The sequence below is a fragment of the Gymnoscopelus microlampas genome (genome assembly GCF_963454915.1).
Source record: "Gymnoscopelus microlampas genome assembly, chromosome: 7".
In the NCBI taxonomy this organism is placed as follows: domain Eukaryota; kingdom Metazoa; phylum Chordata; class Actinopteri; order Myctophiformes; family Myctophidae; genus Gymnoscopelus; species Gymnoscopelus microlampas.
Window position 1 is genome coordinate 21,337,551 of NC_139944.1, and position 144,179 is coordinate 21,481,729.

A 144,179-nucleotide genomic window follows, 5' to 3' on the forward strand; every position below is an offset into this window, starting at 1 on the left:
TTTGTTCGGTCACAGGGGTCTCTCCAGCTCTTTAATAAACACAATATAGTACATGTTCAGGTAGGTGACACAATTTAAGCCAATCAGGAGAGGGCACTGAAAATGCATGTTCTGTTTAATAAAGAGCTGGGGAGACTCCTTTTACTGAACAAACACTCTATAGCAATGAGTACTATCACAATATAGAGCTATTTAACACTTATTTTAACCAAAGTAAATCACTTACCCTACCTTTAATTTTTTTAGGCTAGTGTTCGAAACTGTCGGGCAGAAATCTCTCGTCCTACTTGATCTATACTGCAGCGTCGCATAAAGCATCAACAGTAGAAGATCTACAAGCTTGAAACGTGGCGCAAAGCGACACGTTTTGAGCTTGTAGATCTGCTACTTTTGCCATTTTTTAATCCTGAAAAGGTTTTGGACATGAGGTTTCCTCCCGATGGAGACAATATTATAGTTTCATCTTAGCCTTGGATCAAGACTCATCATTATTGTTATCGGTTTTGATATCGATATTTATTTTAGATTAATCTAAAGAGTAAATAGAGTTTTTAATCTCCTGTTACAATGTAGCACTGTTATCTCTCCTAATAGGCTTTTACATTTGTTTTGTTCTAGATATTTTATGAAAAGTATGAAATGTGAAAGGTGCTGTACAAATAAGGTTTTATTATGATCTAGCCCTAAGCGTCAGTGAGTTCTCTCTAACGCTCTGCCAGGCGCTCTGCTCTGCTTATAGACAAGGAATTCCACTGCCCTGCGCGGGCTCCAACTGTAGTACAAATAATCAAAACCACTCCACTACTCTCCAAAACAGAGGTTGTTTTATTTTGTTTAAAGTCTATTCTCGGAGGTGGGAAGCCTCTCAGCACCCCACCTTCTCTGTAAAATACACTTTTTGGCCAGAAAAGAAAATATTTCACCGGAAGAAAATAATGTTTTGGTTGCTCCACTGCGCCCTCTACAGATCTGGTCAATGGATTTTTTTCTATTGACCAGATTTTTCCTTCAGGTGAAATATTTTCTTTTTTGGTCAAAAAGTGTATTTTACAGAGAAGGTGGGGTGCCGAGAGGCTTCCCACCTCCGAGAATAGACTTTCAACAACACAAAACAGTCTTTGTTTTGGTGAGTAGTGAAGTGGTTTTGTTTATTTTTTACTACAGTTGGAGCCCTCGCAGGAAAGTGGAATTCCTCGTCCATAAGCAGAGCCGAGCGCCTGGCAGAGCGTTAGAGAACTCACTAACGCTCTGGACCAGGGCTAATTATGATCCTATCTATTACATTCTTGAACACTCCAAAAAATAGTGTGTAGTTAGTTCCATGTTAAAGTCTCAAACATCTTTATAAATGTATATTACTCTATATACAAAGTGTTTATCCCAAAGCTACAGATCCCACCATACGGACCCTTTGTGTTCAGTAATATTCCGTATTATGCAATTAATAAATGTTGCAATCTGGTCTGTCAGAATATCACTGTATTAGCCCCATTTAGAACCTCTCCCTCCGCTATGTAGCTCCGAGGTGAGGTCCTACGTGGCCCTGTGCCGTTTGAGCAGGACATTTTCGAATATTTTCCACTTTACATGTTTTCTTACCCCTTTCTGCACATCTTATCCAAAAAGTAAAGGTTTTCTGAAATGCTCTCAGATGTTTTAACTTCTAGCGCACAATAAAATCTATCCAACGAGTTGAAAAAAGCGTTTAAATAGCTTCTCTCCTCGGCCGATTCCATAATATTATGCATTAGGAAGGTGCAATTCAACATTTCATCAGTAGGGGAATCAGCAATGTAGCCTCTGCGGGCGCAACTTCCGGGTATGTCTTAAAACATTTAGGAGAGAAGCTATTTAAACACTTTTTTCAACTCGTTGGATAGATTTTAAATTGCGCGCTAGAAATTAAAACATCTGAGAGCATTTTAGAAAACCTTTACTTTTTGGATAGGATGTGCAGAAAGGGGTAAAAAAAAACAAAAAAAACATGTGAAGTGGACAATATTCGAAAATGTCCTGCTCAAACGGCACCCACAAACGTGAAACCTCATCTCGGAGCTATACAGCGGAGGGAGAGGTTCCGATTGGAGCTATGTATGTACACATATCATTCAATGGGTGTAAATGGCGCTGATGCAGCAGGTAAACGCCGGTATTACACCCCATGTAATCCAGGAAATACAATGACGTTCATCCACAGACGGGATTAAACACTTCTTTATTAAACTATACTGAACATCAAGAGAACACCAACACCCCGTATGTACGGATAACATCTATGGCTTTAAGATAATCACTTTATATTTACAATGTATACAGACATGTAGACGCACGAGCCTTAAAACACAGAAAACCACACTATTTGGGAAAGTGCAGGTGACCGCAGGTATTACACTCCAAGTGAATGTGGAAATAGAACAGCGTTCAGACACATACACGCGTCTATATTCAACGTTAAGTAATATTACGGAACAAACCTGACCCGTATGGACGGGTAACACCCGTGGCTTTGGGTTTAACGCTTTATGTGTTGGATTGGGTTCATTTATGGGGATTTACGAGCCGTTTAAAACTACCAACAAGACTCGATCACCATAAATAAAATCCCTGACCAAAATTGACCCAAGATCCTAAATAGATTATAAATCTACATGAATGTTATGTAGGGTTAGATCTACAAACCCCCACACAGTGAGTGTGGTTTAAGCCAGGTTTAAACTTTGGGTGACAATTTAGTTGTGATCATTTGGAACAAATGTTTGTTTGATGCAATAGCCTTGGATCAAGACTATTAAAGTATTTTATCACTTTTGACTTATTTGCATATCTATGAGGTAAAAGTCAGACTCGATAAAATGACTAGTTTGATGTATTTTTCTACCTCGGTTGTAAAACACAATATTTCATATTTATGTCCATTTTGGTGTCATAATACTTCAGTCCTAGAACACCTCGAATGCTTAAATAATAATGGTGTTAAATATCGGTGGATAAAAACGTGTCATGTTGATATAAATCAAACATCAGTTTTACCTTCCACGGAGCAGAGTGGCATGTTGCAAACAAAGTCACTGTTGGATCCAGACGTGCTGGGCCTGCGTCCAACTTAAACCCGCATTCACATCCGGTCTAGAGCCCCGCCTACTGAATCCGGTGTGTTGAACATGTACGTGGACGTATCATTTCCGTTTCCGTTTTCTAACCGGATCATCACCCTGCAGAGTGAATTGATCCCCAGACTAATCAGCACTAAATCATCTACTGCTGTGTGGAGGATGCAGTGGTGTAAAGTAACGAAGTACATTTACTCAAGTACTGTACGTACTTACATTTTGAGGTGTTTGTGCTTTACTTGAGTATTTCCAATTTCCAAAACTTTTACTTCTACTCCACTACATCTCAGAGGCAAATATTGTACTTTTACTCCACTGCAATTATTTGAAAATATTAGTTACTAGTTACTTTGTAAATGTTTATTATTATTACAAAACATACATTAACCGTTTCAGCCCTATGAAAATAGCCGATCTACAAGCTCACAACAAGTAGAAAAGCGTTGCGTTGTTGTGAGCTTGTAGATTGGCTATTTTCAAAGCATTTTCATACATTTTGGAAACTTGTGAAATGGGACATTCTGCAAAATGAGTACTTAATTACTTTCAGTACTATATACGTATATTTTAATACGAATACTTTTGTACTGGTAAATGTTGAATTCCGCACTTACAGAGTATTTCTACATTGCAGTATTGATTAAGTAAAAATTGTTAAACGCCACAAACGCCCACACATGCACCCACGCACGTACGTGCACACACACACACACACACACACACACACACACACACACACACTCACTCACTCACTCACTCACTCACTCACTCACTCACTCACTCACTCACTCACTCACTCACTCACTCACTCACTCACTCACTCACTCACTCACACTCACACACTCACACTCACACTCACACTCACACTCACACTCACACACACACACACACACACACACACACACACACACACACACACACTCTTCCTGTGATAGTAGGTGAGTGGTGGAAGAAGTAGCTTATATTCAAACTTTTATATTAACTTAAATTATTATAAACAAATGATAAACTTGTTATAGTAAAAGTAGTGATAATATAAATACTCTGTTACAAGTAAAAGTCCATCTATTCTCAGTTTGCATGAGTAAAAATACAAACAGGGAACATTCATTGCGCTCTGGACTTAGTAAATTTATTTTTTCACCATTGTGTCACTACCGAAACGAAAGTTTGTCACTACCGAAACAAAAGTTAAATCCGAAAAAAGTGTGGAGGCCAAAATCGTCCCCCCAAAAACCTGTTAGGAGTATGTTTCAGGCAATTTAGAGTTGATTGGTAGTACTTTGTAGTGACTTTTTTTGGTCCCTAACATTCATCGAGCTCTGGACTTAGTAAATTTATTTTTTCACCATTGTGTCACTACCGAAACGAGACATCAAATTTCTCTTTTGGGCCTTGAGTCTTGGGACTCAAGGCCCAAAAGAGTAATTTGATGTCTCCGCGGGAGTAATTGGTTCGACTCAAGACTCTTTTGGGTCTTGAGTCTTGGGACTCAAGACTCAAATCCTGGAAATGGCAAATCAGCATGTGTGGGATTTGAAGGTGCAAGAGTCAGGTAAAAGTTGGAAAAATGTGCAAATTGGATTTGAACTGGGAACCTTCCGGTTATAAGCACTGTATCTTAACCACTGCACCACAGTGATTCTTACTGACTTTGTTCACTTGCGTGTTCTTCACTAAAAGATTAGATAAAGGTGCAGGAGTCAGGTAAAAGTTCAAAAAATGTCCTTGTTGGATTTGAACCAGCAACCTTCTGGTTATAAGCCCTGTATCTCAATCACTGCACCACTGTAATTGTCTCCGCCAGGAGACTACGTTTTCGTTCTCGTCCTTCCGTGTATCCACCAAGCTAACATTGGTCAAGCTTCACATGACACGTGACAATATGTTGAAAGGGTGTGCTTTGATTGGCTAACGAGACGCATGGTGAAATAGAGACCTATAAATAGGTGTGTCACTTCAAAAGATAATTTATATCTTTTGAAGTGAGGTAAGACAGGACTAATCAGGAACAGTACTGGAGACCTGTGCTCCGAGGAGCACATTTTCTAGTTTATATTTATGTTTATGGGGTTTGAAGGTGTGTGCATTGTGTACTCACCACGAGAGCCATGCTCCACAGCAGTGGAGAGGAGCTCCTGGTGATTTTTTTTTGAATGTGTGTCTACATTTCAACATGCTTTAACTGATATGGAACATTATTATAATTGTATTCCCCTGATGTGTGAATCACCCGAGTTTGTCAGCTGATGTGGATAGTTGCCCAGATGAGCCATTAACTGACTATCTGTCACAGAGCTCTTCCGTGGTCTGCCTCAACTAATGCAATTCAATTACTCTCTGCTCCTGGAAAATACCTAGATAAAAAGAAAATCTGTAGTGGAGCACATATTGTAGGGTGAGGATCCACTGTGGTGGAAGAAAAACAAGTTCCCGGAGTGTCTCCATAATGATCATGTGATTGCCAAGGTCTGTATAGCTGGTAGCGACATCGCAGACAGTGACATGTCTATGGGGAGGAGAGTGAATAGGCTCTATGCACAGCAGCCATATTGGAAAGAAATTGGGCCTCTTCCTTACTTCCTTCACAGGTGTTACCAATGATACTAATGAAGGTACCAATTTCTTTCCAATATGGCTGCTGTGCATATTAGCCTATTGAAACAACACTAGTAATTACCACTAAATAATCTGTCATCACATACGGTCTCTAACTAAATGTCTAATCGGCTTTACAGCCTAACTTTAAAAATATTTTATATCATAAAACAACCATATCTCTTGTGAGGACCAGGTCAGAAATTATACTACTGTATACTTGTGGGGACTTTTGGTAAAATAACAGTACACACACACACACACACACACACACACACACACACACACACACACACACACACACACACTTTGATTGTCACGAGTGTAAGCCCTGTGTGAACCACTGGATTCCATTCATCACCTCAGAGCATGGACATTGTCAGTCCACTAATTGATGAAGAGGAGATATCATTCATCTCCCATGAGTGCCATCAATCTTGCCTATAGACACACACAGAGCTCACACAGACACTCACTTAATGTGCGTGCGTGCGTGAGTGCACGGACGCGCGCACACACACACACACACACACACACACACACACACACACACGCACACGCGCGGAAACACACAAACGTAAAACACAGGGACATGTATTCCAGCATGAAGAACACTTGTGTTTTATTATGGGATAATTACAGCACATTAGCGAGCTTAGGGTGTTTAAATAGCACTTGAAATGCCATTAAACGCAGGCAGACAGCTCCTGTGTGCATTTGGGTCGCTGTATTACCATATCATGTTCCACCATGTCTAATTATGACAGGCAAGCATGGGACAGAATCAAACACACACACACACACACACACACACACACACACACTAAATACCGGCGTACGTACATGATTGAAATTAATTGCTGACACTGTCATTTATCCTCCTCCTCATTAAACAGACGTGATTTATTGTCAAATCAGCTATCATGGGAAGTGATTTTTATTTTATCATCCATAAGTGTGTATGCGTGTGTGTGTGTGTGTGTGTATGTCTCTTAACAGTAGATGGCAGAGGGGAGTTTTGAGATAGTATTTTAAGGAAATGTATCAGATACTGTAGGCAATATTGCCTACCGTGATGACTTTATATTTTGATTTTGTCAAACGTCTCAACAAATAATGATCAGAACTGATATCAATAAGTAATCATCAGAACTGATATCAAGATTCCCCATCCATATGGTGCAGACATAGTAAATTATAGCGTATACCAGTCAATCCAGAATAGTATTTTCCTTTTCTTTTTTACCAGTGTTACCCGAAAATAAACTTTTATAGTTATTATTCCATGTCAGGAAAGTCTCAATGACTCCTGATACAAAAATAATGAAGGACAGAGGATTCTGGTTTCAGCAGGGAGTGAAATTAGCCATTTATATGTAGATCGAACTGCAATAGGGGCCATTAAAAATAATCAGCAGAAATACACAGAATTGGTCATAGAATGAGTCCATTATTCATTACTTAAGAATATTATGCTACTGCTGTCATCTGACATGAAAATGTTCAAGAAACTGTACAAGACGTGCAGTGAGTGTGTGGCAAACTAACCAAGCATAATGCAAGTAGGAAATCAATGTTATAATACAAGCAAGTAATACTAAGTAGTTTAAGTAAAGAAGTGTAATGGGTAAAGTGTAGAAAATAACCTTATATAGTTGTCCACACTGTGTGGTACACAGTTACCAAATCATTATAGAAATGACACAACACACTTAAGTATTTGAATTACTGCATATATTTATTTTATTAGGATTAATTTCTATAAAATCTTCTGTAAAATTAAGTTTTCAAAACTGTGCAGATGTGAAACACACTTAAGATAGATTAGGCAACATGCCATAGTCCTCTCCCTGTTCCTGCATTGTGCTATGCGGTAAGGTCCGTTTGACAAAGGCAGTGGTTCTCAAACTTTTTCATGTCAAGGACCCCCAAATTGATATGTATTTGGCAGGGACCCCCATACAAAAGTCATGTTACTCAAATGTTTCACAAATATCAAAATGTTTTATTTTTCAAATAGCCAAGTAGTGTACATAGGGTTAACATGGTTAAATAGATTTTTATGCTATATTAACTCATTTTGCTGGGAACCCCCTGAAACCCCCTCAAGGACCCCTGGACCCCATTTTGAGAACCACTGGACAAAGGGATTGGATAATCTTGTTCCTTCACTGATGCAGTGATGACAAGAATCAAAATACCCCCGATTGTGTGAACGTTATATCAGCGGACTTAAATATCATGTAAAAAAAAAAATACTGTGATATGAAATGAAGCTGCGACACGCTTATCATCAACACTCACTATAGTGGTGAAATATTTGACAATTACATAGACATGCTGGGAGAAGTTCATTTAAATTAGTTTATTTCTCTCAAAATAAAACTAATGAGAACTTAAAGATATCCAAGATGGTGATGGAAGTTTAAGACTGAGAAAAATAGTTATGTATAAAAAGAACATATAAAAGTTTTACTCTTTGTAAACATATCCAAAGGTCATGAAATGCAGGGCAATTTTCCTATTTATATATATTTGTTATTTATCTGTAAAAACTGATAACAAAATGCCAAATACTGTATGCACGTGGATTGCTTTCAAATATCTAATCTATGTTATGCAAGAAGAAAAAGCAAAGTTGGGGGTGAGTGGATCTTTTCACACTTCCAATCTCTAACTTGGTCACCTCCATTTTAATAATAATTAAAACAAAAGATGTATTAAATACCATTAAAAGAATTAAGACAAATCTTCGATTGACAAAAACCTGTCGTTGTATATTCTGCTTTGTCAGTTAGGATAACTGGCATAATTAAAAACTTAACGTCAAATTATATACTGTTATTGTTTCCCTTGGTTAACGGGCTATTACTAATGCTGCTTTACGGAACACCACTCCATTTCTTTATCATTTATCAGGTTAAACACAGAAAATGTCACAATGTTACAGGGTTGACACATCTACATAAGTCACGTAAGTTAAGATGTTGCCCAACAGCATTAAGACTCTTCTGTGCGTCTAATTATAAAATCAAAAAGTCACAGTCCATGACAGCAAAGGGCTTCACGTGGAACTCTGAAAGCACGTTAGTTGTCATTTGATTAATCAATCCGACTGAGACGTTACATTTTTGACACCATGTTAAAGAAGCAGTGCAAGGACAAGTGGATCTTTACATGTAAACTTGCACAAACGATAAAGAGGAATTACTCTGAAATGACACCGCTTGATCTCAATACTGTATAATGTAACTGGATGACTTCACAAAAGGAAATTATTTTCTCTTGGGGTCTGACAGGCCACAATCATCTCCAGAGTTATCCATACCGACTGGCATCCGCCACAATCGCCACCACCACCTCATGTCTCTACCCACATAATCATCGACCCAGCTTTCCAGACGTGTTACTGCCCTGCCACCCCCTTCGCTCCGTTTTGGCCCAGTCTAGTGGTCTTCGAAGCCCGGCATGGGGAATGGCCTGGCGAAACCCTCCACGCGGTGCCTCAGCTCAGCGATCCGAGCCACAGTCTCTGGGTCCTGAAGCAGGAAGTTCTTAAACTCCAGGAGCTTTCCTGTGGAAGACACAGGAAGAGAAGAGCGAGGGAGATTCAGACAAGAGAGTTGGAGAAGCTCACGCAGGAAGATCAACTTCCTGTGTTTTATAACCAATGCAGGTTGTTTTGTGTTTTGTCTCAGTATCGTAATAAGGTAAACATGGCCTGAGGCGAGGTATACTGTAGCATAAGCTGTACCAGATACAACAACACTGCACCTCGCTCGCCGAGGAAGTTTTAGGCTATTTTTACTTTATTTATTCTATTTTGACACTTTCAAAGTGCTGCGTGTAGTCGGAAACAAACAAAATGTTTTTCATTAAACGATAAAAAAGGGCCTTAGAAGTATATTGATTGTGTTTGCCAGCCAGTCTACACTGATAACAACAACGACATTCTTCCCGCCCAGTTCCCCACACTTGCCGGTCTTCTTCTTGACGTCCAGGGCAATTTGGAAGCCCTCGTCCATGAACTCCACTACCTGGATGAAGTCTGCTTCTTTGAATTGCCTGGAGGTCAAGGCTGGGGCACCTGGGAAAGAGAACAGAGTACAGGAATGTACAGCTTTATCCTTAAACCAGAGAGCACTTTATTCACCAAGATGGTTGGTGGGCAAGTTGGCATTTTCCAATCGGAACACCCCGCCCAAAATGAACAAAAAAAAATCGCACCCTGTGTGAAGGAAGCGGTGCCTTTGATGAGTGGCCTCCTGGTGGCGCTAGAATAGGGCGGGGCAGGGCTTCAGCAATTAATGCTCGTCCCTATTGGTGGTGTAAGTCCACATACCAAATTTGGACTTGGTGGCATGCTGCAAACTGGAGTTATAGCTGTTTAAAGGCAGTGGCCTCCTGGTGGCGCTATAATAGGGCGGGGCGGGGCTTCAGCAATCAATGCTCGTCCCTATTGGTGGTCTAAGTCCACATACCAAATTTGGACTTGCTGGCATGCTGCGAACTGGAGTTATAGCTGTTTAAAGCCCGTGCTGAAACGGACAAACGGACAAACGGACATACGGACATACGGACGGACATAGTCAAAGGTAGAGCGGCTGGCACCGCTAACAAATGGCTGTAGCGGTCGCGTTTGTGCGTACAAATATGATATAATAAGGTTTCTATTTTAAAACTTCCGCACGCAGCCTGACACATGAGTCAGGCTGCGTGTGTGTGTGATAGATGATTTAAAAAATACCAAAGGTGAAAGAGCACGTATAAAACTTTTAAGTTACATTTCCTCGTGCTCCAACGTTTTGCCCAATCAGTCAACAGCGATTCTTACTTTAGAATGCTAAAAATGTGTGATTTGAAAGCCGAGAACTAATTGAACTATGAGTGGGTAGCCCCAACTAACTCTCCATATGTGCATATCTGATACGTGCTTGTGGATTGATTGGCTGCTCACTAAAATAGCTGCATCCACATTTTGGGTCAAAAAAGAAAAAAGAAAAAAATAAGTTAAAAATAAGCTAATAAGGGCTCGGTCTTCATAGCAACTAGAGACTAAAGTCCAATTTACTGGGAGAACAAGTGAGTAAACCAAACACTAATTAATTAATGATGATCAGCTCAGTGCATCTGGTTTAACTGTTTACGAGGTCTCTCTACATCTAAAGAGGGTAAATACTAAGGAAAAGTATCAAGAATGAGGCAGTTATGACCTACCCTAACTGTACATAAATATAGGTCACGTACAGGGACAGGGAGTGATGAACATACCGTAACATTCAGATCTAGATCATCCAGACTTGACTTCTGTAGTTTTACGTTGTTCAAATGATTTTAATCACCTACACTTTCGAGGGTACAGCTTTCCTAGTCACCCGTTTATGTTTTTTTTTTATTGTTGCTCCTGAACTATGGGCCACGAGGCTCTGTAACCATTGGGTCCCAAGGCTACTTACTTACAGGTTAAATATGTAGTTTAGTACTTAAAGGAGAGTTCCAGTCATTTTAGGTGTTTGCTTTGATGTGTCGCTAATCACTCACCAACATACCAGGGGCAGTTGACTTTTTTCATAGAAGCCCCTGTTGTCCATTGTGGAGACCCCTTCCACTGGCATAATGGAGTAATGCGGATAAACAAAACCCGCCTATTTTAGCAGCTCCAATGTTCGTTTTTTTTCCACTAATCCTCATTATGCATTGTACTGACACTCAAACATGCACTGAATGTCCCTTATGAGCTGCCGTTCATGCAGAACGACGTGAAGCTAGTCCTCTGTGTTGCCAGATTCTGTGAGAGAAACAAGCAACCAGCTCCATGTCGTTCTGCATGAACGGCAGCTCGTAAGGGACATTCAGTGCATGTTTGAGTGTCAGTACACTGCATAATGAGGATTAGTGGAAAAAAACGAACTTTGGAGCTGCTAAAATAGGCGATTTTTGTTTATCCGCATTACTCCATTATGCCAGTGGAAGGGGTCTCCACAATGGACAACAGGGGCTTCTATGAAAAAAGTCAACTGCCCCTGGTATGTTGGCTAGTGATTAGCGACACATCAAAGCAAACACCTAAAATGACTGGAACTCTCCTTTAAGCCTACTCTATAAAACCAGGCAAGCAGGGACAGATTATGGACTAGGCCAATGGGAGCGGGGCCCCTGGGTAGTGGGCTTTCTGGCAGGGTGGGGAGGGCTCCCTAAAACAATGTTTCCCAAACAGTGGTTGGGGACCCATTTTCACTTTTTGTTCCTACATTAAAAATATATACGGTATACATATATAAATATTGTTGTTTCAAAAGATTAAAAAAAAATATAAAAAACCTCAAACATCTTTCAAAATAATTTAATAAATAAATAAAATCAAAGAAATTCCATAAAAAATAAAATATAACAACTTTTAAGAATTAGTGAAAAAATAGCAGATACTACGGCTACTTTCACTGGTTTAAATCCCTGGGAGACATCAAATTTCTCTTTTGGGTCTTCGAGCTAAGAAGTTTAGGAACCACTGCCCTAAAAGGTAACTGGCCCAGGGGCCTCGGCAAGTCTTATCCATCCCTGCAGCCAAGTACAGTATAATGTGGAGCTTGTCCTCATACAGTACCTAGCCTGAGGCCTCCAGGAGTTAGGGCACTCTTGTCCCCAGGGCAGGTGTTCTTGTTGGCAGTGATGGAGGCCAACTCCAGCACCCTCTCGGCCCGCGCTCCGTCGATGCCCTTAGGCCGCAGGTCCACCAAAACCAGATGGTTGTCTGTCCCACCTGAAATATTCAAACTGTACTTAGCGGACAAATCTTTCTCTTTAATAAATGATAAGAGTTCATAGATTTTTTAAGACCTGAACTTCTCTACTAACTCCTAGCTCAGTAGTAGAGAGTAGAGTGATCACTGGTCCAGCATGGTTGAGTTGCATTTATTTTTCTCCTAATGGATTAGACTTTACTCTAAAATGCAGTCTGGTGATGGTCCCAAATGCCTCTAAATGAATGTTTGGGTTATTTTCATGCTGGATGGGTTTGCTCAAACAATCTGAGAGGAGATGCTGCCTAAACAAAACTAGCCTCGCGTAGCCAGACTATATCACTGCATGGATATGAGTCTGGTGCTTCCATGAAGACGTTTCTTTTCCCCAAGGGGCGGGATCAAAACAATGGCCCTCGACGCAATTGGTTAGACCTACAACCAACTACCAATTACAGTCTCCCATATTCAAATACTGGGCCCTGATTGGTCACCCACGTCTTCTGGAGCAGGAAATGGATTCTCTATGGAGCGGTGCCAGACCCAAATCGCAGAGTGCAATTTTTTTTTGCACTCGCAGATTCGTCTGGTCCCAGGCTAAAACAAAACAACATCACCTAATGAAGGTAATCTTTTTTTCTGCTAGAATGCCTCATTCCTACAATTACACAAAGCCCAAGCAAGTCGGAGTGGCTTATTGTCGTATCGCCCGAGAACGAGGGTGTCTGTCTCTCCCCTTTTCGATGCGCTAGACCACCTGGGAGATGGATTGCTGAGGTGGTGTACAACATCTACCATTAGCTCCCAGTGCTTACCGCAAAACGTAGTTACCCAAGTCGTGCTACTCCTATGCTGAGTTGGCGGTGCCAGGGATCGAACCCAGGTTCCAAATCAAATAAATGTAAGATGAGTTCATATATGGATGTAAAGTTTTCAGGGAGAGAAATTGCTTATAAAAGAGACTCTTTTAGAGAAACATTCATCTGTCTTTATTTATTTTTCTGCAGGAATGTTACTTCTTTCTACTGTTATTAATTTCAGTTCAAAACAGCACCAATATTCTCCATAGGGAAACAACGTAGAATAAAAACAAAATACATGCAATTGTCTCGCTCAGTGACAGTGTCCCACTGGAGCAAGAGAAAAGAACCCACCACTGTCACCAATTATTTAACCGGGTGAATTCACCGAGTGAGAGTCTGACTCATCACAAAATTGCACAAGCTTGTTGGTCTAATTCTCAACACATCAGACGAGGGACTGATAGACAGGGTGTAAAGTAGGAACTGGCCTGCATTGTCCTGGAGGCTATACATCCGAAAAACAGCTGAGGCTTGTGTATTACATTATACAGGATGCTGTACTGTACACACGGTACAAGATTTAGCAAATTCAGCCACTTGCTCCCAACCCAAGTGACCAGGGGTGGTTAATTGGCAGCGCAGAGGAACGGTTGACTATCAGTTGAATTTAGAGAGGCAAAAGTTTATCTAACTAATCAATTTAATGGATTAAATAAAATAGTCAATTTTAATAAAATAATTGATTTTAGGGGGAATATTATTATTATGATTAGATTTGGGTACCCCTATTCTAATTGTTTGCAGAGATCCCCTTGGGAATAATTAACTTGACTTTTAGGTTAATAGTTTCATTACCTGAGACGAGTGTGTAGCCTTTGCTGAGCAGAGCTGTAGCCATAGCCTTGGAATTCTTCAGTACCTGGCCAATATATTCTCTAAACATGGGAGACTGAGCCTGGACGGACACACACACACACACACACACACACACACACACACACACACACACACACACACACACACACACACACACACACACACACACACACACACACACACACACACACACACACACACACACACACACACACACACACACACACTTTGACTTCAACAGTGGTCAGTACAGTTCTGTACGGTTTCACTTTTTCAGAGTCAGGTCTTGTTCTCAAGTTTTACTTTTAATATTTCAATGCAAATACTTTTTACTGTAATAATCTCTCAAACCAGACCATCTCTTCCACAATCCTTGAATGCTACAGAGTCTGTAATTCCACCCCGCAAAAGAACAGTTAGCTGACAGTTAGCTGACAGAAGGACCAATTATGACACAGTGTTCACAAAAATATATATTAAAATGTCTTTAAAATACATTTTTGAATTTCTACTAAGCAGCCAGCTAGGCTTCAACTTATTTGGTTTCTAGTAGCAGTTATTGACGGAGAGGCGGGACATCCGCTTTATTTTCTACTCATTTTCTGAGCATCCAAAGTACAGACTGTTGCAAATTATGGGAGCAAAACACATCTGTCTCGAGAGACTAATACTGTAATTACCAGTATAAAAGTGACAGGACTTTGAATCAAATTAGTCTCATTTCAACTTAAACTCAATTGATTTTTTTGTAAACAAATGACCAAAGAAAGAATACTACTGGAGAAATGTACCTATTGGGGTCAGAATTACTGTCAGAAATCTTTAGTCTACACTTTACTTGAATACAATCAATGGCTTGCATCAGGTATAAATGGTCAATATAAGTTTGTCACTAATAACTTTTGAGCCCGATTTACACCTTGTGGAATGACTGTTGCATGCCAAAAATAGCACATCTGCAAGCTTACAACTCATCTTACGACAGAGCATAAACAAAGGGCATAATGGTGAAATGTTGTCTTGACATGCGTTTTGTCTGACCTGTTTAAGTGCGACGGCCACACCAGCGATGGCGTGGTTGTGAGGGCCGCCCTGCAGGGAGGGGAAGACAGAGAAGTTGACCTTGTCCTCCAGGTCGTACATGATCTCCTTGCCCTTCTTATCCACAGAGCGAAGACCCTTACGGTAGAAGATGAGGCCGGCTCTGAAGGAAACAAAACAGAGAATCCTACTGATCAAGTATATTGTCACTATTGGGCAGAAACCTCCCATCTCCATATTCGAGACCATTTCTGATTCATGTATCTCTATGCATAACACAAAGGATAGTCCCTTGTAGGTTGTGATATAGTCATGATATGGGTGATAATAGGCAGTCAGCAAATGAGGGGACTGAATAATTCTGACAATGCAGTATTTATCCTGTCATCCATCTTTATATTTACCGAATCACTGTATGTATGCCTGTCCTTTGTACATCTTAAGAACCGCTCATCCGATTGACTTCACACTTGGCGGGTGTATTGTTAAGGCCCAAAGGGAGTGCAGTGTGTCAAGTGTGAAGTCGATCGGATGAGTGGTTCTCGAGAGCACTGCAAGCAGCCATGCCACGGTTCTTGACAACGTTGCAAGCAGTGGGCCAAGAAATTGTCACGCTCTGGACTGCACTAGTGATGACAAATTAAATAAACTAAATTTGTATTCTTATAATAAAAAAAAGGTAAAAAAACGGTTCCAAAGTAATCAATATCCCACTTTCCTGACAGATCGAGAAAATGGATGTCACATTAATCAGAATATGGCCATGGCTATTCTCTTAAAAAGGGAACACATTAATACAAGCTCACTGAAACATACTCCCCCCAACAGTATTTCTACAATGTTTTACAACCCAAAAATGGGCGTCGGCAGCAATCACCGAGATAGTTGCTGTGAACAAAGGTCAGCGTACAGGTTCGAGTTTTCTTCCACTATTAATCTCGTTAAGAATGCACACCTGAGGTGCACTGCCACAAAAGGTTAATTTGGAGCCGCATGAGACCTATTCACTGTTTGATAATACCAACAAAACCATGTCATATCAAACTACATTGGAAACTAAAGGGCTTGTTGTTGGCGCTAAGCAGATGCAGGTGCAGGTACAGACCATGTTGAGCAGTGTGCCCTCTTCTATCAGGCTCTTAAATGAGGTGTCAAAGCCAAAGTACATTTTATGCATATGGTTAATTATTGATGCTTTATGCTGTGTTTAGGTTATTGATAATATTGCTGATATATCTGATAAGGGGTTATGGTTTTAGCTGCCACTGTGGTAAACATCCTTGAATGTTTGCTACAGTACGTCTTCCACACCTGAACTTCATAACGGACTTGAATTTGAAAAATATTCGCATGGATTGATTATATGCTGAATTAATCAATTTAATAATAAACTGTATTGGCATAGCGCTTCTCAAAAACAGCGTTACAAACTGCTTCTCACAACTATACGTCGGAGCTAGTCAAAGTTGAAACCAATTCTAAAAGAGACTGGCAGCCAGTGTAGGGATGCCATTTCTCCCATTTAATGGGAGAAGAAATGTGGTAAACTTTTTGGGAGCCATTTAAAAGCCGAGTTGGAGCATTCTGTACCAGCTGCAGAAGACGGAGGGACGTTTGAGTAAGACACGTGTATATAGTTGAAGTAGTCAAGGTGTGAGGAAATAAAAGCATGAACGACTTCCTTCAGATCCGAGATGGACAGAAAAGATTTGGTTTGAATGAATATTTGAATATTCTATGCTTCTGTGGTATGCACGGTGGGCCTCCACCAAGCCAGCGAGTGCACATCCTGGTAGCGGCCTCAGTGACGGTCTACCAAGTCCTCCCTCTAGTTCCCACTGTACCTGGATCCTCGGAGGGACTTGTGAGTCGTGGAGGTGACCAGGTCAGCGTAGTCGAAGGGAGAGGGGACGGCCCTGCCTGCCACCAGGCCGCTGATGTGGGCCATGTCAGCCAGCAAGTAGGCCTTCACCTCGGTACACAGCTGAAGAGTGAAGAGGAGAGGATGACAGGAGAATCTGGATTAATACTAATGTTTTGTATTTATTTATGGTACAGTCAGAGAGGATTTACAAAATATATGTGAATAAAAATGTGTATACATCTGTGGACTACTGGCAGTGTTTGTGAGATTAGCTCTTGACTCACAGACACACACAGACCCTCTCATAGATGGCTAGCCTTTGCGCTGCTTCAAATTTAAGTTACTAGTACTGTATGTCTTTGAGACTCTTCTTTTCAGAAGAAACAGGTGTGATTGGAGAGAGGGGGGGGGGGGGAGACAAATCTCTCTCCAAACAACGATCACATATGGCTACAGGTGAAAGTGAGAGGCTGTTATATGGACTTATACTGTATGAAGGGAAGGAAAACTAACAGTCACATTTTCTACAAAACATCCATAACACATTAAGACCTGAGGCCGATTCTAAAAATGTTTTCTAAATCATTATAAAAAACTCATTTTTCTATATCTGTGGTGCTCAAACTTTTTCATGTCAAGGACCCCCAAAATTATATGTATTTGGCCAAAAAATAAAACGCATCTAAAAATGTAAGTTAAAGAGTTAAACGTTCGCTTTAAAATATGTATATTCAAAGATTTGCACACATTTTCTAGATTAAAAAAATCTACAAGCTCATAGCTATGAGCTTGTACATCTGCTATTTTTGAATAGCCAACGTATAAAATAATGGTTGAAGTGGTTTCAGAGATGCTTTCTCCATTTTAATGGGTTAAAGCAATATCAAGAAATAGTATTAACTTCAGTCACAAGTAGCACCTACAGTATGTTTTCAAATGGGCAGAGGACTGGAAGCAACAGTGACAGGCTGGTGTAATTATACTCTTCAGCAGTATTCAGAGGGCCTGAAATATTATGGCATATTCAATAAACCTGCACTGTTCCCTGCCAGTTTTTATTGAGTGGGGCTCAAACAATAAATAGCTCGCTAACATGCAAATGACTCGCTGGCAAATGATCAGAGCGATAAGCAATCTTTTTAGAGTCCCAATTAATATGCATTATCGTGACAATCTCCTTTCCTTTTTATATCTAAACTGGATCGGCACATCTTTATTAGATTAGAATTCAGGGAGACAGGAGGGTTTCTGGAGGGAGTTCAGAATGCAAGAAGGTTATGAACGTAAATGCTGACGAGGAAATGAGTTTGAGAGGGAGAGAGAGAGGGAGAGAGAAAGAGAGAGAAAGAGAGAGACAGACAGACAGAGAGAGAGAGAAACATAAGAAAAGGAGATGGAGCGAGAAAAATAGTGTGGTACTCTAGGTAATGTAACCCTCATAACCTTGGTGGCAGCCTGGTCGGGTAGGCTGCCCCATAAAACAGTGAACAGTTCCACAGAGACACGCCAATGGAAAAATATGGTGGCTCTTCAGGCTGAGTAGCTGTGAGTAGTTAATAAACATGCAGCTCTCTCAACAGGGGGACTCTCCATCTGATACTACTGGCTAAAGTGGAACTCCACACAACAGTGAGGGCCAGTCATAGACTGAGTGGACATTCAGTGGGTGGATACAGCACCAAACAGATAAATGGGCCTCTTGTGCATTCTAAAAGAGAGCCAGAGGTGTGAGGTGAAAAGTCACCATTGTTTATGTGTGCGTGTGAGGTTGTGTATTAGACCATTTTGTGTCTGGGTGAGAGTGTATATTTGTGTGTGTTTTTATAGGTCGGGGCAAAAGTGTGTGCAGTGGAGTTTATTTATGTTTGCCTCTGGTGTGAAAATAGAGTGTGAGGTTGAGCAAGACAGTGAGTGTGTATCCTGTGTCTGAGGGCATGCATGAATGATGTGCAACTGTTTGAGTTAATTCCAGAAGTTTGGAAGGCCCAAGTGAGAGAATGTGTGAGAGAGGGTGTGAAAACATTAACGCCGGTATAAAACACAAAGTGAACAACGGTGAGAGCTGACACTGGGTTCCATACTGTTGCAAATGTTAACTAGGCTGAGCACCAACAGCGAGGGAGCAGGTGTGTGTGTGTGTGTGTGTGTGTGTGTGCACGCACACGCGTGTGACAGTGCTGTGGTCAAGGTTGGCTGACTTTTAAATACAGAGAAAGGGGATGTCCGACCTTCCTAATGTCCAGAGAGGAAAGAGGAAATGAGAAAAATACAGGTAGCAGGTGTGAGTGTGAGTGTGAGTGTGAGTGTGTGTGTGTGTGTGTGTGTGTGTGTGTGTGTGTGTGTGTGTGTGTGTGTGTGTGTGAGAGAGAGTTTGACAGAGGGAGAGGGTGAAGGTTGGGTGAGCATTAAATAAAGGGGCCCTATGCACCTTCTTGATGCGGGCGTAGTCAATGAGGCGGGCGTATGCACTGGTGCCGGCAATGATGAGTTTGGGCCGGAACAGCCTGGCAGTCAACTCCAGCTGGTCGTAGTCAATGAGTCCTGTTGCGGGCTGGAGAGAGAGACAGAGAGATAGTTGGGAGGAGGGGTTGAGAGAGAGTGAGACAGAGAGACGAGAAAGAGAGCGAGTTGGGAGGAGGGGGGGTAGAGTTAGGGAGAGCAACAAAAAATATATTTTCAATAACACTCCTAAGACAAACTATCCGTCTCAGCCATCTTAAAAATGGCATTTGGGGGCAAGGGACTTGATCGAGGGGAAACAGTTGGAGCAAATGGAGCAAATTAGTGCATAATACAACAGTTCAAACTCATTGATCAGCCGATATGGAGTGGGATTTATCGTGGCTCTTTGCTTTAGAAAGCACATTTCTTTTTAAAAGAACAGCGTGGAGCAGTTCACAGCTCAGTGAGTGGATTTGCTACACGTGTCACATGAGCTGGCATCGGGCTGCTCATTCCATTTGCCATTTTGCCCATTTCGTGCCTTTGCCTTTGGCACAAGACAGGAATTTTCTTTCGACACCCCCGTCTCAGGCTGCAGAGAGAGAATATATGTGAGAAACACAATCTCACACAGAGAGAGGGAGAGACCAAGAAAGCAGGGATGGAGAAATGTCTAAAAAAGACAGAGATAGAGAGACACAGTGATGGAGAGAGAGAAAGATAGATAGACGTGAGAGAGGGCGAAAGAGAGGAGGGATGGAGAACGAGCGACACAGAGACCCTAGAAGAGCCAAATAGCCAGCGAGGGAGGAGCAGGAAAGCTTTATTTAGACAAGCAGATAATCTCCCATCTCTGGACGGCCCCTCACTCCATCACAGTGCTCCTTGTGAGGGGGGAGCCGCCGGTGCTGGCCGGCCTGTCGATTTCCCATTATCTCTCTCGCAGAGGGGTCCTGCCCGCCCATCCATCAGGGAGCCTGGACACGTGCACTCTCTCCAGGGCATCGATCAGATACTACTACCACCACCACAACAACTACTACTACTACCACCACCACCTCACCAATGCAACCAAAGAAAACACCATGGCAAACTCACTTATCATATCTGGAGAATTACTTGAGAAATGGCCAATCTTACTGCTGTCGCTGTGGGGCCCAGACTGGCCCACTGCAGCAAAACAGTAATTGTGTGTAGTATAAGCACATCTTATTTATCTGATTTCTTTGTTCCACTTCATACATTGGGGGTTTTCAAATGCATTGGGTAACATTCAAACAAGACAAAGTAAATTTAACCAAGACAAAGGAGCTATCTAAAACGTCTAGATCTTTCTTCAACAATTGAACAATTCAATTTCTCGTTATAAAAAAAGAAAAATATTTTAAAAAAGAGATCAATTGTAGTCCCTGTCCACTAATAAGACAAGGGACACTCAAGTTTGCAAGGCCAGCAAAGGAATCCAAGTGCATTATCATGTGCACTGGCAGACAATTATGCAACACTGACAACGTGCGCCTAATTAACAACGTTCACACTTTACTTAGCAGTTCCTTCTGTCTTAATGATGCCAACATAGAGAATGAATCATCTCCTCATGATAATTGCTGCCTCTATCTATCAGTACTATTCATTACCGAAGCCAAATGTGTATAACAAACAGCGCAACTGGTCACTTTACGACATGGCATGTTCATCTCTGACAGAACTCAAAGGAGTGAGGATACTTTTAAAGCCATGGTAAACCAACAGATATGGCAATGATGAACTACATAATACATTATCGCACACTATCACTCCATTCTTCTCACTAGAATGGAGTATCGAACGAGCGAGGTTCACTGCAGTGGGATAGTACAGATATTATCAGCTACATTGTAAATCACAGAAAAAGCATACCAATGTGACTATGATATACTCTTCCTGCCTGTCTACATTTACACATTCTAGCATTGTATTGTCCAATATGGGAACCTGCAGCTGTATGGCAGATAAGGCAGATATAAAAAAAACATTAAGATGGATTTAAAATGCTATTTAAAGCAGCAATCTGTAACATTCGGTTTCAAACCCAAGTCCCCAGCACAAGCAGCAAAGTTTTTACTGTTGAATTATAACAGAGAGCACGTTTGGGAAGTTGAGTTATTTCCTTAAAATACCTCTCGTCAATCAGTAGTGGCCCTACATGATATTTCTCAATAGAAGAGCAGGTAGACCACCTCCAATCACCACAGATGTGTTAGTTATATTGTATTAACATACGGTACTACACATATTAACAAATAGGTAGCACTTTATAATATACGTATTAAAAAAAACATGTAACCCATTATAGCCCAGTCCCAACACCTTTGACCACTGCTTTCAAAGAGTCAACTAGAAGAATGTGGCTATAGCTGCAGAGGTCTCTACTTACATTGAGTTTGTAGGGCATGGACTCAAAATAGATGGACGTAGCTGAGATCCTCTTCACTTCAGACGAGAAGCCATGGGTCAGACTGGGGAGACAGTATGCAACAAGTCAATGAGTCTGCATGCTTGCTTTCATGACTAAAACATAATACATACATTAATCACAGTGTGGAAAACATTTGGTAAGACTAGAAATCTAGTCATGTTGTATCTTTTAGGTTGTGACCTCAGACGGAGTGAGACTGAATACCACTTCCGGTTAACTCTTTCACAATAAAATGTTTACTCTTATACAAATAAACTCCATAAATTATAAAAAACTAATCTCTACTGTCTCTGTCTCCGATGTGCGGGCCAGGCCACTAGAAGTGAGGGCCGTATAGCAGCCTGAAAGTCTAGTAATAATAATTGACATAGGCTACTTTTATTCTAATAATTATTAACCCACCTCCTCACAGACATAGTGATAGTGTTAAAGATCTAAAAGATCACAACGCGTTGCCAATCGACACGTTGTGAAATAGTAGATCGGCTAAATTTGGGACGTGACACCGTTGTACGACGGAGCATAAACCGGGCTGTCATTACGGGACTGATTGGCTGCAGCTGGGGTCTGGGAGCTCCGCTATGCTGCAGCCTGTTTAAATGAGTTTGTTAAACATTTTAATCGGCAAGTTAGGAAGAAAAGCCACTATCGAAAAACATAAAGAGGAAAACTGTCAGGGTATTTAAAGAGGAATGGACAAGTTTGCTGTCCATTCCTGCGTTCATCCTACCTGGTTGCATCAAAGAAAAGCTGTTGTGTTCTGCAATAAAGTAAAGTGTTGGCTGCCCGATATCAATTTATACGGCACCACAAGACGAATCATGGCACCTTCAAAGTGGACAACGTGGATAAAAGTATAATAAGCATTCTTCAGGTGTCTAGTTGGACATTATAGCTATAATGATAGAGCATATGTGACTTTATGTCTGAAAAATAAGTCTGAAAAAAAAAATCTGGCGGGTCAGATATTATTTCTGGGGGGCTGCTTCTGGCCCACAGGCAGTTGTATACCCCTGCCTTATGGGCAGAATTGAAAGCAGTTTTGGAGGTGTGCTGTATAGAGAGACTTCATAACATTTCAATTTGGCAATGATTGGTTGTTCCGTTCATGATTTATTTTTGTTTAAGAAATGAGCCTCGCCGACAACTCTGTGAAGGCAAACAGGTATGGAGCATCAAAACCCTGTTTGACAGTCATTGCCACATGACGCACAAGACCATGTATGGCCTCGTTGGTGATCAAACAGTGACATTTGTACCATTTGTGGTGTCCCCTATGGGTGGAAGTGAAATTGCTTTTGACTCTGCGTTGTAAATGAGGCCCCTAAATGTGCGATTCAAATTTGGGGCCGATGGGACACTGTTGCTGCGTTCATGATTCATTCATTTTTCACAATGCAATCCAGAAATAAAAACTGTATCAAACTGGGGGTCTTTGAAATTTAAATGGTTGAGATTCACCGTCACAGAGGACAATAAACGAAAAAATAATAATTGTCCTCTGTCCTGAAGAGACATATTTAGTTGTAGTTGTAGTAGTGAAGAGATACTGAGTGGAAGATTGAATGAATTAGAAAGAAGAGGAGTGACTGAAAGAGTGAATGAATGAAGAGTGAGTGTGGGAAGGATGAGGGCAGAGACACGTATCAAGTATTGAGTACTGACTGTCCACCGTCTGGCAGGTCCAGGCCCATGATGCGGTCGTGGGGTTGGAGCACGGCTGTGTAGGCTGCAAAGTTGGCTGGAGAGCCGGAGTACGGCTGGACGTTGACCCCCCACAGGCTCGGGTCGAGATCAAAGGCGTCCAATGCTCTCTTCTGGCACAGCAGCTCAATCTGATCCACCACCTCGGCGCCGCCATAGTACCTGACAGGACAAGTAAATAAATCCATCTAACACACAGCAAGACAAATCGGGATTTTGCTATTTATCACTTAATCACTTGAACCCTGGCTTCCTATTTTTGCTATGTTTGACTGGCACCACATATACGTGTCTCTTCACTACCGCCAGCGTTAACAATGTGATTTCAATTAACAATGATTTAATTAAGCGACCTTTGTGATAACTGTAGAAGAATACATCAATAACATCAACCAACTTTTTAATCAACTGGAGTGAAAACCAGTGGGGACATTTCTAAAGAGGAAGTGGATGAAGAGGAGAAAACAGTACAGTACAATATATTTCAGCAGGTGGCAGACAACAGATGGCTGCGGTCCATCCAATTTGATCATTCTTTGGTGCTATTACATTAGAGCAAAGCAATAGAGTAGGTGGCAAAAAACACAAACAACAATGAACAAAACAAAACAAAAAACACAGCAACTCCAAGAGATTTAATATGAGCCTAAATTCCACAAATCCCAAATAATGCCGAATGAGGGATGCATTAGAACACGTCTGTGATTGTTGCTGAAAGAATTATTCATCCGAGGAAAATAACCCAACAATAATAACGGGGGAAAGGCGCTAAAAGGCTCTTCTGCATCACCTCAAGTGACTTTTGGAGGCTAGATACTCTATGTGTAATATTATATAAAGCAGGCTAGGACGAGAGTTAAGAGTGTGTGTGTGCGGCCTGTGTAAGCACTCACCTTCTCCCCGGGTAACCTTCCGAGTACTTGTTGTTCAGACAGGAGCCCTGCGCTTCCAGAGCAGCTCGACTGCAGAAATTCTGTGATCACGACACACACACACACACACACACACACACACACAAAAGAGAGACACACGGATCAATGGCTGCAGTGGACAGAAGGGACACGGACGGCAAATTAAAGTGCGTTAAGTGATCGTGAGAAATCCCCCTCCGGCTGCAGACGGATCGTTGCAGTATTGAACCCCAGCACTTCTCATAGCATCACCACTCACCACTTGCTGCAGGACACGACACTCGCCATAAACACTCCAAATGAGGCAAAAAGCACAGCGCTCATTTGTGGTGCGTGGCAAAGAAGTTCTGTTCGTGTAAAGGTTTTTTTTTAATGGTGTTTTCAATTCAATTCAATTCAAAAGCATTCGGCATCGACTGTGTGTAGACTCTCACATTGTACAATGCACAACTATACTATAACTATATTATAAACACTGCATGGCTCTGCATGGCTCTGCCCCCCCCCCCCCCCCCCCCCCCCCCCACACACACACACACACACACACACACACACACACACACACACACACACACCTCTATGCTAATGATCCACCTGAGAGCCAAGAAGAGATGAAGGGAGATAACAACCCCAGTAAGAGCCTTCCACCAGTCATGCCGAGGTCTGCGTAGCCATTAGAATTGGAAATGCAATTGTTTCCTCTTAGTGCTGGAGAGAAAGAGAGAGAGTGTTTGTGTGTGTGTGCGCGTGTGAGTGAGTTCCTGTGTGCATGCAAGGGTGCGTAAAACAAATGAATGTTTCCCTTGGAGGAAAGCCCTGCCGAGTGAGGCAGAGAGGCGAGGAGGCCATATGAAGATATCAGCTTTATCTCACAGCAGAGCGGTCAGGCTTTGTGCTGAGACGGGGCAGGGGTGGGTGTAGAGGGGGTCTGATATACTCCACTGAGCAACTACGGTGGCAGAGAAGAAGAAGCAGGAGGAGAGGCAGAAGAGAGGAAAGGAACAACACTAGATTTAAAAAAAATATCTTGCTTTTTTGCATAGTAAAAAAAAAAAATTAGAAAAAAAAAGAATTCCCATTTCACAGCACACAGCTCCAGAGTGAAAACAAAGAGGTGCCTGGGCACCTTGGTAATGACTGATCACTACTCTTATCTTTACAGAAGGCTGTGAGCGTTTCTGCGGTCGAAAGAGCCAATTCAGAATTATTATTTCTTTGAGCGGAAGGGGTGTGGAGTTCTACGAGAAAGATGAGAATCTTTTTAAAAAGGGAGGGACGAAGATGTATTAACGCTGCAAACGGTTTGTGGAAAGCAGCAACTTTTTTTCATATTTTAAATCACAGAACTTAAAAATGCATGCCGAATTTTAAGTGTGGTGGGCAGCTAAAATCAATGAGGCATGAGCCTAACTCAAGGATATCCTCAAGGCAACGCAATAAAGAATCTTCAGGCTATGGCAGGTGTTGAGAGGTCACACTTTCCTAGTTCCGCTGCATTTTTAGACACATCCTCATTAAAGCACTACAGCCCTAGAGTTCACATTGCCAAAGAAACAAGGGAAGATTTTTTCACAAAATGCTGGAAACAATGCATGGTGCAACAACGCCATGCTATGCCAAGAAGGCATCGAGGAGGAAGATGGCACTGATGTACCAAATTAAGTTAGCTGGGGTGATATCCTGAAAAATGGGCTGAAGATTGAATTCTCTAGAAAATCTATGTATGCTATCGGAAATTCAGGACATTAAAACCAACATGAGAAGAGAATAGAATAACAGATGCAGACGAGTCCACCGCATATCAAACACCGAAGACAGTCTGTCCGTTTTTCCAGTCACAGTGAAAAAACTGTTCACCTCCAAAATCGATGACCAGGAAAATAGAAGCCACAGATCTAAGCTCAGGCAGATAAACCTTCCAGAGGTTGCAGAGTGAAATGATGCATGCGCTTTCATAGAGAGCGAGCTATCCGAGGCATTGGATCTCGTCTCGAGCCATTTTCTTTGGTGCCACCGACTCCCTGGTCCGAAAAAGCTCAGCAGAACAGCAAAACCCAACCTAAAGTGAAGTTTCTCAACTTCAAAGACACATTTTTTTCTCTCACTTTCCTACGTTACAGAATGCATGGTCAGGGACTCATCAGTGCCTAATATTCCAGTTAACACTGCCAGTACAAGGAGGAAGTAAATACCCAAATATTTTCCACATATTGTAAATATGATCCAAAGCACTCCTCTGCTCATAAAACACTTTCTGTGGACATGCACCAAATCATAAGCCTTACTAGCACCAACTCATAAGCCTTACTAGCACCAAATCATAAGCATTACTAGCACCAAATCATAAGCTTTACTAGCACCAAATCAAACTGTTCACAAGAACAAAAATCATACTGCTTTTCTAAAAAATAAAAAGTAGGCCTACTCTTGAGAGGGAGATCTTTCTCAACAAATTCAAATCAATAATTATTTTTACTTGGAGCCCAACAAGCTGCAGGAATAGCCACAGATAGTTCAAAGAAACATTTTATGACTGAGGGGGACTTATGGAAGGCTTGTTATCAAGAAACTCCAATCAGAAATAACCATTAACTAGAAAAAGTGCTCCTCGGAGCACAGGTCTCCGCCAGGTCAGGTAGGCTACTGTGGCCTCCTGGTGGCGCTATAATAGGCCAACGTGAAAAGGGTGCCATTTCTTCTTAGGCCTTGCACGACAATCGGACACTGACTGCATTCATGATTTGAGGCATTTTGTCAAAAACATGTGTTTTGCTGAATTAGACCTGTTGGTGGCGCTATAACAGGCCAATGTTAAAAGGGTGGCATTTGTTCCTCAACATAGTGTGAATGTGCGTGCAAAGTTTGAGCGCAATTGGACGGTGCGTTCATGATTTGCAGAATTTTGTTCAAAACAAGCCAATAATGCAAACTTTAGATGTCAATCTTAGCCAATCAGTATGGAGTATGAAAAATCAAACACATCCGTCGTGATCACATGACTATAGAGATCATGTGTACCGATTTGCGTGAAATTTGGATACAATTGGAAGGAGTAGTATAAAAAAATGTGTTTTACACAAGTCGGCCTCCTGGTGGCGCTATAAAAGGCAGATGTGAAAAATGCAGGGCAAAGGTTTTTCCTTGACCTATAGGGAGTGTGCATACAAAGTTTTACACAGATCGGTGCAATTATAGGTAAAAACACGAATCGGCCTGTTATAGCGCCACCATGAGGCTGATTTAAAAATGTTCAAATGGTAGTTCTTCCTCGGCCTAATGGGAATGTGCTTGCAAAATTTCTCGGAAAGTGCATGCTGTGTTCATGATTTGAGGCATTTTGTTCAAAACGGAGCACTCCTGCAAACTTTGGAAGACATTTTTAGCCAATCAGGATGGAATATGAGAAATCTGAAAGACCCGTTTCGTTTAATGACTGTAGAGATACTGTGTACCGATTTGTGGGATTTTTGGACAAAATCTGTAGGAGTACTGTCAAAAAATGTGTTTTGCACAAATCGGCCTCCTGGTGGCGCTATAACAGGCCCCTGTGAAAAATTTGGGGCAGAGGTTCTGCTCTGGTATCCAGGGACTGTGTGTGCACAGTTTGGCTGCGAGCAAGCCAACGGTGCCGGAGATTAGCTGTACACAGACAGATCGAATGACGGACGGACACACGGACGGACACACGGACACACGGACGGACGGACAGGGGGTAAAACATACTCTCTCGCCATGCCTTTCGGCCTGGCGGAGACAATAACAATTCCTCACACCTCAAGAGGATTCCACAGGTAGCCTTAATGCTGGATTCACAGACGACAAAATATAGGAGGTAATTCATTCTATGAAGGCAGGAAAAACAGCTGGGCCAGATGGGTTTCCAACAGATATTTAGAAAAACTTCAAACACAAACTTAACACTGTCAGCGATGTTTATGGAATCATTTGAGAATGGTTTACCATTTTAGACTGGTTAGAACTGGTGTGGGAATTCACTTATAGCAATGGGTTAGGTAAGTTTGGGGACTTGCACAATGGCAAGGCTATGATGACGCATGCTTGCGTAATTGTACTTGCTGTACTGTTTGCAATTTGTTAGATGCAGCCAGATTCATTTGTAGACCTGGCATCCTATAGTGTGTATAGTTTCAATGTACAAATGTACTTTTTGATATTGTACGGTTTAGACTGATGATAGGTTCTTGGTTTGCCTATGATCCTAGATTACCATTTCCATGCATTTAATGTATTACCTCGTGTTTACCTTGCTTACTGTAGGTCGCTCTGGATTAAGAGCGTCTGCTAAATTGTAAATTGGTAATAAAGTGTTCAAGTATGCAATCAAACTTGAAGAAATGAAATCGATATCCCAAACACTTTTTTAAATATTTGCAAATGATACGTTTTATTGTTGTAACCCAAAGTCAAAAGTTAACTGTATCCTTCCTGTCTACTCTAGAGGACACAATTGCTAATTAATTGCCTGAGTGTGACAACATTACAGTTCTAGAGGGAGGTATAGCATGCAATAAATGCTGGACATAAAGCTACCTCTAGTCTACACCCCAAATTGTTCTTAAGAGGCATACAATGCCATTTTCCAAAACTAAAATAAAGCACTTAACATATGCTTGCTCCATTTGCTCCAACGCCTCATCACGTCATCATGGACATGGAGTCTACACAAGAATGCTACGAATGGCACTAGTTGTCACAAGGACGGAGCACATCAGAAATGTTGTCCTGGCCCAGACCGCCGGCCTTGCTGTCCAGGAACCTAGTCTCATAAGTAGCCTGATTCGAGTCCCGATCCTGACGGTCTTTGCTGCATGTCTCTCCACATCTCTCTCCCCCTGTTTCCTGTCCATCTCGACTACAAAACTATAAATAAAAGGAAGAAAAAAGTCCCAGAAATATATATATAAAAAAATAAAAGAAATGTGGTCTTCTATGCCTGGGGACCTACCACGGGTCACAGACAAAGTCAGAGAGAGAAGGATGAGGCTGGCAGGGCACTGCGTCAGGCACCCGGAACTAGAGGCAAGGCAACTGACACTATGGGAGCCAACCCAGGGCAAAACCAGGAAAAGCAAGAAGCTCACCACCTACATAGATGCAGCGTGACAGCTTAGCAAACAACACTGCAGAGCTCAAGACCCTGATGTTAGATAGGAGAGTGTGGAGGGCAGCGATTCAGGAGTCCTGAGTTGGTCTTGGCTAGACTGCAGTCTCGCATCGCATTGCATCATCGACAAATGTAAATAGGCCGCACTTAGGTCAGTGGCTCAGGGACATGTGTTCCTGTCTGTCAATGGAGTAAATCACTTACATTTTTGATTCCACATGGGAACCATTCATTCTCTAACATGAATGAATGGAAAATACAGTATGAATGCCTGAAGTGCTGAGGAAATGGGAATTTGCAGAGAGAAGTATAACAATTCATTTTTAAATTAAATTAATTAAACGTTTCACCTTTGTATTTTCATTCGTTATTTGACCAAATACCTCATCAGCGGTTGTGCGATGAGCCGTTTAGGCAAAAAAGAAAAAGCATTTCAAACATGAAAATGTTAAATTCAGTAAAAGGGGGATAAAAAAGGTTTTAAAGAATCACATCCCCGGGGTATTGAGGTTTCACAGCTGGAAAGACTAAAACTAGAGGAGAACTGATCTTTAAGTATGCTCCGTTACCTCAGAAGCGATGAGCTCCAGGCCGCGGCACTGTCGGTCCTTCTCCTTCTGCAGCAGGTCCCACATCTCTGGGTCGTCCTGGGCCAGGCTGTCCTGTCCCGTCCAGCCACGCTCCTCCTCCAGTGCCGGCGCCGCTGCATAGGACTGCTGCCCGCGCACACTCAGGGCCAGTGGGACGCGCTGGCGCAGTGGCTAGGGAGGGACAAGGAGGATAGGATTAAAAACCTGGTGTCAAATTATAGGAGGATTGAAAGCCACTTGGTGGTATTAATGGTGCATCATCTAATCAAGAAGAATTGAGCTGAGGCCTCAGTCTCAAACAAGGACTGTTAAAGATATCAAGACGTATAGAAGAACACAATCTCTCTGCGGGGAGCGCCTTTGATCATTCTTTACACATTTGAACCGACGCGCGGCACCGTGGTCGATTTGTCCAACATGAATAAGGCAACATTTCAGTCCCATAGTTTTCTCCTCCCCCTACTACAGTACTATGTACCGTTGCCATCATTTTCTCTTGCACTCTAATATGTAAGCCTGGTATAATTAGAAGATGGCGTGTTTGTATGATATCAATAATCAGCGTGGTTGTTCAATTATGCCTCTATCAGCAGTTCTACCAACTGAGTTTTCTTTTTTTACGGCTTTTACTGCCCCAGTGTACTGAAGACGGTACAGAGAGAACACATTCAGCACTTCCTGCTTATCTAATCTGGACTGGGGCTGACAAGTTTTCTGCTGCTTCTGCTCCAATGGCTGATCATGCGAGTGCATAGTCCATATGGTTTTCACTTGCTCAGTCTCTGTTTTTTTTGTAAGTTTATTTATTTCTTTAACCATGGCTACGCATTAACTTAAACTCTCTATCCTTGGCCCGCTCCTTTCCCCACCCCCCCATACAAAATATCTTCGCCAAATATAGCCGAGCTTGTCGGCCATTGTCGGCCAAATGTTCACCCCAGAATAGGGACGCAAGGGTTCATGTGGTCGTATCCAGTCTCCCCACTGAACACGTCAATAAGGACGATCGATACCTTTGTGGGTTAAAACTACCATACCGACAATAAGCCTCTCCGACCTACTTGGATAATGGTTTCCAACTGGAGAGATTGGAGATTAGAGAGAGTACCCATTGTGTTCTTAAGGGTAAGGATGCTGTTACATTGTTATGTGTAAAAGGATAGGACTCCATTTAAATGATCCCACCAAAATTAAAACCAACTCAGAAGGTCTAGAGGGCCTGCTGAGGGAGAGCTGATAGCTTCCGTATCATAACCAATTTCAGAAAATTAATTGCTGAGGAATGGAATCCATTCAATCTTGATGATAAATCACTTCTGTACTTTTATTAGCAGCATGGTAATGAACTGAGGAGAAGAGGGCGGGGGGCATATTTTGACAGGTATGATGCACTTAAAACAAATAGGCTAATTCCTGGAATGTAAACAATGTTATGATTATTTATGAGCAGTATGTCAAAGTGCTTGTCCATCACTCATTCAACAACTACCATGTTGTACAGGACGTGCTGGTGTGTGAGTGATAAGTTCACCTCCCACATTATTAGAAAGCAATTAGCACAATGCTGGAGGCTGCTTAAGGTCACTCGGGTGAGTAAAAACACAATAAAAAACACAATAAGGCATATTCTACATGGGTGTAAAAAACATGCACCAAATTGTACACAAATGCACTGCAATGTACAAGCATTGAAAACATTACTAAACAGCCTTGCTGTGGGTTGAATATACAGATATGAAGTATTGTAATTGTAAACTGGGCGCACTTTACAGGTCCGTTTGATCAAGTATAGATGGTTTAAGTGATTCTGAATTTGCAGCTCAACAAAAGCCAATTCATCCTAGTGTATGACTGAGGAAAATTTCACGATGCATTTTTATCTCTGCAACACGATTCTTGTGAGCATTTTTATATCACATAATAACGATTATCATCCCATCCCTAGCGTGCTTCCCTTTGGAATCTATTTCTAAGGGGTAAAGCGGCTGCCAACCACCATGGAGATGGTTCAAATCAGTGTTGCCAGATTTTGCGAGAGAAATAAGCAACTAGGTCTACAAAAACGATATATATATATAAAATATTAGAATATTTGAAAATAGACGATCTACAAGCTCACAGTGCATCGCAATGAGACGCGTTGTGAGCTTGTAGATTTACCATTTTCAAAAAAATCTTGAAAAGAATGTATACATTTGAACACAAATCTCCTGTCACAAAATCTATTGCGAGGGGGAAAACTGTGAATAAAAGGGGAAGATACATGCACAGCTGGTCAAGTCAGACTAAGAAACACCAATGGGAAGAAAAGAAAGAAAAAATAAACCATGGTGTTTCACCACAGTTCTGTCTACAGTCTATACAGTCAGCTGAAGTGCCCTCTCTCTCTCTCTATCCTTAGCAGCAGCCTACAGTCAGGCCTTCTACTCCCTTGGTCTCATCCTCCTGCCTTCATCTTTCTTTTGCTCCCCAGTGTAGCCGAGGGGACAGGGGGGGTGACGCGCCCAGGGACGAGGTTGGCACATTAGCGGCTGATTTTTGCGATTCCTCTCCCCTGGCCTTCCGTCACCGGTGCCAGTGGAGGGGGTTTGGGGTGGTGTGGGGGCGACTGGGATTCTGGGAGGAGGACTAAGGCGCCCAGGGAGACAGGTCGGCCTGCCTTGCGAGGACATATTCCTGCACAGAGAAATCACACGGGTCGTTAAACCCTGATAGGAACCGTCCTTCGCTGTCTGCGTTTTTCTACTGGGACGCCAACCAAGGCCAGCGAGCAGCAGCAGAGGAGGCAAACACGCCAACCGGCGCTGCCTGTTAGAGAGCTCCTGCTGACTGTGGAGGAGACAAGGGCGCCTGTCTAACTGGGAGTCTTCCTCGTGCCCTTGCCGCCCCCCCCCCCCTTCATGTCATCGTAAGCTGCTAAACAGGCAGAGCCGAGTGGCACTTGTGTGTGCCGTTTTTATTACTTCCCGTCTTCGTCAGGACCTGTTCCAGGACAGCTCCAGATCCCCAAAAAACAAACAACGTGTGGGGGCGCTCCCCGCGGTCCGTCTTTCCCTTCCCACAAGGCCTGTCTGCCGTGCCTGCCAGTCTATCGCGAGTCCCATCCCCGCGCCTGTCATTACGGGAATATAATTAATAAACACATGATTAATTGATCCCCGGGAAAAGTCAGAGCCAAGATGCAAAGCACCAGATCTGTCACAGAAGGGGGACTATTTTTAGGAGGCCGATCAGGCCGTCGTTTGAAGGTGAACTTGATGAAAACTTTGCGGCAGGAAAAGTGCAACATCCAACACAGATGGGAACAGCCCCCGTCACAGATGGGTGACACTGTCGACTCGATGTCGGCAGGAGGTTTTGTCACTCCTGTCAAACATCTGTGACCGTGACAGAAGACGATGAAAAAAGAAAAAGAAAAAAGAAGAAGAACTAATCATTTCATTTAGACCGACTACAGTACGTATCACATCATTTCTGTCCATTTCCTGTGTCGGGATCCTGAGAGGAGTCAATTTCTCAGATGACTGCTGTCCATCAGCCGCTGCTACAAACAACAATCGGCCTTGTAATACAGAGGATGAGAAAAAAGAAACAGAAGAATGTACCGTAAATAGCAGAGGGGGTGAAAAGGATTGAGGGAACTGAGGAAGCTGAAGGAAACACAAGTAGAGGGAAACAGTTAAGCCCAGCTACAGGAGTTTAAAAAAATCTAAGTTCAAGGCAGGACAACAGATCATTTAAATACTAGATAGGTAGATATTATGAAAACTAATAAAGAGTAAAAATAATGAAAGTAATATGAAGAAAAAGAATAAACCCACAGATGAGTGTGCAGGTTTATTCTTTTTCTTTTCCTTCAAATGCCAGATACTCAAATCATGTGGAAGAAACTGTACTTAACTAACAATAAATGGAGGAAGTCCACCCTGTTAAACTCACCTAAAGCCCCTATAAACAAATACAAGGATATTTATATCATCAGTATGCATATAATTTAATCTTTTACAATAGAGGCTTCCAGAGCATTGCAAATATAGCTGAATGCTAGAGATTTAACACTTCCTCCACTCGTGATGTCATCACTGGGCAGTTCCATTCTGCTACCTAAGGTAACTTTTTTAAGTCATCTCCATATAATTATATGAAAAAAGAAACTGATATTGTTTAGATATTGATAAATATCAAAATTTGCCCCCGTTATATGTTGGCCTACTGTACCTTTAAATGATTTGGAAATCTGGTTTCATAACACACTACTATAAGGATAATCGTATTTTCTTCTCTATAATCTCAAACATGTACACACTACAAGATCTGTAAATAATGGCGCGACATACACTATATAATTTTAATAAGATTATAGGGCTTGCCGGAGCAACGCCTCACCTCACGTGAACACATGCGGAAGCAGATAACAGATAAATAACAGAGGCGGTTAAACTTGAGGTGGCAACGGATGAACGGTTCTGATGTGTCTAGAAAGACACGTTATATCTAGTACCAGGGGGTCCCCATCTAAATTAGTTAATATAGCGTCACAATCATTTTAACCACTTTTTTTTTTTAAAGATTTATTTATGGACTTTTATGCCTTTATGGATAGGACAGTAGGCTGACAGGAAATGGGGAGAGAGAGAGATGGGGAGTGACATGCAGCAAAGGAAGACATGCAGGATCGGAACCTGCAACACGCTGACACGCGAGTCAAGCCACTATTCCAGCGGTCCAGAACACAATTTCTTTTCTAATTCTGGGGGTCCATGGGGTGGGGGGGGGGTCCGTGGGCAAAAACATGAAAAGACTGATATAGACAGTCGTGTTCCTGCCACATTTCAACAAGCCTCGGCTAGATAAGGCACCACAGGTTGTTTTGACCGCCCGCCGTGTCCAAAGGCCTCTTATTCACTTCACGTCCGTCTCCTGGTCTCGACTCACGCCACTCGAAATAAAATAGCCAACATACGGTGAGCTTATAGATCCGTTTATTTTCGCTATGTTGTGCTACAAATGTACAATGACTACGTATTAAATTGGGCTTAATGATTCATCAGACTAATCCATTTGGTTGATTATAAAAATCTATTGGAATGTGGCGGTTCGTTAATAAATTCAATACAAATATCACCCCCAAAAAACACGCTTCTCTATTAGTCACAAACTGTATCAATAGAATAATGGCTAAGAAAATATCATCGATAGTTGCAGCCCTAGCACTGAGGCAATAGAAGGGAAGCAGGAGTGTCACCAGGGCAGTGGCATCAGTCAGTCTGACTCTCTCCCTCTGTCACAGACTAATAGGAAGGCTGCCCGTTACAAATTGCCCTGTGATTCAGCCTGGATGACACCAGACTGAGAAATCCAGCCCGTAGTGAAGGATGTGTGTGTGTATGTGTGTACGTGTGTACGTGTGTATGTATGTGTGTATGTATGTGTGTGTGTGTGTGTGTGTGTGTGTGTGTGTGTGTGTGTGTGTGTGTGTGTGTGTGTGTGTGTGTGTGTGTGTGTGTGTGTGTGTGTGTCTACTCAAGAGCACCTTCGGTCCAATCAGGTCAAGGGGTTGTCAGAGCAACAATCAGAACGCTAAGCGCCGCAGGCGACAAAGCCAATCTCCAGCAGGGGGAAGAGGCTGAGGTGGAAGATCGTGGCATTAACTCTGTAATCTCCACACAAGAAAGCCAATGGAGAAGATGACGGTAGTAAAGCTCCGCACCGTCGACCCCGGACGCTTACTGGATTGAGATACTAAACGCTGGACGCTTGTGAGAATGTGAGGGTTGAGCTTGGGTCGCGACTCGTGACCTGTCTGTCGTATCCTCTTTCACTCTCCCATAGCTTTCACACAGTATGTTTAGTGGAATGTATTTTAGAAGCAGTAATATCTCCCCAAAAACGAAAGAAAGAAAGAAACGCATCCAATACACTGTGTCAAATTAGCGCTTTTGTGAAGAAGAATTTTTCAATCTTTTTACACAATGCTAGTTATTTTCAAGTTAAAGAAAAGAAATGTCTTACCCACATAAAGCTGAAAATAACCAATCATTCCCTCCTCCCTATTATCTATAAAATACAGCAGCGAAGTGCACAGGTATTTCTTAGTTTCTGTAAGCTGCAATGTATTCAGGGGGTGTAAAACACATGAACTGAGGATAAGATATACTGTAACTTAAAGTGATGTTGAACTTTGGTTGAACCTTGGGTTGTATATCTACTGGCATAATGTAATTCCAAATAATTCATTATCTGCTGCTTCTGTGCCCTGTGATTACAGTGATCATGCCAGAGCTTTTGGGTCCAAACTCCGAAGACGATCTGAGTCGTAGACCACCGATTACAGATAGTTTGACCAATATTTTGTCAAAAAGTGTAAATTCTGAAGTTGTATGCAAAACTTGCATTAACTTTTTGAGAGATAAACACAAACTGTACTTATTTAACCACTTTACAGTTAGCCTTATTCAAAAAATGTCTCCTCTAATGACGTGCCCAAAATAGGGACGCCAGGTTGAAAATGGTTAAAAATCGTGACACGCCGGCTGAATAATTGCCGAAGCTGATGACTTAAAAAAGTCAAATAACGGCTGGGCTTCATCTGTGATTGAGGGTCAGGAGTGGCATTAAGGTTGTGCTGCCGATTGACTATTGCATTGTGAGATTGCCAACGCCTCGATCGTTCAACCGTAACTAGTCCTTTTGAAAACTGACAGTGGTCATCAAAATAAAATTTAACCAATGCAGATTTTGAAAATCAGTCCTTCTCCCTCAAGTGCATTAGTATTATCCATTTGAATTTTGCACAGTAGTATGTTGTGTAGGAATAGTCCTTCTATCAAAACTTAAATGTGGACTACAGTGAAGAACACTGTCTACATAAATGATCACTTAGCCCACATACAGTACATATATACTACTGTAGTGTATATGCTATTTGAAAGAGCCAAACTATTATGCCCAAAATAATCTACTACATTGTTGCTTGAAGTGGTACTTTCAGCCAAAGAGATATGGTGTAGGGATAAGAGGGGAACGAGTATAGACTCCTGGGGTCCCCGGTCCACAAAATATATAGGGTTAAAGTGGTTTACCACTTTCACCCTGACGTCCCTACTTTTGGAACGCCATTATAGCCATTATAACATAAAAATAGCAGATTAATAGAAGAACCAGTGTTATAAGGTAAGCTGGGTTTAATCCGTCTCGCACTAGCTTAGTCTTGGTATTTGGAGCATTACTATGCACGATATCGGCTAGCAGCGCGTTTTGAAAGTTCCCATTGATCTCAATGATACCGACTACACCAGGTGTGCGCCTGCGGATACGCGAGCTGGACGGGATCTATAAGTGCGTGTGTGCGTATGCGGGGCTCGTGTGCGTCACTCGCACATTCTCTGGTGTGTGCCGGTCAGCTAGAGCAGTGGTTCTCAACATGTGGGTTGGGACCTCCACATGATTTTGGGGGGGTCCCCAGATGACAGTGAAGTGACAATTTATAGGACTTTTTTAATACCTCAAACAAAAAAGTGAAAAAAGACTATTACTGCAAAAGCATGCTATAGAAAATGGTCAAACATTGGCCCAATTATCAAATAATATAAGAAAGAGGAAAATGAGCTTGTAGATCGGCTATTTTCACAATATTTATCTGTGGAACCGAGAATCTAATGCCTCAACTCCTACAATTCCTTATGCTTGTCAGGGTGAGGGGGGGTCCCTAGTTCAAATTATTATGATTGTTTTGGGGGGCTGAAAAGGTTGAGAACCACTGAGCTAGATTGAGGTCTGTCTAGTGCATAAGTCATGCTCAAAAAGGTAGGAAACCCAAAGTATGATGTAAGGGCAAAAATGCCACAGTGTGTGAATGGTCGGTAGCAAAATACCACTGATACCAAAAGCCAGTCAAGGCCGGCATTGAGCTGCCCAGTCCGGATGTCTTCAGTTTCTAGTTGACAGTCTAGCCAAGTTGACCTTAAATGATTGTGGGTCTGTCCTGGGGGAGTTCTTTCTCCCATAGGTCCTCATTGGTTGAAGACTGAGCTTTGGCATCTCTCAAAGCCATAACATGCAAAATATCAACTAAACTTTCAGTGTTGGGTAACGGCTACTGTAGGGGTCAAATGATAAGCAATCATTTCTGGGCGCTGGCTTACTTTAGGTTACATGACTGTTTTTGTCAAATTGGCTGAACATCAAAGTCAAGAGAGGACTTAAATAGGTTGGCACGTTATCCCAAATCCACAAGCCTTGAAAAATATGTGCAGAGTAATTTAATGTGGGGTTTTAGGTTAGTAAAAAAAAACTCATTAAGTATGATTATCCAACACAATAGCACACAAAAACCAGCTTTGCATAATGTTTTACAACATTCGTCTTGGCTAAATTCCAAACCTGTTGCAAGTAGTCTGTTTAGAAGCCACTTCAAAACAACAAGAATCTGTGTTCTCCAGATAATGATTTTTGTTCATACAACCCTTTAGACAGGTGTTGCTTTACAACACTTATTTTTTTAAAGTTGAAAATACATTCATGCACACACAAGAATGTACATTCACAGAACATTGCTGACTGTGAGGACATCACGAGGCTTTGTCCAAAAAGAAGGCCCTCTCGTGAGTCCATTTTAACCATAATGAAGCTGCATGCTTACATAATTACCATCAATATGAGACACATGTAAACACGTGAACCACTCAGGCTAATGGGAAACCTCAAAGTTAACATGGCCAAATGTATTATTAAACCGACCATGCGAGAAGTCAGGACAAACTTGGCAACAGTATCTGTCTGAAGGAAACTACACTTTCTTCTTTTTACACCCCAAAACGGGTCACTTTTTCTGAACAGCTCCATCTCCCTTGTGACACAAAGCCCAAGTTTAACGATGTTGTAAGCCAATGAACAGCAAACATTTTGAAAACAGCAATTGGAGATAGTGAAGGATTTTGAAGATGACGGTATTATTCAACTATCCTTGACCGAAGTGACCGAAGTTCACTGAGATAATATACTGTACATCTTGATATATGATTACAGTATATGTGTACATGTACAATAGCATGTTGAGTTGTCATAAGGGATGCAATGCTTTATTTTGTTAATAATACTAAGAATACTAAAAATAGACTTTGAGTGGTTTTCAGATCCTATGAAACAAGCTTAATTATTAAACAGGGTTTAGAATATATTTTCTTTACATCATATTATGCACATTAACATAGTCACGAGTCAACAAATAAGACTATTATTACTTGTGTAATGGGACCAAAAGGAGCCATAATACTTTACATAAGTACTTCAACGAAATAAGTTAATATTTCCTTGGTGTTCTTACACGTTTACAGTAGCAGACAGTACCACTGCACTTTGAACTCTGGTGTCAGGGTCATCTAATAATTATTTATGACTGTCTGTATAAATAATTATGTCTAAAGACAAAAACAACAAAAGAAAACCCTGTCCTGTTACTTTGATTTGTAAAAATTACAGTTTTGACACACATCACACCAAATCCCACTGTATATACAAATGGATGATAATGTAATAAATGAGCAGTAATATGATCACATTTATTTACCCTAAATAATCGAATTTAGTTACAGCATCTGGATCTACAACGGCAACAAGCAGTAATATTTGCTAAGTGGTTTTGAACAACTTAATGTACTGTAGTACTTATGTACTGACTCAGGTTAGCTCATGATGAAACAGACCCCACACTGTTGCATCATTGCATGCCATGTAACCACAGCAGCATGGACCGACAGACAACAGCTAGCATGCTAGCTTCTCAGTGGGGTGCTGAGGAGTCATTACAGCTTTTATACCAGAAAAATACGAAATAGACAGAAATATGTATTTGTTTAATTTAGAAAGTATCTTCTGCTGTCATGATCATCCATCCAGAGCAAAAGTAGCAGTTCAGCTTCAATTTTACGTTTTAGTTAAGCTAGCTATAGATCAGCTAGCTAGTTCACCTGTCATCTTTAGCTCTTCACAGAACATACAGTAAGCTACAGTAGCATCGAGAGTGAATGAAGGGGACAGTGTTGTGGTATTCTTACCCGTGCAAGTTGTCTCAGGGTGAAAGACAGCATGTTTCCAGGTGTCAGGAGGACTGTCACACAAGCCACCGCTGTTTGTATGAAGAGGTCAGGCTGGGAGAGGGCTGTTTTGAAGTGGGTGGTTACGTGTGCGGTTGTCTCTAGCCGAAAGGGCTTATGGGACATGTAGTTTGGTGGCCCAGACTACATCATTCATTCCATTGACCTGAGAGAGACTGGAGTATTTTCTCTCAGGTCAATGGAATGAATGATCATTTCGCAATATTAAGCAAACAATGACATACATGTGGATTGATACAAATTGTTTTAGAGTATTTCACAATTTCCCAAGTGAATTTCTCTTGGGGTACGAACTGTGAGCTACAGCGACCAGAGAAAGAAATATAGGCTATTTTCTGTTTATTTTATATTATTAATGCATACTGCATTCATATATCTTACATGAACTGGAGAATGCTGCATCACATTGACATGAAATTATGATTTTCTGCACAATCATTTCTCTCCTCAGAGTGTTTTACTTAATGATGCAGTTCATTCAATTGTATATAGTCTACTATCCTCTCACTAAGTCAAGTGGTATGAAATCATTCTCACTGAAATATTACAAACTGGAATACAAAAGGCATACGCACACAACGTTTAATTTATTGCATTCTTTATTGCAGACTCATTTTCAGTATATTTCCCAGGAACTTGCACAGACACACACAGACAGACAGACAGACAGACAGACAGACAGACAGACAGTTCTGTGTTCTTTCTAATATACGGTATATTGTCTTAAGATACAGGTGATGATGGCTGACTATTTATCATATCGCTTTTTTACACTGCTGAGGGAAAAGTACAAGTTGCAATCTACCAGATGTTCAGTATTGTACAGTACGTTCATTTGAAATTAAAACACACACACACACACACACACACACACATACACACACACACACACACACACACACACACACACACACACACACACACACACACACACACACACACACACACACACACACACACACACATACTGGGATAAATAAGGATCCTTCGACAATACGACAACTGGTTTGGTGATTCTTCACTAAACCAGTTGTTGTTTAGTGACTGTAGTGACTCCCTCCATGATAAAGAGTGGATCTCCAGAGAATCTGGGTTGCAGGGAGTCCATCAATCCCTGTGTCCTGAGTGTCCACTGCAGCCCACCGAAGATACATGGACCTCCCCGGACCTCCATCTGAATGCCATTGATCAACAACATAATAGGGTATTGAGCCACGGCGAGATGAAGATTCAATTAGCATCGACTGTGTGTTTTCTAATGAAATTCCTCAGCACCATTGTCTTTTGATCAGAATTGTGGAGAGAAAGACAGAAGGAACATATGCTTGTGTTGAGAAACTGAGACAAGAGAAAGACTGAGAACAAGACTCAAAGAGAAAGAGACAGCAAGAGGAATAGAGTGACAGAATAGTGTGTGCACTCAGTGGTCAGTTATTGTAGTTCAATAACCAATATAACCAGTGTTATCGCATTATAGTCCAAATATAGTCAATGAAGAGATGCATTTAAAGGGATAGTTCACCCCCAAATTATTTGTTTCTATCCATTAGTCTCTCCATGGAGACTTGAATTCAGGGATATTTCCGGTAGGAGACACAAAGAGTCTCCTTTGTGTTTCCTACCGGAACCGGTGCCTACCGGTCCGCTGGTCACCAAATTATTGGCTTAGGAATGCAACAAAAATTTTAAAATATCCATGAATTCAAGTCTCCACGGGGTGACTAATCGAAGAAAAAAAATATTTTTGGGGTGAACTATCCCTTTAATAATGATGCAAACCCCTTCAATTCCTTACCAATACCAAGGACGTGAATCATATCGCTCCACTTCACAGATCTTTACACTGGCTCCGTCTGTCAAAGGATTGCTTTCAAAATACTACTATTGGTTCATAAAGCTTTGAATGGTTTATTCAGGTTGGGCCTTACATACACTCCTGATCTTGTGATACATCATGAACCATCCAGACTTCTCAGGTCATCTGGTACAGGTCTACTTTCTGAATACAGAGTCTGTAGTTATGTGAAGAAGCAGCGTTCAGTTTTTATTGCGCCATGGAACAAACTCCCAGAAAACAGCATGTCTGCTACAACTCTCAATTCTTTTCAATCAAAGCTGAAGACCTTTCTGTTTGGTGTTGACTTTTAATGAGTATTTTTTAATCATCTCTTCTACAATGTCATTTTATTGTCTTATCTTTCGGTTTTATTTCAACTTCTTGTTTTTAATTGTGATCAAATGGCCTTTTATAATGTGCATATTTTGCAGTGTTAATGCTCAGTGTCTTAATGTTTAATGTTTTGTGTAAAGCACCTTAAATTAACTATAGGAATATTCGTATCATACATCTGTTAAAGGACAAGTCCGGACTAAAATAACATAGAGCCTTTTTTCCTACTGAAATTGATCTCAATTGATTGGTCATGGGGTCTATTTGCAGAATTGCCCCTGTCGTCCAGTTTCCCCAGCAGCCCCCATAGTATAGAGTGGAGCCCATAAGCACATCGCTACTTAAGCTATTTGTCGCAGTCAAAAGTGATTTATTTTTTCATGAATCTGTTATTAGTTGTCATTACACACGCATCCATGCCTTGGTTGTCCCACATGAGCCACCACAGTCTCGTAAATCATGTTTTGGGGTGAGTGTTCGGCACAACTGCCAATCAACGTGACTGTACAGGCCAATCAGGCACGTCTTTTCCGTGACTTGGCAAAACACATAACAGCTGTACATACACCGTTGTCTGTTTAGCAGACTACGGTGGCTTGTATGGGACAACCAAGGCATGGATGCGTGTGTTATGACAACTAATAACAGATTCATGAAAATCACAACAAGACCACAGCAAATAGCATAACTAGCGATATGCTTATGGACTCTGCTCTATGCTATTGCTATGGGGGCTGCTGCATGGGGAAATTGGATTTGAAATTAAAACACACACACACACACACACACACACACACACACACACACACACACACACACACACACACGCAATACTGCAAATAGACCCCATGACCAATCAATTGGGAACAATTTCAGTAGGAAAAAAGGCTCTACGTTATTTTAGTCCGAACTTGTCCTTTAAGTTAGGACGACTTATAAAACTTGTGCTCATAGGGTCTATAGGTTCATCTATTCTCCCTATTTGCATGATCAAACACAGATATTATTCCATTATATGTCAGTTCCATGTATGGGGATATGATATTTGAACTAATGTTGTCAGTAATGTATTTTGTATTCTAATTTCTTGGTTTTATTTATTCCATTCCAAAGACAGATACAAACATGGATCTATCACCCGATGTTTCAGTCATGCCCTCACATGGACTAATAATATAGCAATGACAATCATTTGTTCCCCACACTTTTAGATAATTGGAGTTGGTTATCAATTCTTCATTAGAAAGCAATGTAGCTTAAGGCCTAATTTCCGATTTTTGCTGAATTTGGCAAAGATAACATAAATGGAGAGAAATTACTTACAGTACACTGGCTGTAAAGTGAGCCCCACATTTGTGCTGCTAGCTGTTACAAAACCCCATGTACCCACTTCACATGTATCCAGGCCACATTGCTTTGCCCCATTTGAAACCCACACTAGTAAATACATGTGCAAATCGTTGCTGTCTGGCAGAAACCTTGTATCTCTATGATAAGATTTGTGTATGTTTTGTCCGTAAATGAATGCCCTACTTTGTCATACAAGAGTGTCACACAAAAGTAGCAAAAATAACCGATCTACAAGACAAGTTGTGAGGTTATTTTTGCTATATATTTTTTTAAGTTTTGAAAGTGAAAGTGGTTAAGTGTATCTGTGGGTTTTGTAAATATTTAACCAATGAAAAGTATTAACAAGAGCTTGTGACAGAATAATAACAACATTGGATCCATTCCCCCATTTCCTGAAAAGTAACATACAAGGCTTCTACCTCTCTGACCAATTCTTCCTCCTGCAGCCAAGACATCACAACAAGTGAAAGACAGACAAACAGTTAAAGAGATTTTAATGTGCTTTGTCATACATTATATTGTATGCATATCCAGCATAGCATTTCTCATACATATAACTCTCTTTTGAAATGTAGAGCTGAGGGAATGATTAACAGTCAGTCTACCAGAACGTTAATGTCTGCCATACAGCAATGGCATAGCACAGCTATTTCAGAGGTTTGCTTTGTAGTCGGAGGGCATACTGAAATACCAGATTTACTTGTTTCCAGCTTTTTTTTTATCCCAACAGAACTCCAACAGACAGAAAGTAATAACACTGAGAAACCAATGTCTAAAAGCAATAGTTGTGCAGAGTCTGTGTACATTATTTACAGAAAATAAACAAGTGAACAAATACAAAGTTTTGAAAAGAATGTCAGAAAATGTAACCATTTCCTAACCATCCATAATGCTGATTATATTAGATTTTTAAATCCGCAGCTCAACAGCAGTCGAGAGCGGACAGAAGACTGTCCCTGTCAATATCATCATAATAGTAACATCATCATCACCATCACTATATCATCATCATCGTCCCCTTTTCTCGATTCCCCCTCATCGGTTCAGCCTCGCTTCCTCATCCGAGGTACGGGTGTTCACTCTGGAAGTTGTAGTCCGGACACACTTTCTGAACCAGCTTGTAGTCGATACTGAAGAAAGAGATGAATATGCAGATGACCTTGAAGGGCTTGGCACACAGCCAGGCGGCATGGGACTGGGTGTGCTCCGTGAAGCAGGTCTGCGACGGGTCGTACAGGCAGGGCTTGGGCTTCTTGGACCGGTTGGTCTTCTCGTACTCCACGCGGCAGTTGAAGGTCTTTACCTCCTTGGGGTCGAGCGTGGTCTGGTGGGTCTGCTGGAGCTGCACCTCCGGCTGGGTGTGGGAGTGCAGCTGCCGCACCTCGAACTCCACCACCTTGGTGGGCGGCACGATGCTGACCGACACGTTGCCCAGGCTGGACGAGTTGTGGCGGAAGTACACCGTGAAAGTCCCGTTGATGTGGTCGACGATCTTCCCCGTCACCAGCAGGCTGAACTTCATGGTCTTGACGTTGAAGTAGAAGTCTCCCCAGCCGAAGATCTTCTTGGTCTTCATGGACGTCTTCAGCGAGGGCTTGCGCTTGGAGCGGTAGCCTGTCTGGTCCAGCAGCAGCGACTGGTTCCTGGCCCAGTCGTAGGGGTTCAGGAAGCTGTAGGTGGGCGGCTTGGACTTGATGGGGGTCTGGTGGTCGATGGAGGTGGAGAAGACGCGGGTCTGGTACGGAGGCTTGACCACGCCGCCCGCGGGCCCTCCCGCCGCACCTCCGGCCACTCCATACGGGAGGGTCTTCATCACCGACCCCCCTGGCAGGTCCTTCTTATCCAGCCCTTGGACCTGAAGCAGACAGAGAAGAGAGAGGATGGGGGGGTGGGGGTGGGGGGAATGTGAGAAATTGTCATTAAAAGTCATTCAGACAGCGGCTCATTAAAAGTAAATTATACACAAATTATTGTCAAATCGTATCCTAAATCTAATGTACAGCCCATAGCGTTGTTCCACCATAATGTCGTGTAATTTGATGTACCTGTAATAGGAATCCATAATAAATATCATCAATAACTCTAAACGCTGGGACAATCACCTCTTTACAGACGAATTAGGAGCACCTGTCCTGAGCTGTGAAGTACAACTGAAAGTCGCGTTTATATTCCAGCGGTTCTGTGTTTTTTCTCAAGATATATACGATATATTGTCTGAAGTTACGGGTGATGAGGGCTGACTATTTATCTTATCGCTTTTTTACACTGCTGAGGAAAACTTGGGAGTACAAGTTGCAATCTACCAGATGTTCAGTATTGTACAGTACGTTCATTTGAATTGAAAAACACACACACACACACACACACACACACACACACACACACACACACACACACACAGAGTACGCACCCCCAGTCCCAAACTGACACACTGTGACGTGTGTCAGCGCGCGCGCGCGCACACACACACACACACACACACACACACACACACACACACACACACACACACACACACACACACACACACACACACACACACACACACACACACACACACACACACACACACACACACACACACACATGGTCTTATGGGTGGGCCACCAACACTTTCAATATTTTCAATTATGATTTTTTTTTCCGCGCCCACTCGCGCACGCACTTGTAGCTCCAAACTGTCATTCAGAGCCGGGGGACAATGGCAAACTGTTCTTCATGAATGTTACATAATGCTTCCCTTGAATAAACACCAGAGGAGGGAGATTTAAACGGTTGTCTAAACAGATAAACAAACCAACAAACAAGCACAAACAAAATCTCTGGAAAACCAAAAAAGAGAAAAAAGATCAGGCCCCACGCTCACCGTGTAGTCATGCAAGAACAGTTTCTGTCTCCCCTAATTCTAAACCATCGCTGTGGAACAGACAGTTTTATGCCAAAGCCCCACTCGTCCACCATCAATCACTGAACCCAATAACAACTGTGTGTTGCTATTTGTCGAGGCAGCCGTGCAGCGCTCGATACATCGCCTAACGTATTCAGTCATTCAATTAATGTATCTATTTCTGTTGGTCATTCATTAACGCGCCCACAGCGCTGATCTCTGGGCGGATTGATCTAGGTGAAAATAACTGGAAGTCTGTTGACGTCTGTGAAATGAATGACAAAAAAGAAAAGAGAATGAAAGACGCTGATAAATGACCAATGACTGGATAATGACTCAATGAGGATTTCTAAAAGGCCTTGTGATCAGGTCCTGTGCACACAGTAAAATCCTTACGGGTCAATATTCATGCTCTGAGATGTCAATGAATGAGGATTTTACTGTTCAGCAGCCTTGCAGGAGGTACCTTGTATATCAGCAGTGGTGGAAGGTAACCAAGTACATTTACTCAAGTACTGTACTTTTACTTTACTTGAGTATTTCCAATTGTCTTGTACTTCTGCTGCTCCACCACAACTCAGAGGCAAATATTGTACTGTTTACTGCACTACAATTATTTGAAAATGTATCACTAGTTACTTTGCAGATTTTGGATTATTATTATTACAAAACATACATTAGCCACTTAAGCTATTTTATACTTGGGTTGTTCGCCGATCATTTTAAATATGCTGTTTTGTGAAATGGGACATTCTTGTATAAATGAGACATTCTGCATAATATATTTTGATGCTAATGCTTTTGAATGCAGGACTTTGACTTGTACCAGAGTATTTCTACATTGTGCTATTTCTACCTTTACTCAAGTAAATAATTATGAGTACAGTAGCTGCTGCTTCTTCAACCACTTTATATTGGCAGTGTGAGTGGACTTGCAGGTAGGTAGCTGACAGCGTATAATAAGTGTGTTGATAATATAACTGGAATATACGCAAGCAAGAGACATAGGCCCCTACATGCAAGATGGTGGCATTCTGCGCTATCAGCGGAGCTGTCAGCAAGCTCCATGTGTCGCCATCTGTCAGGATACTGCGATGCCACAATGAGCGCTGTCAGCTCGCTAGCTCATGGGGGCTCACAGCTTAAACAAGAACCATCAACATAATTGGTTAGCATCATCACTGCAATCATCATCATCATCATCACCCTAACCCCCGAGGTCAGCTTTATCAGCGATGTAATCCTCAAAATACAGGATCTCATCAGGATCAGGGGTTAGGGTGGTACTAGCTCTCTGTGAAGGTGGTGTGCGATGTGTGTATGTGCGTATGTGCGTGTGTGCGTGCGTGAACTATACAGAATCAGCAACTTTACCAGCATACATCAATAGAATGGAGAGAGATTACTTTGGTCAGAGAGCTACTTTTTTTCCTGTGGTATGAAAGTAATAAAATGTCAACGGAAACCAATAAATGGATGGACTTTTCTATTAGCATAAATATCAAATATTTTTTTCTCTTGACAGGAAATCCTTTGAAAAGGGTGTGGAATTGTTAGAATACATATCAAATATTTTCTGTTGACATGAAATCCATATTAAGCTATAGACTTCTTTTTTTTTGCAAACGAGCAGATGTTGCTATAAGGTCACATCAGGCAGAAGTAACCAATGAAAAATTGACGCTGTGAAAAACACAGGCTCAGTCAGTCCACTCCGTCTGCCTTTTATTACATCATGTGTCCATGACCAAAACGTTTACATCATGGCTAGGGTTAGTGAGAGAACGCACGCACGCACGCACGCACGCACGCACGCACGCACGCACGCACGCACGCACGCACGCACGCACACACACACACACACACACACACACACACACACACACACACACACACACACACACACACACACACACACACACACACACACACACACACACACACACACACACACACACACACACACACACACACACACACTCCTTGGTGTTAGGCACTGAACAACACAAGCATTGAGGAACTCCACAGGAGCTGTGCTTGTGGGTTAAATAGCTTGTTTAAAGCCACTTTAACAGCCCTTACGGGACCAAAGCAGCTCTCCAGTCACCAAGTTTTACTCCCAAATTAAATGTTATTGCTGATCTGTGGATTTAAACCATCTCACTGGTAATCACACGCTCTGTTCTTTAACCTCTGGGATGCTGCTGCTGCTGGAAAAACACTATAATTATAGATCATATTTGCCTGGTAGTAAATTACAGCTACACTCTATTCTCCAACAACCACTGGGCTGTTCAAGGCTTGTGTCCTATCTCCCATTAACCACTTTGTTAAATCTGAGTAAATAATAAGACAAAAGGGTATGACGCATTTCCAGACAACATCACACTGATAAGAAGCAGTATGCGCACCCAGGTCGGGGCCAAAAGAACCCCACCTCTCATTAGATGCAAGGTAAAAGTGGTCACAGCCTCACGTGTAAAAATGCAACCCATCAAACTTTCAGATGCTGTCTTCCTCCCAGTGTGTAAGAAGGAGGTTTAGGATGGATGTTTACTGTGATCTCTGCCCCTTGAAATATATACCTTGGTTTATGTTGTGTCAACTTATGTGTAAACAATTATAGCGATTCTCAAAGCAAACCTCCAGTCGCAGAGTGAGCGCTCAATGATCACGGCACCACCAGAGCCTGCTTGATCACGCAGCTGTATCCCCTCAAACCTAATTTATACTTTGCCGTGCGAAGGTGTTGCGTGCAGAGAACGGCAGAGAATAGCAGACCTCCAAGCTCACAGCGGTCGCATCCGCGACGCGTTGTGAGCTTGTATGTCAGCTGTGAAGTATATACTGTATGTCTCGCCAGGAGCGTCTCACCAGCCAACACACAGAGGGGGTTGAATGAACTGAAACCAGTGCTCCCCAAAACAACAGGTTTGGGGATCTGTTGGGAATAGATTACATGAAACAGGCACCTGAGCGTGCAGTCTCAATGTTAGTAAACAAGAAATCCGTCTATAGAGCTCATCCGATACCGGTCTGGCCGATATACCGGTCTGGCCGATATATCGGCCATTGTTTGACTTATTTGACATCAGTATGCAGTTATGCGACCGATGTGTCCTGATTTGTAAATTCTCCAACCTAATGTCTAGTGTAGACCATCTATGTTTGAAAAAGTTAGAATAGGGCTCAAGTGGTTAAATAAACTAAAGTTCAGTTTATGTGTTCTTACTTTTGCGTGTTCATTGAATAATTCAAGTTACTTGTTTTTTTAATATACTGTACTGTATTTAAGTTTAATATCTACGTAATCAAAAGGTTTTAGTGTAATTTTTTTATTTGTTTGCTATGAGTTAACAATTTCAAATAGAAACATAACATTTTTCAAACACACACACACACACACACAAAATATCGGTCATCTCTGCTGTGATTTAGGACTCTTCAAAATCGGGATCGGCATCGGATCCAAAAATCTGGCATCGGCGGGCTCTACAAAGCGGTTTTAAAAAAAGTGTTCTTAATATGGAGATGTTGTCTCCCATAATAAAGATAAACAAGAGTAATAAGGTTTAACTCTATACCACTAGACAAGGATCCATAAACCAAAAGCTCAGTGAAAATTCAATTGAAGTGATACATGTTTTTGGCATTCCACAATAAACGTGGCACGTGTTTCACAATATGACATTAGCGCATTCCTCCATTTAGCAATGTGTTTGCATCCATGAGAGCAATGCTGAAAATCGCACGTGAAGATGGAGTGGGATTCCTGTGAACCTCTGAATACATATGTATGATGCGGGAACTCAATAGCAGGGAAAAAGAACAATTGAATTAGGGAGCATATGAGATAGAAGGAGATACTGAGGAAAATGTTATTAGCAAAGAACTGAGATGAGAAGGGAAGAGAGTCGGGAGAGCATGTGCGTGCGTTCTCTGGGGATGGGGAGCATTATTCATCTTTAACTTCATTTGATGGCCTGTAAGAGCATAAAGCATCCTTTACCGCTGTTTAGGTGGGTGGAGGACTAGAACATATACAGAAGTGCATATAAGAATGAAATACAGTGAATGCACTGTGAGTGAACGTACCACAGCTGCCAGCAGAGAGAGAGAGAGAGACAATGGGAGAGAGAGAGAGAGAGAGAGAGAGAGAGAGAGAGAGAGAGAGAAGAGAAGAGACACGTACATAAATAGAAAAAGACAGAAAGGTAGGAATATTGATGAGGGGCTTCAAGCTAAAACTAAATCAAATGAAACCAAGTTAAGTGTGCCCTAGAATTGACTAGAATCCTGATATGTCAGATGCCACCATAATTAAGATCTCGTTACATCGTTAGGAATGCTTTTTGGATCAATGGCATTCTCTCTCCTCTCTCTCTCTCTCTCTCTCTCTCTCTCTCTCTCTCTCTCTCTCTCTCTCTCTCTCTCTCTCTAGTCTAATGGGTATCTGATTCTCCATCTGTAGCATGCCCACTCTTCACATTCATCCATAACTTCCTCCTCCTCCTAGAGAGAGTGTGTTCAGAGGAAATGGACCTCGCTCTCTGGCCCACGCCTAACACCAACACCCCCCCACACACACACACTCCCCCCATCCCTCCAAAAACCCTCCATCCTCCCCTGAGGACTGATGAGAAGATGAGAGCTGCTTGTCTCGGGGGAGGCCTCTCTCTCCCAGGCTTGTTCGTTTGTTTAATTGGAGTTTTATTGGTGACAATCAATTCATTTCTATCTGTGCCCTCGGCTGCATTGATTCGCTGTCACGAAGAGGAGTCAAATGGACATTTCCCCTCCCACTGCTTTGCCTCTATACAAGCTACAGTATCTGATATGGCCTACTGTTTTCCGTGTGAGCAAGAAATGCATCTCACACAGCAGCCTTCTCCATATAATTTTCGAATCTTTCTGTCCTAACAGATGTCTGATTTTCTTTTGAGGCAATCAGTAGAAACAAGTGCTTTTTGTATTAAGCTATTTTTATTCCATCAGAGGCACAAGAAAAGAGGTTGTGAAGCTGAGAAAAACAACACCCGGGTTTACTTTGAAGTCGGAGCACTATTAATCTAAAATGATGCCTGATCCGTTTCTGCAGGTAGTAAACAGCACACATTTTGTCCATCTTCCCAAGGCGTGCATGGGTAGTTAAATTGTGACAGAAAATAGTAGAAAAATGTCTACTGTAGAAGAATGTTATTTCACCGTGGCACTGAACTTCAAAGTGAAATATGAAATTACATGAATGTCGCACAGATAGAGACATGAGTCACAGTCTATGAGCTGTCACACAGATGGAAGCCTCCTCATTTCATGAATGCCATTATCTGATTCTTAACCAGAGCAGCGTAAAAATGAGCAATATCTTGCTCAAGGGCACTTTTGCAGGATATTATGGCTTCTTGTGGACAACGATTGGTCTTTGCAAGGATAGGCCCTGCGACAGTCTGCTATGATCCAAGTGATTGAAAAAGCCCGCAGGACCTGAGATGTGGCCTAACTCTGACCTATTTTAAAAGCAGGCTCAAGAGCCTTCAAGTGGGTTTTTATCTCTGTGCGTCATGTGGGTGTGAATGGCTGTGCACGTGTAAGTGATGGTCCTGGGGGATATGTGTATTTACTTCAGCCCTGTATAAAAGCTGCTCTACAAGGCGTCACAACGGGCTGCATGGTGACGCGTTGTGCTTGTAGCTTGAAGATCGGCTATTTCTGTATGTTTTACATTTTTATTGTTACTGTTTACAATGAAATATGACATAGTGTGACTGTTTCTGTCAGTGTGTGTCTGTGTCTGTGTGTATGTTTGTCCTCAGCTAATCGTGCAAATTGCAGTTTTATTTTTATTCTAATAGAGGTCAATGGGACTCAGATCAGGCTGAAACTGTGCCCAAATATGGAGATGACTGACGCCATCATTATGACATCATCGTTGTTTCTCAACATCGGGTCTGGGGACCGCCAGGGGTCCAAAATGAACACATTGTAGACTCTCTGAGATAAACAGTGTAGGTTGAGGTCCAAGAGATAAAAACATTTAAAGAAAAAATGGGGGTCCTGTGGCCTAATCAGTACATATCAAACGGGGGGTCCTTGAAATGAAAAAGTTCACTGGCCTCGCTACAAATCAAATCATGCAAAGTGCAGAACAAATTGATGCAGAAAGAAAACAAAAGCCTCAGTATGATCCACTTGGGAGCCATGCCGTTATTAGACTGTCACAAACAGTGCTTGCTCAGGGTCTCTGCTCTATATGTACAGTACTGAGTGTGTCTTGAGGCAACTTGTGGTTTGGCACTATAATAATTGAATTTAATTGTCTTGTTTCTTTATTTTAATGTAAATCACATCACTTCACTGCTGCACTTTACTTGGCTACTCAATCACCACGAACCACCGGCATCTTATGACTTGAATGTATGAATTTATTATAGAATCCATTAATAAGGAAACTAGGACAAAGATAATGTACTGTAACTAACCATGTTAACTCCTTGACTCAGTGGTTGTGGGTTTTAACCATGCTTAACCTATGCCAAGACATAGTGCATCTCATACGCACACACACACACACACACACACACACACACACACACACACACACACACACACACACACACACACACACACACACACACACACACACACACGTGACCCTTTTCTATTTTGACAATGATCAGATGGGGGAAAAAGAGTCTCCCCCCCAAAAAAAAAACGAGAGAGCTGAAAATGACATTTAATTACAGAGAGCAAAATAAAGCCCCAAGGAGAAAAGATAAACCAATAGGGAGGGAGGGGGAAACAGCGAGGGAGGGGTGGTGGTGAGGAGAAAAGGCAGTAGAAGTGATTTCGCAGTCCAGTGGTGTTGTTGGATTATCATGAAAATGAAAGCTACTGAGTCAGGGAGTATCACGGAGCAAGGAAATGGAGCCCAGACAGATAACACAGTAAGAGGGAAGAATAAGAGAATGAGCAAAGGGAAAGGCAAAGAGGTCTGTAAGACAATATGAAGGGAAAGTTTGAAGACAGAAGAGAGGTAAAGAGACAATATATATACGACACACACAGAGATTATGAGGGCAATACGTGAAAAAGAAAAAGCGAGAGAGAATCACTTCAACCCATAGAGAATAATCAGGGTTTCTTTTCTTTTTCTTTTGAGAGGTAATAGCTACAATATTGTTTCAAGAGGGGCAGCTCAATTCCCTGAAATCCTTTTTTGGTGAAGAAGAGTCTGAATGTTAAAAATCACACCCAGTGTGAAGTGGGCGGTGTGGTCACAGTGGTCATCACAGTGATGGAAGTGATTCACTTAAAAAAAAGTTTTTTTTTTTAAGTGCATAGTCCTATTTTTAGGGCTATGCACATGTGTCATGTGTTTCTAGCCAATCACGGTCCTGAATAGAGTCATGGTGGCCAATCACGGTGCAGGGCTAGGGGTACAATGGTGGCCAATCACAGCGCAGGTTTCGGGGGGTGCAATTGGGTCGATGTCCAAACCTCACATATAGGGGCGGTTGCACCGCCCAAAAATAATTGTGGTTGGCTGTGGGTTAAAGTGTTTTACTTCTGTTAAAGTCATTTTCTCCAGAGTCCTCTGAATATAAGCTTAATGCCTGGAGAGCAGACCTATACAGGAGCATCTAACAGTGGAACAATGGTGTACGGCTTGTAAAGAAGCTCAATCCCAGACCGGGAATACACGTCTAAAACTTCGACAATACAATTGGCTTATGCGAGTGTACATCACACCAGTGAAACTTAATAAGTTCAACCCATTAAGACCTGGAACGCATATGTGTCACTTTTTGATTTGAGCTAAAAAAAACATTATTTTACACTTTGGCTATTCAAAAATAGCAGATATACAAGCTCATAGCGCTGCACCGAGTGCCGCGCTATGAAGGTCTGCTCTCCAGGCATAAAGCTTATATTCAGAGGACTCTGGAGAAAATGACTTTAACAGAAGTAAAACACTTTAACCCACAACCAACCACAATTTTTGGGCGGTGCAACCGCCCCTATATGTGAGGTTTGGACATCGACCCAATTGCACCCCCCGAAACCTGCGCTGTGATTGGCCACCATTGTACCCCTAACCCTGCACCGTGATCGGCCACCATGACTCTATTCAGGACTGTGATTGGCTAGAAACACATGACACATGTGCATAGCCCTAAAAATAGGACTATGCACTTAAAAAAAACACTTTTATGTTTTTTTTTAAGTGAATCACTTCCATCACTGTGATGACCACTGTGACCACACCGCCCACTTCACACTGGGTGTGATTTTTTAACATTCAGACTCTTCTTCACCAAAAAAGGATTTCAGGGAGTTGAGCTGCCCCTCTTGAAACAATATTGTAGCTATTACCTCTCAAAAGAAAAAGAAAAGAAACCCTGATTATTCTCTATGGGTTGAAGTGATTCTCTCTCGCTTTTTCTTTTTCACGTATTGCCGTCATAATCGCTGTGTGTGTCGTATATATATTGTCTCTTTACCTCTCTTCCCCTCTTCAAACTTTTGAAAAATCGTGAAAATGTGTGCAAATCTTTGAATACATATTATTTTAAAGCGAACATTTTTAACTCAAACTTTTGCTTCTGGGGGTCCCTGGAACAACATGTTTTGAGATGGGGGTCCGCGCCCAAATACATATAATTTTGTGGATCCTTGACATGAAGAATTTTGAGCACCACTGATATAGAAACATAAGTATTTTCAGAAAACTGTTAGGATGTAGAAGACATTTGTAGAATCAGTATCAGGTCTCCCACTTGTCTTCCACTGTTTATGGTCATGTCCAAGATTGGAGGAGTTTTGGAGGGAGGTTGGGCAGGAAATAAAGAGGATCTTGTTAATCAACATTGTACCAGAACCAAAATTCTTTCTGCTTGGCCTCAGTTGGACACAGAATAAAGCACAATGAACAAAATGTTTATAGATATTTGTCCTTTACAAGCTAAAATAGTAATAGCATTAACCTGGAAGAGGCCGGACAAACCAAGCATTGCACAGTGGTTCAAGGAACTGTCTTTACGTATGTCTACCTCTGGAAAAAAAATACGTATATTCTTAAGAACAAACTAGAGTTGTTTCAGGTGGTGTGGGGTCGTTTTATACAATATATAAAAAATAATAATCTGTCCCATTTAATGGAAGAACCTGGAGAGGAGAAGTGCCGATGCTGTTGTTATTGTCATTGTGTGTGTGGTCCTTTTGTTGTTGTTATTTGTGTGATTGTCTTGTAATGTTTAATGTAATTGCCCATTTTCTTTTCTGTAATGTAATGTAATGGAGAAAAAAATCAATAAATATATTGTTGGAGAAAAAAGACAAATATCACTATTCTAGTTCCATATCAGACTGTATACACTGTAATATTAAACTGTTTTTTGGTGGTTTACCGTCAAGGATTGAGTAAAGAAAACAGAGAAAGAAAGAAAGAAAGAAAGAAAGAAAGAAAGAAAGAAAGAAAAGAAGACAAAAACAGAAATGAAAATGATGGCAGTGCTGCACTGTGATGTCTTCATCAGAGGATTTATGAAGATACTGTTTACTGTGTACTGGCTTAAGTGTAATAATATGCAGACAATATTGCAAAATATTACAGATGCTACTAAGATTTTACTGGAAGGGAAATATAGAAAATCCCTGGTTGTGGATGTGAGGTGGGAATACTGATTTGATTTAAGGCAATGTTTCTGCTGGACAGGCTATGGATGTTCTCTATTGCTGTACTGTATATTCTTAATAATATTATTATTATTATTTTTAAAGGAATTTGTTTTTTAAACATTACACACTAACTACTCATACAATTTCCCTTCAATTCACTTCAACTACATTAACCCTGACATTCCATTTGGGCAAATCTTCAAAATTCTTCAAAAATAGCAGATCTCCAATGCAATGCACTGTGTGCTTGTAGATAGGATATTTCCACTACTTTTGTACGATGAAGTATACATAAGGCTGGTTAGAGAAACAGGCTGCTATTAGAAAGAAAAGCATGCCATGCAGTATGGTGGTACAGTGGCTATCTCTTCTAGAACCACATCGTGAGCTCAACAGTGATCTTATAGGAGAAATGTATACGTGGTGATACAGAATATCTGGTCGTGCATATATATACAGTATGTCCCTGTCTGTCTACGCTGCTTGTTTTGCAGCAAACACTATGGGTTTGTGAAGGACTGTACAGCACTGCCACTTTTGGCATCACATCCAGTGTTGCCATGTCTGCTTAATACAAGCGACTTTGGGCTAGTTTTTCTGTAAAGTCACTTGAAAATATTAGTAGTTGCGGTTTGTGTAAAAAAAAATTGGGCTTGTTTCTAAAGTGCAGCTGCATATTTGGGCTTGTTTCCTAATGTTGTTTATAAACCAGCGGTTCTTAAACTGATCACGTCCCACTTTAGTCATGCTATGGCACTGTCAGACCCATCCCCACCCCCTCAGGAGTGATTGTTTGTAAAATAAAAAAAACATATAGTGCAGTAATGTGGAATGGATGCAAGGTAGGCAAAGTTTCCCCCAATCCCAGTTGCCTCCGATGCAGAGTCAGGCACTATGACTATCCACGTGAATCCATGTGATGCAGCCAGAAACAGTATCTCTACCCTCGCTACATAGGTTTTTGGCTGAGTGTCGCCCATAGAGATACAAAGGCTGTGTGTGTGTGTGTGTGTGCGTGTGTGTGTGTGTGTGTGTGTGTGTGTGTGTGTGTGTGTGTGTGTGTGTGTGTGTGTGTGTGTGTGTGTGTGTGTGTGTGTGTGTGTCAGAGAGAGAGAGAGAGAGAGAGAGAGAGAGAGGTCAATAGCAGGTGAATAGGTCTGGAGGAAATAACCCACTGCTACTGTTGAGAAAACACTGTGGCACTCGGGCTAAGAGTGAAGTATAGGGAGTCAATATGTTCTGGAGCCAGTCCATCCAATTCTAAGGTATTGGAGCAACAGAAGGTGTATAAGGGAACAAACAGCCTGCCTGTTGAAACAGCAGTCTATGAGTAAGTACTTGGACCGACGTATTGATGTACACTATGTGAATGAACTTCTGAACGCTTTTAATTACGACACAGTTGGCATCACTGCACCAGCATCTATCTTGCCAATGTTGCAGTGTCTGTGTTTGCAGTCTATTTATGGTCTTCGTTTGTAAAAACATAAGAAAGAATTCACATAAAATAAGCTACAGGCCAATCTGTGAACCCATTTGGTCAAATAAAAAAATAAAAAATCTAATATATATTGCAGGATATGTCTTGAAAGATTTGTAGGGTAGTTAGGATATACTGACACATTGCCAGGATTAGATTCTTCCCTTCAGCTAGCATGTACAAGGGGTCAACATGATCTTCAAACACTTGTGTGCTTGTGTTGTACTTCTGCTTTTATTTGATAGGGACAAAGCAGTTTAACGTAGATCCCGGACCGAGAACAGATTTTTATAGCTATTGCTAATGTTCCTCTCTTGTCCCTAGTTGGGCTTTACATATACAATGTAATTAGAATATACAGCTGTTGAGGTTTAACATGGTGCTTTGTTTTACTAGTTTGCCTTGTTTACTCTCGGTGGAAAGATGATGGCCTTGGTCATTAATTTGAAGGGGTTGGTGCCCACATGTTGTGTCCACATTTCACTCAGGTTATCGTCAAGGTTCGATTTGCTCGGGGAGATGAGGGGGAATCCATGCCTCTTCTTTTGATATCCCATCTCTGGTCATTTAATTATTTCATCAGCGGAGGGGGATTATGTTTTATACCTGCTTCTGGTCAGAATTAAATACATGCATTTCCTTTTGGGAAATGTAGACTGTCTGATATGTTTCATATTTGTTTGAGAATATCACAATTTAACAATTTGATAAAGAATATATGTTAACCAGATTTGACCCTGGCGTCCCTATTTTGGGCAAATTTGTCCAAAACAAGCTCACAAATGAAGCATAGCGTTAGTTCATGCAGGACACGGAAGTCTTGCACGCCAAAGCTGTAATCAGCTGTCAGTCAGCTGATGTTGAACATCAGCTTTCTATTACCCATTCACAGCGCTGCTGGTCATTACATCACACATTCAAACTCCAATCACAACTCACGCATTAGCAAGGGGTTCCTTTAAATACGGCTTCGTATTCACTAGGACTTTCTTGGTTGCTGACCAATGCATTCTGCTAGCTCCTCCTCCACCCCAGCCTACACCTTTTGATTAGAGTCTGGCATAGGCTCAAATACTTGTGATTATCATGTATATCTGCTTTGTTTAGAGTCCATATGCTCAAATACTTGTGATTATCATGTATATCTGATAATTCAAACTAATATGTCAATGTACTGCTTATTGTTGACATTGTATCCCTATGGGGGATTTGCTTAGCATTCCCTGAATATATGCTTAGCAGGCTGCTTCAACTAAATTCAGGGAATATCTCCCAAGAGTGCAGCTTTGACGCCAAGCTTAACTGTATTCCATTTGTTGCAATGAATGGTTAAATCTACTTTGACGTGAGTGTTTCTGATTGAACCAACAGAGAGGTACTGTATGTGGTAAGTGGTTAAGAAAATGCCCTTCCTGTTTTTGTTTTATTTATAAAATTTGTATCATTATAATTTCTGAAGTATATATTTTGTTGTGAGATAAATAGAAATCCCATTCGTATCTGTTAGGCTTTTATGTCGAGCACGGTGTATTACAGTGTTAATATTCTATACTCTGTTGATTAATTGAATACAATGGACCACAATAGAAACAAGTCCCCAGGACTTTTTTTTGTGTTATCCTTTTAGCCTGAATGTTTTACTGTACTGTGCCTCCGTGCTGTTTACATTTTTTGACTAATAAAGTATTCAATCAATCAATCAAAGTGGTTCTCAAACTTGTCAAGGACCCACATATTTATTTGTCCGCGGACCTCCATCTGAAAATGTTTTATACATTGTGCCAATGAATAAATGGATAAAGTGGTTAAAATGATTGTGATGCTGTATTAACACATTAGGCTGGGGAATCCCTGGAACCCTCTCAAGGACCCCTGGGGGACCCCGGACCCCACCTTGAGAACCACTGGTGTATGACACAGAAAACTTTATAAGCTGCTTATGAAAAAAAACTGTGATACAAATATAGAATTCCATGTTTTTATCTAATCTTTTACAGATTATCTAGATTGTAGATTATATGACCTTATATGGCCTGATCTGTAAATGTTATGTCCATTGTCTCCCTCTACTACTGACAGAAAGAGGATAACCACAATACAAAGGTCAGCACAGCTATAGTGTCAATCCGGGGCAATACAATTACAATAATAACATAATAACAATATTATTGCAGAATATTGTAGCTTAAAATTTCTGTTTTATATTTAATAAAATGGTCTAAAGTGAACGATGACAACGTTTCTGAAAAAGTTGAAAGCACTCAAAGGTCAAAGGCAACATCAGAGTGTTTGTTTAACTCAAAAGCAATACAGGGTCAGGGATATAACCATTTCTAGTCTCCCTTTTATACCCTAGCAAAGCGTAGAGCAGTCCTCGACTGAAGACATATAATATAATAATCAATCAATTTAGTTGATTTAATCAACAAATATGTCAACCACATCGTCCCTATTTCAAGCATGTCATTATAAGTGAAAATCTTAAAAATCTGTCAAAATGTGTTTGAAATTTTCACAAATAGCGAAAATAGCAGATCTACGAGCTCAAATGCAACGGTTGTGAGCTTGCTATTTTTGCTGTGCATCACCGTCATACATAAAGTATAAAACAAGGCTTAAAGGACGACTTCACCACTTTTCAACATATCTTCATATAATAGGTCCTCACTAATGCTCATGATAAAATGATTAAAAAAAATTCTACTTGGTCTGTGTCTCATAGGAGGGCTGTGGACAGTCCAGAAACCCGTCTACCAGTGACATCATCGTTAGGCAGGATTTTTTTTCCAAAAAGATTACAATTTTTTTTAGGTGTTTTTTTTTTATTACGGTGAGAACAATGGGATCTATTATTGCATTGCAACTTTCCAGGAATACAAAGCCTGCAGTTTCTATTAGCTTGGATTCCCCATCGATGATGTCACTGGTAGACGGGTTTCTGAACTGTCTACAGCCCTCCTCTGAGACACAGACTGATTAGATTTTTTTTAAATCATTTTATCATGAGCATTAGTGAGGACCTATTATATGAAGATATGTTGAAAAGTGGTGAAGTCGTCCTTTAATAAAGAGTTAAATATTGTTTACTGCATACAATCATGCAGAGACCAGTCTTTTCAGGTTGGTGAGTTTCAGAACTGAACATTCTCTTGTCGATTACACAGTAGATACAGTTACATGCGACCAGAATCCATGGGTTAAATCTAGAGTTTGCAGGAGACGTGCGTGGAAATAAGCATAGAAATGACTAATCGACCAACAAAGTCTTGGTTGACTGAGACCAAACCAACCGATTAATTGATTAAACTGCCTATGAGGGGACAGCCTACGGGGTACACAGTAAAATCTACAGTGTTAAATTTGACTCTGAGAGAGTCTGAAACGAACCCTTGCGGATCCTCGGGCCCATGCAGGTTCATTTTACTGAGTAGATAACACAGAGCAGCAGCAGCGGCATGTCTTATCTACAAAGCCATTAGAAGTTTTTGCTCTCTCCCTCTGACTTCAGCAGCTATAGATCACCAGCGCACAGCGATCCTCCCTTGAACCTGCTATATCTCTGATCAAATCAGATCAACATGCCGGGCAGCGATTGCCTGGCTGGGTGGGTGGGCGGGTTACAGCGCCCAACGATGCCGCTGCACCTGATCAATCACCCCCAGCATCACCACTTGGGGACCAACCAAAGAGGAGCTTAGGGATACAGAGAGAGAGAGAGGTGAAGGAAAAGAATGAGCACGAGAGAGAGAGAGAGAGAGAGAGAGAGAGAGAGAGAGAGAGAGAGAGAGAGAGAGAGAGAGAGAGAGAGAGACAGACACACACACACACACACACAGAGAGAGCGGGGGTGGACAGAGTGGTAGTGAGCGAGAGGGAGAGGGAGACAGTGACAGTAAGAGAAAGAGGGGGGTAGAGAGAGAGAAAAGGGGGGACAGACAGAGAAGTAGAGAGAGAGAGAGAGAGCATGTGTGAGAGAGAGGGAAGGACGGATACTTTAGGTAGAATGAAAGAGAGGGAGAGAGGGAGAGAGGGAGAGAGAGAGGAAGAGAGAAAGACAGAGAGAGAGCGAGAGAGAGAGAGAGTGATAGCGGCAGTGTGCTTGTAGCGGGAGGCCGTCTCCTTTGCATGCGGGGTGGTAGGCAATGCATCATAAGATGACAGCTCCCCCATTCTTCTTTAAATAAGAGTGGCGAGACTCCTGCTGGCTGTGCCTTAACTTTAATCATTCATCTAAATAACTGTTGCAGAAGTCTGCTGCTGGAGTGGGAGGGAGTGTGGGGGGAGGGGATGGGAGGGTGGCGTGCTGTCGGGGTGTTGGCACCCAGGCAGCGTGCCACACTGGAGAGTGGAATAGCTATGAGAACTGACGTGGCACTCCTGGATTTCTCATCCGTAAATGTGTAAACATATATTTGACTCCCGATTGCCGATGCATGAAGAAAAGAAAAAAACACTCGGTCCCGAAACAATCCCCCTCCCCCCCCACCTCCGTCACCCGCCTATACCATCCCCCTTGTTTCTCTTGAAGATTTATGTATTGAAAGAGTTTTAAAATTCATGGCAGTTTAGAGCAGACAGGGCTCCCGGTTGAGGAGGGGATGGATGAGAAGCGAGGGGGCGGGGTGGCGGGGTGGGGTGCGGGGTGGGGGCTGACGAGGACGGGTGAGAAGAGAAGCGTCAACTCCCGGGGTCTGGCAGGATGAGCGACGCGCCGAGCGGCTAAGTGACAGAGATTGATGCCCTCTGTGTTTCGCAACGCATCAGACACATAATATACACACGCACTTGGCGAGAGATGAACAGCAGAAACACTGCAGATAAATAAGGACTCAAATGAATTGGAGGGAGTAAAACAAACAACAACGTGTGTTCACACACACACACACACACACACACACACACACACACACACACACACACACACACACACACACACGCCCGCGCGCGCACACACACACAAACGGCTGCACAAACGCATCTGCCTAATGAACGGAGTTGGAGAAAAGAAGAAGAGAGATATAAATTCCCAGCAGGCAGGTATTGAGGGACACGGAGGGCTGTGACGAGCCCCGGCAAGTCACCCAGGCGGCAAAGTAAAGCCCGGCTTGCTCTGATTTGTTTCCACTACTCATCAGTGAAGGCTGGATGACGGATGGACTGGCGCTGGGCATGACACCAAAATGTCAAAGTTACTCACCATAATAAAGACTCACTCTTTTCCCCCCATCATTTCCCTTCCTTCCACACCCACACAAACCCCCAATACCCATGCAGTACCTTTTTCTTTCTTTCTTTCTTTCTCTTCCTTCCTTCCTTCCTTCCTTCTTCCCTTTATATGACTCAGCCGGCCTAGCCAGCGCTGGTGGGATGTAATTGGATGATTGGAAAAAGATGAAAAGACTAAACGTTTTCATGTCTTCCTCCGTCCTCCTGTGGGGGAGGCGCTCGGGGGCCCAATGCAGGATGAGCGGGGCTGAGGGGTGGGGTGAGGCTGGTACCTCAGAGAAGCGACCCGCGTGCCCCCGTGGCTCAGGGCAGGGCCGTCTGATGGCAGAGTTAATTGGAGACAAAGCAGTGGGTGGTGATCATGAATATAACCCCAGCGAGCTGCAGGCAGCGGGGCACAGGGACGTTTCCACCGTTTACTGCAAGGTCACGCACGCACGCACGCACGCACGCACGCACGCACACACACACACACACACACACACACACACACACACACACACACACACACACACACACACACACACACACACACACACACACACACACACACACACACACACACACACACACACACACACAGAGATTACAGACACACACACGCACACATATATGCACATGTGCTCTAGGCCGAAGCAACAAGGCTCCCGCAGCATCCAAAGTAAACAAATCAACAAACAAATAAATAAATAAAAGCATCACTCTGTACTATAAGAGCAATTAGGTTAAATGGAAAAGAAAAGACACTCGCAGACGTGACTGGACTTCTAAAAAGAATACACACATGTACGCGCTCTCTCCCTCTCTCTCTCTCTCACACATACAGTACGCACACACACACACACACACACACACACACACACACACACACACACACACACACACACACACACACACACACACACACACACACACACACACACACACACACACACACACACACACACACACACACACACACACACACACACACACACACACAGTATAAGTTTTCTTCCCCTCCCTGCCTTTTGGATGCCTTTGCCGGTGTATAAATCACCCGGCTTCAAGGACGCAGCGTTGGGACCCCTAACTGGGATCTTTCACATCCACCATCTGGACACAGAGAGGCAGAATGCTGACCAGCGGCCCCGCTCTCATTCTGTTTCTCTGGACAGGACAGGCTGCTGGAAGATGGTGGCCGAACCCAATCACTGCATAGCGTCACTGTCAGGTGAAAACCTCATATGTCCAAAACCCTTCCTTTTTATTAATATTATAAAATAAAAATAAATTACATCTGTGAAAATAGCTGATCTATAACGCATTAGATAGGACAGTGCTTCTCAAACCTTTTCATGTCAAGGACCCCCAAAATGACATGAATTTGGCCGCGGACCCCCATCTCAAATATTTTGTTCCAGGGACCCCCAGAGGCAAATATTTGAGTTAAAAATGATGTCTTAAAAATATATATATATCCCAAGGTTTGCACAAATGTTCACGATTCTTCAAAAATAGCAGATCTACAAGCTCATAGTGTGGCACTCGGTGCCGCGCTATGAGCTTGTAGATCTGCTATTTTTGAATAGCCAAAGTATAAAAGGTTAAAATTATTGGAATCCTGGAATCCTGGAACCCCCCCAAGTACCCCTGGGGGTCCCCGGACCCCACTTTGAGAACCAATGAGATAGAAGGTTTATGTCCAACAGTGATGCATACTGCCAGTGGTGGAAGAAGAGCTACAGTACTAATACCGGTAAAAGGCCTGTATATATACAAAATTGTACTTGAGTTAAAGTACTGGCATCAAAATGTACTTCAAGTATCAAAGTACTCAAATTGTTCAAAAGAAAATAGCAGATCTTCAAGCTCAAAATGCGCTGCGATGCGACACGTCGTGAGCTTGTAGATTGGGACAAACACAATATTAGTGTTTTAGAGATATTTGTCGGAGCTTGAAATCGGGACAATCCTGGCCAAACTGGGATGTCTTGTCACCCTGGCTTAAGTTATTAATGTATGTTTATCTAATAACAATCTAAATCTGCAAAGTAAGTAACTAGTAACTAAGTTTTCAAATAATTTCAGTGGAGTAAATAGTACAGTATTTGCCATTGAGATGTAGTGGAGTAGAAGTATAAAGTACTGAAAAATGTACATACTGTACTCAAGTAAGGTAAAGGCTTCTCAAAAGTGTACTGTGTGTACAGTAGGCCTACTTGAGCAAATGTACTTAGTTACTTTACAACACTGCATACTGCACTTTATACAAAACCCTCTGTGGACCCGATGAGAAGTACAGAGGAACTGTAATGGTGTGAGAGAGAGAGAGAGAGAGAGAGAGAGAGAGAGAGAGAGAAGCTGTCAGTGTCTTTACTCATCCAGAACTTGTCCGGAGTGCTAGCAGCTTACTCATACGCTTGCTCTCTCCTCAGCCCCCCCTCCTCTCTCTCTCACTGTCCTCTGCTATCTCTCTCCCATTCTCTCTTACAAATACCGTGGTCTTCCATCATTGCACTTGGTTTCACTCCCTGGGTCCCAATATCACACTAGATATGAACAGAAATGAGAAACACAGTGTTGTCTCTCCACAGACGATTGTGTCCACTGCAGTTATTGGTGCCCTTAAATCTACTGGAGAACGACTACCCTCCTCCCTGGCTCTCTGCCTGTCTGTCTGTCTCTATACCTGCCTGTCTCTCAGTCTCTCTATCTACCTTCCTGCCTGTCTGTCTGTCTCTACCTGCCTGTCTCTCTATCTGCCTTCCTGCCTGTCTGTCTGCCTGCCTTCCTGTCTATCTGCCAGCCTGTCTGCCTCCCTGCCTTCCACATTTCCAGCCTGTTTTTCTCTGTCTTTTCTCAGAGTGTGTATGTGTATTGAACTCTCTCTCTCTCTCTCTCTCTCTCTCTCTCTCTCTCTCTCTCTCTCTCTCTCTCTCTCTCTCTCTCTCTCTCTCTCTCTCTTCTCTCTCTCTCTCTCTCTCTCTCCTCTCTCTCTCTCTCTCTCTCTCTCTCTCTTCTCTTCTCTCTCTCTCTCTCTCTCTCTCTCTCTCTCTCTCTCTGTCTGTCTGTCTGTCTGTCTGTCTGTCTCTCTCTCTGCCAGATGGGACTGTTGTATGTCGTCCAGGCTTTGTTTCCACTCAGGTCATCTCACCTTGAGGTAGCTTCCCAAAGCTGTGACAGGAACACACACACGCACGCACGCACGCACACCACACACACACACACACACACACACACACACACACACACACACACACACACACACACACACACACACACACACACACACACACACACACACACACGCACACGCACACGCACGCACACACGCACACAGAAGAACCTGCACACTCACCCACCAACACATACATGGAGATAGACACAAACAGAGGACAGAGACACAGTGCACTTGTGAGCGCGGGAGAAAACCCTGGCGTCTTAAGATGCCTTCCTGTCATGCAACTATCCTGCATTAGTTCTGCACTGATCCTCTCAGACTGTTTTTCAAACGGCTGAATAGCATAGACATTGGAGGCCGCCTCTCAATCCAGCGCTTCTCAGACCATTACGTGTTCCTTTTGTAACAATCCGTCCCCTGGGTGGAAGAACAGTTCAGCAGAGGTTGACTGTTGTAGAGGGAAGTGGGAGCGCTGTGATGGCTGTGTTTGTAACACAAAGCCGCTCTCATACATACTGTACGGCTTGTTTTGATACAGCAAGCAATACAAAGGCCCAGAGAGACCCAGACTTGTGACTAATACTACAACTACGTCTACGGTTCAATTACTGTGTGTGGTAAGTCTGCTCTGGCCCAGGGCTAGACGATTAGCCGGAATGGACCGCTGTTCCATTTGTACACAAGTTAACACTGGGATTTTACTGTGTAGCTTTGGTGAACACGCTTACACTGACTATACACACACAAACATAAAACAACATAACTTACAGTACATGCATTAAAAACAAGTACACACCAAAATGAACATAACGTGTAAAAAAATATATATAACACAAACGTGAGCACGCACACACACTCATACACTCATACAGAACACACACAAATATGAACAAAGAGTTACGGACCTCTAATGGTCAACCCTGAATATCTAATTGTACGCCTAACTAAACTAAAATCATGGGACAATCAGCACAAAATGAGGTGTGTGTGTGTGTGTGTGTGTGTGTGTGTGTGTGTGTGTGTGTGTGTGTGTGTGTGTGTGTGTGTGTGTGTGTGTGTGTGTGTGTGTGTGTGTGTGTGTGTGTGTGTGTGGGTGGGAAAATGTTAAATATCTATAGGAACTTTCAGTGAAAGATCAGGGAAGTGTGAAGAGCTCGGCTGTCATTTCTGTACACCCATACACACACAAATATGAACAAGTATGAAAAAGATTATATCAATACTGACACATTTCTGTTCCTCTCTCTCTCTGTTTATGTGTTATGTTTATGTGTATCCCCATTAGAGACATGTGAATTAGCCTCTACTCTTCCTGGGGTCCTGAACAAAGCAAATACAGTTGGGAGCTTCTGTCATATCGCTCCGAATACAAGGACTAATTCACACACACAAGCACAGGTGTATTCGTCATTGAAGTAATGCAAAACGTGAGCAAACACAGCTTCTATTCTAGCTAAAAAAAAACATTCCAATTTGACTGGAATAAACGTTAATGAGTGTCCCTGTGTAGGACATTAATTCATAGTATTTATTACAGAATGGCTCTTGCTGAAGGTGTGACAAGCAGTAATGCCACAACCTTAGTAGGCCTACAGTAGCTAAAATAACATTTATCACAATTACTTACAGTGTAACCATCATATTATTTTATCCCAAACAGTGGGTCGGGACCCATGTTTGGGTCGCAGACCATTTCAAAAGTACAAAAAAGTTGTTTTTCAAAAGTATTTCATGAATAAAATAGAAAAATCTAATAATTGCTCACAACGCGTCGCGATGCATTAATCAGCTAAATGTTCGACTATTATTCATGTGGTTAACGTCTTTACAACCTCAATATGAAGTCAAGGAAGACTAATGTACATTTAGACATAAGTCTTCCATGGCTTCATATTAAAGGTTTGAAATCTGTGTGAAATCATAATGTGCTACAATATGTCCCACACTAAAGCAAATCCAGAGTGTCTGTGTACAATACTTTATTGGCAGAGCTGTGTGAAGTTTCAAATTGTTTTAGGTAGGAATTCCAACCCATACCAATGCAAATTCCTTTGACTATTTAAATCTGATTTGATCTAAACTCTGATTTGTGATTCTGGAGAACTGCGCAAATTACCATATAGAAACAGCAGAAATTTGGTCTCGGCTGAATTACACAAAAACAAAGTAACACAACTAAAAAAGTGTGAGGATTTTCTTTCAGGCTTATAGGCTCTTGGCTACTCCAGCTCAGTCAACAGCTATGAATTTAAATACACATAATTGCTCACATACTGCACACATTTAGACACACACACACGCACACACACACACACACACACACACACACACACACACACACACACACACACACACACACACACACACACACACACACACACACACACACACACACACACACACACACACACACACACACACACCATACATGCATGCACGCACGCAAGCACACATGCACACACACTCACCACAAACTCATGCACAGCAAATGGCCCTAAAGATTTGGCGTGTTTCCAGAGCAGATGGATGGGTTGGGTGGTGGGGGGTGGGCGAGTGGGGTGCGGTGGAGAATCTATCTGTCATTTCTAACAAGCTGGGAGACTGGGAGCCAGGGCAGGTCACAGTCACAGGACAGACAGAAACACACACACACAGACACCCACTCGTCCCCACGCAGCCGTCACATTCCAACTGTGGCATTCCTGCTAATTAGAACGCTAATTAATGATCCAGGCTTGAGCGAAGGCAGACTGACTCCCCCCCCCTCTCTCTTCTCACCTCTTCTAGCCAATATACTTCCTTGCTGCCGATTCTTGTGCTTTTTCTTGCCCACAGGAAAAATAATCTCTTCCAGTTTGCCTTTAGCAGAGATGCGGATGGTGAGGCTAAAGATTATAATCAAAACCCCCAATATTTCTATTTCAGAATCAGAGACAAATCAGTGCCATATGACTTTCACAGTTCACACAAGGGAATTGATTTACCAGCTAATTCAGTGACAACTCAACATTCAACGATTAAAAAAGCCTCTAAGTCTATATACATGTACTTAGTTGATCAGAGTCCCTCAGGGGTCTTTAATAGGCCCCCTCCTTGTGCACTGTAGAGAACAGCCGATCTACAAGCTTACAACACGTCGTGTTTTCGACACTTTGAGAGCTTATACTCGTAGGTCTGCTATTTTTGCCAAAATGTTATGTCCGCCCCAGAATAGGGACGCAGGGTTCATGAGGCTAATTAGAACGGTGCACTCAGTAGAGCGCAAATCTCCAACAGGAGGAAAGCCCTCCCTCCATCTTTCTGTCTGTCCAAATCATGTGATGACAATGTTTTGGGGTTGTATGCGTGTATAAGGCACAGGGCAATGGATATAATGAAGGACTGTCATTACATCATTACGGTGCGATCAGAGCAGTAGACAGGCTATAAGCAGCAGAAGTAGTGTGGCATCACTGGTACAAATATGACGTTGCAATGTCATAACCTAATACATTGCCATATGTGTGCGCAACCCTCCCAGCTCCAATGTCAGCAGCTCCTGCACGTAATTCAGATTTATGTAATTCTCTCTCTCTCTCTGTGTTCAGTGTGATTGTTAATTCCTCATGTAAATTATGTTTGTATCGCCAGTCAATCAAAGGACGGGATTTGAAATGTGAAGCCCCTGACACACTGCAAGTGTCAGACGTGCGCATTATCAAACACACCCATTGCTTACAATGGCTGCAGCCACACTGGAGGCATCAGTTTGTTCAGTTGGACACGTCAAAACCTGTTGCGTCTGTGTGTGTGCGTCTCTCGGAGCTCGGTTCTATTTTGAGGTGTCGATGCGTGGCATACAGTATAGACAATCTGAAATGAGCTGGAGCAGACCAGAGAGGTAAAGGTCTTTTTATCTGTATTTTTCTCTTGATGCGTGTCAGTGATGCTTGCGTCAGTGACGCTTTCAGTGTGTCACAGCCTTAAGTGTTGCATTTCTGCTGCCCCACCGTTACATTACGAGTCCTTTGTGAGAAGAAGTTGGCTCTGGAATGCCATTGACATTACAAAGTTGACAATGAATTGGACATTAAACTGAAACGTAATGGCATGAAGGGTGAGATGTACATAGCCATATCTGAAATGTGGCAGTCCATGCATAGTGTCAGGAGTGAGAGCTCAGACCTGTGTGTGTGTGTGTGTGTGTGTGTGTGTGTGTGTGTGTGTGTGTGTGTGTGTGTGTGTGTGTGTGTGTGTGTGTGTGTGTGTGTGTGTGCACGTGCGTGCGTGCGTGCGTGCGTGCGTGCGTGCGTGCGTGCGTGCGTGCGTGAGACACGAGATGGAGAGAGAGAGAAAAGAGACGGATTGGTCTCTCAACCCACAACCCAAAACATGCTCGTCATATTTCATGTTAAATTCAGCAGGGATGTTGCTCAAATTGCACAACAAATGTTTTAGTCAAATCCAGCAGGCTCATTCAGCAACTGTACGTACATGTCTGTGGTTTCAGGACTGCTGTGTCAGGGTATAATAATTTTGGTGCATGCGGTGGCGAGATTCGGCACTCTAAACTGTGTCAAAGGGGCTAAAGACTGAAAAACAGAGTTGAATGTGTGCGGACATTAAGACAAAATGTCGTTGTCATTGAACCAACTAAAATAAATATTTGTGCACTGTCAGTGTGCACAAGAAATATGACACAGAAAATGTACATTGTGTAGAGTGCGATATTAAGATACTTGCCGCATGTGGATAAATACTTTAATCAATGGAGAACGATGATGATGACGAAAGACACAGAAGCAAGAAGCGGGAGGGGGATTTGGGGGTGTATGTATGTGTGTGGGAGGGGTTTATTAGCAATAGCAATATAGTGGTAACTAAGATACAGCACATGGAGACAAAATGCAAACTAGTTACTGCAAATAATAAACCTTAAGGTAATGACTTCAGGAGAACTATAATGAATAACTCCAAACAACAAGCATATTGCAAATTTAAACATTGTAGCAAAATAAACACTGAAAGTAGTACACTTGGTGAACATTGTATTGCTGTACTGTAGCTGCACTGTAGAGAATGGATTGAGGATTATCCCTGACCCTCTGCCACACCTACTGTAACATCTATTATCTATTATTATCTCTTATTTATGTTGTTAGCTGTTAGTCATTACAATATTGTGACTGTTATCTACATTCCGTAAAACTGTAAAGAATAGAAACGTTTTATTAATGAGCCAAAGACCTCAGGTATCCCATTGCCGACGAGATCCTTTTGCATCTCTCGCAAAACTGTCATGCTTTGTTATCCTTTCCCCCACTACGAATGCATAAGATGAAGATGCCAAGAAAAATTGTGCTTGTAACTTGCTTCACCAAACAACAGTTGTAACCCAGAACAAATTGCTTGTTTTCCGATTGTGTCTGTTATTCTTTCAGGAAGAACAATGATGAATTCTGGGGCAAAGTCATGGGCAACAACAACCAACACAATCTGGCAGATCTCCCAAGTGGCCCAGGACACCTTACCCACAATGCACCAGTAGATGGTTGACCTTGAGGACTGTGTGTAAGGTCAGGTACCATCATTACTCCTGCCCCCCGTTGCACAGCTAAGAATAGGAACTAGGTCCCAACACAAACAATCACTCACTCATCATCTCCATATATCTCTCCTGGACCAGGTCTCTCTCCCTCTCTCTCTCACTCTCTCTCTCTCTCTCTCTTTCTCTCTCTCTCTTTCTCTCATACACACACGCACGCGCGTGATCTGCCTTCCGCTGTCTTATTCACACTATGACTCTCACGTTCGTTATTTTGTTTGTTTGTTTGTTCTTTCTTTCTTTCTTTCAGCTTATTGTTTGTTGAACCAATAGACAATAGAGCACCAAAGTCTGACGTAATTTACACATCCACCCCCATTCCGAATTCCCATAGACGTCTTTAATATCGCATCAAATAAGAACTGTGTTCCAAAAATAAACAAATGATTTGACTCTTATGGATATGAAGCATCAACTGACGGTGAGAAAACGCTAATGTTACTTCCGCCGAAATTAAATGTTCGCCAGAAAAAGACTGTATCAAATATGAGTGACTGACTATCATAACAATACAGAGCCAACTCCCTGACAATATCGCCGAGACAGTTTGTTTATGTTTGGACCACAATTCTTATATGAGACGATTCTAAGATTACCCAATGTTATTCTCCATAGCGAAATTACTTTACTACCCAGGGGATCCAGGGGGAGTGACGTCAGGACTTCTGTACTCTATATAGTTTAAAATAAAAAAATAATGGTACTGTCTCTCAATTTCACTCTCCAGTTGCAATCAATGACTGGTCTAGTTGTTACATGCAGGTACACATACATGAACGAACACACGAACACGCGCACGCACGCACGCACGCACGCACGCACGCACGCACACACACACACACACACACACACACACACACACACACACACACACACACACACACACACACACACACACACACACACACACACACACACACACACACACACACACACACCATTGTGTCCCTCTCTAGCTGATACACGTCAACAGTCTCTCTCCATGGTAACAGCTCAAGGGTTATTTCGGATGGCACGAGATGGGATGGCTTCCCTTTGTTAACAGACCAATTAAATACGGCCCATTTGTTAAGTGTGGACTTTGAGTAGAGTAGAGATACAACAGAAAACCACAGGTTTATCTGTGAGGACAAAAAAAACAAAAAAAAAACTAAAGTGTACAAATGACCTAGAGGTAACAGCCTCCATCTCTGCTCCTCTCGCGTGAAGCCTGGTTGCAGCTGACTCCGAATCAATAGCTTTCACCACTAAGCCAATCTGCAATGATAAAGGCATTACAGGCAGAGAAAAATAACACAAAATCTTATTAAACATGGGAGATGGTCTCTTCCCCCTGCTATCTGTTCCTGTCTCCTGTTGCCTAGGTGAGCAACGAAGCCGTTTCATTGGACAGAGTGTAGATGTGTAGCCAGATCCCTGAACATTCTTTGTGGGATAATCAGCAGGCGTGTGTTGTGGGGTGTCAGGTACCCCCATACATACAGTAGCTTAGCATTCTGTGCAGCTTCCTGGCACGCCATATATTTTTCATAGGCTTGTCTTTTATATTCAGTTGGTGGCTCGACACAGCACTCATCTTTATTGTCTCCGCCAGGCCGAAAGGCATGGCCAAGACTGTGTTTTGCACCCTGTCCGTCCGTCCGTGTGTCCGTGTGTCCGTCTGTCTGTGAGCAACTAATCTCCGGCACTGTTGGTCCGGTCGCTGCGAAACTGTGCACACACACTCCCTGGATGCCAAAGCCAAACCTCTGCCCCGAATTTGTCAGATTGGCCTGTTATAGCGCCACCAGGAGGCACATTTTTGCGAAACTTTTCTTTTATATTACTCCTACAGATTTTGCCCAAACATCACGCAAATCGGTACACAGTATCTCTATAGTCATGTGATCAACACGGATCTGTCCGATTTTCCATATTCCATCCTGATTGTCTAAGATTGGCTTCCAAAGTTTGCAGGATTGGTTCGTTTTGAACAAAATGCCTAAAATCATGAACGCAGCATGCGATTTCCGTGAAATTTTGCACACACATTCCCGCTAGGCCGAGGAAGAAATGTCACCCTTTTCACATTAGCCTGTAATAGCGCCACCAGCAAGTCTAATTTAGAAAAACAAATTTTTGGAACAAATGCCTCAAATCATGAATGCAGTGTCCGATTGCCGTGAAAGGCCTAAGAAGAAATGGCACCCTTTTCACAGCCGCTCCAGACAGACGCTCCCCACCGGCTGAATCCATGATGAAATTATGCATCTGTTTCTCTGAGGCTTTCAGGAAAGCGGGCACTTAAGTTCTGGCAATCAGCATTCCGACTTTAGGGCTCTCTCTCTCTGTGCTAGGTAAAGGTGTTATTCACAGCGCAATGTGGCTGTGAGAAGACCAAAAACATCCTTGGTGGCAACGTTCTCCTGTGACACACACCGGCTGTGAGGAAAAGTCACGACGGAAATTACAGTATAGGAAATTCAATTAAAATATAAAAATTGATAATAATGATAGCATGAAGGATCGTGATTGAAAAAGCTATAGACACATAATACAGGAAGAAGACAGGAAATGTGTTATTTATGCCTGATTTATACTTCGGCTATGTTTCATTCTTCTCTCTCTCTCTCTCTCTCTCTCTCTCTCTCTCTCTCTCTCTCTCTCTCTCTCTCTCTCTCTCTCTCTCTCTCTCTCTCTCTCTCTCTCTCTCTCTCTCTCTCTCTCTCTCTCTCTCTCTCTCTCTCTCTCTCTCTCTCTCTCTCTCTCTCTCCCTCCCCCCCCCCCCCCTCCCTTCTGAGACAGAAGACAAAGCTTTAAAGATCATTGGACCTCATTATACCTGGCTGGGTCTCCAGGGGACAGTTATCCCACAAGCACTTGTAAATGCACTCACTTAGCCTTGCCATGCCAATAGTACTGTTCTAGTTAATGCAGCTTTACTTATGCATTTATTTGTGGTCTTGTTAAAAGGTTGTTGTTTTTTGCACATAACTGAAAGGACCAGTGGTATACATGTCACTGACCAATGTCAACATCAGTATAGTTACCATACCATTATTTTCAATAATTGTTAGATCATGTTTTTGTCAACATTAGCTAACACTCACTTAACATTAGAAGCCCTCTTCAATATTAAATTTGAGATGCAGCACTTGTAAGGAATGTTTTCCAGATGTATTGATACACTGATGCACAAATAATACAGTGATCTTAGATCAAATAAATGCAATGACTTTCAAAAGTGTGAATGGTCTATATCTTGCAACTTTGAGATCTCCACACCGTTTCAACATGAATAGCAGTGAATGATGTCTGAAAATGTACAACATCCACTTATGTACACAAAACATTTTGAAGACGAGGCCAATCTCTGCTAATAGCGAGAACTTTAACAAGTGACATGGACAATGTGAAATTGTGACCGGTTTAGGTGTGAGACCTTACTGCTGGATTGCTGTTTGCTGTTTCAACATTTCTGTAATTAACCTCTTAAGCTCTATTTGATACTTTCTTGTACAAAGGTGTCGTGCAGTGAAAATGGCAGCTCACCACGTGTCCCACAGTTAGAGCTTAGAGCTATAACTTTACCTGCTCCCTTGATGTTATGAGCAGAGTCGTTCATGCTACATTCATAGGGTCCACGCAGTGGCTGTTCAAATGGAAATGTGGCCTTCCCAATTCACACGAGGCCTGTGTCTCATAACAGGTCATTGTTTGTAGCATCCCACCACTATACAGCTACTGTATAGTGGTGGGAATTTTAGAAGTCATTTATCATGGATTTATCTTGTTTCAAGCTTCCCTTTAATGCCGCAGCAGCTTCCTCAGGTATTCTAAAGCATAGTTTGAATATGAATACACATTTTGCTGTACCTTCTGAAACAAGACAGAGAAATAGAGAGCAGAGAGAGAGAGAGAGAGAGAGAGCGCAGGTGAACAGGTCTGGAGGAAATCTCTTTATCTGCGATGACATGACATTCATTCCAATCTTGAAATTAATAACTTAACCATTGGACAGCGAGATGTAATCTCGACAGCACTGATGAAGGTAAATGGGAACACGGATGTTAGACTGATGTCTGAATAAAGAACAGGAATGAGACTATTAACTACGCCATTTGGCAACTAAATCTAATCTCGGCCATCAGACATGGTACAGTAAATGACAGGAAGGCTGGGTTACCACCTCAATAGAGAGCATTTGTTATCACAGATGAAAATTCAATTCATATCAAGATGGAACTAATCATCCATCCATAAAACAAAAAAAACTAAGTCACTGGGTTTTTAGAATATATCTAAATACAGAGCTTCCCAACCCAAGACAATGACAAGACTACACATGCTCAAGGACAATTTGAAGGAAAGGAAACGTACTGAGGCTGACCATGAACACAGATCATAAAGAAACATGTAGAACGCACTGACCTACTGCATTTGAAACCAGAGAAAATGATGTACAAATGCCTTTATTACATTCTTCATTAAAAAAGAATAGACAATAATACACAAAATCTAGTGACAACACAACATTTATTGATTACTGTAACCACTTAAACCCTATTTGACCTGGTCCCCCAGGGGTCTATACTTGGTCCCCTCCTTTTTTCCCTCTACACAAAATCTCTTCACTCAAAATTGTAGATCTACTGTACAAGCTCGCAACACAACGTGTTTGCCTATTTTCACTGAATGTTTGCCTATGACATGCCAGAATAGGGATGCTAGGGTTGAAAAATAATAATCACACTGACACTGTTCAACTCCTTGAGATTGTTGTTGTTGCTGCAGATTGTGAGGGCCTTGGAGCGTGCACTTATAGACGAGCAAAATTTGTGGACCCATCACCTTTTCTATTACTCTAAGGTTAGATCCCCAAGTCAATCTCAAGAAGGACGTTCAGCCAGTACATTCTAACCATAAATTCTGGGTCCTGAAGTTCATGTTTACTCATTCAAGGTCTGCACTTAGGTTTTGATACCAGATACCAGACCCACCACACAAGGATATAAAATATAAATAAATATATATATTTTTTAACCTTTTGGCAATTCTGTTTTACAAGGCAACAGGGCAGTTAATCTCTCAGAGATCCTTGTAATCTCCCTGAGTGCGCGCATGTGAGTGTGAGTGCACGTGTGTGTGTGACAGGGGGAGAGAGAGAGAGAGAGAGAGAGAGAGAGAGGAATAGACAGACAGAGAAAGAGTGATTTATTTGGCCAACTCAAAAGGCCACCATGACAAGATTGTGACATCTCAGCACCTCGCTGTGTGACAGACCAGGACACAAAGTCACTGAAAAATACCTCGACTGAGAACATGACCGCTCAGAGAAAAACAAACTGCAGGATGATATAATACATAAAGTAACACAAATTCAGAGCAGGGAACACACTGTATGGAATCAACACATTTAGAGTTGTGTAGAAGTCCAGAGGCTACACGGCGTGAAGCAGAACTCAACAGAGTAGACAAAGGAATGTGTAAGAACAGCACAAGCATTTCACACGGACGGGCGACTGCACAAATGATCGATACGGATAATCAATACTCCATTCTACAGCGCCAGGACTTTGTGTGACAACAAAAGTGCGACACTAAACATAGTAGCAGGCAGACTGTATAGCTTAACCCATTCAATCCGGGAACGCATCTGTGTTATTTTTTATTTCTTTAGGCTATTCAAAAATAGCAGATATACAAGCTCATAGCGCGGCACCGAGTGCCACGCTATGAGCTTGTAGATCTGCTATTTTTGAAAAATCTTGAAAATTTGTGCAAAACTTTGAATATATATATTTTTTAAGCGAACATTTTGTAACTCAAAACATTTTGAGATGGGGGTCCGCGGCCAAATACATATCTAAAAATGTTTTCTAAATCCTAATAGTATGTTGCTTTATCAGTGGTGCTCCAACTTTTCCATGTCAAGGACCCCCAAAATGATATGTATTTGGCAGTGGACCCCCATCTCAAAATATGTCGTTCAAGGGACCCCCAGAAGCACAGATCGGAGTTAAAAATGTTCGCTTTAAAACATATATATTCAAAGATTTGCACACATTTTCATGACAAAAAAAAAGAATAGCCAAAGAATTTTTTAAAATGACAAAGATGTGTTCCCGGTCTTAATGGGTTAACATAGCATAGCATGGCGTAGCAGAGTAGGGCAGGGTAGAGTAGGGCATTCGTGGAGCACAGTAGAGTGCATAAGGGTTTATTGTTGCCAACTTCTCTCCCCAAAGTCATGATGAGGGGAGGAAGAAGAGTGTGATCAGCACTCCCTGGCCCTGTTGTCGCTGTGGGGATTTAGTCTGCCTGGTTCGCCTCTCTGCTCCTGTCCTCCTTGTTTATGCCGCACTGCATTGTTCCCACTCCTCTGGAGGGAGTGAACCACCAGATCATGCAACTCGTACACAATGAGATGCCTTGCCACTCTTACCCCCAGCCACCCGCTGTTTGTCAGCGTGTTTCTCTGTTATGCTCAGTCTATGCTCGGTTGTACGACTGCGCAGGGCGCCGCAAATACTAGTCGATCCGCAGGCTCACGACACGCTGCGGACGCGACGTGTGGACCGGCTATTTTCGGTCCGCGACACCGTCTTGCGACTGAGTATAAATGGGCTTAAATCGGGCGTCTGTCTCCTCCACCTCTTCCTTGCGCTCGCGCTCTGTTTCTGTCTTGCCAGGTGCCACATTATGTCACTGTCACTGACTGGTCATGTTACTACATGCGGGACCGGGGCCCCGGTCCAAATGCTTGCCGATGGGAGGATGACATCTGGCGAGCTAAGTGAACTGAGACTACCAGTGAAGGGGTTCCATCTGTGCTATTCCCACCAGGATGCACAGAGAAAAAGAGAGAGAAAAAAAGTTTTTTTCTTTTTTTTTAACCATGGCTCTGGTGATTTTACTCTGACTCACTGCAATTTTTACTGCTTCTGATTTTCAGCTGTTATGGGAGTCAGGAATTTGAATCTCCAGCATATACATATAGAATATAGACAGATAATCAATTGGACATTATTTGTTATTCGAGGGCTATGGCACAGGCTGTTAGTCTAGCCCTTGGTTAGATGAGGGCAATGAATGCCCTTGCCATAATTGCTTTATCATACAAGTTGCTTTAACCACATTCAGGTTGCTATAGACAACATTCAGGTTGCTATAGACAACATTCGGTCACATAATGACGTGCTACACTCCGCATCACAACACCTCTGTGGCAGAAGGTTCCTTATCAACACTAGGACACTCACTTTGGGCACCTGCCTAAGTTATGCAAAGCTCTTCCAATCAGTTAAGCTGACGGGTCAGGTTAGGCAATCAAGGACTTCTATTGGCTTAGCGGCCGAAGCGTGACATGACGTTCCGCCAATCCGTGAAGCTGACGGTTTGGGTTGGCCAATGAGGGAAGCCGATTCATACAACCTCCAAAAGACGGTCGGATGCAGTCCAAATTATGCAAGGGACACGTTTTGTATGACGCACACATACACACATCTATCTTAGCTAAATGTAAGGTGCACTGGTGCGACCAATTCCATTTTTAGTTGCACTGGACAGATTTCTGTGTGCCCAAAATGTGTACACTCCGGAACCTAAAAAGTGCACATGGATATACACTGCATTCAACTGCAAAAAAATATTTAAGTTACATTCAAGTGTCGAGGGTCACAGTTGGACAAACACATGCTAATGCTGGTGTTGAAATACTGTACATAGTTCTCTTCCCCACAGTCACAGAACTATTTCTGGCGTTAATTAAACCACAGACCTTGCGGTTTTTGACACAAGTTTCAGAATTCGTGCCGTACATTGACAGCTCCCACAAAGATTCCCTCGGCCCACTCAACGTTGTTCTGAACATTAATTTAACAACATTAAAAGTGTGGAATTCTAACATTCACGCCAAGTTGGCTTTAACACATTCTGACAGTTAAGCGCTGCATGACGAGCATAATGAAATCTGCCAGCATGAGGGTGTTTAACCCATTAAGACCGGGAACGCATCTGTGTCATTTTTTGTATTTCTTTGGTTATTCAAAAATAGCAGATATACATATTGGGTCAGGTGTCATACTATTTGGATTCAAAACGGCTATTGTAGCTGAAAAGCTACAAGTTTGCATGTCTGAATAATGCAAAAACAGAATTATTTGTTTGCATTTTCTGTTTTTCTCCTCCATATATTTTCATAATAAAAAAAGTGCGTATCGTATCGTATCGAAATCGTATCGAAGTTGTGAGCCAAATATCGTATCGTATCGTTTCGTGAAATTAGTGTATCGGCACACCCCGCCACTGCCGCGCTAAGAGCTTGTAGATCTGCTATCTTTTTAAATTGTGAAAATTTGCGCAAATCTTTGTATACATATTTTTTTAAAGCAAACATTTTTAACTAAAATCTGTGCTTCTGGGGGATTCCACAAATGTCTTCTAAATCCTAACAGTTTTTTGAAAAAAACTTATGTTGCTATAATATCAGTGGTTCTCAAACTTTTTCATGTCATGGACCCCCAAAATGATATGTATTTGGCCACAGACCCCCATCTCAAAACATGTTGTCCCAATATTTGAGTTACAAATGTTTGCTTTAAAGAATATATATATCTATTCAAAGATTTGCACACATTTTCAAGATTATTTCTATCTACAAGCTCATAGCGCAGCACTCGAGCTTGAGCTTGTATATCTGCATTTTTTTATTGCCAAAGTATAAAATAATGGTTAAAGTGGTTAAACAGATCTCAATGGGTTAAGACATGAGACATGTTCTGCCCACACACCCTGAAGTTCAGTTCATCTCCCGCGCTTCACTTCCTGAGCTCAGCATCCCCCTCCCCAGCCAGGCATACTTGGACCGAGTTAAAGGATGCTTGCATCTAGCATACCCCCCTGTTTCTCTCCCTCACAGAAACTCCCCCCAGCCTCCCTTCTTCTGCACCCAAGCTAATGAACCGAAAAACAACAGCCAGGCAGATACAACAACACCTGAGAGTTTATTTAATTCAGCTGCAAGACCCTTCGTCTCGTGATGCAAAGAGCAAGTTCCAAGAGAGCATGACAGCGTGGCAATTCAGCCAGCAGGAGAGTCTGAAAGCAAGTGAAAAAATAAGACAGAGTCTAATAACAGCGTGGCTCCCATGAGGATATCGGACTTCTAGTCTATGATGTCAGTTATCTACTGCATGACGTATGACTGCATATTTGAGCAAGGTTTCAGCCTGATCAGACCCCCCCTTTAGCCACAGATCTGGGCCTAGAACACCGACCATCAGAGAACCAGGCACTGGCAGCCGAGCCGAGCCGAGCCGGGTCCACAGAGTTCTCTTCACATTTTAATCTGACAGATACACTGCCACAAGACTGGCGGGCATGACCAACATCATCAAGGCAGAAAAAAGGGGAAGCGGAAAGAGAGGAGGAGGAAGAAGAAGAGGGAAAGGATGACAAAGAGGAAAGAGCACAGAAGGGAGCAACGAGGCGAAGGGATGCGTGTGGGGTGTGTGTGTGTGTGTGTGTGTGTGTGTGTGTGTGTGTGTGTGTGTGGGTGGGTAGAGGCTCAATTGAGGGGTGTAGAGAGGCAGGTGCGTGTGGGTGAGAGGTGTAAGATGAAAGAGTGCAAGAGTGAAAAATTTACAGTCAGAAAAAGGAGAAAGACAGAGAGAGGAGAGAGAGTGCTTCTCCCTTCTCTGTTCAATTCTCCCAGCCACTCTTGTCCATTAAGCTCAGGCCCTGGAACAATATATGGAAAAGAAATGCTTTACATGGACAGACAGTCCGCAGGAAAGAAATCATATAATGGCTAGTACCAGAAGATTGTCTTGCTTTCATCTTCTGTTTCTCATGTACCGGGCTGAAAATCCTGAAAGGATAAACAGGAGACAGCAGACAAGGATCCATTATTGCATGTCTTAACCACATGAATCCTAGCGTTCCCTGTTCTGAGCATGTCATAACTACGGTGAAACATTCTGCAAAAATAGCAGATCTGCAAGCTCACAACGCGTAGCGCTGCGACGCATTGTGGGCTTGTAGATCGGCTATTTCCGCTGTTTGATGTACAACGTCATACTATTACAGTATAAGGCTAAAGTGGTGCAAAAAAAATGACTGAAAATACTTCAGACTCTTGTATGTCCGGTGGAGTACAATCCCCAGTCGTCCACAGAGCTTCACCAAAGAGGTTATCATTCCAGTGGTCTTTTATCCTCCCCTCCCCTCCCTGTGCCCCCCCCTCACTCATCCAATAAATTCAATGCATGTCTGAATTAATGCGTTACAAGCCATGCCAGAGATATTAAAAAATGATAAAAACTAATCCCTCCTCCTCCGCGCTCCCATCTGCGGCAGGGTCCTCGTGCCGCGCTGACCCTGAGCATCCCCCCCCACCACCACCCCCGTCGTCTGCACCGTGAGTTATGATATTTGGTGTCTCTGGGATTACACTTTAATATTTCATTACATGCACAAAATCCCGCTCTATATATCTGCCCCAGGTGTGTCACTATTAATCACCAACGTTGTGAAAAACCCAAGGCTGTCTAATAACGGGGGCGATGCATGGTACGCACGCATGCAGTCGCAGATGTGTGCCGCATGTAAGCTATATGGCTATACTGAACGTTATGTGTACGCGGGAAAAATGTAGACAACACATAAGGATGAACTGTATATGATGTGTGCACACATACACAAACACACGCACGCACTCTCTGCCAGCCTGTCTCTCGAGTTCTGAAGCAATTCAGGGACCTGTGTGCCTTTCACACACTCCTGTCATGCACCAGTAAACACACACGCACACACACGTACTCACACACGCACCCACACACACACATGCGCATAAAGGAATAGCAAATAGTGACATTAATAAGCATATATGTGCTTTCTCCCAGCAGGGGGAATGGCAAGGCACTACGACCACAGGCAGTGGCACCCTGCCAATGCCAGTACACCCCCTCATCTCCCCCCTTCTCTCCCTCAGAGAAGAGAGCTGCTGATCAGGAATGTGTGAATCATACAACAACAGGTCCCATCAGCAGAAGTCACATGATCTCTGAACATCTGCTCTATCTCCAAAACTAACCTCCTCACAGACAGACAGACAGACAGATAGATGACAGAAATGGTGACAGAAATGGTGACACAGAGGGTGAGATAGATAGACGAGAGATAGACAGAAAGATATGAGAGAGGGTGAGAGAGACAGACAGACGAGGGAGATGCTGAGACAGACAAACGAGGGAGAAGGTGAGACAGATAGACGAGCGAGAGGGTGACACAGATAGATGAATCAGAATCAGAATCAGAATCAGGTTTATTGTCACATCACAGGTTTACGAGGTAAAAAAAGTGGGTGAAATTCGCTTTCGTACATCGTTCCCATCGCAACGTTATTTCCATAGAAAGAAGAGGGGGAGGAAGAAGGGGGGGGGGGGGGGAGATCAAACAAGAGAAAAACAAAAACAAGTTATCTACATATTTACACTAGTACCTGAGATTTAAAAAAAATATGAGTGAGGTTGAGACAGATACACAGATGAGAGAAAGGGTGAGACAGACAGACAGACAGACAGACAAGAGAGAGGGTGAGACAGATTGCTAGATAGACGAGGGAGAGGTTGAGACAGACAGACACTGACAGACAGACAGACAGACAGACAGACAAGAGAGAGGGTGAGACAGACAGGCAGATAGACAGACAGACAGACAGACAGACAGACAGACAGAAAGATTGATATAGTTGAGGGAGAGGTTAAGACAGACAGACAGACAGACAAGAGAGAGGGTGAGACAGACAGACAGACAGACAGACAGACAGACAGACAGACAGACAGACAGACAGACAGACCAGAGAGGGTACGTGAGACAGGGAGAGGCTAGCGATGGGGACACATGTATTTACTGCTGCTCACATCTCGGAGTTGACAGGGGACCTCGTCAAAGTGGAGCAGCGCGATCTAAAGTAGGGCTGACCACCACTTCGCACCCAGCCCGCGTCCCTCCTCTTGCTTTATTTATTAAGAAATGCAAAGGAGGACAACAACATCAACAACAACAACAATGTCCCAGAGCAGACACTCTGGAAAACTAGTAATTGAATATATTAGGACATTAACCACTTTCAACCTGGTGCCCCTATTTCTCAAATACATTCCCGAAGATAGCACATTTACAAGCTCATAACACACATTATGAGCTTGTAAATCGGCTATTTTCGTCGCCCGACACCGTCGTACGACGAAGTACATAAATCAGGCTGAAGCGGTTATGGGAGGTGGGGGGGGGGGGGGGGGGGTCTAGAGCTGTGCTGGATATCGGTTGACTTGCAGGTGATGCATTCATATTTGCCGTTTATTGCGTGTCTGCCAACGTATACGGTAACTCAATCACACCTCAGTCATGTCGAAAAACACATCAGTTCGCTCAAACATACTTTGGCCCCTAGTCTGTGCTGGAGCCGACATTATAGATGAGAGAGAATGATGAACACAGGGAGCCCTCTCTCTCTCTCTCTCTCTCTCTCTCTCTCTCTCTCTCTCTCTCTCTCTCTCTCTCTCTCTCTCTCTCTCTCTCTCTCTCTCTCTCTCTCTCTCTCTCTCTCTCTCTCTCTCTCTCTCTCTCTCTCTCTCTCTCTCCTCCCCACTCCTCTCTCAGAGGGGGGGGGGGCAGCATGCAGTGATGGATGCCTGTCCTCTTGGCGGAGTGCGTTACAGGGCCATGACAAACCCGGCTATAATGTCCCCTTATCGGTTCCAGCAAAGTGTTCATTTTCTCCATGATGCCATCGGGTCAGTAATAGCTCACTGGTAATTGTGGCGTAATAAATAAGCTCTTTGTCTAGCCACCACCTCGCTCATGACAACAGGGGAAACCGTGGAACATGCATTTCTCCATTAGCGAGTGGTTGTTTGTGTGCGCGTGTGTGGTGTGTGTGTGCGCTCGCGTGCGCATGTGTGTATGGGGCATTATTACTCCCTTAGCCAATTCATTTCCACCCAGCATGCATTCCACGTATCTGACAGTACCATGATGAGGGTATGCGCTGCGCACCGCCTGTAATATTTTCAAATTGATTCCTTTTCAGACATTGTTGATTACTTAGACATTTTTGTGTGCCTTTTTTTTTTCTTTTTTGCTCCCTCCAACTTAACTGAGGGAACAATTTTACGGGAGCCGTTCCATGGAGACTAGCAGTGAGTCATACAACATACCACAGCCATAATGTCCAAACATTTATTGAGGCAGGTAGATATGCATTAGAATGCTGTGTGTGTGAGTTTGTGAATGCTTTTGTGTGCGTGTGCGTGTGCGTGTGCGTGTGTGTGTGCATTGTGGTTATGTATGTGTGTGTTTCTGAATGCTTTTGTATGTGTGTGTGCGTGTGTGTGTGTGTGTGTGTGTGTGTGTGTGTGTGTGTGTGTGTGTGTGTGCGTGTGTGCGTGTGCGTGTGCGTGTGTGTGTGTGTGTGTGTGTGTGTGCGTGTGTGTGACTGCGTGTGTGTGTGTGCGAGCGCATGTTCTGAGTTGAGCTCACAAACACATGCCCCTGTGCACCTGCATGCATAAATACATGCATGTGTGTTGGTTTGTGAGCTCAGCTCGCAGAGATCAGGTGTGCTGTGGGTCTCTTGACCTCAACCTGCATTCTCACTCCTCACTGCTCTGCCCTGGGCCTCACTGGAGGAAAGGGTGGGGGGAGAAAAATAAACAGAGAGAGAGCTGCTACTATACACGGACTGCCATCTGCTTTACTTTTCTGTGTTCCGATCATTATTGTTGTTCTCATGTTACTTTGCTGCTGCTATGTCCAAGGAGGAGCTGAACAAAAATAATATACCTGTACACAAGACCAAACAATAAAGAACCTTGGACCGAGAGAGAGAGAGAGAAAGAGAGAGAGAGAGCGAAAGAGAGAGTCGCTGAACATGGTAAGGAAGAGAAAAACAAAAGTGAGCCACAGTCAACGCACACAGCATGACTGAGTGATAAAAAAACACCTCTCACTCACCAATATGCTCTGCTTGATTCTCTCAATGAGAGACCGACAGATGGAAAGAGAGAGGCAGAATGGAAATTCACAATGGAAGGGAAAAAATAAAACAAACAACTGCTTCAGTATTCACCTCCTCCCTGTGTAAAAATGACTCCTTCTTCTACTACATCTCCCTCACCCGCCCCTGCCTCCTCCACCGGACGAGCTGGCAGCTTGACAGTGAGAGAGGGGCCGGCTGGACCATGGCCCCTGGCTGGACAGCGTGCTGCTCTCCTGGGCCCCTGGCAGCAGCTGTCCATGGGCCCTCGTCTCCAGACTATCCTGGCAGAGACGCACCCAGGTCTTATTAGGTGACATGGAGCCCAGTGCTCTCTCTCTCTCTCTCTCTCTCTCTCTCTCTCTCTCTCTCTCTCTCTCTCTCTCTCTCTCTCTCTCTCTCTCTCTCTCTCTCTCTCTCTCTCTCTCTCTCTCTCTCTCTCTCTCTCTCTCTCTCTCTCTCTCTCTCTCTCTCTCTCTCTCTCTCTCTCTTCTCTCCTCTCTCTCACACACATTTTCCGTGAACCTGCAGACTTTTAAAAGGCCTGATCTGTGGTCAATACAGTCTAGTACTGCTGACTCTTGAATCATGTGACTGCAGACTCTGTTTACACATACAGTAGCGATTTATTGGTTTATTGGTTGAGGATTCTTTTCTTTTTTTTCAAGAAATCTACTGACTGAGAAGAGTACTGGCCATGCAGCTAAGTGTTTACATGTACTTGGAAGCTGTACAATTTTGGTCTGTAGGTCTGTCTTTCTGCCTGCCCGCCTGCCCACCTGCAGGCAGGCAGGCAGTCTGTCTGTCTGTCTGTCAACTAGATCTGCTCTTGTCTTTAAAAACACGGCACATTTGCTGTGTTGCAGCCTGCTTCTGAAAGCATCTGCTGGGAGATCGTTGGAAAGCGCTGGCTTTTAGACTTTGGTAAATAAGGTTCTGTGTCAGAGACATCCATCTTTACGCCCACGGACGGACTGATGGACGGACGGACACCCACTCCTCTCTCATCTCTTCCTCACCATCTTCGTCCTCCTCGCGGCTACCCTCCAACTAACCCACTGCTCATTCCCCCACCAGGCCCACCTCTCCTCACCTATAGTCCTCATTCCCTCTGCCTCTATCTATCTCCCTCCAGGGGCACAGACCCGAGGTCAGTGTCAGCGAGGCTCTTACTGTAGAAGCAGGCTGAGAAAGAAACAGTTTCATCTTTAAATGGAAAAGGCCTGACACCAATAGATCTTATTATCCACGAGGCAGGATGTCACCATGGCCGTCTTTTCCCTATGCTTTGAAAGATAAACGAATTACAAAGGAAACTTCTGGATAAGTTAACAACGTGAAGCCTACAGTAGTATCGCTATTGTGGTCATGTCACATCAAGTGCTCATTCAGTGCTCAAAAACATGCGATTTTTTGACGAAAAAAGCAGATCTACAAGCTCACAACGTGTCACATTTTCAGCTAAGATATTTGGTGTAGAGGGAGAAAATAGGGGGCCAGGGATACACCGGTGGGGAAACCAGCCAATGAAGTACATAGGGTTTGCTTAATTAGAAAAATGTAATTTCCCTACTGTAGGCTTTGAAATATAAATGAATTAGAAAGAAAACCTTAGATAAATTTAGTATAGGTACTTATATATTTGTTCTCAATGTGAACAATGTTAATACCCTACTGTATGTGGACTACAGTATGTGCATACATTCCTATGTGGACTACAGTATGTGAATACATTCCTATGTGGACTACAGTATGTGCATACATTCCTATGTGGACTACAGTATGTGAATACATTCCTATGTGGACTACAGTATGTGAATACATTCCTATGTGGACTACAGTATGTGAATACATTCCTATGTGGACTACAGTATGTGAATACATTCCTATGTGGACTACAGTATGTGAATACATTCCTATGTGGACTACAGTATGTGCATACATTCCTATGTGGACTACAGTATGTGAATACATTCCTATGTGGACTACAGTATGTGAATACATTCCTATGTGGACTACAGTATGTGAATACATTCCTATGTGGACTACAGTATGTGAATACATTCCTATGTGGACTACAGTATGTGAATACATTCCTATGTGGACTACAGTATGTGAATACATTCCTATGTGGACTACAGTATGTGCATACATTCCTATGTGGACTACAGTATGTGAATACATTCCTATGTGGACTACAGTATGTGAATACATTCCTATGTGGACTACAGTATGTGCATACATTCCTATGTGGACTACAGTATGTGCATACATTCCTATGTGGACTACAGTATGTGAATACATTCCTATGTGGACTACAGTATGTGCATACATTCCTATGTGGACTACAGTATGTGAATACATTCCTATGTGGACTACAGTATGTGCATACATTCCTATGTGGACTACAGTATGTGAATACATTCCTATGTGGACTACAGTATGTGAATACATTCCTATGTGGACTACAGTATGTGAATACATTCCTATGTGGACTACAGTATGTGAATACATTAGAAATTCTGAAAGATTTGAACAGTGGTGGAAACTGGAAAGTAAGTACATCTACTCGTAATGCACATACAGTAAGTACATTACTTGAGTACTTTTCTTGAGCATTTCCATGTTTTATAAATCTACTGCACTACATCTCAGAGGTATTTTTACTTTCTTCAGTATTTACAATTTTACATACTTTTACTTCTACCCCACTTTTTTACTTCACGACAATTAAACCTTTAGTTAATAATTCATAGATTTTGAACTACTTCAGCTCTATATATATTTCGGACATTTGAAAATAGCAGATCTACAAGCAAACAATGTGATGCGACGCATTGTGAGCTTGTAGATCAGCTGTTTTTAAAAGGGTTTTTTATACATTTTAAACTGGGACATTCTGCACAATGAGTACTTTTACTTTTGGTACTTTAAGTATATTTTGATGCCGATGCATTTGTACTTTTACTCAAGTGCATTTTGAATCTGTATTGCTACTTTTACTTAAGTAAAACATGTGAGTACTTCTTCCATCACTGCCACACACTATGCTTGCACATTGGCACACCCATGTCTCTGGGCACATCTAAATCTAACACACCCATTATTAATTTGATTAGATGCAGCAACATTGTGCACGTTTTTAATCTGCTGTAGTTTTTAACCTGAACTGGAAAACAAACTACAAAATCAGCCTATAGGGTTTCATGCCCCTTTAAGTCAAATATCTGAATACTTCTTCCACAACTAGATTTTAATTATATCCTCAAATACAGTAGCCTCGTTCTCAGCCTTACTCATCTGCGACGAGAAAAGCCTGGTCACGACCTAAAGCAGAGAGTGTCTATAGGGGCGGGACTTCCGTCCTATGTATTTCCCCCGGGAACAATCTTTTTCGACCAATCATAACACTCGTTTCATTCACGGAGAATGTAAACAGATTTGTAAAGCATTAAAGTAATTTCCTTGGGCGTCACTTCCGCCAAATTCCGGTACTTCTGTTTAGACACACAATCGTCTAGGTCTTGCTCAGCGTGCAATTACAGTATATGCTAGTGTGTACCTAATGGAAAAGTGTGTTTCTCAAAAAGACAAATGCATATTGAGCCAGAGTGTGATACATTGTGTTGCTATACTCTCTTGAAGAGTCTGTAACCTCCATCAAACTGCATGCTCATTACTGTTATAACTTATCTGTAGCTCTAACCTTCGGGCTACTGGTTCAAAACCGAGGACAGACACGACACACACACACACACACACACACACACACACACACACACACACACACACACACACACACACACACACACACACACACACACACACACACACACACACACACACACACACACACACACACACACACACACACACACACACACACACACACACACGATTCTCAGTGCATCGGTAGAGGTTGATTGCATCATCCCAGGAGCCCATCGTTAACATCAGCATATCGGGCGTGACCTGGTGGACCTCAACAGACAAAAAGCACCAAAATACAACAGCAGAATGTTAAAGGACGACTTCACCACTTTTCAACATATCTTCATATAATAGGTCCTCACTAATGCTCATGATAAAATGGTACAATTTTTTTCTAATCAGTCTGTGTCTCAGAGGAGGGCTGTAGACAGTTCAGAAACCTGTCTACCATCTGACATCTGACATCATCGATGGGGAATCCAAGCTAATAGCTAAAATGTATTCCTGTAAAGTTGCAATGCAATAATAGATCCCATTGTTCTCGCCTTAATAAAAATCTGAATAAATTTTTTTAATCTTTTTGGAGAAAAGAAATCCTGCCTAACGATGATGTCACTGGTAGACGGGTTTCTGGACTGTCCACAGCCCTCCTATGAGACACAGACCAAGTAGAAAAAAATGGTATCATTTTATCAAGAGCATTAGTGAGGACCTATTATATGAAGATAGGTTGAAAAGTGGTGAAGTCGTCCTTTAACCAGCAGAAAGCCTCTTTCCTCTAGTGGAGGAACTGTCCGTGGTCCTGAACCTCATCATGGTTTCTCTTTAGCCTGAGTTATACTTGGTTGGGCCTGGCGTGTCGCGCACAGGAAATAGCTGATCTACAAGCTCACAACTAGGGTTGGGATCCTTTAGGATTTTAACGATTCCGGTTCCTTAACGACTCCCTCTTAACAGTTCCTACATTTAGAAAATACAAACATAATTTTGACCTTCAATATAAAAACATTTAAAATCATACATACATTATTCCATAAATATTATTGTAGCGGTTCCCTAAGTGAGGTCAAGGGACCCTCTGGGTAACTTGAAGGGGTTCCAAATGGACCCTACAAGTCTGTAACTCTGAGAGTTATGGTGGTCCTTGATATTGTTTGATCTTGTATTGTAATTGTATAGCAGGTGTGAAGTCCACATACCAGCTCTGACCAGCTATTTCCGGTGCACAACCCCACGCGCAAACCCAGTAAAAATTTTCTCCCTGCCTCAAAAAAATATAACCAGAACTTCATAATTTCAGCAATAATGTGCCTTTCCTTGGAACTTCATGTATAGCCAACCTGTCAGTCAAACTGAAGCTGTTTGCAGTTAGAATGTGGTTTGGCAGTTTAGCTTTCACTTTCTGTGCCAGCAGCATACGCCCATTCCATAGCATTATCGCTGATCTTGCACTTGTAGAGAAAAAAAAGATCTGGTGGGGTTATTATGAATAGAACATACCTGAGGCACTTTTTCTATATAGCTGATGATGTCACTCAAATGCAAAGACAGACAGAAAAAAGGTCTTAATTGAATTTCCTGAATTTCCAATTATGTTAACGAGAGTAATCCTAAGGGATCTTCATCGGCTGGACATTAATGACAAAATTTTCCCCTGAGTCATGCAACGCCAACATACGTCTCAGCACTTGTTTTACATTAGTCAAAAAATATATGACAGCTTCATGCTTTTTAAATGAACTTTATGCCTGTCCTGGAGGCTTATAGGAGGCCTGGTGATGTAAGTAGCCTATTCAATGCACTAAGCAAGCAATGACTCATTTTCAAAGTAATGGATTTGTCAAAAAAAAATGGAGCACAGGGCCGTCGAAAGGGAGGGGGAGAAAACAAATTAAATAAAAATGAATCTTTGTTTAACCTTGTAGCACACCATTTTTAAATCCATTAAAATTACTGTATGAAAATGTTCCCTTTTTTTCCCAAGTCAAAGAACGCTTTGATCTCTGGGAACATTTTCAGAGGCAATAGATAGCAGTAATATGATTGCTTCTGTCATCATGATTCAACAGATTACACATCTAATCGGTTTGTGAACAGAGAATATAATTTGCACAGATTACAAACCAAATTGTGACTCCTGGTTGAGGAAACTGGGCCGTATGACAGTTCTGCCAGATCCATGATTCAACGTATGACCTGCTGCACGCTGAAAATAGGCGACGGACAAGCTCACGTGTTGTGAGCTTGTACATCAGCTATAGTCAGCACGTGACACAGTCGTACGACGAAGTATAGATTGGGGTTTAGACAAGCCAGAGACACGCATAGAATGACTGGCTGACAAGCTGACAAAACTGACAGACTGACAGACAGGCACGTTGACAGGGGAACTGGGAAGAAGAGCACTTGGCACAATCAGTGTTGGAAAAAAAACATGCGATCCTGCCATTGTGATGGCTCAGGTTATTTCCACAATGAAGTGTGTAGAAGCATGTGATTCACTCTGGCACAAAGCATGAAGCATGACGTAAACATGTGTGTTTGTACAGCGTTTTTCCCCCCATATACATACATGTACGGTGCGTGTTCTCTCTGCTAGAGACAGTCAGCAGGCCGCACATCTAATGGTATTGAAACGCAAAGCTGTACAAATGCAAGTACAAATAAATAAATAAAAGAAAAATAGGCCTAGATATAATGAAATTAAAGTGACTCAGTCCTTGTAATATCCCTCGGGTATATCGCTAGTTGTTTTATGGCAGAGATAAGAGGATTTTGCCAGGTTGTGATGTTGGCTAATGCTATTGTTTCTACAGGGAGCACAAAACTGAAATGCTGATTTTTCACACGTCTTTCGTTCTTGTGTGGATAATATCACTACACACACACATACACTACAAAGCTGACTTGCACTTACACTGCTGGCTTGCTTTGCTCGAACATATGCACTAACAAAATTGAAAATCTATGAAATAAATCATAGTGTTGATTCAGAAATGATTAGTCATTCATAATTTATTTACATCATAGGTCTCTTTCCCTTCTCCATCCTTTCTGCGTACAACTTCAGCATAATTCCTGTGTGCACTTATAGGTACACTCTAGACTACACAACTAAAAGACACGTAGAGATGGTTTGTTTTGTGCTAGTGAGAGCACCAAAGAAAGCATGTAATCCCCTTCCCCACCTCCTCATTCTTCTTTTTCAATATTAAATCACCTTTTCACCCTTTTATACTTTACACTCTGTACCTTTTACATTTTTGATTCCTGCCACTTGTATTACCCCCAAAAGCATTTTCTCCCCATCCAATCAGTGACAAACACTCATTTGTTGGCCCACAAGAAAAAAGACAACAAGAGAAAACAATACACAGCAATAAGTGTTCAGATGGAACACTATCAAACAGCGTGGCTGATATATAATCCAATGCCAGCCCAACCCCAGTACTTGAACTGGAGTTCCACTCCCATGTGGTTGACGAGTGGCTCCACTTTCACAGGCGGTGAAATGATTTGCATTCAATCTTCAAAAGAAACGTAGCTGTTATTACCTGCCACAATAGAGCCTAACCCCAATCTGCCAGCAGCAACGGGGTGCAATTCCCCCCCCCCCCCCCCCCCCCCCACCCACCTTTTTTTCTTCTTTTTTTTTTTAGCACACCCTAATCACAGCCATCACATTCTGTGTACGGAGAGAACACTGGCCACACCAGGCCACTGAGCATACCTGGCATCCAATCTGTTAAAAAGCTATTCCTTACCTATCCACCTCCCCAATTTAACTTAATGAAGTTAGTTAATTCACCTTAGAGAGTTTACAAAATGCAACCAAATGGACCCGTAAAGGTTAATTTGGTTATATTTGTACACACTATGAGTTACAAATGGATACATTATAAGGATTTTACTGTTGTGTAAAGTCCCAGCAAAACACACTGTGGTTTTGGTGCTTAAATCACGTGATGTTGTTCTGTCAGAAAGACTTGCTTTTACACTTCAGCAGTGCGTTGTTTTAAGCCATGTAAAAATAGCATATAAAGAGCTACAGTGCTGTCACTATAACCCTCTGTGATGTCTGATGTTTGGTGTCAGATTTGTTTTTACAGTTTTGTTTACTGATATGACGTATGTCTACTCGTTTAAATGAGAGACAAAGAAGAGATCATGTGATAGTGAAACAACATAATAGTGGATGACGACAACAGAGAGAAAACAGAGATGAGAAGCCGTGGTCTACCAATCTGGGAACGTGGTTCATAGATGCGCATACAGAGGAAGAGGGTGGTTTTGAGTGAAATGTGTAACGTTCTCATTTATCTGAGGGTCACTGAGAAATAATAAGCATGCATGGCGTCGACTGAGCAGCTCTTCTGACGTGTAATACGCAAAGAAAGGTCTGACATGATCTGTTGCCTGTGCCATAAATATCAACTATATACTAACTTAATTGCTGCTGAAGCGTAAAAGCAACTCTTTCTGACAGAACAACATCACTTCATTCAAGCAAGAGAACCATAGTGTGTTGCTGCTGGGGTGGTAAAATCCTTATATTAATTTGTCCATTTGTAACTCAGAACATTTACAAATTTAAGTAAACTCTCTGAGTTCAACTATCTTTCAGAGTTAAATTCAGGAGATGGATAGGTAGGGAAATGCCGTTTAACAGATTGGCTAACACATAGGCTTAGAGGCCTGGTGTAGCTAGTGTTGACGTTGGCAATACTTTAGCTTGAAATTAACGTTTGATGGTGACAACTATTTTCATTCATCTCTAAGCTATAATGATTTGCAGGCGACACCCACTACCTCCTTTTCGGGGGCCTTGTGGTTAAATGAACACTGAGGATTTGACTGTGTATAACTAGCAGTACTTTGGGCTATGTGGACAGCTAAATGTCAAGTCATTCTCAGCAGGCCGTGAAACCAATGCGTGACCAAACCTTGGGTTTAATGGTGGTATTGAATGTGCTTCCTATACAGATTGAAGTCCCACCTCCATGTCCTCATAAAGCGCCAAACTGTGAGCCAAGCAAACAACTCTTTAGAGTGTGTACATTTTTGTTTAGTGCAGTGTTCATTCATTGTCAAAACACACACACACACACACACACACACACACACACACACCAAACACGCACCAAACACACACACACACACACACACACACACACACACACACACACACACACACACACACACATAGGAGAGAGAGAGTGAGAAGAGAGTGGGAAGAGAGAGAGAGAGAGAGAGAGAGAGAGAGAGGGAGGGAGAGGGAGAGAGAGAGAGAGAGAGCGAGAGAGAGGAGCAGTAGAACCAAACTAGGCTGCAAACTCTTTGCTAAGCGATGCCGAGATAATAAAACAAGCCACGGGCGTGTTTAACTTCTGAAGAAAAATGAGAGGAAGTTGCTGCAAGCGCACATAGATAAATAGATAAGGGGCTATTTAAGTGGGGGTAATAAGGGGAACTGCTCAGGCTCTACATCCCTCCGCGCAACTGGAAGAAAATAACTTAGGAATTAGAAAATACATAAATTATACCATTACGTTGGTTTGTTTATACAACGCGTTCGCAGTACATACTCACATGCTAATAACTTTTAAAACAAGTTCTATCGAACACATTGTTTTATGGAGATTCCTGCAGAAAATGATATGCCATTATAAAAAACACCCATAATATATATATAGCCTATATATGCCTATATACCTATATACTATAGTCCCAATAAAATATAATCCTGGTAATAAAACAATTTGTAGTACATTTTCGGGGGGGGGAAGCGTCACTTAAGTGACGCTTTTTATTGGATAACATAAAATGTACTACCTATTATTTTACTGTGTGTAAAGAAAACATTTTTTTTCTTTTAGCTGAATCAATGAGACACCCGTTTTTATTCGGAGATGTTCGAGGCTCTCGAAAAACGGCACCCTCACAACTCACCCTCATCCATTATAAGACATATTACTTTTTTATAAAGGAAAAGGGGCGTAAAAAAAAAACAAAAAACTTCCCTACCTTGCTGGTAATCCACTGGCAGAGGATCGCTATGGTCCAACCGAACACCTTCATCTCACCTTCCTGACAAGGAGGGACCACCCTGGAACACTACGAGTCTCCTGGCAAGAACATATAAAGACACAAATACACGGCGCGGAATCCAAGGAATCCAAGAGTCCAATCCCCCGAAAAAGACACCAAAAAGTTGTACGTTATTCTTAGACAATGTCACAGTGTTTGGAGACAAACTTTGGGCTGTGATCGGCTCAGTTTCTCCGGTCCTCGTGTGGCACAGTATCCATGGTTTGGTCCACTTTACGTTGTCTGTGTGTGTCAGAGGAGGCTGCCATGCACCTTGGTGCAGGTGGAGGTATAAAGGTGAGGATCAGCAGAGCATCCTCTGTTGTAGCTTCACTGTCTGCATGAGTGGCTGCTTTACGAAAGATGGGCAGTTTTTTGGAGTTGCTTGATATGCTTCTGCTTGCGCTTCTCTTTTGCCCCTATGACTCTCTCTCTCTCTCTCTCTCTCTCTCTCTCTCTCTCTCTCTCTCTCTCTCTCTCTCTCTCTCCCAACCCCCCCCCTCTCTCTCTCCCCCCACCTCTCTCTCTCCCCCCACCTCTCTCTCTCCCCCTCTGTGTGTTTGTGTGTTTGCGCGTGCGTGCGTGCGTTCGTGTGTGTGTGTGTGTGTGTGTGTGTGTGTGTGTGTGTGTAAATGCGCACACGCTGTTCCCCGCCCGGCAGCGAGGCTTTAGTCGCGCAGCTGAAGAAGTCATCTTTATTTTTATTTTTATTTTTTTTTGTTGTTTATTTTTTTCTAGCCGCGTTCATTTTGACAGTAAATACTGCTATTCTTTTTTTCTTTTTTTCCCCTTCAGTATAGCCTACAGCACAGACTGGGGAAAAAAAGAAACATTTCTATAAGTTGAGATCGATGGGTATTTGTCTTATTTCTGATATAATAAACTATATCGACAGATTGATAGTCAGTGGTACTTTCATGTGAACCTGGCTGGTGGCAGGTTCTCTCGAATGGCCACAGCACGAATAATAAGAGAGTTCAGAGAACTTTTCTGTTATTTATTCAGATCCCTCCTCAGGCTAAGTCAGAGCAGATGTTTCATTGTCATTGCGAGCAGTCAACTGATACAACATGACTCTATGGCAGTGTGCGACAGAATAACGACACTTTCCTCTGGTCCGGGCATTTTTAATTAGAAAAATTACTCGCCGTTCTGGGAACTAACGTCCACACTCTTTGAGGTGCAGATACTATATTATCACATTTTTAAATGCAAATTAATACGTGCAAGATTCGGGTTTGAAATTTTCTTCAATATTATGCCATTTCTAACTCTACACCAGACATTTATCTCCATTTCACTGAGCAATATGTGACTCTTTGTGATGCCACTGTCTTTGTGGCAAATTAAACATACAGAAGAAGTCCAAAGCAGCTCATTTTAAATTAAACATTGAGGCCCCTTTAAAAAAATGTCACAGAAATCAACTAACTTCTCAGAAAAACAATTTTGAAATATTAATGTTGCGTGGATATATTGGGGCAGTGTGGCCTCACATTTCTCCCTGTTGGCCAGTCCCAGCTGTTGCCTTCTTGATTGTGCCACCTTTTAATACGATCTGATCTGGAATGCAGTGATTGCTTGTCTGGTAAGCTGTTTGTTGATGTCTGCCTGACTTACTGACTAATTAACTGAAGTCTGGCTGATTATTTGACTGTATGCCTGCCTGCATGGAAGTATTTCTGAAGTATTTCTGTAAAATAACTGTCTACCTGCAGCCTTTCTGACATTCTGTTTACTTGTCTGTATTCTTTACTGTCTATCTGTCTGTCTGCCTTACTGCCTGTCTGACTCTTTGTCTACTTGATTGTCTTCCTGACAGTGTTAAATGTTGAATGTGTGAGAGTTCTGTATGTGTACTTGACTGCAGGCAGTCTGTGGCTTTGCTGTCTCTCTGTCTCTCAACATCCCATCAGCCTCTTCCTTTAACCACCTGCCATTGCTTCTGGCTACCAGCTTATGTCATGAGACACTTCCTTTGAATTCCACAATAATGTAAACACACCCACTCTCTGTGACTCATTACTCCCATGACCTTACAAAAGGAAAGTGTGCATATCATTTCTGTGGATACGGAACATGCCATTTCAACTGTGGGCATGTTATCATCCATGGTAGACATGCATGCCAACTTTCTGTGATCCGGCAGTTTCATTTCCTTACATTATAATGTTTCTGTCACATATATGGAATGTGATGGAAGTGCTTCTACAGAGACATGGCTAGTTACGGGGACTTCAGGCCAAAGAACACATCACACTGTCAGGCTCAGAGATAGATGGCGTAGGTCAGCCTCAGAGCAGTGTCACCCTGTTTTCTGACAGCCAGTCACAGATGGAGGGGAGTGCCCATGTAGAATGAGTTGATTTGTGTTTATATGGGATCCTATATAATATATATTAGCAATCTGTTGCCACCCATTGATTGGCCTGTGGGTTTTCATGCACTCAGGCTCTCAGCGCCTCAGAATGCGAGAATGGCACTGCACTGCCCCCATGCGAGGCAAAGAGTCACTGCGCATAGAGAGAAACCTGACAACCAAGAAGAATGCTTGTGCTGTCTTTTGGTATCTGTTAACAAGGGAGGGGGTGATCTGAGAAGGACACACGCACACACGCACGCACGCACGCACGCACGCACGCACGCACACACACACACACACACACACACACACACACACACACACACACACACACACACACACACACACACACACACACACACACACACACACACACACACACACAATGTATATGTATGTACAGTATGTATGTATGTATGTATGTGTATGTATACGTGTATGTATGTATATGTATACGTGTATGTATGTATATGTATACGTGTATGTATACATACACGTATACATACACATACTGTACACGTATATACATATATATATATATATCTATAGTACGTATATATATCTATATATGTATGTATGTATCTATATATACACACACGTATGTATACATACACGTATACATACGAATAAATAAAGGTCAATAAAAAAAACATATACATATATATATATACATATAATAGGATATCTGGCCATGGTAGTCATGATTACAAGCCTTTTATTAGAATTTGTGGTAGGTCTGCACATGAGCCAGGAGCACAAGAATGTTTTAATGAGCCTGAGGCACAGAGAGGAGAGTCAGAATGTTCTGTAACTGACAGTTTGGTTGTCAACGTTTTATGAGCTCTAATGTTAGTTTACAGAATCATATTTTAACAAATATTCATGTGCGCAATAGCCATAATATTTAAAGATTAATTTCAGTCAAACAAAGCTGGAAGACATGAAGTGAAACGACACTTTGACAAGCAACATACGGTGTGTTCAAAGCTGTCACTGCCAAAGAGAAGAGTCAATTTAAGTCATTAAGTCATTTCTTTTTGTGTATTTGACTGGGACTTTTTCATTGATTGATTTCTTTACTGATCATGAAATAAAAACATAGGTCACATGTATGTCACATAGGTAACATACATCTGACCCACCATAATCATAACGCAAAAAAGCTTACAGCTTGTTTCCATTGTGGTCCTTAGTATGAGGTGTGTATGATGTCATGTAGTGTGGTGCTGTTGTGTGCATGAAATGTATAGAGTTCATGATGTGAACATGTCTCTGAGTGAATGCGTGGGTGTACCTGCCACTCAAAGTGTGTGTGTGTGTGTGTGTGTGTGTGTGTGTGTGTGTGTGTGTGTGTGTGTGTGTGTGTGTGTGTGTGTGTGTGTGTGTGTGTGTGGGGGGGGGGGGGTATACATCAGAAACAAACAAAGGTATAACAATACTATTTTCACTATAATCAGAGTACAACAATCCGTATTCCGGGGACAAACATTCAGAGAAAATAGCAGATCTACAAGCTCACAAGTCATATGTGAGCTTGTAGATTGGATATTTCCGCTGAAGATATTAGTGTAGAGCCCTTTGGAAATCTGGTCAACTAGTACAGGATAGGTCCCTTAGGAATCCAGTCAACAACCCATTGCGGGGTTAAGTGGGTTAACAAGAAGCCCATTTCCATCGGTAGTCCCTATTGAAGCATATCTTCCTCTTGTCCCTGTTTGTTTTTAGAACATTATAGGTGTTTATAATCTGTGTAATGTATGTCCACTTCATGCTGAGACCATGTCTATCAAACTCTCCAAGCGTGGGCCCATTCTCCCCACCAAACAGTGTTGCCAAGTCTGCTGCTTATTATAAGCGACTTTGGGCTTGTTTTCCTGTAAAGTCGCATGAGAATATTGGACATCGTTATTTGGGCTTGCTTCAGTTTAATAACTTTAACCCTATACATGGGCTGTTTGAAAATAGGCATACTGTACAAGTTCACAATGCGTTGAGAGCTTGTAGATCTGCTATTTTCAAAAAATCTTGAAAGAAATCTGGAATATTTTTGAAAGATTCTTGTATGGGAGTTACTGGCACAAAATATTTTCAGACGGGGGTCCGTCGCCAAATACAAACTAACTTGTGCAGTGGTAAGAACCACTGCTCTAAAACAACATTAGACAATGAAGTTTGACTGACCTATAGTCGCTCATTTTGGGGCTTGTTTTCATAGACTTGGCTGCCTGTTTCTCGCAAAATGTGGCAACACTGCCACCAACCCCCACTATCAGGGTGTTGCCGTTGTGAGTGTAATTTCTGATCCACATTGGAAGCGGCAGGTGAATTTCGCCCCAGCTGCTCCCCTTCTCTGTTCCACTTAGTAATGGCTCTGTTGTTCCGAGTAACTCCATTGCTACATGGTTAAAGTAAATGAATGAACATGCTCCGGGAGAGAGCCGAGCGCGACCACTTTCACAAATATCATCCTCGCATCATTCACCATGGCCTCCACTTTTCAGCCCCTCCTCCTCCCTCTCTCACACCTGAACGTCCCACAAAGTCTCATTCATGAATCACAACGTCATTCAAAAGATAACGGATGAGCAATTTGAAAGTGTGTATGTTTGCTTTACTGTGATGGGTTTGTGATCTGCACCACATTGCTGTTGATAATACCAGGGTTCAATCTGCTTTTTATATAGACTACCCCCTCTTGTCATTCATTTTTATGGCCGGTGGTCGAGATTGTTTTATCCCTGCTTCTGGTCAAACTGACTTAAATACATATAAATTTCCTCTTGGGAAATGTAGACGGTCAGATATGTTTGATATTTGTGTTTGATAATATCACAATAAAAATAAACTTGAACAGTGGAATAGGGAAATAGAGTTTGTACGACAGACAGTGCAACTTTGCGGTTCAAGAGTTATAAGGCAAAACGTGTAGTGGGTTGTTATAGCGCCGGTTCTTCTTGGGGGGGGGGGGTCACAGAGGTGGTGAAAGAGGAAGAGGAGGGCAGGAGGAGGTGCAACAGGAGAACGGAGCAGCAGTGGGGTGATGTTGAGCAGTATATGGACCGTTTCAGACTGACAATAATAACAGTGAGCGTTCCAACCCACATTAACCACTTAAAGGGCAAGACCACTTTGGTAGAGGTTTGGGTTGTGTAGTTACCTTACCTTGGTATGATGTACTGTAACTCCAAATGTGGACAAGATATCTAAAATAACTGCTCCATTGGTTAGAAATTGATAATTCTAAATTCTGCTCCTCATTGACTTCCATTGCACGCTGAAACAGCTCTCAAAGTCACTCTTTTAGCACATAAAGGAACACAAACAAAGTTGATTCAGACAATATAGAACATCACCAAACCCAGTACTGTTTTCTTTTTTTATAAAAATGTTAACTTCCTGTTGATTTTGCCATTTTTATTAACATTCAATGCCAATGACGTCTTTTGACGGCTGTTTTCAATTGGCCATTAGTGCCAATGACGTCTTTTGACGTCTCCTAAAAAAAAACATTTTTTTTCAAAATAAAATTTTTAATTTCTTTTTGGTTATTTTTTATTTTTATCTCAAAGGAACTAGGAGAAAACGATTTTCAAAAACGTATTGCTCCATCCACTTCAATGTTAAAAAGGAAACGGAGAAAAAAAAACATTTTTCCTACCATTGTAAACCCTGTATTTCTGAGTGTGGCATGGCACTTTCAAACATCAAAAACAAATGTCAACGAGGTCACAATGACCTCGTTGAAATTTGTGAAACCACACCTGAAGTGACTCAGTGATTAGCAACCATCAGGGGATCAATCACACCGAAGACAAACATTCTGTGACCAATTGAAAAGGTAAAATAATAGCCTTTTTCATGGCACAGGGATCAACAAGCTTGAAAAAGCCTGGCACTGAATGAGTTAAGAAGAAAACCTGTACTGGATCAGTGGATCCGGATCTGGATCTTCAAATAGTAAAATCAACAGGAAGTTAACATTTTTATATTAAAAAAACAGTACTGGGTTTGGTGATGTTTTATATTGTCTGAATCAACTTTGTTTGCCTTCGTGTATGTGCTAAAAGAGTGACTTTGAAAACTATTTCAGCGTACAATGTAAGTCAATGAGGAGCATATTTTGAATTATCAATTTCTAATCAATGGAGCAATTATTTTTGATTTCTTGTCCACATTTGGAGTTATATCACGACAAGGTAACTACACAACCTAAACCTCTACCAAAGTGGTCTTGCCCTTTAAGCTACATCCGACGGCAAACAGTGGAAATAGCCGATCTACAAGCTCACAACGTTGGTCAGACCTGTCCATGGGTTTTTGCTCGTCTCCCAGCAACATGAGAGCATCTGGATGAAAGCGTCCATGAAGAGGAGTAAAGGTGCACGAGAAGGAGGAGAAGAAGAGGAAGGAGCTAAATAAAGACGGGGGAGGAGCTGTACACCAGTAAATCACCTTGACAAGGTCAACTTGAAACATCTGTAATTACACCTAGCCAATCTGAGTCCTTGCTGCAACACACGCACGCACGCACACACACACACACACACACACACACACACACACACACACACACACACACACACACACACACACACACACACACACACACACACACACACACACACACACACACACACACACACACACACACACACACACACACACACACACACACAGAAACAAGCCCCCACAAACAAACACACGCACACATACAGTATATGGCCCAGACATCATTGTGAATACACATACACACCTATATGATGACACTGGGGGCATCGATGGGGCGTTGATGGGGCACATGCCGCATGCGCCTTGATAACTGGCAGTGGGTCCAGGGCCCAATGGACCGTTAATGCATGGCAGTCCCTGATTCTCTCCCTGTTTCCTGTCAATCTCCACTGTGCTGTTATCAAATAAAAGCCCCCCTGAATATCTTAAAAGAAGAAAAGAAAAGACATTTGGAGCTGATCGGTCGAGCAGTTTGCAAGATCAGCTCTGGACCAAGGGGCCAGCTTGAGAGTTGTACATTGAGTCTATATAGGAAGTGAGTTCAAGTGACAGTTCATATGAATGGCCTGTAGTTTAGCTGTTTTATCCCTGCTGGTGTCAGAAAGAATTTGGGTGAGTGGGTGTTTTTTTTACAAAGACTTGATGTTCTTACCTTAATAAACATTGTCATAAATACTATATGCTTCCAGTCTCTAGTTTAAAGTCTTCTTTCAATCATCATGATATGCGTTTTGGTAAATTATGGTCCCATTTATTTTAAAATTGACGATAAAGTAGGGTATGCTCTAGGAGGGGTGGGATGATTTTATTGACAAGCTACACAACCAATAGCATTCATTCCCCACCCCCGCTCTTGATTGACAAGCTATCCAACCAACCAATATTGGTCCGGTTGCATTGCGCAGGATACGACACGATATGACCCGATATAGAAAGATGGTGGATTTGAAATTCCTGAACAATCGGCTTCATTTACGGTCTGTAGAAACCAATGGTGTGGCTTTGTCCATTGTTTATACTGTCTATGCTCGGGACACGCACACACACACACACACACACACACACACAAACCGTTAACATCAGCATATCAGACGTGACCTGGTGGACCTCAACAGACAGAAAGCACCAAAATCCGAGAGCAGAATGTCAGCAAAAAGGTTCTTTCCTCTAGTGGAGGAACTGTCCATGGTCCTGAACCCCAGCGTGGTTTCTCTTTAGCCTGACACACTTTTGGTTGCACCTGGGTATCACACACTGGAAATAGCTGATCTACAACCTTCTTAGGACATGTCTAGACAACTGCAGAGCACTATCATAAACATGGATGACTAAAATCCTCCACATTACCATAATCCTGTATACCAGAGGACTGCAGGCTTTGTCTTGTTGACAAATGTACTATGTTGCACTTTAGAGAATTTATTACCAAGTGCAGCAAAACAGAAATGCACAGGAAACACATAACAACCCATGCCTTCCGAAATAATTTGCAGCATTTTCTATAACGTATGGATTATGCTTCTTATCATGAATGGGATGTCAGCCATTAAGAAAACCCAAGGGTGAGAGAGAGAGAGTGAAAGAAATAAAAACATTTAAAAAAAAAGAAGAATAGTGACAGATTGCTTGCATGTACCTGAACTCATCATACTGCATGAGGAGCTCAGGTACTATAGGAACTACAGTATGTATGGCTTTGACTATCCATCACAGTCCCCCCACAGACACACACCCACACACACACACACACACACACACACACACACACACACACACACACACACACACACACACACACACACACACACACACACACACACACACACACACACACACACACACACACACACACACTTCCCAGGGTGACTCATTCAGGGGCCACGGCACACATTTTGGTACGAGGTCACCTGCCCTTTTGTCTGTGGAAATAGTCATTTCACCTTGTAGTCTAGAGGCATCTCTGCACTGATATGAAATCCCGTCATTTGTTTTCCTTTTTGATCGATTTTAAAATGAGGAACCTGGGGAAATGAGGGATGAGGGAGGGAGGGAGGGATAGAGGATGAGACTGGCAGAGAAGGGGGAATATGTGCGTGCCTGTTGCAGGTGTCAGGCTTACATTGTCATTCAAATGTTTTGTTGCGGGAGGGGATTTGGAAAGGAGAATGGGAGATGAGCACTAATGGGGAGCAGAGGGAGGAGTGGAATAATTGGATTTGATTATGTCTGTCTGTCAGAACACGACAGGATGTAATAGGTTATATGCCGCTGGATTTCTTTTTTTTTATGGTCGCACATGCAGCGGCACGGACGATTGTCTCTGTGAAGCTGGTCCAACGCGAGGAGCTTAACCACTGCAGTACTACTGGTACATAGTCGTAGGCTTGGAGAAAATGGAAGCCAGGTTGAACGAGGTTGATGGGCTAATTTTAAACTTAGAACGAAACAGTTTTGACAGCAAACCTAAAACGTCTGTCATGTATGACTTGGACGTTCACAAAACATATTTTACCACAGAGCTTTTAGACATTTTCTAAAAGATCTTCAAAGTCACTGCAAATTGAACTTGATTAATCATCAAAACCAACACGGATGATGCAGCGTGAGACACAATGCTATACAGTATATGATAAGTCAAGCGGTCCCCATACTAAAATACTCGGATACTTGGACACAAGCTGAGCAATGATCAACCACAACTAGGTCACTTGAAAAAGGGTGTCTAATTGAAGTGATGTTGGACCTTGGTAGAAGGTCAAAGCTGCATGCGACCTGGACGTGATATAAGACCAAATATTGTCGATCATCATTATCAGTTGCTCCTGTGTTCCGTGAGGTTTTCCTCTCCAGTCACTCTGATTAAAAAACAAGTCTCAAAATCACACTAGCACATAAACAGATGCAAACAAAGTGGATTGTGGCTGTAATCATGTTACCCTACCCACACTATGTTCTCTAGTGCCACACATATCGATAAAAATGTGAGCCACAATGATGATGTTGTTCACCAGCAGGGAAATAGGCTGAAATCAGCTGGACTCTGGATACTTCCCTCTTGTGATCTAATTCTGTTCTGGTGGCTGGTCTGGTAAACTGGAAGTTGAGACATTGTCTCAAAATGAAACAAATATAATTTTTTGATGTGAATGCTAACTTGCCAACTATAAACAAAGAACTTGACTTCCCTGGTAGTGCAATTACCCGGCTTTAGTGAGTAAAGCACTAACTTTATAGGCAACAGGGTGGAAAAGGGGACTAATTAAACTATACTGACACCGTTGGGGGGATCATTAAATAGGACCAAATGAGGGCATTCCATAGCCTGCTTGTTTGCTCTACAATTTGACAACCTCCTGTCTAGATACTTGATGGGCCATACTTAGTTTTAATTCAAGATAAAATATGCCTGCATATTGCTAGCTGTGGGCCAATGTAGATCTACAGTATATTCTCCCATGTTAAGGGTAGAAGCGCTGAGATTGTTATGTTTAGGTATAAAGTTACACATGGTTAGGTTTAGGCATCAGGTTAGAGGTGGTTAAGTTTGGGCATGGGTTTGGTATAGTTACTGTAAGGTAAGGTTAGAGTAAGGATTTCCCTTCTGCTGTGGGGGGATCCATAATAATGCAAAAGAAACAAATAAGGATGATAAACTATACAATGGAGGCTGGAGGAGTAGCTGAGCGGATAGAGAGGCCATCGAGGAAGGTGCTCGGTTCACCCCAACCAGTCTACAGTATGTGTCTAAGTGTCCCTGAGTATGACTAATTCTGACTAATAAAGTATTCAATCAATCAAAGTACACAAATAAATGTGAATGCACTCATACACAAGCACAAACTCACACACGCACAGACACACACGCACACTCAGTCGCACATTATACACAATAGACACAAACAAATATACAGACACACGAGTCATTCAAACAACAAACAAAGCAACCAGGGAGAGGTGGTATGTGTCAGTATGAACTGGATATAAAGGCTCATTTAAACAATAACAGTAAATTACCAAAAATAATCTGTTATGACGTGAATCACATCAGGCCTGTCAATGCTCTGCATCTCCCCATCTGTCTCACACACACACCCACGTGGTAACTCATGCACGCACACTCACACTTGCACCCATACGTCTCTCTCTCTCTCTCTCTCACACGCGCGATAACTCACTCACTCACACACATGCGTACACACACACACACACACACCCTTATTAAGATTCATATCCCAAAAAGGTGACTTCTCAGTCGAGCATGGTGACAACACCACCTCTCTCTCTCCCTCCACACATGCACACTAAAAGCACAGGCAGTGACAGGCTCTCTCTCTCTCTCTCTCTCTCTCTCTCTCTCTCTCTCTCTCTCTCTCTCTCTCTCTCTCTCTCTCTCTCTCTCTCTCTCTCTCTCTCTCTCTCTCTCTCTCTCTCTCTCTCTCTCTCTCTCTCTCTCTCTCGTGAGCCCTGCATGGACATGGAGAGAGGGGTGAGTGGAGAGCAGCGGTTCTCAAACACTTCATGTCAATTTATATGTATTTGCCAGGGCCCCCATAAGAGGAGATTTTTTTTTACAAATGTTCAGAATAATTAAAAAATCGTTACAAAACAATCTATACAAGCATCTCAATACATTATGAGATTGTAGATACTATAGGCTATCTTTAAATGGCCGAACTATAAAATAGGGTTCAAGTGTTCCTCATTTTACTGGGGACCCACATGAACCCCCTTCAAGTGGGCTCTGGGGACCCCTGGGGGTCCCCTGGGGGTCCCCAGAGGGAGAGGGAGGGAGAGAGGAAGGGGGAGCGCTGGGAGCAGAGCACATGGGAGCCAGGGTGACGAGGAGGATCTTCTTGTAGATAAGAAGTCTCCAGGGATGAACGGCTGTCTGAGGCCGGCAGACGCTCGCTCACCTATACGTCCTCTCTCACTTCCTCCTGCTGTTCCACCTCTTGCCGTCTTTCTGATTCCGTCTCCACCTCGCTCTCTGGAGGCGTGTATCTATCACTCCCCCTCCTTATACTCTGCCATCCTCTACGACATCCTTCACAACTTGTTCATTACACACACACCCCACCCCCCCTCCTCTCCTTCTCTGTGCCCCTCCAAACTCTGAGCACTCACTCTCTGCACTCAGAAAAAACAAATCCACCCCACTTGACTCCTGATCCGGCATGCTGTTAAAGCAAATACCCAGCTCTCTGTTTGCAGCTGTGTGTGTGTGAGAGAGAGAGAGAGAGAGAGAGAGAGACAGACAGACAGAGAGAGAGAGAGAGAAGGGGGACAGTACTCCCCTCAGACTGCACTGTAAGGTGTAAAGTTCCTCATGTTTGTTATCCACGGGGGCTTAGCACTGCCTTTGTGCGTGCCTTTCACTGCCACTCAGTGATACCCACAGTGTCCCCTGACAAAGGACAAAGTGCAACAAAAGTCTCGGAAAAGGGAATTGAACCCAGGATTGTGTGGTCAATGCAGTAACCATGCACAGCACTGTTGGGAGGTTTGAGTGGTCACTGTGATCGAACTCGCTGCAGAACTCAAAGCACGTGAAAACATAGACCAACATTTGGTAGAACCTAGGGCTGATGAGAGATTGGAATCTATCCAGGCGTAAAGGAACCAAAAACCCAGACCGGATGGTTCACAAAATGGCATGTGTACCAACAAGGGAGAGGCCCACCACCAGCAGCCGCCATGTGCTCAGTCAACTCCCTCCCCACACTGTAGGAAATCCCAGCAGGACTACCATCTCAATTGCAGGTACAGTTCCTCATTGACAATACCCCGTCGGGCACCGGTCTACTCGGGAATGATGCAAGTTGAGAACGATGCAAATAGGGAATGCATGCAGCCCAACCCTGTTATGCCGTACCCATTATACCCATCAGAATACCCGCTGTCTGTCTCTGACCCTTTTATGCCCATATATGGAGATCTCTGTATCTGTCTGTCTGCCTGTGTCCCTTTCATGGCCATACAGTATATGGAGATCTCTATATCTGTCTGTCCTTGTCCCTTTTGTGTGCATATATAGAGATCCCTGATGTTAGTTATATGGCCATATATGGGCATACCCATATATGGGCATATGGGGGGGTCGGCGGTTCTGGAAAGTCCTTGTACAGTGGTAAACGTCTGTGGAGAATGTGTGAAGAATGTCTGAAGAGTGCAAACTGACTGTGGAAAGTGGACTCACTAAGTAATCAAATGGCAGGTGTGGGGGCTTTGCCAAATGAAATTAGGCTGGGGTTGCCATGGCAATCAATTGGCTCATTTGGGCCAAGGCCAGAGCCTTTTATGGCAGTTCTGAATCTGGACAACAGCCTATTCGACTGACTCTACGCCGGACACTGCACTCCCTGCAAGGCGTGTGTCGAACCTGAAGTCGTAGGTGGAATGGTTCTCGAGATACGTGGATAACAGACGTACATACAGAGATTTGGTGCATTTATATATTGATGTTAATCAATATATTCAATTAAAATGTTGATCAAATGCTATTTTCTCATCTTCATCATGAATAAATAAGGCTATGGATGCATGATTAACAAATTATGGCCTGAGCCGTAGGCCAGGGCTGATACACCGGCCCTCCACTGGATAATGTCAATGTAATGATGACGAAGGCCCAGGTGATAATCTATATATTTTGTAATTAAGAATGAAGTTGTCAGTGTCACTGTTGAAACCAAGCAGAGGCAATCACTGAGAGGACACCATAGTGGAACACCGGGGCACAACGGACACATGCTTTAGGCAATAGGACACCTCACTGAAGTCTCATTTCCCAAGGCCTTATATTAACTGCATAAAAGACAGCATCGGATTTGAAATGATTTCCCTTACCCTGTGGTCATGGCATTTTTATTCAACACGGAACCAAACTTCCCTATAGTTCAAGATACAAAATGCAAAACACTGACATTAGAGTTTTGAGCAACATTGCCTGCAGCTGCTGCAATAACAAGCCTGCGCATTGCTGCGGCCATCACCACCTCTTCTGGACTGGAGTTCCATGTGAATGGTGTCAGGGGAGTAAATCTGGTCCTGGACAGCCAGAGCAAAGCCAGTGCAGTGCTCATGAGCCCAGGGACTCAAGCTGAGTAGCTGGCTGGTGGTGGCCCCCGTCAGGTGAGGTGTTTAATGAGGCGGTCCAAGCAGACAGCCCAGGCTAATACCTTCACACCAGGCTGATTAGTGTGAACCGGCCCTAGGCTGCCAGCTAGAGGCACCTCCAGGTGCCAAACCCGGCCCTCATTATTATCCTTCAAGCCAGGGGAGAAGAAACGGTATTGTTGCAGAGGGGGGGTGTCACATGTTACTGCATGAACTGTGCTGCTCATGCGGTCTGGGGTTTAGTTTACTATATACGACGGTTAACTGCAATTCCGTTCGACAGTTGCGAATTTGAGATATATGTGTATATTTTTTACAAATATGCTGAGGTTTATAAAATATGTGGTCTTTGACAGCTTCGGAGCAATTTGTGTGCATCTATTTTAATGACTAAAGTAGAGTTTTAAAATGTTTGACTCTGCTTAGCAGAAACACTACACACATACCGAGAACATTGGATGCAAAACGTATTAAATAAATCACGTGGAGTGATTGTAAAATATTTGCAAATACAACAGAATGCCCAGACACTGTGATACCTTGCCCTGACTGAGGAACATAATGATTAAACTATTCGCTGTCATCAATCTCTCCATGTTTTGGTAGTGTGTTCTTGATATAGGTCAGATGGTTTGGTTTGTGGGGAATATAGAAGCAGACAGACAGAGGTGAATGCAAAATTAAAATCTCACTTTTCTTGTACAGAGATAAAGCCTAATGATGTGTGCATAGATCATGCACAGGAACAAAAGGTGGGATGTACGGTGGGAGCGTCTGTGCAACGGTTTGAGAATGAAAATGGAGTCTGCTCGTCCACTGATAGGCCATTAGAAAATCTGTTTTGCGTGATGTGAAACCACAAGGTGCTCCCCATGCAACAGTTTATCGATTAAACAAACAAGGACACAGGCAATACAGACCCACAAAGACATACATTTATTTTTTGTATTGGTGTTATTTCAATTGTCCACAGTGAGAGCCATGGGAAAAAATGAAGAGCAGCACAAAAAAGAGCACAATATGAGGCATTTTCTTTGTTATTACTCTTCATTTTCAATACTACAACAAAGAGGCATGCACAAAGAGGCAGTACAGTAGGCACAAGCGACAATCACATTCCTCATTTCTTCAGCTGAATATTGTGTCTATACCTCACTGCGTGTGTGTTCAACCCCTGTGGAGTGTTTCATCTGCTAGTTGTTTAGGAGTGTGCTACAGTACATCAATTTACATTTAAAAGAAAGATACCAGTATGTTCCCCTTTCTACAATATTTGGACTCTTAACCCATTCAATCCGAGGAACGCATCTGTGTCATTTTAGATATTAGCTATAGACATTATTTTATACTTTGGCTATTTTTGAAAAATCATGAAGATGTGTGCAAATCTTTATATATATATATATATATTTTTTAAGCCTAACATTTGTAACTCAAATCTTTTTTCTGGGGGTCCCTGGAACAAAATATTTTGATATGGAGGTCCGCTACCAAATACATATCATTTTGGGGGTCCTTGACATGAAGAAAATTGAGAACCACTGATATAGCAACATACGGTTTTCCGAAAACTGTTAAGATTTAGATTTTTTTTTAGATGCGTTAACGGATTGAATGGTTTAAATATAATGCTTTCATTTCAGAGAGAGAAGAAAAGTGCAGTGGATCTGGGCTAGGTCATGAGTTGGTGCATTGTTGGTGCGGGTGGCCGTGCTGTGTATTATGGTTAAACAACAGATTGTGAACGGCTATTGTACAGTATAACTTCAGCATTTCTGGCTGAATAGTGGTAAGAATGGGATTATCTATGCTGTCGAATTCTCAGAGGATGATTGGGATTCTGTGAGAGCATAAATCCTCTATCTGTGCACGACATGGCCTCATGTTTAAAGTGGTGCATCGCCTTTACGTTTCAAATTGAGAAACCTTCTTAGATTTATCCTGATCTAGATCCCAATTGCAACAGATGTAAGTCGCACATAAGCTCCACACTATCTTTTTATTGGACCTCTGCATTTGAGCCTTTTACAGATGTATTTGGAGTACCATTTGATCCCTCTCCGCTAACAGATTTTTTTGGTGTTGTTCCAAAAGACATATCTTTATCCAAACAACAGGCTGACTCTGTTGCCTCTTTGATAGCTACAGTATAGATGCTTGTTGAAATGGAAGCAACAATTAACACTTTCACATGTTCAGTGGATGATCTTATGCAATTCCTTCATCTAGAAGTGCTGTAGCTTAAAGTACTTATGTACCTTACAGTACTTTTCTTACTCTGTATCTATAACTTAAAGAGGTGGTGCCATGGTTTTGCACTTTTTCTGTTTTTCATGTGTCTATGAGGTTGATAGAACGTCATTAAGCCCCCTGGTGGTGTTTTTATGGTGTTTTATGTCTTCTGTTTTATGTCTTCTACTATTTTGAGTTTCTACCTGGAGGCTGAAACCTTGAGGGTCAAACGTGAAAAACAGAAAAACAGAGCTTTAGTGACATAGTAAAAACGTACCCTCCCCCTCATTATCATAACACAACAGGTGTGGGCATGAGGAGGAGGAGGGACTAGGACAGGTGGGTGGTGCTTAGGTGGTGGAGGAGGTGCTAAGGTGAGAACCAGGTATACTTAATGAACTGGAGGCGTGTCCACATCCTACTATAATTCTAGTAACCTCACGGTGGTGGAGTCTTGGTCGGTTTTGGTTGGGGGGACTCTTGATCAAACTGCGCATGCGTCGTTGCCAGGTTTGCGAGAGAAACAAGCAGTAAACAAGGCCAAACCAAACGAACCCTACAAGCAACGAGGTCTATGAAAAGAAGGCCAAACGAAGCGCCTTCACGCATATACCTTGCCTCTTGGAAAACAGCCGATCTACAAGCTCACAACGCGTCCCCACACCCACCTGCAATTTCACAACCAACGCCAAAACACAATACCACCAATATTACCACTAAAGCGCTTACAATACGCGGACATGGCAACACCAGGCTGCAGCATAGACCCCGCCCACTCTTTCAGTGCACTCTACGGCCGCTCGGATCTACACAGTACGCACCAGACTTTTCAAAGCGAGCGTATGCGTTGTGCGTACCGTTTGTTTAGATTCAATTGATTATCAATGACACCGGCTACACCAGGCGCGCGGATACGCGCATCCCCCATACGCAGACTTTTAAAATAGGCCTGGATCTAAAAGTGAGCGTGTGTGCGTCAAAAACTCTGCTGTGTTTTGTGTGTGTGTGTGTGTGTGTGTGTGTGTGTGTGTGTGTGTGTGTGTGTGTGTGTGTGTGTGTGTGTGTGTGTGTGTGTGTGTGTGTGTGTGTGTGTGTTTGCGACGACGGGGGGGACGGGGGGGGGGGAGTAGCATCGTGCCTCCGTGGTGTGTGTGTGTGGCTGGGGGGGAGATGATCGCCAGTGTGTTTCCGCGACGGGCCACGGGCCGCATGGATGTACCGTGGTGTGTGTGTGTGTGTGTGTGTGTCTCTGTGTTTGTGCGCGCTCGCGACGGCCGACGGCTCCGCCTGTTATATGCGCGGGTGTGTTCTGTGCCTCCACGACGGGATGTGCACCCGTGTGTGTGTACACACGACTGACTACACCAGTGGTTCTCACACTTTTTCATGTCAAGGACCCCCAAATTGACACTTATTAGCCCGCGGACCCCCATTTGAAAAGATAAGCCAGGGACCCCAATAAGAGAAGGTTTATACGGCTTTCTAGCAGTGATTCTCAACCATTTTAATGTCAAGTACCCCCAGTTTGACATACATGTATTAGGCTACGGACCCCCATTTAATGGCATTTATACCTGGGGCCCGAATTTATATTATAAAATCAATGTTAATTTAACTCTGAGAGTGTGCAAATGGAACCAAATGGACCCGTTAGGGTCCATTTGGTTCCATTTGTACACTCTCAGAGTTACAGAACCATAAGGGTGCATTTGGTTCCTATCCATCATTTAGCTGGGGACCCCCTGGAACTGCCTCAAGTACCCCTGGGGGTCCCCGTACCCCACTTTGAGAACCAATGGACTACACAGTACAAACTCACTTTCGATCCCTGATAAACTCTCTGTTCTCAGCGCATAAGCCAAACTGCATACTTTGGGTGCTCATATTCCCCAACGGGTATGGTCTAGTAAAAACATAATTTTAACAATTTTTTAACAACTTTTTTGAAAAAAATCTTCCTCCTAGTATAACCATAATACATGATGATTATGTTTTAGGGGGGGAAGAAATCACTGAAAATCACGGCACCCCGTCTTTAACTACTGTGCTGCCTCTGGCGACTGGATTTCCCCTGCGGGATCAATAACGGTCAATCTATCTAGGTCTATCTATCTAACGTTATGGCAGCCACTACTATTTTAGGTAGAGAGATTCAAATTGGTAAGTGATTTGTCGACTGTGTAGAAGACTGTATGTATAAATTTTATATATTAATTCTACTACTCCACCATATGCCACCATAATGTGGAATGCCCTGACATCATCCAATAAAGGACGCAAATCACTGGCCTCTTTCAAAACTGTCTGAAAAACCATGTCAGAAAACTACAAGTTCAGATAGATATTAAATCCCCTTGAAATGAGAGGTCATATATGGCCATGCCCATAATATGGGCACATATAGGACAGATCGACTTCAAAATGCGCAAGTACATGTGATGTGAAATAGTATCCAAGAAAGGTAGGATAAGTTTAATACACAGTATCGTGTTAACGGTGCGTTTGCACTCATGGTACAGCATGCTGCGTTTGCATGCAAGCCAATGTCACTCTGCTGTATAGAGGGTCATTATGTGATATGTATTAATGGCTTAAGTTACACAAATTAGACCTCAACTCTTCAATGAGCACTGTGTGTGAGCGTGTGTGCGAGTGTGCATGTACACGCACGCACAATATGACACCTAGCTAATAAGTAGTGTGAAGCTGTTTGTTATTGGTACTTCTGTTGTTATTTGACTGAGATAAAAGTTTGAATTAGGCTACGCATCTGTTTGCACATTACCCAGGGTTTTATTTTGTGGAGACTTGTACTGGGAAGCTCCCAGGTGTGAATGTGTGCAAGTGTATGAAGTTACACACACAAGTGATTGTGATTGTGAAACATTGTTTCTGTCTGTCTGGGGCATGTGATGATGTTTTGGGTTTGTGTGTGTATGAAAAGGAACAGAGGCCAGGCAATGGGGGGAAGGCGTACGTATGGAGACACATCTTTGGAAAGTGAACATAGCAAAAAGTAGTGTGGCATGTTGTCATCACTAGGACAAACATGACATTACATTGTTATAGCCTAAAGCCTAAATATTCATAGTCTAGACACAGCAAACACAGACCGTTATCTGTTGTGGCCTGCGCTGACGAAGATGATGTAATAGGAGACCTCAGCATACCTCTGCCTGGTGTAGCAAGAATACCCATATTCTGGATATTTGCCTGAAAATGAACAGAATTCATCTCTGCAAAGTTAGGGAGAGACCCCCCCCCAACCACACACACACACACACACACACACACACACACACACACACACACACACACACACACACACACACACACACACACACACACACACACACACACACACACACACACACACACACACAAGATATAGCACACACAAGATATAGCACACTAGATAAGAACTTGGTTCTTATCTATAAATCTATATTATATTTATGTGAATGCGGATCCTACTAAACAGACCTATGTATTGTGCAAGCATTTTACACAACAGCTACACGAATGTAACACACACACGCACTCACGTATGTACGTGTGCACGCGCATGTGCGCACACGCACACGCACACACACACACACACACACACACACACACACACACACACACACACACACACACACACACACACACACACAGTTCATTAGCATGCATTGTCCAGAGGAGAGCAGCATGCTCGGGTCCTGTCCTTCATTTTGAGATGTGAGCGTGGCGTGGCAGGCCAGGGCAGAGGGATGGCAGCAGGTTAGCAAGGGTTGGGGCTGCACGGGGCTGTTAATGAGCTCCTTGGTGCCTTCCCCACCAGTAAGCGGGCCTGGGCTCCCAACACCTGGCAGCCTGGGAGCTTGTTAGGAGGCATTCCCTTTAAAGCAATCATCCTCCTGCCTCTTCCATTCTTTTTTTTATTTTATTTATCGCTTCACTCCCGCCCATCAGCCTCTCCCTTCCTCAACCTTGTTCCATGTCTACATTTCTGACTTTTCTCGTTCCACGCATTCCTCTCCTGTTTCTCTCTCTCTCACTCTCTCTCCCCCTTTTCCCCTCTTCTTCCTTCCTCCTTCCGAATGCCCCTCTCTCTGTGTGTGTCTCTCTCTCTCTCTTTCCGTATGTCATCCTTAATTCCAACCTCCACACCTGTGACTTGAAACGTCTTGCACTGTATTCACACCCCCCTCCCCCCCAACAGCAGAGTGGCTGGGTGCTGGTGGTAGTGATGGTTGTGGTGGGAGCCCCCTGCCCCAGGGGGGAGCTGATCGCCAGTTTGACATGTTTAAGAGGAGGAATCAGAATGACAGGGAGGAGGAGAGGAGGTGAGAAAGAGAGCAGGGTTTAATGGCAGCCTGCAGCACATATGTATCGCTGTCGTAGAGAGAGACAGGGGGGGAGGGGGGTGAGGAAGAGAGAAAGGGAGTGGATGAGAGCGCAAGAGAAAATGCAAGAAAAGAAGAGACAGAGTGAGCAAGATGGAGATACATCACTGTACCTGAAAGTGAGGGAGTTTAAAGATTTAAATAAGTAGCAGGCAACAGCAAGAGTAGCTTTAAATGAGTGAATGGAGGAGATGAGAGACAATTGGAGAGAGAGGGAGAGGTAGGAGAGTAGATACACCACCAAGGACAACAGGGCTGTGGAGAGAGAGAGAGAGAGAGAGAGAGAGAGAGAGAGAGAGAGAGAGAGAGAGAGAGAGAGAGAGAGAGACACACAGAGAGAGAGACACACACAGAGAGAGGGGAGAAATAGCAATAAGTAATAAGTGAGAGGAGAGGTGACAGAGAACTGGAACAAGTTTGACACCAGCCAGGAGAGAGAGAATAGTAAGCTATTGAGAAAGACTGGAGGAAATGGTCACTCTCATGCAGAGGCATATTTAACCACTGGAAACCCAGCATGCCTATTCTGGGGGGAACGTTCGGCAAAAATAGCAGATCTACAAGATCCCTAAGCATCGCAATGCAGCACGTTGTCTATTTTTGGCGAAGAGACAGAAAAAGCAGTTCAAGGCGTCCGGGTGGTGCGGTGGTAAAAGTAGCTGCCCACCACCATGGAGTCCAGGGGTTCGAATCCATCGTGGTGCATCCGGCTTTGTCGAGTGTCTGACTCTATACAGTACAAACACAATTGGCCGTATGGGCTGGGACGGCACCTGTCACCAGGCAGTGTTGGGCAGGAGGAGTAGGTCCTCCCGGTGGGGGCTCCTCACTGGCAGGTGAGCCAGTAGGATACAACAGCAGTGACAACACACAGAAATGTGTGTGGGAAGGAATCAAACAGCATAACGACTAAAAAGAAAAAGCAGTCCAAGTACAGCTGCAACTCAGGTCTGTTCTTTTCATGGTTTTCTTTTCATAAAATAATGCTTATCTTATCGCTGAGCTTGTAGTTGTAGTCGTATATTTCCTTTTTTTAATTCAGAAAATGTTTGACATTTTTCACCTACAATGACAAGGCAAAAATAGGGATGCCAGGATGTAAGTGGCTAAGTCTGTGGGTTTAATACATATTTAACCAATGAAAAGTATAAACAAGAGCTTGTGACTAAACAATAACTACACACTGGATGATCCATTGGAACACAGGTTCTATTTTCCATTTTCTCTAAAGTTACGGTTTTGGACATACAACGTTCCACCCAGACGGCGACAAAATAGAAGACTGCAGTGTGTGTGTGTGTGTGTGTGTGTGTGTGTGTGTGTGTGTGTGTGTGTGTGTGTGTGTGTGTGTGTGTGTGTGTGTGTGTGTGTGTGTGTGCGTGTGCGTGTGTGCGTGTGCGTGTGTGTGTGTGTGGGGCACGTGCGGGTACGCCAGTGTTTCCAAGTGGGTTTTCCGGTGGGGAAGGAGCACCTGTTTAATGAGCCACTAATGGTGACGCTAATTGAAGTGGGGTAATTTCATCCCATCATGAGCTCGTCCTCCACAGAGCCACACGACTTGGATCCATGACACAGGAAGCTCTGTGATAAGCCCCAGGCCTCAGCCCAACCTGGCCCCATCCTACAGTACATCAACCACATACGCACGCACGCACGCACACACACACACACACACACACACACACACACACACACACACACACACACACACACACACACACACACACACACACACACACACACACACACACACACACACACACACACACACACACACACACACACACACACACACACACACACACAAATCAGTAACATGACTGCCTCTGAATCACAATAATCATCACACAAGCAGAGGAGCTGAGATCACAGAGTTGGTGAGTGGAATTCTTTCCATTGAAACTGAATTTGTCTCTTTTCGTTTGGACTTGATCCACATTCCAAACACATGAACCCTAGCGTCCCTATTCTGGGCATGATAGGTGAACATTCAGTGAATATAGGCCAACATTTGGCAAAAAATAGCTGACTTAAGAGCCACGTACACATGCATTTCAGTTTAAGCGTTTGAGTGATGCAAGACACTAAACTATAAGGTAGAGGCTAGGGTGATGGAAGCAAGCTTTGCCAGCAGCAGCAGCATGTGGCAGCAATTGAAAAGATCCAGTGTATAGGAGGGAGCCATGTTTAAATTGCCTTGTTGAGGGAATAAGGTGTGATTGGTGTGTAGAAAAACATGGCTGATTAAAAGCAATCGAGAACATAATTACCCCTGCACTGGTACAACTGCACTGGTTACCAGTAACATTTTGAATTGAGTTTAAAGCTTTGCTCTTTGTTTTTAAAGCTCTCAACGGTCTAGCCCATCCATACATTTCCGATCTGATACAAGCGCCTCCTGCCACTATAACCAAAGGTGACCGGGCCTTCTCCGTAGCCGCACCTATACTTTGGAATAATCTCACATTCCACATTAAGGTAAATCTCACCATTGAGATTTTCAAATCCAAACTGAAAACCCACCTTTTTACTCTAGCTTTTGACACAGTTTGAGGTCATTGTCTGTGGTTGTTTGTTGTTGTATTTTAGTTTCTATTCGTTTTAGTTTTCTTACTACGTTAAAAACCTCTATTTTTAGCGGTGCCAACCGCTCTAAGCTTGACTTTGTCCGTATGTCCGTCCGTCCGTCCGTCCGTCCGTCCGTCCGTCCGGATGACCACGGGATTTTAAACAGCTATAACTCCAGTTTGCATCATGCCACCAAGGCCAAATTTGGTATGTGGACTTAGACCACCAATAGGGACGAGCATGCATTGCTGAAGTTATCAAAGAGGGGTCCAGGGACCCCCAGCGCCCGTATGAGCACGGGATTTTAAACAGCTATAACTCCAGTTTGCAGCATGCCACCAAGTCCACATTTGGTATGTGGACTTAGACCACCAATAGGGACCAGCATGAATTGCTGAAGCCCCGCCCCCTCTGTCTTCCCATTGGCTGGCCTTCAAACAGCCATAACTCAAGTTCGCAGCATGCTACGGAGTAACAATTTGGTACGTGGACTCAGACCACCAATAGGGACGAACTGAAATGAGTTAAGCCCCGCCCCAAAGGCACCGCTTCCTTCACACAGGGTGTGATTTTTGTTTTGTGAATAGACTAAGGTCTATCTTTTGCTCTTGTTTTGGAAAGCACTTTGGGTCAACTGACTGACAGCTGATTACAGCTGAGGCGTGTATGACTCCTGTGCCCTGAATGAACTAGCGGTGATGCTTCATATACAATAGACTTAGTAAATGCGATGTTTATCTATGCAATGCTGCTCAGAAGAGCAGCATTGCATCGCAGTGTTTTGGGAGTGAACTGTTGTGGAGGATTGTGGCAGTGGACGGTGGAGAGTTGTAGCTTGAGTAAAGACACAATCCTCTCACATCCTCAGGCACTTCTATTACCTCCCTGCTTTCTGGATCATCTAGCACAGGGCCGTGTTTGTGTGTGTGTGTGTGTGTGTGTGTGTGTGTGTGTGTGTGTGTGTGTGTGTGTGTGTGTGTGTGTGTGTGTGTGTGTGTGTGTGTGTGTGTGTGTGTGTGTGTGTGTGTGTGTGTGCACGCGCGTGTGTTCACATCTACCTCACCAAGTGTACGTACGTGCGCTGTTCTTCCCTCTCTCCCCCCTCTATCCCCCTTCTCTCCTATAGCGTTCTTTTTATTACTGTTAATATTTGCTCGGCTCTGTCAACTGAGGCCAATGATAGGCAGACGTTTGATATCAATTTGCTCAGTGCCCCGGGTCCCCCCGGCCAGCCAGCGCATCCCTTCAGAGGGATGAGAGGAAGAGGGGGGGGGGACAGCAGAGGCAGAAACACAGAGGAAGACTGAAGTGGCAGGAGGACGAAGATTAAATTGTCTGATGCCACAGAGTTACACTCTGTTATAAACGTAAGCCCTATTTCAAAAGTAGTGAAAATAGCGCTTGAAAAAGCACAAACGTGTAGATCTGCCTGTCTTGAAATGTGATTATTTTTTTTTATTATGATTCTGGAAACTGTTTGCCTGTAATACCCAAAATAGGGACACCAGGCTTCACTTTGAAAAGAGAAGGAGAAACAGGGTGATATCCGAGTGGTTAGGGTGTGTACCACTACCACATAGGCTTTAATGCCTCAGAGCGAGTCCCTGGTTCGATTCCTGGCCGGGCCAGACCATTATGCTGAATGTCACTCCCCTATCTCTCTCCACTGTACCTGTCAAATAAAATGCACATAACCCCCCCCCCCCCCCCCACACACACACACACACACACACATAAAACTTAGAAATAAGTTTGTGTCACACTCTGCACTTTAGAGGGAGGGTAGTTTGCCGATAGCCATACGGGAAAAATATCTAATGTATCCCCAGAAACTGTAAAAAGATGGCAAAACTAAGTCCATATAATGCCAAAATGTTGTTTTATTGACCCTTTCACACAGTCAAGGGAACAAAAATTTTAGTGAAAAGAAAAAAAAAAAGAGAAAATTCCTCAACTCCACAAAAAATCAACAATATATATTTACAAAAATGCAAAGGTGGATGCACTAGAGGGTAAACGAAAAGCCTGCAAAGACCCTTTCAAACATTAGATGCAGACAGAAATCCCCTTGCTCCCAGAGCAAACTCTCAGCTCTGTCTATCACACTGGTTCTCAACCTTGGGTCCGGGGACCAACAAGGGTCCAAATGGACCCTTACAGGTCTGCAACTCTGAGAGTAAATGGAACCAAATGGACCCTTTGGTCCATGTCGTACACAAAAAATTACACAAAGAAATGAGTTGTAATGCCACTACTACATGAAGCCTTCACACCCTCTCCACAAGTGTACATTTGGACCCTATTGACCCTCAACACAAGCACACATTAAAAAAAACACACTAAGCCCCTACTCAATTGACTCATATTCACGCAGAGACTGTTTTGCTCTTACTGTATGTCGGGGGGTACCTTGATGGGGAACCCAAGATGCACATATACAGTATAAGCATACCCTACTGTCCCTGACACACACACACACACACACACACACACACACACACACACACACACACACACACACACACACACACACACACACACACACACACACACACACACACACACACACACACACACACAGGGTTTAATGGGATAATATGGTAGTGAAAGCAGCATCAGAAATAAGGTTCTGCCAAGCTGTGATACACTATAACATCCACATTGGGTCTGAAAATAGTCAGGGACACCTTACATCCAACCAGCAAGAACCCTTAACTGAGTCTGCAGTCGTGACTGCCCTTATTCCATAACTTGGGAGCCAGGAGGGAGAAAGTCTACTCTGGGACACGTGGAGCGTTGACCAGGTGAATGAACAAACATGGTGAATGAACAAACAGGGGTTGAATCATGTCCTGAAGATTCAGGGGTGCCATGCCCTCGAGTGACTTGTATTCCATCACCAGTGTTTTGTACTGGGGTGGGCAGCAACCACGAAGCCAGTGAAGGGAACGCAAAAGCGGGGAGAGGTGGACATTTTGGGATGCCGCAGCATTGAGGATCATTTATTTTGGAGGGAACTGAATGAGTATGCCGGGAGGCCAGTAAGGAGGGAGTTGCAATAGGCAAGCCTGGAGATGCCTGAGGCCTGGATAAGGAGCTGGTCAGACTCCTTGATGAGAAAGGGTCTGATCCTTAAGATGTTGTAAAGGACAGCAGAGTGACCTGGACCACATCTCGTCATCTACATCTACTACCATGACACTTTCTTTTCATGTTTATGACGAGGTGTATTTTATTCATGTATATATACCCTGAGCACATGGCAAGACAAATGCCAATCAATGTTTCATCGAAAATGGTAATAAATGATTGAATTTTGATTCATTCACTGCTTGTCAGTCAGGGCTGTGCCTGCCAGGTTCCTGCTTTCTAATATTTATTGCATAATTTCTAGCTGGGTGGGATTCGTGTTTCTGTGGCTTTCTGCCCGTCAAACCGCATACCCCTGCCCATGGTTAAACAGCCATACATACACAGTCCCCATGCTGCTTATATGTTGGTAGAATTGTAATGGAGGAATGTGTGGCCAGAAGTATGCTGATGCTTTATATGCAGGGGAAGTGGAACCCAGAGGATGATTGACTGGCTGGATTATAAAACCTCTGGACCTTCTTCCAAAGGTTTCATCCTCCATTCAAATGACTTGTAGGAATATGCATCACCGTGCACCTCCGGAGACGTACGTGTGTGTGTGTGTGTGTGTGTGTGTGTGTGTGTGTGTGTGTGTGTGTGTGTGTGTGTGTGTGTGTGTGTGTGTGTGTGTGTGTGTGTGTGTGTGTGTTATGATTGCTTGTGTTTGTATGGACGTGTCGTGTGTATGCACAGTACTGTATGTGTGGGCATATGCTTTATGTATGTATGCATTATCTGTGCGCGCGTGTGCATGCATTCTTCATCTGTGGGTCAGTCCATCTGTCTTTATTTCTCTTTGCCTGGTTGTGTGTAGGCATTATTAAACCCACAGAGCCTAGCTGTGGTGAGGGACAGCCCTGGCAGGTAAATCAGAAACAGAACAGTGACAGGGAGGCCATCGCTCATCTCTGTGTTTTTTAGGGCTTTTTTCGACAACAAGAACTAAGTGTACCTTGCTGTGCCATAAAACGTATTTCATTTCATGTTTTGGACTTGTTGCTATGCTCAGGAGGTAGTAATCCTGAGTTGAACTTATACTTTCAAAATGTTTCTAAAATAGCAAACATATCAGATCTACAAGCTCAGTCCTTTCACATGTTCCATGGTGCGGTTATAATCCTCAGAAGAAATGTACTCTGTTCAGAAAATGTGCAAAAGTGTGTACAAAAAAAGCTTTTACTTTGCTCTTTCCCTCATTTAATATTCCATATCATATGAATTATGCATACATTTGATCCTGGAGAATTTTAGTAATCCAAGATTATCCACAGAGAACATCCACCTAATGCACCGAGACGAAAACATCAAGCGAGTCACTACCTCATTGACAGAACCCACTGTGGTGTTACTACAGTAGGATTTCACTCAACGTCCCTGCATACTTCTTCATTGACTATGTTGCTGCATTTAGTGAAGCTCACACACTGGCTGGCATTCGATGTGTGACGTCACACCTGGTATAAGTTGTGTTTCCTGCGTCAAACCCGTTTTCAGTGAGCGCTAGTCAACCAGATCTTAGTTAAATTAATGACTTCAAAAACACAGGACATGATGTTAAGATCCAAAGTGCCTTGAGACTCTGCATGACAGGGGCATCCAACCTGAGCCATGCTTGCACCTGATCGCATACCTATATTAATGATTTGGAGATACGCAGAGTGCAAGAAAACTACTCAGAATTTCACGGGTAAGCTTCAGAAAGACATTAACCAAACAAAAACATGATTTTGGGGGTAGTGGTTCTTTAAATATTTTGTCTAGGCCACAGGCTAAATTACCTCTCTGGTACTTTTTGAACACTTTGTTTTGACCTACTACGCTATTAAATTAAACAGAGAATTTAATCACATTTACAGTAGGCCAGACTGTCATTTTTAGGAGTTATTGCCTATTACAGAGAGACTACAGGACATGAAATCATAATCCACTCACTCACTCACTCACTCACTCACTCACTCCTTGCACTATCCACCATCATCAACAGATAGTAACACTGTAAGAACTGATTGGTTTGTTATATTACACCACATGAGAGAGACTGGAAAAGAGAGGCACATTTATACTTAGTCATTCAATGGTGTCTTGTGCCAAAAATAGCTGATCTACATGATCACAACCCGTTGGCCACACATGATACGACAAATGAGCTTGTCGACGTTGTTTTGGCCGCGTCGGATACCATCGTATGGCGGATTATAAATTAGGCATTATACTGGACGCTTGTCAATTGACAAAAATCCAGGCCTTCATGACTGGCAACAAATATATTTAAATACAAATATCCGTGTTTTTGGCACACACAGCATAGGATTCGGGATTTTGGACAACTGCATGTAATTTAGGGACTGTCCCAGGTTTTTCAGGATTCGTGATTACCAGACATGGCAGCCTTGACTTTCATATACTCCTTATGTTTTATGTGGACACTGAAACAATAAATTAGAAACTGTTTCCGCTGGTATGAGGGCTAGTATGTAATGAAGGAATTTACATTTTTGGGTGAACTACTCTATAACATTAACATTCGATCTTGAGCTCTTATTTATAATATCACAATCAATTCTGATTTTAACTGAGGATTCTCTATCAATAGGATTTCTTGAATAAACTCCAATGTCGGGATTTAGACAAAGGAGAAAGGGCTCCTCAAGTGACACAAAAAGAGAGAAAAGGCTAAATAAGAACACCATGCTTACTCGCCGAGAGTCGCCATTCTCTGCCATCAATTTGTTCTGGTGTACAGTTCTACATTTTTCATGCTGTATTCCAATAGAAACAGTTGAGTGAATTTTTGCACCCCGCATACCTACTGTGCACATGATTGAAACTATTTGTTACTGAAAGTATTTTGATTCACACTACAGTATTCCCAAGAGCCCAGAACAGACCAGGCATGGACACAAACAAACGCACGCACGCACGCACGCACGCACGCACGCACGCACGCACGCACAAACTTACCAGGTATCAATAATGTGCACAAATACATTCTCATACACATACTTTACTTATCTCTTTACTTGCAGACATGCACGCACACACACACACACATACTGTATACACACACAAATAAAATACTTACACACACATTCACACACAAATGCATGCACGCACACACACAACCACTTACCTTCTACACTACAAAAAACTATTCACATGCACCCCCCCCCACACACACACCCCCCACACCCACACACACACACACACACACACACACACTCAGAATGCCACACAACAAGCATAATCACATTCACATTCAGACAACATGTCTCAAGTTTTAATCGATTTTAGTCTCAAACTTGTGAAATGGAATAATCATTGATCTGCCAACACAGTAAAAACCTCAGTGTTACTGGTCCATTCCAGGTCTATTTGTACACTAACACCAAGGTTGTGTGTGTGTGTGAGTGTGAGTGTGTGTGTGTGTGTGTGTGTGTGTGTGTGTGTGTGTGTGTGTGTGTGTGTGTGTGTGTGTGTGTGTGTGTGTGTGTCTGTGTTTACCAAAACCCAAACTGAATCCTCGTCCCCAAACACTTTAACCACTAGAACCCTGTACTGTATTGACCGGAATCCCTGAAGGGTCTGTACTTGGTCCCCTCCTTTTCGCCCCTCTACACCAAAAACAGCCGAACTACAAACTCACAACGTGTCTTGAGCTTGTAGATCAGCTATTTACGCAGAATGTCGGGGCTCTTAACACATCTCCCACACACAACACACCTCTCTATAGATGCGTTTCAAGAGGAGGTCATGAGCCTCTCTTTGGGGGGGTGGGCTGGGGGTGTTTAATCAGGACAACACACGCACCGGCAGGAAAGGGGGTGGAACACAATGAGGTTTTTCAGCTGATGTCAGCGCGATCGACGAAAGGTACGGCGAACTGGGGGAGCTGGAGGGGGTGAAGAAAGTGCATAAAAACCCCACTAAGAGACTGTCAGCCATAAATCTTATGCCTCCTTTCCCAATCGAGTGGCCGCTGAGCGGAGCGCAGGGGGGGGGGGGGGTAGGCTTCGCCCCTTGATCTCCATCTGTTAACAGTCTGTCTCCGAAGGGATCCGATGGTGGATGTGGGTGGTGTGTGTGCGTGTGTGTGTGTGTGTGTGCGTGTGCGCGTGTGCGTGTGAGCAGGACATGTTTATGTATGACTGTGCATGTGAGTACGCCAACATATACAGTAGGTGCATACACATAGTATGGGGGTGTGTATATCATCCACTTTCACCCTGGCGTCACTATTTTCGGCACGTCGTTCTAGGGTTAGGGTTTTCTGAAATACCAAATCACCTAATAGCTTGTGGATTGGCTATTTTTGCTGTGCAACACCATCGTACGACAAAGTATGACATATGGCTTAAGTGGTTAAATACAGACATATGTGTCCTTATGCAAATATGTGCCGACGTCTCTGTATTATGCATCTGTCAAGTGTGTGTGTCTGTCTGTCTGTCTGTCTGTCTGTCTGTCTGTCTGTGCGTGTGCGTGTGCGTGTGCGCGTGCGCGTGTGCGTGTTTGTGTATGCATTTGCATGTGTATCTGTGTGCACTTTTTTGCATGTGCATCATGTCATTGTGCCTTGCAGGGTGGGCTTGCGAGTGCCAGCTGGTGAGAAGACACTGCCCAGACCCCCAACACACCGTGCAAGGACCTTCTCTGTCACCTAAAGTCATTGATCAAGGTTTAACAGAGCCAAGGAGCTACCTTAGTCCTACACACATGTTCCCTGTGTTGGGGGGGGGTTCATTCTGTAGAGTGCACTTCACAGTAAGCAGGGCAGAGTAGTGGCTTTGCCAAAGCTAACACAATTAAAATGCAGTTCTTTACAATTAAGGACTTAATCTATTGTCAGTGCCTGTCTCTCTCACATCATGCATGTCAACACACACATATACTCTCAACCTTTTCTGTATCAGGGCCCACTTGAAAATCTTGAAAGCATTCACGGCCCACCCATTTGACCACTTAACACGGCAGCCAAATGGCTGCCGTGTTAAGTGGTCAGATGGGTGGGCCACGTGCATTTTTAGAGCATGTTTATTTTAATGGATTGTGGAAATAACAAAGAAAACCTTTTCAAAGTTTTAGAGAAAAGTACCATGTCATTTTTTAAAATGTTTTATGTTATATTACCATTAAAATCATAGTGGTTTGCCAATTATTTGGAGGGCCACTTGCAATACCCTCATGGCCCACCCAGAATCACTGCTGTAGAATACACAGACATTTTCATGTCTCAGGCCTTATGGACATTTTTCATTGTCAGGAACTTTCTCCAGTAAAAATGCAGACGGCAGGGTCTGCTGATTTCAGCAAGGGTAGGAATGTAACACCTGCATGTCAGTAATACTACCAGAGCTTCTTTAAAATACACAATAAAGTCAGCCAATAAAGATGTAATGTCTGTCTTTCATAAATTATGGTTATTGACATAGTGCAGCTGATTGATTTGATTTGTGTTTTACACTTATATGTGCACAACAACAATAACAGCACTTTCAGCATAACACCATTTTCAAACAATTAATTACAAACTCACATCATGTCAATTGCATGATTACGCATTCTCTTCCAATAGCTTTACACTTATTAATTCAAAGCAAAAACGATCACATACAAACCAGCCATCAATTCATACAAAATATGCCTCTTCTAAACTTATAAATAAGCATATTGTACGGTAGGCAGACTTTACAGTACCAGCATTCAAACATAAAAGTAGCTTGATATGTCTCCCCTTCCAGGCTTTGCCAATAAAGTTTGCTATCTTCATCTCCTAACCAAAATAACTCAGAACGTCATTCACATCATCATACAGTGTACAGTACAACAGAAAGTGAAATTCCTTTTAGAAACTATAAAGGTGCGCTCTCGAAGTCATTCATAGCCAAACGGAATTTAATATGAAAACTCGTACTGATACTTGACCGATTTGTGTGTGTGTGAGTAGCAAAAATGCATTAATGTATCACATTTTAGTTTTAATAGCAAAAATAGCTCTACAGATCAGTTATTATGAATACAGGTGTACCGTGATATGTTTTACTTCCACATTTGGCTTAGGGTTGGGCACCTAACCCTTGGGCACAAAAAAGTTTGAAAACCGCTGCAATACACGATCTCTCTTCCTGAACCAACCTCGATTGCCAGTGAGTTCTCAACTGGGCAGGTTTCTTGGCTATTTCAATGGGTAATGTAGTGAACGCTACACTCTGTCATTCCTAAAACTGAATTGCTGATCAGTTTCGTTACACATCAGTGAAATTTACATATAGCTGCGGCTTATGTCTGCAGTGTAGAGGCTCAGATTTTTTTTAAACTTTTCTAACCACAGCGAGTGTCTCCAAACTTTTATCGAAATCGTAATTTTACATTGCTGATGATCAGCCGTTGCATTGGTAAAGCTGGTAGTATGTAGTGTTGCAGACGGGGTCATCTCTATGTTCCCCGGGTTCTATGTTCCCCCACTAAGGTTAGGGTTAGGGTTAGGTTTAGGTTAGGTCCTATGTTCCCCGCTCTCCCTAGGAAAGCAGGGAACATAGGACCCGGGGAACATAGGTACGGTCCCTTGCAGACCAAGCATGATAAATGATGTTATGAGTAATGTATTGATGGAAAGTGAAAGCGGTCTGACAGCGATGTATAATGTCTGCAAGGCGAGTGTTTCAAGGGGCATTGATTGATTGATTGAGTGATTGAATACTTTATTAACAGTTTGCAAAAAGTACAGAGGTACAGTTATACAATAATACTAAAAGGATAACACAAAAAGTCCTGAGGGCTTGTTTCCATTGTGCTCCTATGTATTCAATTCATCAAGACATATAAATACTATACAATAAATCACCAATACTAGAAGCAATACCTGCCAGTGAGGAGCCCCCACCAGGAGGACGTAGAGCCTTCGTCCTACTCCTCCTGCCCAACACTCCACGCTGACAGGTGCCGCCGCCCCAGTACGTAGGAGTACGTGCAATGACAAATATCACCCTCCCTGCCCGGCTTCCCTCCCCAGAACACAGGCCAATTGTTTTAGTGTAGACGCTCCACGAAGCCGGATGCACCACGGTGGATTCGAACCCACAACCTCCGGTGGGCAGGGAATTTATCACTGCACCACCCGAGCGCCTTTTTATGGTGGTTTTGAAGGAGGTTAGGGAGGGAGTCACACTTTTTGATGGCTGTTGGTAGGGCATTCCACATTTTGGTGGCATAATAGTAGAATAAATTCATCATTCATTCATTCACCCATGTTTGTGCCGAATCTGGGGGGAATGAGATCAGTGAAGCTCCCTCTGGTGTTGTGCCCGTGGGCGTATCTCACTTTTTTGAAGTAGTTTGACAGGTACATGGGCACTGGCCCCTTGAGTATGTTGAAAACCACACCCATTGCAAGTTGCTGTGCTCTGTCCTCTACCCTTAGCCATCCCACCCTAGCATAATGAGCAGGGGGTTAGGTGAGTCCTAGGTGTGAGGTCTAGTAGTCTGATTAGTTTGTTTTTAGAGGTCTGTTTTAATTCTTGTTTTTGTCCCAACTACTCGATGCAAAGCTCCTCCTTATGCCAATAAGGGGAATCAGAAAGGAGAGGCATCTCACAAAAGGAATCAGAAAGGAGAAGCATCTCACCAAAAATGAAAAGGCAATAAAAAAGCTGGAGATGTTCCAATGTCCAGCTATCCGGCCAGGTGATATACTGAATACTGCATGCCTGAAATACATGCACCTAGCGATTGTGCCAGTGCCAGGCCGACTGAGAGTGACCTCTGTTGGCCTAAACCATGCCTATCTGCCCTTGAGTTCTCATCTGAGCAGTCTGTGACACTAGGTGACACCCATAGCCTAACAGACTTACATCTCATAGCTAGTCCAATCAGTCAGTCAGTCAGCCAGTCAGTCAGTCAGTCAGCGACATGCAAGTCTAGTAGGGTGGCCTGCTGGTCCAGCCAAAACTTACTCTATGCAACAAACCCCACCTATACGGCACACCAATACAAATTTGCTTCATATTTTTATTTCAACTACATCAATTGCTTGTTATGCATACTGTACAACATAGACATGTGTATTTGTTAATGCTACAGTAAATAACCTGGACATTATCTGAAAAATATGGAAGCGATATTCATAAAGCGTGCAGTATGCTACAGCTTTGCCCAGAGGAAGCAATAAGGAATTGCAATAGCATGATAGATTTGCATGGATCACTCTTACAGAATATAATAAAATCCAGAAACTACGGAAAAGATGCTACAAAATACACTCATATACACCTTTGCTGAATACTTACAGAAAGCTTGGGATAACTGAACAAAGAGAAGATGATATTTTTATTTGAGCTCTTGAGTTACAAATATATGTTTTCAATTCTTTGAAGTGTGTACATTTTGTTTCAGTCCTTTCTTTGTGGAAATTGTACTTTCAATTAGTTATTGAGATGTGAATGTAACTATAATTATGTCTTTGGTGTTTTATAATCCCGTAATGGATGGGTCTTTTTTTAGAAAAAAAAAAAAAAGAAAATCAATCAATTCATTCATTCCACATGCAGCTAATAACAGAATATTCATCTTGCACTTTGTTCATTCATCAAAATGAAGTGTGAGAATCCCTTAAATCTCCTTTTATTAGAGGCTTTATATGCATAAGTGGCTCCTGACTTCTCTATAAGCGCATGGGTGAGTGAGTACAGCAGCAATCACAAAGCATGTCTTTTCTACGCCTTCAGACCATCCCATAGTCCAGGTTGTTTATCTCAAAGTAAGTTCTCGTGTTTCATGTCCTTTTGGAATTGCGCTTCTCTACCTCACTTGACTAATTGCTTTGTCCTGCCTCATTGTTTGAGAAAAGGAGGACCTTGCACAATTACTTACACATGCCCTTTCTCTGAGCCCATTGTCTGCGGAAGGTTTTGTTCCCTAACCTTTAACCAGTGATGTATGGGGGGCTGAGTGGAGTGACTTCAGCACTGTGCATCCGTAATGGCAGCGCCGTGCAGAGCAAGAGGAAGTGAGCGAGACAGACATGCACAGCTGTATTAACTGGCTGACCTGCTCTAAGAGTCTATTCATCAAGCATGCCTAAGGCAGTGATTCTCAAGGACCCCCAGTTTGGCATGTATTACTCCACACACCCACATAACTCTGAGAGTGTACAAATGGAACCAAATGGACCGGTTCCATTTGTAATTTTAACCACATGAACCCATAGCCTCTCTATTCTGGGTCAAACATTTGAAAATTGCTATTTCCCCTCTCTGGGAAAAACCTCCAGAAAAACAGAGGGACTTGGGCCGGCAGGTGTATGGGAAAATGAAGGCCTGTCCCTCGGATAAGATTAGTGGCTTGGAGTCTGTTAGAGTGAGATACTATGGGGACACACAGGGACACAGAGCCCCACAGGTACCCCATATCCCATGTTCCCTACAGTAGGTACCATAGGTTTCTGGGTACCAGGGATAGGAAGCTCAAAACACAACAAGTCAATAGCAACAGCCGAATAAGCTGATGGCATTGACAGAGATTTTTTATGGGTGCAACCCACATACTCGGCTGCACCGCTCATCCCACAAACGCATGATTATTCCTTACAAATGTGGCACAATTTAAAAGGAAAATAAACAGGCAGTTCAACGGTAATACTATATATGTTACAGTATGATTGGAAACCCAGTCAGATTTAAAAAGGAGTGCTTGTTTTCTTCGAGTTCACCACCCGGGGGGGTTGGGGGGTGGAGGGGCTGATTTATGATTCTGTCCCTAACTCAGACGGCGCTGAGTCGTCAACTTCGCAACGTTCGGCACGGCGACTCGCTCACCTAAGCTTGCTCGGCTGTGCCTCTCATGGCTCAAGTCACCGTCAGATGGCACGCCTCCGCCGGTGAAAGCTAGTGCACCTTTTTCAATCTGACTAGTTTTCCAATCATACTGTAGCATATACGTACATGGGTACACACGCACACACACACATACTCACACACTCTCTGTGTTGTTACAGAGTGATCCTAATAGTGCGCAACAGTATAAATTCCCCACAAAAAGTTCGGAAATTAACGTAGATTATTTCTCCCCTTCAATACTAGCAATTGTTATAGTATTTTATATACTTTTTATCGTTGATTAGTTAGATTTAGAACAAGAATATATACATACAGTATGTTAATAAAGTATTTAATCAAACCATAGTATCAGTTGAGGGTGTAGGCTCGCATATGTTATCAAATCATATCATATCTTATCACCGTACATGTGCCATGAAGTTCCAAGGTTCCATCACAGGGCAAATAATGTCTGCATTTACCACGTTTCCTGACTTGCACCGTATACAATGTTTGTTTTTGTCACAATCATAAAGATGCGCATGTGGATTCTGTCCCCGAAATGTGTTTTTTTCCGAGATACACGACCACTCGCCTACCAGGCAAGTATACGGCCATAGCCATAATAGAGGCTTATCATTTGGAGGCAATTTCACACCATTCCGCCCCTAATTGAACAGTCTGTTTGTTACATTCCATTTTCCCCTCTCCACCCTCTCGGCGAGCCTGTGGGACAGGGCTGAGAAATGACATTCTCCTCGTCTCATTGAGCCTCCTCCAGCTCAAACAAAGCTCACAGAGCCACACACAGGAGCCACGCATGGCCGCGTTGACTCATTGCCACTACTTTGTCTGCTTGTGAAGGAACTCGGCAGACAGACGGAGGGAGGAGAAGTGAGGGGGGGCGGGTGTAGACGAGGATTAGATTAGTGGTGTGGAGTGGGGGGGGGGCTGCTTGAAGAATCTTTAAGATCCATTGCCAAGGCCGTGTGGCCACGCAGCATGTGCGCACGTGCAACGTTTCTGTATGGATATTATATATTTTGATGACAAATGGACCTAACAACATGATGGATGGCATATCTTGACTCAGAGCTTTCCTCTGTTCCCCTGCAGGTATTTCTTCCGTTTCCATATACAACGGATTCTCACACATGCCCAGATGATCAGCGGAAAAGTGCTCGCGACGATGAGCACCCGGTCAGCATCCCGTTGTTCGTTAGTCAAAATTAATGTCCCTCTAATTGGGAGATGACTGGATGTTCATCAGCTCCAGTGGACAGGGGCAGGAAGTCATGAAAATGCCTAATTGGGTTGCCGATTGGCCGGTGCTAATTGAAGACGTGGCTTAGGGAGACTATGAGACAAGGGAGAGAGAGGGGGGGAGGGAGAGGAACAGAGGGAGGCGAGGAGGGATGCGGGGGCCTGTTGCAGATGGGGACAGAATGACACGTCTGTGTAGTGTGACATGTAGTTCCAATTAAAGCTACTAAGAATCTCAATTTCTCTCCCTCTCTCTCTCTCTCGCGCTCTCACTTGGCTTGCTAATTGCTGGTGGGAGTTTTGAACTATTTGCTTTTGTAAGCAAACTGTCTGCTGTTTTCTAACGAAAATGACATGGATTTATTGGAAAAATGCCTGTGGTAATCAGGAGTAGATGAGAGAGAAAAACAAACACGCGCTTGTTAAACACATTTTTTTGTAACACTCCTGATCATTTGTGAAGGGAGAAGAGGCTACCGACGTGTTTATGAAGATTATGACAAGTTGGAAGATGATAATGAAATTCCCTCTCTCAACCACAGAAAGACAATTCCACTGCGCTTTTTAGCACAACAGTGTTTCCCAGTATCTCCTGGTTTCCTGAAAGTCCCCCCCTGAAGTGAAACCCTCTATCTCCATCTCCTGCGCTCTGTACCTAACGCCCAATTTATGCTCTGTTGTATGATGGTGTCACGTGCCAAAAACAGCAGATCTATAAGCTCACAATGCGCCACGGCCTCTCCTTCCATTCCCTACACTCCCACCATATACACCCCCCCCCAGTATACAAACAGAAACTAATAATACAAAGAAAAAAATCACACCCAGTGTGAAGTGGGCGGTGTGTGGTCATCACAACATGACTCACTTTAAAAAAGGATAAACGACTTTTTTTAAAGTCCATACTGCTATTCATAGGGCTGCACATGTGTCATGTGTTTCGCTAGCCAATCACAGTCCTGAATTTGCAAAGTCAGCCAATCACATTACAGTTAGTGGTGATGACACTAGCTGTAATGTGATTGGCTGATATGAAAAAAGTATCGATTTGCATTAACAATGGAAGGGTTAGGGGGTACACACATTTTTTGGTCGGTGTCCAAAACTCACTTATAGGGGGCGGCTACACCGCCCCAAAAAGAAAGGGGGAAATTAGAAAGAAAGTAGGCTAGTCGGAGAAGGAAGGGGGGAAAAAAGCGAATTAGACTATTTAAAATGGGGGTAGTCTTCCTGTAGTAGGACATTTTCACGGTTTCTCATCTTATAAGTAGTTATTTCCATCTCTTCAACTGTTCTTTTCCAATTATTAATGGATGGTGGTTTTACATGTTTTAAAGCAGCTATGCGTAATATTGTATACAGATATTTATTTATCAGAGTGTCATAATACGATGAATAGTAACAATAGTAACGAACCAAAAGGGTGAGCTACAGCAAGTGATAGAACATGCAAACATATTCTTATATACAATTAACCTTTTACTTCTCTCTCGCTCTCCCCCACTTTCTCTCCAGTCCTTCCCCTGTCTTTTCCCTTTCTATAATTCTCGCTTTCTCTCTCTCTGGAGTGCTGCAGATGTCACTGGCTGTGGGTGTCAGTGGCTGCTATCCCCTGGCACTTATTAGGCCATAATTTCACAGTTTTTCAGTTTCTCTCATCTTCTTTCCCATTCCCTGTATTCTCTCTCGCTGCAACTACACTCTGCGCTCAGAACAGACCTGTGCCATGGCATGGGATTTCCCCCCCCCCCCCACAAGCTGTCCATACTTTCCGCATAAGTAAGAGTCATATCATATAAAAAAGAAAAAAAGTAATGAAAAGTTTTCTGTGTAACTTTTACATTAACTCTGGAAGTATAATACATTTATGTTATGCCACGCTTTTCTGGGTTTGGTTGGGGTATAGAGATAATGAAAGATACTTCCAATCCGATGAGCTAAAAGAAAATGGAGGGAAAAAACAAAAATCCAATTATGTGGGTCTCAGGATCCACATGGGAACGGCGTGGCTCCAATGTGGATCTCAGACCTATTCATGTGGCCAGCCGGTAATGTCAGTCATTTATGACATATCTATGACGTATGATTCCAAATTTGGGCACGGTTTCAGCCAGATCAGAGACCCTTAGACTTGCATTCTAAAAAAGTCAAATATTTAAAATAAAACCTTTTACTGGAAGTAATGCTTACTGGCAATGGGCACAAGAAATCTGGTGCCGATCGGTCGAGTGGTTTGCAAGATTAGATCCGGACACAGGGACAGACACACAGGGCCACAGTGTAAAAACAAGAAAGAAATTAATTAGGGTAAAAAAAAAAAAATTAGACATAGAACCTGACAAATATCATCAAAGGATGTGGAAGTTTGGAGGCAGGTTTTGAAGATGGAATATTTGAATCCTTGATGTGCAACAGAATGCAGAGGTTAAAGGCTGTAGTGGAAAGTGCAAGGGACGTACGTTTGAAAATAACTAGTTTAGTTGAAGTGGTGTGGGCCAGGGAGGTAGAATCTGAATGAAACAGCCAAGCCAACAGACGTTTGTGAAGAGACTGACCAGGTCATACAATACTGTCAAGGTATAAGCACCACTGGAACCCAGCAAGATGAGAATGCTGAGGACTCGGGGGCGATCATTGGTGACTTTGAGAAGTGCAGCATTTTGCAGCACAGGCAGAGGATATCATAATAATATGTAAATTAGAACTGAGAAACATGACCGCTAGCATCATGTCTATCCTGGGCCAGGTGGCATCGCCACCAAAGGTGGGACATAAATACAATGCTGATTTCACCTTCAAGTGGGTACAAAAAAAGACAACAATACAACTAAAGATGTGTGACAATGAGGCATTCAACAAGATATCTCATCAAATTTACAAAATATCCTGTATCACAATAAGAAAACATGCTGCCTTCCCACGATGTCAAGAACTGCTGCCTGGAATACTTAAAGCAAGATAGCAAGTAAGATCACAAACCCACATAGTACCTAAATGCATGCAAAGACTTAACGGAGTAGCCTCTATAGGTTTCCTACTGGAGAGACTTCTGTTTGGACACACACACACGCACACACACACACGCGCATGTACAGACACACACACACACACACACACACACACACGTGCACACACACACGCACACACACACTCACACGCGCGCATGCACAGACACACACACACACACGCGCGCACACACACACACACGCACGCGCGCATACACACAGCCGAATATGCATGGTTATTGAAGGGCTTAAACGTCTTGCTGTGAGTGTCCTCACTGCAAACAGATGCAGAGGAAACCGTTAGCTGACCGCTGAGCAGCCTCTGAACTACCTGGAGATATCATAACACCAGCTGCTCTCTCTACAGTAGATCTCTCTCATACTCCTGGAACGACTTCTCTAGCTAGCTATCTATCTATCTACAGTATAGTCTGTCTGTCTGTCAGTCTGTCAGTCTGTCTCGTATTTGACTCTCCATTCCCACTCTGTTTCTGCCTGTTACTCTCTAAAAATCTCTAAAAATCATCATGATGTCATTGTTGGCAGAGGATGGAAACACCCCTAATTGGCCAATAGAAGCATCCTTCCCGTTAGAAAGAAGGAGACATGCTGTGCATATCTTTCACAAGGGGAGAAAAGCTTATTTTGGTGGAGAGATACTGTACAGGGTTGAATAACAGACAGATGGGTTAATAAACAGATAACACACACAGACTATGTCCAAATATATATCCAATCATCTTGTTTATGGAGTGTGTGTGTGTGTGTGTGTGTGTGTGTGTGTGTGTGTGTGTGTGTGTGTGTGTGTGTGTGTGTGTGTGTGTGTGTGTGTGTGTGCGTGCGTGCGTGCGTGCGTGCGTGCGTGCGTGCGTGCGTGCGTGCGTGCGTGCACATGCATGTGTGAGAGACATTTTGTTTGCGGGCGAGCTTCCAGACAGCATTTGTTTCAACACAGCTGTGGGTTCAAGTGAGAAAGCGATTTATTTTTTAATATGGGTACTGCGACCAGTGCAACTTCATATTTCAAGTATTATCGCTCAGGGAAATGGTTGATATTAAGGGCATCATATCATGCAAAATAAAAAATTGTAATATATAATGCTGAAATGTCCTTGTGGCCCTGCTTGGAACAACGAGAGCCCTTAAAACCAGGATCACTGAACACAGGAGAGTCATTCATAATTATGATGCATCTAGTCCAGTAGCTATCCACTTTACTAAAACCAAACCTAATATATCCACTCTCAGTATAGTATTGGCAACGAGACTATATTAAATGCCCTCACAAGGTGACATACAGTACAGTATACCATCTAGTCTTGTGGAGATAATTATTTTAGATATATGTTAGTTGGATACTCTCACACCAAGAGGTCTTAATGAGAATTTCAGTATCAATTTCAGACATCAAAATTGCTTGAGTTACAGTAGGTAACTAGGTTATCCAACATGGTGAAAAGTTTGTCACCGTAAAAGGTTATGTTATCGTTGAGTGTTAATGCAACTGAAACCATGGATTGATTGGAAAAGTCATGCCAAAAATAATACATGAAGAAAAGATTGTTTTACAAATTACATAAACATCCATTATTTCTTAAAATGGCGACAGAATTATCACAAGGAGAAGCAGATTATTTTAAGGTGGGTTCATCACCTGAAAGATTTTTTTTTACAAAATAACTAAATCTGGTTATTCCAAAATCTACCAACAGCAGCATGTTTTGGAAAATGGTTGTCAGTCATGTAAAGCAGTTAATGGTTTGACAAGCAATACCAACAGTAAGGTCCTTAAATTTGATTTAATAGACCATCCTATCTGGGTAACCTTATTTTTCCCCATTCTGAATTCCCATAGACGTGTTTAATATTGCGTCATATAAGAAATGTGTTCCAAAAATAAACAAATGAGCACGGCGGTTTTACTCATATGGGTGACTTATATGAGACGATTCTAAGATGACCCATTGTTATTCGCCATAGAGAAATTACTTCCGTGACCCAGGGGATGAACGAGTGACGTCAGGACTTCGGTACTCTATTGAGAAAACAAGTTAGCCGTATGAGAATATTTGAGTAAACCGTAAGAGAGGCTTTTGAGGCTACAGCTCAAAGAATGATCAGATAGGAATGATTTTTATTTTACAAAACTACCTTTTTTTTCTGATTAACTGATGCACTTCACTATTCCCTTCTTTGAGCATATGTGTATGTGTGCGTCCTTGTGTACAAGTATGGTCATGAGTGCAGTTGCTGCAAATTAGGGTGTCAGTGTTGGCGCGACAGATGGGAAGTGTGTGTAAGAGGTAGAGTGTGTGTGTGTGTGTGTGTGTGTGTGTGTGTGTGTGTGTGTGTGTGTGTGTGTGTGTGTGTGTGTGCGTGTCACGCTGCACACGTGTTTGTGTGTGCACTGTGCAGTGCTAGTAGGTGACCTTTCAGTGGCGTAGAGGTGGCATCAGTCTGACAGTGTGACAGAATGGGCCTGTGCCGGCCTGTAATGGATGGACTCTCTCAAGGTGAACACTTCTCTTTCTCTCCTTTTTCCTCTCTTCTCACCCCCCCCCCCCATCCATTCCTCATGTCCCTTTTCCAAGCAGACTCTCACCATACAGTATGCAGGCCCAGTCCCCTTCGCTTGTCATCCTGCACTGCTAACGTTGACCCAGTGAAATACCGTTGTTCCCTGGTTTTATTTATTTTTATAACAGCAATGAAAAAGGTTGTGTTCGAAATACACCGGCCCTGTTCTATGCCACAGTTACTTGCCAGGTTGGATGTCAAATATTATTTAACTTTCGACCTGGCGTCCCTGTTTTGGGCATATCATTACAGGTGAAAATGTTGTAGAGAATTGTAAAGAATAAAAAATCAATTCAGAAGATTTTTTAAATAGAATGTAGATGATCTACAAGCTCACACCACATTGCATCGTGATAGACATATTGTGAGCTTGTAGATACAGGATTTTCACTATTTCATATATTGTAGGCATGTATATACTTCAAGGCTTCTTTATTGTAAGATATTGTCTACAGGCACATATAGAAAATAATATTTCTGTTCTGATTTCCTCAGAAATGTATACAGCAACAGGGAAGTAAAGGGAAAAAAATAAATAATCAGAGAATCAGAGAATATCATCAGTATTAAGATAGTTTGTCCATTGGTCTGAGCGCTTAACCACTTAAACCTTACATGGTTGACCGGAGTCCCTCAGGGCTTTATACTAGTGTCCTTTCTGTTTTCGCTCTACATTAAATATCTTCGCTGAAAATAGCTGATCTACAAGCTTTGTGAGCTTGTAGATCGTCATTTTATATCCCTGAATACGGATGCTAAGGTTGAAGTGGTTAAGGTGCTAGCACCAACTATGTTGTACAATGTAGGTCTAAATACATTAATATATCTGAATGAAACTATGACTGCACCAGTATGCAGTATGTCTCTAAGTCACATCTGGGTGACAGATGACCAAAATTGATCCAGAAGACGATGAAAACGGCGACATTCACTTAAACCCATCATGTGATTGCCTCGCTACATCCATCCAATTATATGCGGCACGGAGCCTATTCCCGTCAATTGGATTTCTGCAACATCCCCCCGATCCAGCTGACATTGCCCTTTGGAAGCGGGGGGATATATGATAATGATGGAGAAAAGATACACTGTGCTCTAATCCCTCAGAGAGTACGGGTGGAGTTGGGGCTGGAGAGGGAGAGGGAGGGGGCACAATCTGTTCTCCTTATTGATCTGGGTGGAGGGGACACGCATGGCAGGTCACAGCAGCGCCATGCTTGCGCTGTATTGATGGGTGAGGCGAGTGGGCGATGTCCCACAGCTCAGAGAAATGGACTCTGCGCTGTACTTTCCATTTGTACGAGCCGGCAGACAACGGGAGCCGGTGTCACCGTGTCGGGGCCTCTGAAGGCAATCATACAAAGAAAATACAAGTGGATAACAGTATGCCTGGCAGTACCTGCCAAGGTATTCTTTGGCAGGTAATGCCCAATGAATGTCCCTATTGGGATCAATACAGTATGACTTAGTTTACCTTTGCTGCAATTCATCTTTTCTTTTTCGCAAAACCTAATCTGTATGATTGATTATGCTAATACAATATAACGTATTGAAGATATGTTTTGGTCAACTGACCTTCGCCAGATATCATCATAAGGTCAGCTGACCGAGATGTTTCCTTAATAAATTCTGTTACAGTGCGCAGGACTTTTTTCCTCTTCTATATTTGCTGTTCACTCCTATCCTATTTAATAGGTGTGCAAAAGGACTTTATTTTCTAAATACAATATGACATAATTGCGGTGGTTGCAGATGGTCTACCGGCTCTGCTATATTAGCTCAGGAGTAGAAATTTTGTCTGGGTAGGACATTAAAGTTTTGATGTTGTCCATGATTACGACTAGGGGTTTGAGGATTGGAGATATTTATCTGGACTTGGATTTCCATGTCTATCCTTCTCCAACATGACTTGATGTGAATCTTGATGGTGAAATGCTTGTCAATCATACTGTTGACAGTAGAACGTTGCAATGTGAAAATAAGTCGGCACTTAAAACTCATTGACTGCCACGGACGAGTTAACTCGCCAATTCTGTCAGGGCTTACCCTGCCAACGACGAGTTTGGAGGGTTTTTTGTTTTTTCACACAAAACCAGTAGATAACGTGATCCAAAGATTTACTGCTCCATTCACTTCCTGGTTAAAGTATTTGGGAAATAATCTGTATCTCGGCTCCTATGTTTTACTATGTATTTTTGGCGAGACATGCTATTTTCAGCACCGTATAACAAGTGAACGGGAGGTGACGATGACATTTTTTTTCTTTCGCGGAAGCACAATGAAACCCTCCGTGATTAGCAACCATCAGGGGCTCGATCATACTGGAGACAAATATTCTGTGACTACTTGAAAAGGTAAGAAAATCGAAAAATCGTTGGCAGTCTGGGCTTTATTTATTTGTATATACTCTGGCAGTGAAAGAGTTTAACGTCAAACACCATCAAACTGCCATGACATAGGGTTAAACGGATATTTCACTTTCAAACATGTTTGGGGTCATTTTAACGTCTACTCTGGCTTTGCTTGATTCAGTATTAAGATATTTGATATTCATTTTATCAGACACCGCTTCCTATATAAACCCATTGTAACTTCAAACTTAATTTTAACCATGTTAGATTGTGAAAGTGAAATATCCCTTAAAGATAAAGGTTGGTGTCTGTGTGTGTTCCTATGACAGTTCATAGACAAATGTGACACAATCAAGGGGATTTTCATCGCACTGAACTCCACCAAAGTGAACTGAACTGGAAACCCCCTGTAGGGAGGTGTGCACATCAGTATACCACAGTATGAAACGCCCATCATAAGCTTCATGCCACCTCAGGTAATGTACAAGCTTCACCTCCCTCTTGACTCAATGCTTAATTCTTAACACATTGCCTTAACCACTTACAGTAAGACCTATTCAAGTTTCAAGGTTTACTTATTGTTACATCATACACCAGAGTACAAATATTTTTATTCTGGTTCCTCAGACATTGTAGGAGCAATAATAACAATAGTAATAATAATAAATATATAAATAAAAAAGGGAATAATAATAAAGCAATAAGAGCAATATTAAGAGAGTTGGTCCTGGCGATTAAGGTGCTTGAAGGTGCTGTGTGCAAGGTTCTTACTGCGTGGGTTATAAACATCTATCTATGCCAGTGTCCTTAGCATTGTTTAAGTCTGACCCCATTATAGAATTTGCTGAACGACAAATAGTGAAAATCGCCAATATACAATAAGATGCATTGTGAACTTGTAGATGTTCTATATTTGTTATTTTGGAAAATGTAGTAAATATATTTATATTATGTTTTAATGTTTTGACATTTTTGCCATGCCGTGCCCAAAATAGGGACGCCAGAGTGTTAATGTGGTTAATTGTGCCAACATGTTACTGTAAACAAGTCTAACGGGATTACATTTACATTAATAGGGCAAATTTGTTATACATATTCTTTATACTGTGTAGTAATTGAGTTAATTGACAGATCATTAAGCGTTAATTACACGATTAGGGCCATGCTGTAGCTGGTTCAGCACCATACACAGGCCTTTTCTCCTGAACTGGGGAAACAGCAGAGCGATTCAAAGAAGATTGCATTTGTGACAAACACCATTCCGTACTCATCCATCATGCTTGCCAAACTTAGACATTCATTATAAAGTTTGCCGATGGATGCAGCCTGCTTCTGCTCGGCCGTTCATTTTTTAGGCCCGTCCTCCTTCACTCTCTCTCTCTTTCTCTCTCTGTGTCCCACTGTCTCTCTCTTTCTCCCTCTCTCCTCAATGTTTCCACCTCTCTCGCTCTTTCCCCCCCACCCTCCCGCCCTCTCAGTTTGCACATGTTTGACTATACGGCATGATGTGAATATTAGTCTCTCACTCGCTTCTTCTCCTTTCCATCTGTGGATGGAAAGATGCTGAGCCGCAGTATAACAAAAGAGGCAGTGCATTAATTAAATACAGCAATTTGCTTTCCTCTCCTTTTTTGTTGCGGGGACAGCGCCGCTAAGATTGATGACGCTCTGTCTGATACACGAGAAGCCACTACATCTATATCTGGGGCTAATTGTGATGGAACACCCATTAGGTGGACAGTATATATTAAGACGTCAACTTTTATATTCTAAAGTGCTTTGGCTTGTTTATTAAATCATTTTTAAAAATGTTCATTTAACCCTTTTTCTCTTTTTTTTTGCATACTCTTTTGCATAAGCGTATTTGTTTTGCCGAGCAGCGGTAATGGTAATAGTAGTCACTGCAAGCAGTGCAATAAAATAAAGAGTTTCGGGTGAGCCAAGACAAACAAAAAGGGAGGAGAAAGACTGAGGGGGAGGGGAAGAAAAGGAATAGGAGGGGAAACGTTGGTGAAGAAGAATGCCATCAAAAGTGGCCCCGAGGGGCCTCTCATCTTGATCCAACCTTGTATGGATTTCATATCTTTCATAGTAGGGGGATAACGACCAGTTAACCACCTAACCACTTAACCCCCGGCGTCCATATACTGGAGAGAACATTAGCCAAAAATAGCCGATCTATAAGCTCACAATGCGACGCATTGTGAGCTTATAGATCTGCTATTTTTGGTGAAGAGATTTGGTGTAGATGTGAGTTATTGTGATGCGTTGGGATGATAATAAAAATAATAATAATAATAATTCATTCACTCCAACAAGAACACATTCTTAAGCCATTAAAGCATCTGTGTCATTTTACGATTTCTTTGGCTATTAAAAAATAGCAGATATGCAAGCTCATAGCGCGGCAACTAGTGCCACGCTATGGGCTTGTAGATCTACTATCTTTTTTTTAAATCGTGAAAATGTGTGCAAATCTTTGAATATATATATATTTTTAAGCAAACATTTTCAACTCAAATCTTTGCTTATGGCGTTCCCTGGAACAAAATATTTTGAGATGAGGGTCCGCGGCCAAATACATATAATTTTGGGTGGTCCTTGACATGAAAAAGTTGGAGCACCTCTGATATAATGTACGTAGCAACATACTGTTAAGATTTAGAAAACATTTTTACGTAATTGGCCGCGGATCCCCATCTGAAAATATTTTGTTCCAGGGATCCCCAGAAGCAAAGATTTGAGTTACAAATGTTTGCTTTAAAATATATATATATATATTCAAAGATTTGCACACATTTTCACAATTGAAAAAGAATAGCAGATCTACACGTTCATGTGCCGCGCTATGAGCTTGTATATCTGCTATTTTTGAATAACCAAAGAAATCTAAAATGACACAGATGCGTTCCCGGATTGAATGGGTTAATGGATCAGATCTAGATTTGTGCATTTGCGTGGTGGAATAGAGACGTGTCCCAGAGCATGAAGGTATTGCAGTGTCCCTGTGACTCAGGAAGGATCGGGGGCCATGCATGCCACACACGTCCAGAGCAGCTTCTTACACAGTGCACTGAGCACACAGAACGCTGATGACGCAATGTCCCATTCTATCACACATTGCTGTGCTCGAA

The 144,179-nt window shown here is 42.6% G+C and overlaps 2 protein-coding genes across 2 annotated transcripts; both read right to left on the reverse strand.

Annotated features, from left to right (window-relative positions):
* Positions 1-7,425: 7,425 nt before the first annotated feature.
* LOC311049257 (serine hydroxymethyltransferase, mitochondrial-like) lies at positions 7,426-40,436 on the reverse strand. Its single transcript, XM_084062774.1, has 12 exons — positions 40,318-40,436; positions 30,242-30,433; positions 24,530-24,609; positions 23,598-23,798; positions 21,891-21,972; positions 19,461-19,583; positions 17,013-17,152; positions 15,169-15,331; positions 14,107-14,206; positions 12,313-12,468; positions 9,688-9,795; positions 7,426-9,282 (listed from the first exon to the last, which is right to left on the reverse strand). The coding sequence occupies exons 1-12, from the start codon at positions 40,348-40,350 to the stop codon at positions 9,155-9,157; spliced, it is 1,506 nt and encodes a 501-aa protein (XP_083918900.1). The 5' UTR covers positions 40,351-40,436; the 3' UTR covers positions 7,426-9,154.
* A 3,938-nt stretch (positions 40,437-44,374) lies between these two features.
* Positions 44,375-96,136, reverse strand: nxph4 (neurexophilin 4). The gene is made up of 2 exons (XM_084061549.1): positions 95,671-96,136; positions 44,375-45,752 (listed from the first exon to the last, which is right to left on the reverse strand). The coding sequence occupies exons 1-2, from the start codon at positions 95,722-95,724 to the stop codon at positions 44,955-44,957; spliced, it is 852 nt and encodes a 283-aa protein (XP_083917675.1). The 5' UTR covers positions 95,725-96,136; the 3' UTR covers positions 44,375-44,954.
* Positions 96,137-144,179: the final 48,043 nt, after the last annotated feature.

Coding starts and splice junctions, on each gene's coding strand:
- LOC311049257 (XM_084062774.1), bottom strand. CDS start 40,350: ATGCTGTCTTTCACCCTGAGACAACTTGCACGG. Junction 14,207..15,168: donor TGGCCGTCGCACTTAAACAG/GTCAGACAAAAC, acceptor GTGTCCGTCCAG/GCTCAGTCTCCCATGTTTAG. Junction 9,283..9,687: donor GGACGTCAAGAAGAAGACCG/GCAAGTGTGGGG, acceptor TGTCTTCCACAG/GAAAGCTCCTGGAGTTTAAG.
- nxph4 (XM_084061549.1), bottom strand. CDS start 95,724: ATGAAGGTGTTCGGTTGGACCATAGCGATCCTCTGCCAGTGGATTACC. Junction 45,753..95,670: donor GCCAGTGGATTACCAGCAAG/GTAGGGAAGTTT, acceptor TGTCTGCTTCAG/GTCCAAGGGCTGGATAAGAA.